Here is a 144,179-nt window from a genome sequence, read left to right on the forward strand (position 1 = left end):
GGGTGGGGGCCTGGTGGAGGCTGCCCCTGCACTGTTGGGGGGTGGGGGTGGTGGGAGACATGGGTGGGGGCCTGGTGGAGGCTGCCCCTGGTGGCTGGGGTGTGCTGGGAGACATGGGTGGGGGCCTGGTGGAGGCTGCCCCTGCACTGCTGAGAGGTGGGGGTGGTGGGAGACATGGGTGGGGGCCTGGTGGAGGCTGCCCCTGGTGGCTGCGGGGTGGGGGTGCTGGGAGACATGGGTGGGGGCCTGGTGGTGGGTGCCCCTGCACTGCCGGGGGGTGGGGGTGGTGGGAGACATGGGTGGGGGCTTGGTGGAGGCTGCCCCTGGTGGCTGGGGGGTGGGGGTGCTGGGAGACATGGGTGGGGGCCTGGTGGTGGGTGCCCCTGCACTGCTGGGGGGTGGGGGTGCTGGGAGACATGGGTGGGGGCCTGGTGGAGGCTGCCCCTGGTGACTGCTGGGGGGTGGGGGTGCTGGGAGACATGGGTGGGGGCCTGGTGGTGGGTGCCCCTGCACTGCTGGGGGGTGAGGGTGGTGGGAGACATGGGTGGGGGCCTGGTGGCAGGTGCCCCACAGTGCTGGGGGGTGGGGGTGCTGGGAGACATGGGTGGGGGCCTGGTGGAGGCTGCCCCTTGTGGCTGGGGGTGGGGGTGCTGGCAGACATGGGTGGGGGCCTGGTGGAGGCTGCCCCTTGTGGCTGGGGGGTGGGGGTGCTGGAAGACATGGGTGGGGGCCTGGTGGAGGGTGCCCCTGGTGGCTGGGGGTGCAGGGGGACATGCGTTGGTGGGCAGTAGTGCAAGTTGACATGTGGGTTGGCTGGGGGGCATGGCCATGGTGAATGGGGTGCCTGCAGGACATGTGCAGGGTAGGCCCCTGTGCAATTCACGTGTGGTGCTCCCCGCGCACCACTGTAATACACGTAGCCTGATGGAATCGCGTGTGGAACTTCCCGCGCACCCCTGAAATACGCGTACCCTGCTCGCACGGGCCCAATTGCGTGTGGAAATTCCCCCGCACCCCTGAAATACACGTACCCTGATGGAATCGCGTGTGGAACTTCCCGTGCACCCCTGGAATACATGTACCCTGCTGAAATCGCGTGTGAAACTTGCCCCGCACCCCGAAATACACGTACCCTGCTGAAATCGCGTGTGGCACTTCCCGCGCACCCCTGAGATACGCGTACCCTGCTCGCACGGGCCCAATCGCGTGTGGAAATTCACGCGCACCCCTGAAATGCACGTACCATGCTGATATCGCGTGTGGAACTTCCCCCGCACCCCAAAATACACGTACCCTGCTGAAATCGCGTGTGGCACTTCCCGCGCACCCCTAAGATACGCGTACCCTGCTCGCACGGGCCGAATCGCGTGTGGAAATTCCCGCGCACCCCTGGAATACACGTACCCTGCTGATTTCGCGTGTGAAACTTCCCCCGCACCCCGAAATACACGTACCCTGATGGAATCGCGTGTGGAACTTCCTGCGCACCCCTGGAATACACGTACCCTGATGGAATCGCGTGTGGAACTTCCCGCGCACCCCTGAAATACACGTACCATGATGAAATCGCGTGTGGAAATTCCCGCGCACCCCTGAAATATGCGTACCCTGCTCGCACGGGCCCAATTGCGTGTGGAAATTCCTGCGCACCCCTGAAATACATGTACCTGATGGAATCGCGTGTGGAACTTCCCGCACACCCCTGGAATACACGTACCCTGCTGAAATCGCGTGTGAAACTTGCCCCGCACCCCGAAATACACGTACCCTGCTGAAATTGCGTGTGGCACTTCCCGCGCACCCCTGAGATACGCGTACCCTGCCCGCACGGGCCCAATTGCATGTGGAAATTCCCGCGCACCCCTGAAATGCACATACCATGCTGAAATCGCGTGTGGAACTTCCCCCGCACCCCGAAATACACGTACCCTGCTGAAATCGCGTGTGGCACTTCCCGCGCACCCCTGAGATACGCGTACCCTGCTCGCACGGGCCCAATCGCGTGTGGAAATTCCCGCGCACCCCTGGAATACACGTACCCTGCTGATTTCGCGTGTGAAACTTCCCCCGCACCCCAAAATACACGTACCCTGATGGAATCGCGTGTGGAACTTCCCGCACACCCCTGGAATTCACGTACCCTGATGGAATCGCGTGTGGAATTTCCCGCGCACCCCTGAAATACACGTACCATGATGAAATCGCGTGAGGTACTTCCTGCGCACCCCAGTGATACACGTAGCCCGCTTGCCGTGCTGGTACAGGGTTAGCGCAGCCCTTTGCGCTGGATTGGGTATATTGATGGCTTTTCCCTGCGCGAGAGGCGTTCTTGGGGGCGTAACTGGCGCTGCTGCAGGGTCGCTGCGCCACTGTTCGCGACGGCTGGTTTTGGTGGCTGGAATCCATGAATACGCTGTGCGCGGAAATGGATTTTAGCGCACGCGGCTGGCGCAGGGATTCGCACGCGCACACTGTGCGCCAGCCGCGTGCACCACTTGTGCGCTGAATTCTATGAATTACCCACTTAAACATTTGCTTTGGCTGGTGGAAGAGAGAAAGACTATGTAAAGAGCATTAGCCTGCCAGTGAGTATTTCATGGGTTTTCAAACACATTTTCCTATTTGTAATATGCAGCATGCTCATTAGTTCATCAGATTACTTTCGGAACAGATTTTTGAGATTTTGTTTTTCAGGACATGATGATGCATTTCCAGCATCCCTGCTGATTGTAGGTGATATGGGGAATGGAAACTGTGCTGGATTTGCAGTACCCTGTACAGTTTCTAAATGACTTTCACTATGAAGTGAGTTTGCCAATCAATATTAATGCTCACTAGTAATCCAAACTGGGACATTACACATTTTATGAGTGTTTTGATCACCGCATGTGAGTTGGATCAGTCATACAGCAAGCCTCTACCCGTTGGAAAACACCTCCTAACAACATAATTCCAACCAGCAACCTTTGGCATTTGACTGAAGTCACATTTAACACTACTGAAAGGTCCCCAGTGTGTTGGGTGGACCCCTTGACTCACATACACGCTCTTACACACATTTTGCCTTTGGTATATTAAAATTGTCTACTGTGCTGCTCAGCACTGGGAAAAACCTGGCGCTAACCATTTGCACAGGACGGCAGTCACCATGCCCCCTTTGCCAATGTATGTGACCTCCTGGTGCATGCAGATAACATAATGAGAGTCTGCGCTGACACTAACAGCCCATCAGCAGAACTCACACATTTTCATAGTCTAATGCACAGTGTACTATAGTCCATGTGTTTTTGTTGGTATCTGGGGCATTGTTCTGAGATCTACGAAGTTCCAAAAAATTGTGTAGAGTAATATAGCTATATCTAGCTTAATAATTTTACTAATGCACAAACCAGACAAATGTATAACAGAGGGCAGAACATCAACTGAAACTTACTAATTGGAATTATGAAAAGAAACAAAACCCAATGCTCACAAATACATGTTTTTATTTTTTTTCCTTAAAAACAAAATAGAAGGAACCAATCAGGGTGAAGGGTATACCTAAAGCAGGGAATAGACATAGAACATGCATGTTTGGCGATTCTGGCATTTCTTGAGAATGTTTTAAATAGACTTGTCTTACTTCTGTTAAAATGCAGTCACATTTAGTTGAGCAGCAGACAAATGCTGTGTATTTTATTTTTCAGTAGGTCTTTTACTGCATGGGGTACCCCTACAACATGGGGTGAGGATAGAAAAGCATTTTCTGAGTACTGCCCTGCTAATGCAGCTGCAGCAACAACCCACATTGAATGCAATAGCCATAGCCATACTGCAACTGGGTTTATGGCCATACATTTATAGGCTATGACTCAGAACGTGACACTGTGCTTTATTTAAGGCAGTACTGCTTAAGCATACCCATTCTTTCCTTGACAAAACAAAGGAAAGAAAAGGACATGTATTACTTGTAAGAGCAAGGCCAGGAAGCTTTAGCTCAACATAAGACCTGCTCTGCCCCAGGCACCATTAAAATGGCTCTGGGTTATTGTTGTGGGTCATTACCTCTAAAAGGCTTACCTCAGCTGGATATGCTAATATCAACTGGTGACAATACAGAGTTGCAACCAACTAAAAAGGTGAAGCTTTTGTAACCTTTGTGGGCTTAAGTAATTTCAAAGTTGTCTCTACTCGGGAATCATTTAGGCTATACATACCAGCATAAATACCCCAGTAATATACCTTAGATATGTATGGTTGGATATTTGTGTTGGGATGCTTTTTGCTCATTAGCTAATTCAATGGTAAGGACATGAGTATCCTGTTGTCCTGCTTCATATGAGGGGTATGTGATTAGGGGATAATTAACATAATGCACTGTTCATTACTGATTCACCTGGGAATGTAATGCCATCCAGATCTTTCTTAAGAGGCTGCAAAATTAGTACAGGACTCTCACTATACTCCTGTGGAAGCCTTGTCCAAGTGCACTGTTATGCAGAATGTGTAAAGGTGATTGCATAGTAACTGTCCGCATTGGGATAGGGAAGATAGCAAAACCTTAATCAACAACACTGAAGTACATTGCAGTAGATGGAGTGCAAGAAAGAAGGGATGCTGGATGTGGCACTGTAGATAACATGCACAGAACCACTGAGTTCAACAATCTTCCCCAATGAAATCTGTATCCCTGCATGGATTCTTTATCAGCAGGATTGGGGTATAATTGGAAAGAACGTTCAATAAATAACACCTTGTATTAGCCAAGACTCAATTGCCACTACAATACCATTTTCCAATTCAGGTTTCAAACACTTTGGCTTTCTTGAAAGCGGTTTTGAAGAATTAATATGGATACAAACAGCATTTACATTTCGGATCAAACGTACTACATTTGCATGTTGTCACCACAAAACACTCAGGTACGTTATGAATAGTGCAACAAGGTCTGCACACATTTCACCCGCTTTGGCTGTCTTGGGTAGTGCCTCATGTATTTGCATTTTCATGGAGATTATGGAAGAATACAACACATTTTTTATTTCTATAGTATACACAGGACATTTTTCTTCAGTTTAACAGGAATTATAATTCAAATAAATGCCACTCTTGGTGCATCTGCAATCAGCTGTTTCCCATTTATTGTTTTAGCTTTTTGGAGTAAACAGTCTTGTGACTTCAGGCCTGAAAAACACAGTTTGAACAAGTCTTACTGGACGTGTTATTTTTACTTAAAGTAAACTCATGATTTTAGATTTTATGATTGTATTCTTCAGGTGGGGGCTACACTCTTCTAGATGAATACAGTGACTAGTTCAGGCATGTTCCATTTTGAATTAAATAATATAGAGTGTGGGTCAAAGTGAAATACATGCAAGGCATAACACAACTGCAACTTTAATTGATGGTAATGAAATGTAATAAAATGAATGTTAATGAAATCCTACACCTTTGCATGTGTGCTATGTTCTCCAATAAATGTGCCTCATTACAAGTATGGTGGTGCAGTAATAAATAGCGTACCAGCGTGGTAATTCCCTTCGCGCCACATTTGCAGACTGCTGTACTACCAAATCAGTGGTGAAGTGGAGAATTTACCTCCCGCAAAAAGCTGGCAGCAAATCCACCGTTTTACTGCTGAAACTCTGCAAAATCGGCATAGAGTCTTATGGGCTGCAATAAATGGGGACTAACACTTCCGACCATCACTTGTAATCCATTGGTAATTGCACCAGACCAAGTGGTGGCAACGGTAAACCTGTTTGGTTGTATTTTGGCGGAGTTACGGCTGAAATGCCCCCAAACTTGTAATGAGGCCCAATGTTCTATAACCTGCTGAGTTCATTTGTTAGGAAAACACTCCAACTATCTTTTACATGGGGCATGTTGCTGTTTCCATGCATGTTTGTCCTTAGCATCAATGAGGCAATATTTTAAGGAATACTAGAGAATTTCCATGTTATCGGGATCGGGAGGATAGCTCAGTGGCAACGTGCTTGCCTTGGACAGAAAACGACACGGAGCAACACAGGTTTGATTCCCGGGTCCGTGCTTAGAAACCTCTGGGTATTAAGTGCGTTATAAATAACCGATCATATCATCATTATACCATGTTATCACAATTCTCTGCATGTCTTCACCATGGATAGGCCTGTCTCTAAATTCAATTAAACAGGCCTTGAAAATGATTGAAGTCTGATATATACTTTTACACTGTTGACAAATGTTCTTAACTGTGTATAGATGTATTTACACTTCCCATTTTCCAAAGGCATGCTTTTCATCATCGGAGCGAGTAAGATGCAATCCAACATGAGATAAAAATATGCAATTGATGCCCCTATCACTCTTTCATAAAGGCTTTTCCCAGTTCTCTTTATTTTAGGCCACTATCCTAGCTGCATTTTCTCGGACAGTTCCCTCTCCTGAAAACAAAATCTCTGGGAGGGTGATCTAGAGTCAGGGATAATTCTGTCTTGAAAAATGTTTCATTGTGTTCTCCCACATAGGCCCCTCACATTCAACTACCTTGTCTCATAAAATCAAGGTTTGGATGACATCTTTCCTTCTTTTGATAAGGTTACTCCTATCCTTGTCCACTTTTTCTTTCATTGGGGTGGACAATCTACATCCTTTTCCATGGTGTCTGGAATGCTGGAATCAAATTGTCTTTAACTATTTGAAGAGAGTGGTAGAAAGGCTTGTTTAGTATAACATCATGTTTATTTCACATATGCTGATAATATCTGTTCTACTCTACTCTATATTACTACAAAATAATTACTTACACAAAGTTTCACATATAATTATGTTTTGTCTTTAATATTCTGCCAACAGTCCTACTTTCAATGAAATCATTCATACTCACTTCTTTACTCAGATTCTTTTACTTGGTCACAATTTGTCTGATAGGGAAGAGGCTGTGATCCTCGATCTGATGAAGAGCACTTCAAGGGTGACAGGCCGTCAGCTTCTTCAAGTGTACCCACAGTTCCTCTGTTTGCTCTTCTTTTGGAATTCATATTTTGCAGGCAACAGAAGAAATCTTATCAATGATCTATTGAATGGAACTTGAGTTCTTTAGACTGATTCCTTTGGAAATTATAAAGGTAAACTCTATCACCTACCTCATACTCCCTTTTGGATGTCTGCGGTTCATAGTATGTTTTGGTACTTATCACAGATTTTTCTAGATTCTTTTGTGCATAGGCAAAAACATGTTGTAGATGCTTTTGTAAATTCTCCACATATTCATGAGTGGTAGAGATTTTGATCAACGTCTGTTCCTGCATTCGGTATAACATGTTGAAGCAAGGCCATTTTTCAACCAGTCATGTGTTCAAAAGTAGAAATTTTATTTGTAGATCTGAGTCATCGCGACTAATTGTAATCGCAAATCCCAACTGGGTCTGGAATTCACTATGAACTGCCATAAGATTCTTTCTACACTCTTGTCATATCACTCCACCCAACCCCACTGGATGCCAGTTGGTAGGTGATATGCAATTTTCTTTTTACTCTAAGAATATCCTATATATTTGTCATTACCTGACTGGTGAAATGACTACATCGGTTGGACTCAATATTATGAGGGAGACCAAAATGAGAAAATATGCAGTTATTTATTAACGTAGCTACTGTCTATAGCTTACAAACTGGAGCAGGAAGACGTTCAACCCAGTTGGTGAAGAGAAATGAAATTCTCAACGTGTATTTATTGCTGCATGCAGAATGAGTCACTGGACCAATTAAATTGATCTGAAGGTCAGACCATGGTAAGGTCATTAATATCTTTTGTAGTGGAGCCTAGTGATTGGAAGAACTCAGTTGGAACTGAACCCACACTAGACACCCCTTTAAATAAATGTTGAGGGCTTGTTCCACATCTGGCCCATAAGCAACCTCACGTATGAACTTCATTGTCTTCTGAAAACTCTGATGGCCATCAAATGCTGGGTTCATGGTCATGGATTAAGATAATTATTCAGAATAAGGTAGGTACCACCCACTCACCATAATCAGATTGGGATTTCCTACCGAAAGTCTGTCTTGATTTTTTTTAAACTTCTGGAATTTTATTAATACTTGATGGTCTTCCTTTTCATGCCCATTTGCTTTATATTAGGGGATGTTTTCAGAGTCTTCTAAGTATTTCTAGAATCCTTATATGATTTGATATTATTTCTTTGTGGTTATTAAATGTTGTTCCATATCATATCTACTGAATTGCAGAATAGAAAGTTAGCTTTCATCTTGAGTTTGTGATTCAGTCACTGCTGTTACTTATATTTTTCCAAGGAGATGTTGAGTATCACTATATGCACCATGGATTCTTCTAGTTTTGGGAAGTTGATCAGTCAAATCATTTCCATTTTTATCTGTACCTTCAACATTTGAGTGACCCTTTATTTTATTCCAAACTAGGTTTATGCGGTTTGATGTCACTTAATCATCTATCTTTTGGAATATCCTCACATTTGTAAGGGGTTTGTAAAGTCAGTTTCAAATGTAGTCTGAATCAGTTATGATAACCAATTCCCGGAGTTGGTGATTTACAACACTGAGAACAGCTATATTGCCATCAGTTCTGCCACCTGACTACTCTGGGGTCTAATTTTATACATGTCTGCGGATTTAGGGGTGTCATTCAACAATGCATTCCCAGGACATTTACTAATTTGTTCTCATAATTTTCTTTAATATGTTTAGCACATCCATCCACCTAAACTATGGTCATTCCATGAGAGGTGTTCTCATCATTCACTTTATGATGAAAAGCTATATATGCCTCATTGTGATTGATTGTTTTTAGATACTTATCCTCTGCACAATTGTTGTGGACACAGTCATGTAGATCAGGTCCTTGTATAGTAAAGAGATGTAACTCCAAACACATGAATTTTCAGTGAAACATTTTTGAATATATATATATATATATATATATATATATATATATATATATATATATATATATATATATATATATGTTTTAATCTGTCTTTTTGTGTTTCTGCCCTTCTGTCTCACAGGCATCAGCACTATTGATTTGTTTTTGAGCATCTGACAGAAGCCTGGAAATATCTCTGTGGTGGCTACTTCTGAGGTATCTTCTATTTTAGTAGAGAAGTCTTTGATTATGATGTCTACCTGGTTGGTGAATTCCTTAGAATCTAGGTAGTTAGTGACTTTGAATACTTTCTCATCCTCCTTAGTCCCACAGGTAACCTCCTCCACTCCAAAAGACCACGGGGAGTATACCATACAATGCCCCCCTTTTTGAGTATAAAAAGCTTCTTGTCTATTACAATCAGTATTGTCATAAAAACCTTCTGGTATGGGACCAATTATTGGATTGGTTAATTCCATGGAAACATGTTTAGGATCAATAGCTATTCCAATGGGGTTTATAGATAGAAAATCACTTTTTGAGGATCAATAGTGTCGACCAGAATTTGGTTTGTGTCAACTTTGAGATCTACTAATGCAGTTGGATGTGGTGATAGGTTCAGTTTTAAAATAATACTATTTAAGATAATAATATCGTCTTAATTAATCCTTGTCTCTAATTTTCTAATTTGAACTGACATTGTGTCTTGTCATGAATTTCCTGGCATAGTAACTTCTTCTATAATTTGAACTTTTGTAGCATAGTGCTGACTTGAATGTGTTTCCTAGATCATTGATGTTCATTGGTTTTCCCTGATTCTGGACTAGACTTTGTTATTAATGATATTCAAATTAATTGCAAATCAATATCGTATGTCATTGCCGAAATACATATCAGAAACTAAGGCCATTATTTACAGAGCATTTTCCAATGGGGGTTTGCCTTTACAAAACACTTCTGTCAATTAGGCCCTATATCTCTCACCACCCAACAAATATGATGAATCTTTTTATTTCCAATTTGGATCTCCAGCATGCACTTGCTGGCAACAATGTGTTTTGAATCCATCACATCAAGTCCGGATTCACATTTATCAATCAGATTTAATGTGGGAATATATTGATCCTTTTGTAATTTTCTGAGCAATTTCTCATCTTTCTTGAGTTAAGCAAACTTTGCAGAAATCTGTTTCCTTACCTTCACGGCATTGAACAGGGAACACTAAGAGTCTTTGTGTTTTGTAGTGGAGTTAAAATGCTGATTCTCTTATGTGAGTTACCCTCTGGCCGATCTTTGTCCTGACTGAAGTTTTTTTGTGAATTCAATTTCAGTGTGTTTCCTTTCAGAGTGGAAAACCACTCATTGTTTCAAGGCTGTCTGAGACTTGAATGTGTTGGCACTGAATCCAAACTGACATTAGTTGGCACTTCTTTTTTGTTTGATCGAACAGTGAGTATGGGTCCTAAGGACCTGGTTTACAAAATTTTTCAGGAGTGAAAGACTGCAAAGTAGATTGTTTCCCAGTAAAACAAGTGTGCTCTGCGGAGTAATGATCATCCCAGGAGTGAGTGTTGCTGTAATTTGATTTACATTTTCCATTGAAATTGTACAGCTCTCCAATGACAGGTTGAGGATGATGCTGTGACTTTTCTCTCTTTCTTGCATGAGAGTCTGCAGCACTTCTCAAGTTATCAAGGTCACTTGGGACCTTCACCTATGAGAGCCAGTAAACCATGCTATTCTGTAACCTGGACATGAGCAAAGCACTTTACAGCTTTCAACTCCAACTTACATGGCAAGTGAAACATAGTGGATAATTCAGATAAAATTTGGTTGATGTTTGGGATTTTCTAAGCTTGAGCTTGGTCAGTCCGCTCACTGGCATTCTCATCAGGGTCAGGTTCATGTGTGTTGGTCAAGAGCTTTGAAGAAATAGGAATACATGGATATTAACATTTTAACCGGGACTTCACCCTTATTTGTGGGTGCCAGGTCACTACTACTAGTTTGACAGTGTGGCCTACAAACACTGCAATAGGGAGGAATACCTGTAAGATAAAATCCCTGACAGTACTGCACTAGGCACACACCCAATTGTGTATAAGATTGTATACTATAAATTAAATAGGCCACACAATAACAAACCACTACACAGGCTCTTATCTGAAAAGATTTAAACTTCATAGTGAGAAGGGATAGACATTTCAAACTGGCATTGGTGATATGTACAAACAAACAAAACATAATGATGTTGGAGGGTAAAAAAACACATTCCACCATGACAATTTCATTTGCGTTCTTAAATAAGAAAACAAACTGAAATTCATTGCAAATGTGTGTAACACAGCATGAGACCCTTATCTACTTTCCCCTAATTTACTATTAATATATTAGGGATGAAATTAGGAGACACCCTTGTAAGCACTTAGTTGGTTATGAAAGCAAATACTTATTAGACACAGCTTTAACTCCCACTTACCTCTTCCTCTTTAGCTAAGGTTGGGTTAGTAAGCGATTAGATATAATGCACTCTCCTGCCTAGCTGAACAATTCCCATAAACAATATTTTATTTAGGACACTACCTTGATCCCTGGGTACATTAGGGTTAAAGGGAATTAGGCCTTTTAGGTCAGTTTGACCCAGCCAAATTACCCCCTCAAGAGATTCCAGTTACTCTGGACCCTATGGATACTCACTTCACTTTACATGAGATTCTGGCAACCCCAGCCCTTCTGGCATGTTTGCAATGAAGCTCCAATTGGCAGCTACCACCACTGTCCAGCTCAAGACTCTTTGGGACACTGTGCTGCTTGGAACTCTGTCAAATTGCCTTATATCGCTCACAGTCCCAGTTCAAGGGCCCAGTGAGATTTGGCAAAGTGCCTTTATGCTTGAACAGTACAGGTACCAAATGACAGCCTGGTTTTCTCACTCATTGCACACAGACATTCATAATTGCTTTCTGTTCAGCCTAGGATCTCTTTCAAAATTCTGAAATCACAGCCCCAAGCCCTGCCCGAAAACAGAGCTTGTTACATTTCAGCCCAGTTTTAAAATCTCAGTTATTAAAAAGTGCAAAGCAGACTCTGTCATGCAGCAAAACCCAAGGCAAAAGGCCCATGCAAAAAGCCCAGCCTTCCAGCTCACATCTCATTATAAACCTTTCTCCAAAATCCTGTTCAGCACACATAGATTCTGAGCATTTTTACCCACTTATCTAGCAATGTCACCTCCCTCTCTCTATCCTATGTCTTGTGACAATCCTAACTTTAACACGTGACAGAGTTTTTGAGAATATTCCAACCCTTCCAGCACCCATCTCGTGTAATTTTCCAACCCAGCGCAAAACGTCCTTTGAACAGCTTTTGGCAAATCATCTGATAAAGTAAAACAATTCCTTCCTTCTTTCTTTTCCACCAGAATAATAAACATTTGACAGACTCTAATCTTCAAAGTGAAGCCTTACAGGATCTGAGCCTGCAAATGCATTTTTCACTTGTCGCTGACAATCTGAACTGGCAAGTTACCTACAGTGTATTTGTTCATGCACCTGAATGCTATAATGTTTACACCTGCAGGCCACAAATCTAACTCCTACCTCAGCTGTTTGGTTCAAATCACCCCTTTCTGGTCCTAATACCACAATCACCCTCCCACCCCCCTTGTTAGTAAACCATGATTGTAATTCATATTAGTACATAGCATGTACTGTATCATGTCAAACTTATTGGCACACAACCTCTTCCCTACGTACTATTTGGTATTAGGGGTCTTTGTCAAATTTATTTGATTGTGTTCATCTTGAACTCTGTGTCTGTGTGTTTCTTTGTACCTATCTTTCTGTTTATTCGGGATGTTTGTTAGACTTCTTTCAACTCAGATTTTATGATTCTTTGGAGAAGGAATTATATCTTGGAAAGAAGCAATGGTGGGTTTCATCTATACACTGTTCTCTGCTTTTTAAAATGTAATGTTAACATTGTTCGCCTAACTACATTTCACTTCTTTATTTTTCTCTGGTTTATTTTCAAGGTATAAAGAGGGTTTTCCGTCAGCCTTCACTAATTTCTCATCGAACTCAGGGGTATTTTTGTGTGAGGTAAAAGAAGCTTCCTGTAAGGATTGTCATATCTTTTCTGTCACACTCCACCCCTTTTTACTACTCCTTGTGCATTTTTAACTTGAACCATTTCCTCTTGTCATTGTCCACCCTGGCAGGTCGATTTACTCTGGCCAAGGTTTCTGCGAGCATTAGAATCAGCATTCAGACTTTAATTCCCCTGGGATCCTACTCCTGGGTTCTGAGTATTTCGCTCTGTATGAGAAACATATTTGTAGCCTATGATAGGCTTTGAGCATAAACTCTGATGACTTGAGTAATTCTCTGATTATGTGGAATCAGTATTTGCATGCCAGGTGGAGGACTAGTGACATAGGGTTTTCTATGTCATTTCAGTTCCTTAATTAACCAGTAGAGGAGTATGTATTTGGCCTCCCTGTCTCTAAGTCCAACTGAGGAGCACTCTTCATCTTAGCTACCTTAATGATGGCTGGAACAGGCATTTGTTTGGGGTTCTTTTCTTTGTTTTGGGCAGGTATTAGATTCGGTACTTCATAGATTTTTGTAGCCTGCATGATTGTCCACTCGATAGTTCTCAAGTCATTGAAACCATGCACTAACTGAGTCACCATGTACTTGGGAAAGGCATGAAAGAATGAGGTTTTGAAATCTCAACTTTCGGTATCGACACACAGAGCAATCTGGGCAAATGCATGCGTACATTCTTCATCAAACGTCCTAGGTGATTGATCTTCAGTGCCCAGTAAAAGGCAGGCAACCTTTTGGGTTTTTGACCATTTATGTAACTTGAAAAATACATTTCCAAAAGGCCACCTTCTAAGAGGACCATTTGTAGTGGTTTTGATCTTCCAGCCCAGCAAAGAAAGTAGAAAACTCAGGGGGAACATCCATTTTGCAAAGGCTATGTGATTTTGACCATTCTTCAATCCTAATGATGCCATAATCTGTTCATACAATTGTAGATGTTCCCAAAAAAAATATTAAGAATGTTTATGGTAATGGCTCAAAAAGCTTTTTATGCTCTTTATCTGTATGAATGGGTCTTCCAAAAACAATGATTGCAGTTTCCTATTTCTGTGTCTCTTTATGTGGATCAAGCTTTCCTCATTAGAATCAGAGGTACTGGTTGAATTCCCCTTCCATAGTTGAGTGTTTTAACCCTTGTCAATATGACTGTAAGGAGGCTTCCAATGGGCATGGTACTGGGGACCCTAATTTATTTCTCCTTGAATTGGTCTTCTGGATTACACGGCCCACAACTTTTCTGAGAGGATGGCTAATATGGCATGTCATCACATTGTCATTCCAAATCAGTGTTTTCTCATCTGCATAGAGGCTGTAGGGCATCACCATAGTCCCCGACATTAATAGGTTGTTTTAAAGTGCCCTTCTTAGGTTTCATTTTCTGTCTCTCAGTCTCAGCCACACAGGCTAAGTGGTCTGCCTCTAACACTGTCAGTCTTGTTGCCTTAACTCATTTGCATCTCCTGACTCCCTACTGTCTGTTTGGGTGTGGTATTAATACATCTCCTGGCCACACCAAATATAGTAAGTGTGCCACTGCCTCCTCCTTTTGCTCAAATTTCTCAGATAAATTAGTTATTTTGTGTATCTCAGTGAGTTATGGAAGAGATGGTGTGTCTCTGGCCCAATATGTCCTGCATATCGCTATGTGTGTCAAAACCACAAACAGGACTTTGGGACAGCTTTGCAATGGAGAGGTAGTATCAGGGATAATCTCTACTCTTACATGAAAATTATCTGTGAGTTTTAGACTGTGATTCTGAATTCACTTAAACATGTTTAATTTCTTGTCTCAATATAACACTATTATCCATTTCATTTTTGATCTGCTGTTTACTTCACATTAGCCAATCCCTAGACTAATTTAGTCTAGTCTAGATAGTGTTAAACGCTTACATTTTGGAATCCAGCATTTCAATCATATTTTGCAATTCTTTCTGTAATAAGTCTCTTTCTTTTGGATGCATTTGTGTTCCTTCTGCTGACTCCTGACTGATAGTCTGCCAGTTAGTTAATTCTGTCTTCAGGTTTTCAATCTCTAACTTTGCATCATCAAGATCTTTCCATAATGTGTCAATGTTCTCCCTCAATTATGCATGTTCCTCTATTCTCTGCATTAATTTGCGTGCAGCAACCTTATTTTGATCATTCTCCTTTCTGGCATTTGTCACTTCTGAGGTGAGCTGGATTATTTATGGAATGGCAGCATCTTTCTTTTGGGCTAACTCTGCTCTTTACTTCTTAATGATTTTTATATTATTATGTAGCTGATCAAATGTCTTTGAGTCATGGTGGGCCTCATTCTAAGTTTGCCGGTCCGGAAACAAGGGTGCCGGTAAGCTCACTGGCACCCTTGTTACCGGATCGGAAAACTCTGAGTCTATCTGCCATGGCCGCTTTGCCCGACAGGTCGGATCCTGTGGGCGCCGCGGCTAAGGTAGGCAGACTGGTCACGAAAGAACCAGCACCGTTGCTAACAGTGCTGGTGTTTCCTTGTCCCCACGCCATAGAGTCCTTTAGGACACCATGGGAATGGGGACTTACAATTTGCCTGTGACTGACTTCTCAGGTGCCAGTAAAATATTACGGGTCCGGCGGCAACCCACATATCACTGGCAGGGTTACTGCCGGGCCCGTAATGGGGCGCAATGTCTTTCATTTCAAGTTTTACATTTACAACTTGACATTGTTTCAGTTAGCTTTATATTTTCACAATTTCATATAATAATGCATCAGTATACATGGCTTGGTTTGTTATTGTGGCCTTCAATTCATCATGTTTCTGCAGACACTGATTATAAGTGTCATTAAGTTCTGGCCTCTACATACTTTTTGACTTCTTGCACAATCCCTAATTCTGCAGAGGCCATTGAATAATTTCTGCAAAGCGGCACAAATAATGTGTGCTTTTTACTAATTTATTCTGCAGTGCTTAAACGTGAAATCGGAGATGCATTGAAAAATTCACAAACATTTGTTGCTACACAACTTTTGTTGAGGTGAGATACAACTTTTGAAGGACCTCATCTAGTGCAGCATGCGGGACCCAAATATCCAGGCCAACGGTTTGTGCAATATTTTTAATCTTCATCTACCATTTATATAGGTCTTGTATCTGCCATTGACCATGCAAAAGTATCTAGTTAGTGCATGGTCAACGGCCACGTCCAAATCTGCTGTGATGTCCTCTAACATCATGGATGTATTGCATTTATACAAATCTGATCAATCAATGTACTAGATTTACCAACATTCAATCACATTAAATATCCACATTGAGGGCCTAATTCACAGAAGCATTTTGTAATGGCAAAACCCCATTGGGAAACACTCTGGGAATCAGGGCCCATATCTTTTCCCCTTCAGAAAACAGAATCTCAGAGTATAATTAGAAAAGCTCCATTTACAAACAGTGTCTGTATATTGTAAGAAATAATACCAAAGGGTCATATAATTCCATGCACTACTGCAAGTTCATACACAAGTGTGCTCTTGTGCACATCTTGTGTTACACAACGTACCAAAGCATAGACAGCAGTATTGTCATCAGCCTAACAGCTGGGACTACGAGTCCCCAAGTATGTAGACACATGCATTAGACTGATCTATTTGTTGATTCAGCTAGGGTAACACAAGTGATTTCAGGTTCCCTGAGAAACAGTCCACCCCACAATTCGGGGCAAGAAAAACAGACAATGTGAGGCTCAAAATTCCAAATTTACTTTTTTTTAAATGACCCAAGTTTAAACAAAAGTGGTCTCCAGCTTTACCATGTAAAATCACTTAGTCAACCAAATAGAATTATTCCTGCCAACAAAAATCTCACAATTGGATCTCACGCAAGCATTCCTTTCCAGGATTATTCTAGGTAAATATTCTACTAGGGATTTTAAATACACTTCTTCTAGGATTTCTTCTATCTAGGCAGCATAGTTTTACTTCAATGAAAACATTGCCACTTTTTAGCTGGCATATGCAATTTTAAACAGAACCCATTCAAAGGTCTACATCATGGGTGCACAACATACGGCCCGTGGGCCAAGTGCGGCCCGTGATGCTGCTGGATGCGGCCCGGCAGGGTTGAAGACTTTCCTAATGGAAGGCGGCCCGCAAGCAGCAAAGGTCGCCCTCCATTAAGAAAGTCTTTGTTTTCCTTGCCGGGCCGTGAGTCACGCAGTGTGTGTGTGTGTATGCTGCCAGGGAAGCTGTGGCTCAGTGACCTAATCTGCCCTGGCAGGGGTGCAGAGTAGGGGGGGCTGTGGGGCCCTCCTCCCCCCCCCGCCCCTGGCAGAATGAAGTCGGGGCTGAGCAATCCCCACCCCCCCACGGGCGGCACAGAAGAGGGGCAGTATGGATGGCCCTTTGTTCCATCCATACTGTCTCTCTCTGGCGGCCCGGGTAAAAGCCGGAGAAAAAAGATGTTTAAAAATGGAGGGACGGATGCAAAGCAAGAGGCTCTTGTTTTGCATCTGTCCCTCCATTTCTAAAAATCGTTTTGGGTTGGGTATACTTCTACATCTGTGCACCGGAGTGCACAGATGTAGAGGTACACCCAACCCAAAACGATTTGGGCAGTGCCAGAAGCCTCGCCAGTGTTCCAGGACGTCTGGGTAAGTACATGGTGGGGGGGCTGTATGTTTGTGTGTGTCTCTGTCTCGGCTCCGTCCTGTGTTTTTTGTTTTTGTATGTATGTTGAGATGCGGAGGTGGGGGTGTGTGTCGGGTGTGTATGGGTGTGTTTGTGTTTGTATGTCTGCATTGTATGTTGAGATGCGGAGGTGGGGGGTGTCGGGTGTCTATGGGTGTGTTTGTATTTGTATGTCTGCAGTGTATGTTGAGATGCGGGGGTGGGGTGTGTCGGCTCTGCCTGAATGTGTTTGTGTGCAAGTGCAGTGTATGTTGAGATGCGGGGGTGTGGTGTGTGTCGGGTCTGCCTGAATGTGTTTGTGTGCAAGTTCAGTGTATGTTGAGATGCGGGGGTGGGGTGTGTGTCGGGTCTGCCTGAATGTGTTTGTGTGCAAGTGCAGTGTATGTTGAGATGCTGGGAGGGTGGGGGTGGGGGGGCTGGGGGGGTGGGGTGGGGTCTGCCTGAATGTTTGTTGTTGTTGTGTGCACGTTCAGTGTATGTTGAGATGTGGGGGGTCCGAGTCTGTATGCGTGCATGCTTGCGAGTTTGTGTGCTGAGTTGGGGGGGCTCGAGTTTGTATGGGTGCATGGTGTATGCTTGTGGGTTTGTGTGCTGAGTTGGGGGTGGGGGGTTCGGGTCTGTATGGGTGCATGGTGTATGCTTGTGGGTTTGTGTGCTGAGTTGGGGGGTGGGGGTTCGGGTCTGTATGGGTGCATGGTGTATACTTGTTAGTTTGTATGCAGGGGTTGGGGGGTTGGGGTCTGTATGAGTATGGGGCATAGTGTTTGCATGAGGGGTGGGTGTCATGGGGCATAGTGTTTGGTTGAGGGGTGGGTGTCTTGGGGCATAGTGTTTGCATGAGGGGTCGGGCCATGGGGCATAGTGTTTGCTTGAGCGGTGGGTGTCTTGGGGCATAGTGTTTGCATGAGGGGTGGGTGCCTTGGGGCATAGTGTTTGCATGAGGGGTGGGTGTCTTGGGGCATTGTGTTTGCATGAGGGGTGGATGTCTTGGGGCATTGTGTTTGCATGAGGGGTTGGTGTCATGGGGCATAGTGTTTGGTTGAGGGGTGGGTGTCTTGGGGCATAGTGTTTGCATGAGGGGTGGGTGTCTTGGGGCATTGTGTTTGCATGAGGGGTCGGGCCATGGGGCATAGTGTTTGCTTGAGGGGTGGGTGTCTTGGGGCATAGTGTTTGCATGAGGGGTGGGTGTCTTGGGGCATAGTGTTTGCATGAGGGGTGGGGGCCATGGGGCATAGTGTTTGCTTGAGGGGTGGGTGTCTTGGGGCATAGTGTTTGCATGAGGGGTGGGGGCCATGGGGCATAGTGTTTGCTTGAGGGGTGGGTGTCTTGGGGCATAGTGTTTGGTTGAGGGGTGGGTGTCTTGGGGCATAGTGTTTGCTTGAGGGGTGGGTGTCTTGGGGCATAGTGTTTGCTTGAGGGGTGGGTGTCTTGGGGCATAGTGTTTGCATGAGGGGTGGGTGTCTTGGGGCATAGTGTTTGCATGAGGGGTGGGTGTCTTGGGGCATTGTGTTTGCATGAGGGGTGGGTGTCTTGGGGCATAGTGTTTGCATGAGGGGTGGGTGTCTTCGGGCATAGTGTTTGAATGAGGGGTCGGGGCCATGGGGCATAGTGTTTGCTTGAGGGGTGGTTGTCTTGGGGCATAGTGTTTGCATGAGGGGTGGGTGTCTTGGGGCATAGTGTTTGCATGAGGGGTGGGGGCCATGGGGCATAGTGTTTGCTTGAGGGGTGGGTGTCTTGGGGCATAGTGTTTGCATGAGGGGTGGGTGTCTTGGGGCATAGTGTTTGCATGAGGGGTGGGGGCCATGGGGCATAGTGTTTGCTTGAGGGGTGGGGGCCATGGGGCATAGTGTTTGCTTGAGGGGTGGGTGTCTTGGGGCATAGTGTTTGCATGAGGGGTGGGTGTCTTGGGGCATAGTGTTTGCATGAGGGGTGGGTGTCTTGAGGCATAGAGTTTGCATGAGGGGTGGGTGACTTGGGGCATAGTGTTTGCATGATGGGTGGGGGCCATGGGGCATAGTGTTTGCATGAGGGGTGGGTGTCATGGGGCATAGTGTTTGGTTGAGGGGTGGGAGCCATGGGGCATAGTGTTTGCTTGAGGGGTGGGTGTCTTGGGGCATAGTGTTTGCATGAGGGGTGGGGGCCATGGGGCATAGTGTTTGCATGAGGGGTGGGTGTCATGGGGCATAGTGTTTGGGGGTGGGAGCCATGGGGCATAGTGTTTGCTTGAGGGGTGGGGGCTATGGGGCATAGTGTTTAATACAAATAGGGGGTTGAAAAAGCCTCCTGCCACACCACGCCCCACCGTGCCTACGCCCCACCCACATTTACTTTTTGGCCCACTATAGCCATCATGTAAGGTACTTTCGGCCCTCTGTCAAAAATCAGTTGTGCACCCCGGTCTACATGAACACGTGGTTTTACCAAGTATCAAGACAAGAATGGTATTGGAGAAAGATTATGTGAGCAAATAAATGTAAAAACACATATTCATTCAACTCAATTACCCTGTACATGGTATTGGAGACAGATTATGTGAGCAAATAAATGTAAAAACACATATTCATTCAACTCAATTACCCTGTACATGTGTGGGGTTGTCAATGTATTGGTTATATGCAGGTCATTTAAATGTAGACAAGTACCAGCTTGCATATGACTCCTAGATGTTTGTATATAAAAATAAATAAAATTTGGGTTGGCTCTAGGTGTGGAAACGGCCTGTGCTAGGCTCCTCTGTTGGTCAAGATTGGTGTATTATTTTGGCGTTGCAAGATCACAGAAGCTGTTGGGGTTAAGCCAGTACCCCAATTTGTTGAGTAGAAAAAGAGGAAAGTTTGTCTCCTGGCTATCTTGCTTCAGTAGTTGAAATGATCATTCTAACACTTTGGTTAATGCGATACAGGATTCGCTTTTATTAATGATAGTGTCGAATTGTTTCTTAATATTACATCAGATAAGCGTTAAGTACACTCAAAGGCAATGGTGCACCTTGTTTGTCAGCCGACACGTGTTTCGACCCGTGGGTCTTTATCAAGGCTATTGTCAAAAGGTCTTGAGCCCCCTGTGGGGTCCTGGTCCTGATATTGGTACTGTCTTGTTGACAGGCGTGGCTCCTGTTGGGCCCTGGTGCTGCTTGTATCCTAGGTCCGTGTAGCTCCAGGGGGCTCAAGACCTTTTGACAATAGCCTTGATAAAGACCCACGGGTCAAAACACGTGTATCATTAATAAAAGCGAATCCTGTATCGCTTTAACCAAAGTGTTAGAACGATAATTTCAACTAAAAATAAATAACCTCAGGATTCTTTTTTTACCCGGCTCTGAATACATGTGTTTGCAGTGTGAAGAGTCAGAAATGAGAGGCAGACACAAAGATATGTTGTTCTCTATGTCAGATATTTTATTAAAAATAAATGAGTTGGAAAAATGCCTCCTTAGCCCTATTCTAAAGAGGCTTTTTCCCTATAAGTAAACGAAAACGAAGGATCTGCCTGTGCCAAGTAGTACGTAACATAAAAAGCAGTCCTTCTGTCCAAAACATTCTAAACTGACCCTCACACTACAATCAAAACAACAAAAAGCGGATGGAAATGTCTTTGACTTAATATTAGCAAAAAGTGTTCACAACCCAAATTATAGTAATAGCTACAACAAACAGGCATTTGTATTTGTATTTATTTGTATTTATTTTATTTGTATTGCACACACTGCCCCGGGGCATCTGGGTGCATTTCTTCCATGTTTACAGGTTAAGTTACAAGGTTGACAATCACAAGTTACAAATCATAGCGAGCAAGTACATGGTAGGAAGCAAAGGTAGTGGATGTAAATACAAAACATATATTACAGTGCTATCCTGCTATGCAAGTCTATTCAATGTAGGCAGAATTGTGAGTTGATATTTACAAATGAGCGTAGGTGGTGCCTAAGTCTTGCTCAGTAAGCCAAGATTTAGCTCTATTCTTAAATGATGAGTAACAGATTTCAGATCAAAGAGGATTTGGGAGTGTATTCGAAAGTTTAGATGCAAGAACTGGGAAGCTAGACCCTCCTGCATTTTGTAATTTGAATCTGGGAATATCAAGTGAGTGAGCTTGTGCAGATCTTAGTGGTCTGGTAGCTGTGTGTGCAGTGAGACAGTTGGCCAGGTAATCTGGTGCTTGTTTGGTTAGACACTTGTGTGTAAGTTTGAGGGTTTTGTGGGAGATTCTAAGTGTTATGGGAGCCAGTGGGGGTTCCGTCTGGTGTCTGAGATGGGCATTTTTCTAGGGATATTGAGGGCTGCTCTGATAGCATTATTCTGAGTTACTTGGAGGCTGTTAATGTTCTTTTGGCTAGTCCCCAAATACAGGGCATTACAGTGTTCAATTTTGGACATTACAAGGGTTATTGCCAGGGTGATTCAGTTAGTGGTGGTGATGAACAGTCTGCAGGCTGTTACAAGTTTACATGTGTAAGCTGATTCTGAGACTACCAAATTCATTTGTTTTGTCAGGGAGAGGGTGGAGTTGAGGTGGAAACCAAGAGTTTTGGTATTCTTTGCCACCTTAATGGGAATCCAGTCGATGACAAAGACTTTGAAGGCAGTGTCCAGTTTATTGAGTCAGAAATGAGAGCCAAGGATAAGTAACTCAGTCTTATCATCATTTAAACATTTAAACATAAGCCATGATGTGCCATCCAGGCTTGGATGACTGAGTAGATCTCACTGACACCTTTAAGTCAGTTGTGTAAACACCAGTGATTTGAATGAGTATCTGGGTGTTGTCCAAGTAATTAGTGTAGGTGACACCCAGATAGTCGAGAATATCAAATAGAGGTTTAGTGAACACGTTGTATAAGGTGGGGGATACACACCACCCTTGTGGGACCCCACATGTGACAGGGGAGGGATCAGAAGAGGCAGATGGAGAGAAGACATGCATATTTCTATTTGCAAGGAAAGATTTGATCCAAGCGGTGGCCTCATCCGAGAAATGGGCAGAAGTTTTTAGATGATGGCAGAGTATTTGATGATCGACCAGGTCGAACGCTGCCGGGAGGTCAAGTAATAATAGTAGAACTAACTTGCCTTTGTCTTTAATATCATGAATTTGTGTAGTTATGTCAATGAGTGCTGTCTCAGTGCCATGCTTTGAGTGGAATCCTGATTGATGGAGGCCGAGAAGTCTATTAGACTCAAGGTATTCTTGAATTTGTAAATAGGCTGCTTGGTCTAAGATTTTCAAGAGGAAGGGCACAATAGTAATTGGTCTGTAATTGGATGGGTTGCTGGGGTCTGAAGGGGATAACCCAAGCATCCTTGAGGTTATCTGGGACTGTGCCTGCTTTAAATGATGCATTGATGAAGTTGGTGATGAAAGGGGCTAAGTCATGGGCTGCTTCCTTGATAATAGGTGCTGGGCAGGAATCGACATGGCAGTTTGAAGGTTTAAGTTTTTTAATGATGTTTTCCACCTACCAGATAGATAAAGGTGCACAGCTAAAGGGTTTGCACGGGTTCCTGGGAGCCAGGTGGCTGAGATTAGGTACTGTAGAAAGAGGATCTGTTAGTAAACTGCATTTTTTGTTATTGATTTTAATCTTCAATGTAGTTATTTTGTCCATATGTGCTTTTTGTATACTAGTACACCAGACAGAATTGGTGATGCACTTGTCTGTGGGGGTCTTGGGGTGTTCAAGTTCTTTAAGGATCTTAAAGAGCTCTTTAGTGTTTGATTCTGCTTGAAGAGTCCGTTTGTTGTAGGTGTCCTTTTTTGCTGTGAGAATTGCTTCCTTGTAGTTCACTGAGGCGCAGATCAGTGTCATTTTGTTTGCGTCAGTTGGATGGCTTTTCCAATGTGACTTTGCCTTTCTTTTAGTTTTGCATAGGTCTCTCAACTGCGGTGTGAACCATGAGTTGAGGTGCGCTTGCTGCTTAGGTTTGCACAGTTTTAAAGGTGCAATGGAATTTAGAACTTTTAGTATAGTTTGGCTGTAGATATCTACCAGGACAGTCGGGTCTGAGCAAGATACTGAAGCTTTGTTGAGAAGGGGGAGGATGAGCGGTAGTATTCTCTCCTTAGTAATGTCCTTCTTGTTATGGGTATGAATGGAAGGCACAATACTAGGTTTAGGATTGACGTGGGATGCTTTCACTGAGAAAGTTATCTTGTGATGATCGGTGAAATGCATGGAGTGACCTATATCAAGGTGATGCTGCAGTTAAACTCAGCAAGCCAATCAAGGGTTCCCCCTTTGATATGTGTAGGCTCATAAATATGATGATTGAAACCTAAGTCGGTCAGAGAAGAGGCAAGGTCCTGGGCTATTGTGTCATTAGGGTCTTGGAATCCAAGATTAAGGTTGGCAAGTAGTATGATTTTTTAATTGGCCTTAGTATTAACAGTGAGAAGGGTGGCGATATCCTCAACAAAGGAGGAGATAGGTCCAGGTGGTCAATAAGTGAGGTACATTGTGGCAGCTTGGGTAGGCGGTAAGGCTAGCTTCACCGATATTAGCTCGGCGGATGGAATCTGATTATTAGGGATAAGTCTGAGTTCTAATGCATTTTTGAATATGAAGGCTAATCCTCCTCCTTTTGATTGATTGGTATCTCTGTCATTTCTGATGATAGCATAGCTGTAAGGTATAGCAAGGGTTAAGGAGGGTCCAGAGGCTGCATGAAGCCAAGTTTCAGTGATTGCTAAGAAATCAAGGTCCTCTGTTACAATGAAGTCGGCAATGTCAAGAGCGTGCACTGGGAGGGATTTGGCGTTAATCAGGGCCCCTCTGAGTGAGATGTTTTTTTCTATAGGCGACTGTTTGGGATGGGTAGCTGGTGAGCTATTGACTGGAGTGTTAGTGCAGTCTCTACTAGTAGATGTAAGGGTGGGTTTTGTAGTTTTACTTTTAGTGACAGGCGAAAGAGGAGTTTTTTTACAGAATCTGGAGCTCAGTCTGTAATTCCTGAAAGTGAGAGTGCATGGTTGGTTGGTTGTGGGTTTGCGTGTAAAGTGTTCAAGCCAAAGCGCTGGTGCGTTCAAATATGGGTTAACGTTTGGCATGGTGTGATTTGGCTTCAATCTGAGAAGGGATACTGTATGAGTTGTAAAGGTGTTTTGATCCCGTGAGGAATGCTAAGTACAATCACGATTATCATGCCTAGTATGCCTAGTTTGAATAGGGTGGTGTGTGGATGCAGTATTCAGATGTATAAAGTGAAAGTTAATGTTAGGAGCATTAGATACTATAGTTACCGTGGACAAGAGGAGTACCCCGCAGATGCGAGGGAACCAATAAATGTTTAAGGGAGTGCACGCCTCGGGTTAGGCATGAGGTGAAATGACATCAGTCAGAACCCCCATTGGCAGTAGTGACTGAACATATTGCAATGCATTAGACATTTGGTGAGAGGTGAAGTTGGGTCACATAGAAGTGGCTTACATACAACAGCAACTGATAAGCAAGGCTAAGCAGATAATATCACAAGGTAGGAGGCATGCTAAATTGAATTGATAGTATGTAGCGATAGGCACACTAAATGTGGATATGGTTGCAAGATTGTGAAGCAGATTGAATATGATGTTTACACGGGCGAATGTTAGTTTGTGCGGATTGCAGGTGTAGTTGCAGTGCGGAGACTGATTGAAGGTAGGATACCAATGCAAGTGTGACCTAACAACATACAATTCACAAAGCAGAATTTAGTAATATGCTGATGCATATGTGACTTAACAACATACAATGCACTAAATCAAGAAATCCGTTATAAGCTGGTGCAACACATACTCAGAACTTGTAGGCAGGCTAGTGCGAATGGTTCTCATGTGGCTAAAGAACCGGCAAGTAATCAGGCTAATCAATTAAGTGGAAAGTTAGTGAGAGGCGTTAATAGACTTTGAAGGGTAATCTCTGTTGCTGGTGTGCCAGGAAGAATGATGTTAATGTGCACTGTGCAACAGAGTGCGAGCTAGTGATCCAGACGAGTAATCTTAGTATCTGGACCAGAATAGGATGTTCAAAGGAGAGACCCTTGGATCCAGAGGGTGGTTCCCTTCCCCTGGATATTTAGGAAAGATGTCTAAAAGAGTCTCTTTATCCAACAATTCCTTTGTGACAAAACGGTTTCTCTTTATCTAACAGTTTCTCTGGGTCTTTGGTACTGGATTCACAACGTTCTTGTTCAAACAATATGTCCATAACAGTTGTTCTTTCATTTTAAACAATACATTCCATAACAGTCTTCCTTTAGCTCTTCTTGTTATTATTGTGGATCCTCTGGTATCCTGTACGGGTAGGTATATTTTCCCAATTTCAAACTCTTTACACAACTTCAAGTACCTGGTATAATCCCCTGCCAGGTTTTCTGCAAAACATCATGAGGTAAGAGTTTTCCTTTCTACCCACTTTCCTCCCACAGGTTTTGCTTCTCAGTTGCCTGGTATACCCGTCTGTCAGAACATCTGCAAAAGTTCATGAGGCAAGGGTTTTCCTTTCCCCCCCTTTCTTCTCCTAGGCTTTGCTTTCCATTTGCCTGGTATACTCATATATCAGGACCGCAAATTTGATTCACTGTTCTTTTCACTGTTCAACGTAGCATATGTTGTAAGGTGTTCAGTATATTTGCCCCTGGTAGTACTTGTTTCATCTTTTCCCCACATTGACATCTCATACATCCATGCTTGCCTGGTGATTGTTGTGGCCACTTGTTTTGTTGGCTTTCAAACATTCTTCTTATTGGCATTTGAATGTGGGCATTTTCTTGATTGCAATCGACCAAGCTTGGTGCCTTTCTGTCATTTGCAACTTCATACAGTTCAAACATTAGCTGGCTTGCATGTTGTAAAGCTCCAGCATCCCCCGCTTCTCTAGGCAGACTCTATGGGTCTTCTTTGTGTCTCCAACCTTGCTCGTGCTTCCACAGTGCTGTTTCTAACCTGCTGGGATTGTACAGACGCTCTGTTAGCGTCCAAAGCGACTCTGCGAGCATCTGCCAGCTGCTGTAGACCGGAGAACATTGTTTGTTTGTGCGGTTGTGTTCCCTTGAGTCTATGAGTCTATGCACAGCCTCCAACCTCACCACAGCTTTTCTTTACTCCATGCTCTGGTTTTGCCACACCGGTCTGGATACCTCGCGGTCAGGAGCCCCAACACAGGGTTCCTCATTCTCTCCTGCACATCTGCCTTCTGCACTGCCTCTGCCATTTTTAAATGTCCTGCTTTTTTTGGGTCCAAAAAAATAACTAGTCTGCACATTAGACTTCAGGCTTCTCTTGATCTGCATAAACTCCTTCCTCCTCTTCCTCGTCTCAGTACCTGAGGATTTATGGGAGTTGAAATCCATAGATGTTACTGGATTTCTTAAATGTGATTGTTAAAATGTTTCATATTAAGTTACATCAAAACCATAAGATGTAATATATGAGTTTTGAGTGTTTAATTAATAAATGGGGGCTTGACCAGAGTGATTTAAAGGAAAGGTTTTCTTACTTTTAATATAGTGTGGATCTGTTAGGCAACAGTAATCCATCAGGGTCTTTAGTATTATAGAGTTATCTTCAGGAGAAAGGGGGGACTACCTTGCCTCAACCAATGGAGTCACCTCCTCCCCTGATTATCGTCTCTTCCCCTGTGATTCTCCCTCATACAATCACTCCCAGGGTCAGGGTCAGTTAGCAACTGCCCTCCCCTGGCCACACAGGAGGAGGTCACAGCGGGCGAGATAGTGATGACTCCACCAGATTCATCACAGAAGTCATCTCAGAATATGTATGTTCAGCTTTGATGAAAAAGTCTGGGTAACTATCAGTGTACGTGTGTGTGTTTGTGTGTTGACCTTTATTTCAGGTGTGTATATGATGCTTTAAAGATATGTGTGTGCAGTCTTAAATAAACATGTGCTTGTTCACAGCTTTCAATTTAGTCCTATTTATTTGTCTTCAGATGCATACATTTTCATTTGGAGATATATTATTCTGCAATTAAGGTACACATTTACAGCATCCTTGCCCTGTCACATTACACATAGATCTTCTTGTGCATTTTAAGGTAAGGCAATGCAGAGATTTAACATGCTGCATGATTTTCTATGAATTTAATTAATTCTCCATGCTATTTTCTGTTGCTCAACTATCTAATTTAAGACTAGAGTCACAACAGCTGCTTATTACTTGATATCACATTAGACAATAGTGTGTCATGACTTAGACTATGGCATTTGTGTTTCTATAGCAGCATGAGCCAAAAAGCCTATTTAATGGCAATTAAATGTTCAAAAAGAATTCTGCTTCTGCTTTTATGTTGAACCACAATGCATTCATTTTTAAGTTGCTTCTCTCAATACTACATTTTATGAGGGTTTGAGGAAATAACAGCTCATTGAGGATTCAAAGTATATTGCAGACACAGGGCAACATATTTAACACTACACTTGTATCTTTGCCAAATTATGATTCCCCTTTAATTCCCAGCTCCATTTATTTCCAGGATTGTACCATGGATAATGTGGGGGTGATCTCATGATTCTACTTATTTTTTTTAATGACACTTTTCATTTCAGGAGATTCAGCAGGGGCACAGTCAATCTTCAATTACGCCATCAGCAAGCTATCTGTATAGATGGTTGTATGGGAACCAATTTCAAACATGGGCTGGTTGTCCTTTCTCTTAATGCTCAATGGCTTGGGGATCAGTCATCATTGGGAGTTCAGTTCTCTTTCCCCTGCCCAGATCCTTCCAGAAATATTCTTCAATATCCTTCTGCCCATATTAATTTGGTGTGCATGATATTATATATCTTTGACTCGTCTCCTATGCTTGTAACTCGGTTTAGCTCACACCAGAACCATGATTGCAAAGGGATGGGTGAACTCACTCCTAATGCAAAATGGCAATTTTGTTTTGCCAATCCCATAATGAGAATGGGTGAGGATAATACAATCTGCATAATCATATTCTGTAGATCAGTACAAACAATTTCATGAACAAAACATTGTAGTCTGCTAACTATTTTCAGAGATAAGTATTTGTACCATTTCACTCTGGATATTTCCATTACACCCTAGTTGAATTTTTTATGGGGTCCGTGAGACATATTTTTTATCTTTGATTTGCAGCTGATCCCTGATTGATATGACCATGCTTTCAGAAGTGGATTTTTTTCCAAAGGATTACATTTCTGATTTCTAACGCATCAAATGTATTTTCTTCTGTTTAACACACATTTTAATTAAATGTACATGTTTGCCTGTAGATGCCACTCATGGTTCATGGTTACTGGGTTCTTTTGCATTTTAGTGACATTGAAAACCCAATATTCTTTTTTTTCTCTTGCAGTGAACAGTCATGCGACTTTAGGACTGGAAAAACCAGCTTACTGCACATGTTATTATTACTTGAAGAAAACAGACCCTCCAACTCGTGAATTTTGGGCATATGACTGCATTTTATGGGTGGGGCTACACTCCTCCTAGCTGAATACATTGACCTGTTCAAGCATGTTCCATTTTGAGTTAAATAATATACAGAGTGAGTCAAAGTGAAATACATGCAATGCAGAAAAAAAACTGTACATTTTAATGCTGGTTCTTGTTCATACATTATATCTCACATTATTTTGGTTACAAATTATAGATGACAAGTACAGATCTAAGCCTTGTCTTTTACAGGGCTGATCTGTTCATGTCCCCATGTGTTTGTGTGCATGCCCTTAGCATCAACAAGGCAATAGTTGACACAATAATGTATTTACTTTCCTTTCTATTAAAGTATGAAATCAGGCCCTTGTGCACTGCCACGTGGAGGATTCACATCTGATCACAGTTCCTTGCATGGCTTTACACAGATGAGCTAGTCTTTAAATGCAATTAAAAAGGCCTTTTAAATGGCTGCTGTCTGAAATTCACTTTTACACTTTTGAAAACAATGTTAAATAATGTTCTTAAGCATGCACACTTTTATTTAAACCTCGCCTTTCCAGAGGCATTCTATTCATCATTTCAGCGAGTAAGAGGCAATCCACAATGAGGCATACTTTGAGAATGGTGCTTCTCTCTCGCTTACAGAAAGTCTTTTCTAGTTCACTTTATATTATGCCATTTGTTCAGCTGCATTTTCTCTGAAAATATATGAAGTGTTTGTTCATTATTCTTCATCACTCGGCATGGTCATGTTCTGAATAGGGGTGTTACTCTTATATCATTTTTGTTAACCAATCATGGTTTTGTATGGCTAAGCTCTGTCATATCAGTAATCATGGCTACAGTGCTTCCCTGTTCAATACAATTGGCATTTCTAATGCTCCTAGGAGAATACACAGTATTTCACTGAGTATTTACTATCCTTCTAGGTACCAGTTTTGTAAGACATAGTGAAATGCAGTTATTTGCCCAGGAATACACAGGTATTTAAGTGGTTAAGCAGGAATTTGAGCACAGTCCGCAAATTTAGGCACTTGGCCACATATCTTCACCTCTTCAGTTCAAACACCGTTTCAATTCGTAAAAGAATATGCCAACATATGGGTTTCAAGTGCTAAAATAATATTATTTTTATGGATGACATGAAAAGTGCACAATTCAAATAATAAATCCACCTAACAAAAGTACCAAATATCCTTAAGGAAAAATATTAGCCAAAACAGTGTCTGATATGCTGAATCGAAGACTAAACATGCAAAGAAATATCTCCCTAAAAATGTCAATTTATTTATGCAGCTGTAGTATCATGAATTTCAGACAAACAACCTTAGAAATAGTTTGATCATGTCACCTGCATGTAGTAATGTTTACCATAGACATATAGCCAGTTCTCCTTATTAGTGACATGAAGAGGGCTTCAAGTATGCTATCAGTGCAAAAGAGCCATACTTTATTTCTCAAAAGTGCAGAGGAAATGTTTGAATGTCCTTTTCCCAGCTCACTAGAAAAACAAGCTTCTTGGTGCACTTGTCTCTGTCCCTAAAGAGAAGCAAAGCAAAACAAAAAAGGACGCTTGATATGATATGATATAAGTTATTTATATTGCGCATGTACACATGTGTTTCTAGGCGCAAAAAGACAAGCGAAGGAAGACTGAAGGAGGAGAAGGCAAATGATCTTGCTAGGCCTTGCGTAATTCAGATCATGCAAGTGCGACAATGCCAAGTGCAGGGGGAAGGGAGAAGGGGAAGTATCAGGGCGAAGGGAGGAGGAAGTGCAATCAGGGGAGAATTTTCTGAGTAAGTGCAACCAGGGCAGTGCGGCTCTGTGTAAGTGCAAGAAAGCAGGGGACAGTGGAGGTTACAGTTACAGCCCCTAAGTGCATGGTAGGCCTGGAGGCAGTGCAGGGGAGACTGATCAAGGAGGAGCCTGGTACCCAGTGAGACTCTGAGGGTAACCAAGCAACCAGTCGGCGCCGCAGATAGGTGGTCAGCAGGGGAGGGAGAGGTAGAAAGCAGAGAAGAAAAGGAAGCTCTTGAGCTGCTTCCAGAACATCAGGTGGTCTGGCTCAAGTTTGAGAGGGGCAGGGTGGTCATTCCAGAGGGAGGCACCTGCAGACAAGAGAGATCTACTCCCAACTCTCTGTCTGGATACCTTCTGACCCTCAGAGAGTTGGAGGTAGCTGAGCGAAGGGTGCGAGAAGGAAGGTTTTTTGGAAGAGAGAGGTGGATGTAGTGCGGGCCCTGGCCCTAGGAGGCCTTGTGGAGGATGCAGAGGGTCTTGAACCTGATCCTTGCAGCCAACAATTTCAGTGCTGGAGAGATACAGTTACTGAGCTCGGGGCCAAGGATAAGTCTCAGAGTCCTGTTCTGGATTAGCTACAGAGGGCGGAGAGTAGAGGAAGGAAGGGTGAGAAAGAAGCTGTTGCAGTAGTCCAGCCTAGAGAGAAACAGGGCTCTAAAGACCGTGAGCATTTGGGGGAACATGAGAAAAGGAACAACAGCTCTGAGGAGGTGCAGCTGGCAGAGGATCTTCTTGGTAAGGTCTGTAATATGCAGATAGAAGGAGAGGGTGGAGTTGAAGATCACACCAAGGTTTTTTGCCTCACAGGATGGCGATGGAAGCAGGCCCAACGAGGGCAGCCAGAGTGAAAGAGGGAAAGTGGGAGTGGGATCCCAATTAGAAAGATCTCGGTTTTACTGGTATTAAGGCAGAGGTTGTCGGAGGTGCCCCAAACCTGAATTGTGGATAGACATATAGGAATGAGTGAGAGGGCAGAGGAGGCTGAGGGGAGCCGGAAGGAGAGCTGAGTGTCATCCGCATAACTCTGAAATTTAAAGGAGAAGGTAGAGATTAGATGGGCGAAGGGGGACAATTAAACATTGAAGTGCCAGCATGAGAGGTTAGAGCCCTGGGGAACACCACATGTGGAGTGAGAGGTGGTGGAGAGAAAGGACTCAAGTTGGACTGGGCGGGTCGGTCCAGGAGGTCACCCACTCCAGAGCCTGATCCGTGATACCCAGGTTCTCACTGAGTCGCTTGATCAGGATAGAGTGGTTGACCATGTCAAAAGCAGAGGAAAGTTCAATGAGGATGAGGACAGAAGGAAGGCTGGTGTCCAAATTAGAGAGCAAATCTTCATGGGCATTCAGAAGAGCAGTGTCCATGCCTCTGGCTGTGCCGAGAAGGACACTGTGCGAGTCTGCATGCAGAATTAAAAATGCATGCCCTGTGTATTCATGGCATTTAATGTGCAAAGTAACTGTAATTGCAAGTCCCATCCAGAACACCCCTAACATGCCCACACGCAAAGCATAAACAGCCAGAACAGCTACCTTTGTGTGCTCCCCTGGGCGCAAATACATGTACCCTTCAAACAGTGCATCGGTCCCCCGCAAGCAGGCCTGTATCTCGGGACCCTGCACGGGGTCTCCCATAACTGTATCCAGCACTCCGACAACATGCGTATTAAAAATTGTAACTCAGTAAATACTCAGAAAATCTGCATGCGAACCCCAGTAAACCGTTCCTAGACCCTGCTAAACTGTGTATGCGCACACATAAGTTAGATCGGAACCCCAGTTCAGTACATGCAACCCTATATCCAACATGCAACCCTAATTGTGTGCTGCGAATCCTACCTGCAAGTGTACTTACGCCTGCCTTTGGTGGTGGATAGTATGAAGGACTTGCATGGCCATTTCCTGGCAGGGAGGATGCGTAATCAAATCCATAAATACATCTTGTGCTGTGCAATTGTGGGCATGAGAGGGACAGCCTGCAGGCCGTTCTTGGAACGCCCATTTGTTATCAAGTTCTTCTCCATTTGTGTTGTTGCGCCTCCTTCCCAGCTCTCATGCACAAGCCATGCCCATGCTCTGCATAGAGTCAAAGAGACGCGACGAGCCTGCTCAAACTCCTGCAAGTCCAGGAAAAGTACTGCATATTCGATTACATGAATCGCAGAACAGGGTTTTGTGCAAAAAATGGCATGCAAGTACCCTATTTTCAACACAAATAATTCCCTGACTCTGGCCCCAAGTGTGGAGAGTAATCTGGGAGATGGCCAGCTTTTCCAGGAGTTTGCCCAGGAAAGGAGTGATAGAGATTGGGCAGTAGTTTGCCAGACAGGTAGGCTCAGCAGGATGTTGTTTAGGACGTGGTGCACAAGGGAGTACGTGAGGAGAGAGGGAAAGATCTAATGGCGAAAGAGTGATTGCAGAAATCGCCGAAGGATGGAGCAAGCGTGTCATTGTGGTACTTGATGGTTCTGGAGGAGCAGGGGAGCACATGTTTGGATGACGCTTTCATAGATCAGACTTGTCTAGAAACCTCGTTAGGTGCTGTCAGAGAGAAAAAGAAGAAAGGAAGGGAGATGGAGAGGTGACCAGAGGTAGCTGTGAGAGGTAGAGGACGAGGAAGAGTAGAGCGAGAACAGGATGTTGTGTGTTTTAGTCGTAAAGTGAGAAGCCAGAGCCATACAGAGGGCCTGAGAGGGAACAGGAGAGGTGGAGATTGCAGAAGGATTGGCCAGCTACATGCATATTTTAAAGGTTTGTCTGTATTGCTAGAGGCTGCAGAGATGCATGATTAAATGTGGGCTCTCTTCTTGGACAGGACAGAGAGTCTATATTTCCTTTGGAGCAGGCTGCAGGCCAGTTTGTCAGAGGATGTGGCTAAGGCCCTCCACTTCCTCTCAGCCACCCTGCACTTGCATTTCAGGGCGGTGAGTCCGGAGTCATACCAAGAGTTGCACTTGGAGATAGGCTTCAGACAGATTCTCATGACAGGAGCAAGGATGTCCAGAGTGTTGGAGATAGAAAGAAAGATGCAGGTTAGAGAGGGTTGTGTCAAGGTGTGAGCCAGCCACAGGATTAGGAGGAGCAGAGAAAGTAGAGGCAAAGGCATCCATTGACACACGCTTCATGGATTAAATGACCGAGAAGGTAAGTGGCAGTGCTGGGGTGGGCTTTGCCTGGAGACAGAGAGTTTCAGGTGAGAGGAAAGCAGAAAGTGGTTAGTCCAAGCGAGAGGAGTGGTGAGAGGTTTAGAGAGTGGGATGTCTGAGAAGATGAGAACATCCAAGGTCTGTCGGGCAGAGTGTGTCGGACCAGAGGATAGAATGGAGAGAGAGAGAGAGAGAGAGAGAGAGAGAGAGAGTGAGCTGCAGAGGTTGCAGAAGATCCCAGAGGAGGGATTTCGAAGCATACAGGGGACTGTTGAGGTCTCCAAGCAATCTGTAGTTGTACTAAAGTAGCCAGATTATTGAAAAATTGGCGGAGCACAAAGGCGTTTTGTGAATGTTCATACGCAGGGTACAATTACACATCTGCATTTGCGCTAGTACAAACATGTTTGCACTAACACAATTGTGCATACACATACGCTGTTATCACATGAATAACATGCATTTCACATCCGCAATTGTTCCAGTAATATACTCTGAGATGACGCTTGAACGTTATGAAATTGGACCCTAAAAAAATCTAAAAACATCTACACATTTTAATTATTAATGCTATTAATTTAAAAAAAAGACCCTGGGTTTAGTGTTCAACTGTCTTCTGGGCATTATGCATTACTGTTTTCATATCCTAATCAAATGATAGCAATATGATAATTAACCTGTGAAACTACTGACATGATTGTCACCTAGGGTCCTGTTCACAAACACATAAGGAATCCATATAAGGAGTGAATAACAGCTCAAATGTTCACAGAATGTTGTTGTTGAATGTGTGGTGCTGTTCCCAAGTCATGAAGCAGAGCATCTAATTGTAATCTAAATGTCCCAGTGTGCATGGCTTTATACAGACATTGATGACGGGACATCGACAACAACTCCCCATGTGGCTAAGTGGTCTTGCCAATGGCTGCTTACAGGATTTACTAAGGCTCTGGCTTTGAAACACATGCCAAGGAGCTACGATCTTATATTAATAAGCCAAACAAAAGACTTCTTTAAAGGGTTTTAGCTGCGTGTCTGCAACTTTTCCCCTCAGGCAGTGTCTCTGCTGACAGGGCACGCAGGAGGACACCATATGCCTGACACATTGCTTTTTCCACGGAACACAGTCAATTGCGATTGAGGACTGTTATGAACTGTTCTGTTGGGGAAAAAGATCCTATTTCTAGGGTTTTTGACTTGCGTCAAAGGAGCCGTTCACGTCCACTGTTGGCAAGACAACGTTAATGCAAATAATTTGGTATCAATATAATGTGGTTAATACTGGGTCATGGTATTGAAGTGAGGACAAAGCATTTTTAGTATTATACGTGATTGGCTGTATTTCTCATTAAAACCTGCAGTCCTCTGAATAGTTTTGAGATAAGCATTATGTAGAGCTTATCAGTCTTCCGTAGACAGGACTCATTGGTAATTTTGATAATTTGCTCCTTCACCCAAGGACTCCTCAATTTTCAAATGCAGCCAATATTCCTCTGCCTTCTGAGGAATGGAAGGGAGTTGTTTTCTTAATCATCTTTCTCATTGCAAGGCCATCATGGTCAATTTGATCCGTGTAAAACTTGAATAACATCAAGCTCATAAAATCTGTCTTTTTTATGATGGAAACCAGGTTTCGTCCAAAATGACAGAATAAAAAATACTGAATGTGTGATTTGACAGAAATTCGGCCGTTCGAAAAATCCTACTGCTGAAAAGTTCGACCAAATCATGCATTCGGTGCTGGGGGCTGCAGGGGTGTTCCCTGCATCCTTGCTCCCTGTATTGGGAGCGGAGTTGCAGGGGACACCCTACAGCTGTCCCAAAAAATTAATAGTAATGAAGGCTGCAGGGGTGCCTCCCGCACCCATTCTCATTATATCGTGAGCAGGGGTTGCCGAAAAAAAAAAAAAAAGGAGAGGGCTCTGCGGCACAAGTTCCTGATCACGGAAGTGAAAGGGAACAGGCGTTGCAGGGTCACAGCGAGTTGGAACGCAAGGTAAGTAGGGGTTTCGGGGGTGAGGGTGTGTGTGTAGGGGTGTGGGTGGGGGTGTCGGTAGGGGTTTGTGCAAGTCAGTATTGTTCAGGGGAGAAAAGACCAAAGATTATTTTGAAAAAATAATCTCTTGTCTTTTCTCCCCCAAACCTTTCCAATTAGGTCTTTCAACCCCAAACCGGAAACTCTCCATAGGCAGGGAATATAGGACTTCATGACATTGGTAGACCTCGAGCTGGAGGATGCTTGCTTTGAGATTGTCGTGCTAACTTCCCATCATATTTTTTTCCAGTTTGCAGTTCACTGGAGTTGTTTGTTTGTCTGGATGACTGGATGACTCCTTTTGTCTGAAACTGGCTCCCATTGTCTTTTCAAAGATGCCGGTTCCTCTGGTTGTTCTTCATCAGCATGTGATTCTCCTCTATGTATATATAAAGGACTGGATGATATATGTGCTCCCTCTTGCCAGATTTAATTTAGACATAAATATGTGGATTCAGTTTGGTTGGCTCCTGAAAATTAAGAACTTGCCACTTAAGAAGTTGTCATTTGTTCCTGGAAACGGTTGCAATTCTTAATGGCTTTTCTCACCAGTTCATTGGGCCAGGTGTTCTTTCTACTTTGTGGGCACTGGAGCTTTAAGGTCACCTACATTCATTCCTCTGAGAGACCTGGATTCCACTCTTCAAATGCAAAGCACAATGGAAGACAGGCCAGCTTGTTTGTTGTATCATGGGCAATGATGTTTCATGTCCTTATTAAGTCACCCACTGAATCATTGGGCCTGCATTGCCTGGATGACCCAATGCTGATCCATGTGATGACTCACTTTTTGTGTTCAATTTCTGTGATGGGTTTAGCAACATCATCTTCTGACAGGCTTCTATGTAGAATCCCTGTTTCAGCTGGAACTAATGATGCCAACCTGGAGGGTTAATCCATAATCCAGATCAGCACAGGGTAAATGACGTATGATAAATTTGAGAAGGTTGTCAAAATGGAGGGTAGACTCTGCTGTACTGAGAGTTGTCAGAGTGTTTTGCAAGCATCTCAGGTAGAGGGTGGTCTATGTCCACCATCATAACATGGCAATAATACCAGAAAACATGGTGAGTGAGGCACAAGAAGAGAAGAGGGTAGATCTTGGAGATCACTCCATTCAAGTCAACTATTTTCTACATTGGGAGAAAACTCTAAACAGAGACATCACACTAGAATTGATTGCCCAATCTGGATCAGTTTGCATCCAGTGAGTATTCTCTCCTCCCATACACTGTTCTAGTGTCAAGGATACTTTTTCTTAGAAGACAGACTCCCTATCCACACCCTTGTCTCAAGGTTCCCTGTCCAGATGGTCACAGTGGATTCTTCACTGTCTTCCCTCTCCCCTATTTTGCCAACCCTTCCCACCCAATACCTAATCCAGTTAACACTGACCTTTTTGAAACTAAACACTTCGGGATAAAGAAAAGGTAGGGCATGTCTAGTGAGGTTGCAAAGTCCATCTTGCAATATAGATGGCCTTTCACTCTCAAATCCTATGTCTGCCACTGTGTTCTCTTTTCTATCTAGTGTCTCTAACCTGCGCTGTTTCCCTTTTCTTGTGATCCACTTAAGGTTTTCAATTTGCTTAAGGAGGGTTCTGCCATGGCGTTATCTGTCTCTTCTTGCAGCAGAGAACTTGCTGCAATCAATACTTTCAGGGATCCCTGGTTTTATCTTGGCTCAATCAAAACCTATATATCCCATCTGCTGAACTAGTATGACATCTCTAAGCCAAGGATTCGGTTTCTTTTTCCTTCCTGTGATCTTCCTGTGCTCCTAAAGGTTCTACAATCACATCCTTGTGAAAACATGGGTGAGATTCCATTAAAGACCCGTTCCTATCCAGAGCGTATCAGTATTGGAGTAACTTCTGCTAGGATGTTGAATGAGCCGAGACCTCTTTTGTGGTCTTCACTATATCTTCAGTTTGTTCTTAATGGATGCTTTTGTAGACCTTCTTCTTTGAACCGTAGGGGGTGTCTAATTTATATTTTTATCTGGGATTTGTTCTCGCCTGGGTTGCCATCTGTGAGTCCCACAGGCTGATCCATTTGTTCATCAATTGGATGTGATGTGGGTGTGGGGGGTGAGAGAGTTTGGTGTACTTTGAAAATACAGAGGCAGTCAGGTATGTGGATTCTCTTGTTATTTATTTTTTCAGGACCAAGTCATCTTGCCAAGAAGCCTTAAAATAAAAAGTTCAGTCCTACCATCTCAATGGCTTCTGATATTGCTCCAGTTTCATCTTTTATGTGAAAAGAGAGTTGGCAAAAAGGGGCATTGTTTCTTCTTGAGCTGTAGTGAATGGGGCGACCACGTCCAACTTTGCATCACCACTAGGTGGGTGGCACCAGGCAAGTTAATTTCTCATTAAACATTGTATTGGTCTCTTCCAATTCACACTTTTTGGTATGATGGTCTTGACATTGTTTCCTCCAAATATCAGGGTTAGGTGTTGTTTAAATGTGCTTTCATTTTACAACAACAACATAAATAAATAAATAAATACATAAATGCATAAATAAATGATTGAATGAACAAACAGGAAAACAACAAGGTAGCTGGGGTTCTGGTTCAGAAGGTATCAGGGTTTATATCCCATATGAACTGCAGCAACAAATGGCCCCGCCCCTAAGATATTGTGCCCTTTCATGCCTTCATATGCGTCTCTTGTAGCAGATATTTTATTAGGTCATAACTCCCATTTGCTAAAGTCAATCCCCCTCCAGGGTAACAGGAACAAGGTTGCATGCCTTAGCCCAGTGGAACTAACCAGTCTCAGTGATAATTAACAAAGGAATGTTGTAAAATGTGCCGAATTGTGTGCGAATTTTATGTCCGATATTAATTGACCTATAATCCGCAGAGGTGAAGGGTGCTTTGCATGAATATTATTGGTGTTGTACGGTGTATCCGTATCATGGTTTTGCTTCATTATACGACACAAGGCACAACTATAAATTGATGGGCGTACTCCCTCCCTACTTGGGATCGTTCCTCAGCGCAGGTGTTTCCATGATTTAGCTGGAACCTGTTTCCCACTAAAGAAATGTTACTAAGACGTAGTTTGATTGCCCCTGAATGCGTACATTGTAGATTTTGTCATAACTCTACAACAAAGGAAACTTTGAAATATCTGTTGATTATTCATCCAAATGTAATTTTATTCTGTGTGATGCATTTTAAGGACATTTGGCAAAACTTGAATCAAACAGAAAGTGAAAATCTGTGGAGGAGGTATCTGGAGGGACGCCCAACTTCTGTTTCTTTGGCTGTAATTTAATTTATAAAGTGCTCAAACCTTGGTTGTAAAACAGAATGATTTGAAATGTGTTGATTTAGTTCGGGTATGTATACATATATTTTATCATTAATCAAATGTATATTTTGATCACATAGAGATGTTTCATGATGTTTAATGACGTGAGAACTTGTTATAAATTGGTAAGGCTGATTTGATTTTGTCTTAACAAAAACACGATAAAAAATACCTTTGATATGGTTTACTACAATACACAGGGAGATGTGGAAGGTACAATACTATGTGACGCCCATTAAGGGGAGAATATATGTAAATGGTGTCTTTTCGAATTTCTTTTTAAATGAGGTTATCAGGAGGCTCTCTACTGAAGTGTGCCACAGCTAATGACGAAGGATTGGAATGGGGAAATGTAGGACCGAGTCTAATTAGGCTGTTTGGTACATAGACTGGACATTAGCAGTATTCCCTGGACTGTTGATGGACATGTTTAAACAGGCTATGTTGCCGCTAAGAAAAAAGCAAGCTTTTTATTTCCTTATTATTAGGTTAGTTTCAATAAATGTATACAATTCTGCATACAATTTCCTTTTTAATAATAATTTCTTATGTCATGATCACAGTGCACAAACAAAATAGCATCAACGTCATGTGCAATTTGTACAGGTATGTTCTGAATCCACAAGTTGTCCATCACTGCTATGGGCACAGAATGGTCAGCCATATCCCCCCCTTTGAGTTAAATGAAGGCAATAGGTTGATCATTAAGCACACTTTGGACTAACATGCATTAGTTTGCAGATCAAGCATACATACAAAAATATAATTTATCAGCACAGAGAATATACATTGCGTAACATGCATTTAGACTAAGGAAGTGGGCACAGTGCACATGTTCAAGAAATGGGGTGTCACACCCCACTTAGCACAAGGTAGGTGAAGTGTGCAATCCGGATCAGGACTATTGCGAGTGGCACTTTAGGTAGCAGCCATTTTGGAACGATGCGTTGGCTGCATTTTCTATTTTGGCACCTGAAGGTTGTAGCCAGAAGGGTGCAAGGACAGCGCTGTATAGTTCTTTAAACAGAATGTTATCCTAAGCACTTATAAATCTTATGTTTAGGATGACAGTGTATTTAAGGAATACACGACGCTCAGTAAATGTAACAGTACTTTAAGGGACTGTTGCTGTATCCCGCATTTATGCAGCATACATCTTTTTTACTGAGTGCTGTGCTACAATACATTTTAGATACATACTGCACGGTCCCTGTGTCCTGCTGGCCACATCAGGCAGGTCTGTTGATACATTTACCATTAAGAAAAATGAAAGCGGTGATGGCAAATTAATCTTAACTTCTGGCATTGCTCTGGAAAACCCTCCATACCCTCGTACTTCGCCTGCCAAGCCATTACAAATGGGGAAAGACCATATGCATATCAAGCTTGGCTGCACTCCAAAAGGCACATTCCAGTCCGAACTACTTGGTCACATCCCTTCTGCAGGAGACTACAAGTATCCCCAGATATGTTCATCTGCCTTCACCCCCCCACCTCTGACTCCACCTCTGACTCTGCCCTCTGCTACCTCCACCTTTCCATCACCAATACTCTTGACATTCTTGCCCCAGTCATGAGCATCCGCCTGAAAACTGCCTCTAAGCGTAACATCTGCTACCACACCAAACTTGTGGATCTGAAACACATGTGCAGAGCAGCAGAATGGAAGTGGCAAACCACAGGTTCATCCTCTGACAAACTGGCCTGCTGCCTGATCCAAAGGCAATACAGACACTCCATACGTTCCAAGAATAGAGCCTACATTTAGACACGGATTACCGGTGCATCCAATAACATGGCTGATCTTTTCAAGATGGGCAGAGAACTTGCCCACCCATCCTCAGTGTCCTCCTCCCCTTCTCCATCCTGACCCTCTGCAAAGCACTGGCCTCACACTTTGCCTCCAAAACCCAGGACATCCTTACCACCCTTGCTACGCTACCTCATAACGCATCCCACACCTGAAGAAGTTAACAGAGTTGTCAGCTCCATGCAGGCCTCTTATAAGAAGGTTTCCCCTTGCTCATCCAGGACTACCAAGGATAACCTTGGCTCTCTTGCCCTGCTCTTGTTGATTTCTGCAATCACTCTTCCATCACAGGATTTTTCCCCTCCTCCTGTAAGCACTCCCTTGTGCGCCCACTGCTGATCCTACCTGCCCTGCCAACTACTACCCTATTTCCATTATCCCTTCCTGGTGAAACTGCTAGAGAAGTTGGTTTTGCCCCAACTCAACTCACACACTGAACTTGTTGGTGGTCTCCACGACCATCAATCTGGATTCCGAGCATCCAGAGGCACAGACACACCTGAACACCTGAACACCTATGAATAACTGCTCACGTCTCTAGACTCCAACTCCCCAACTGTCCCTATCCTTCTCGATCTCTCCTCTGCCTTTGGCACAGTCCATCCTCATACAAAGGCTCCAAGATACCCTTGGTATCTAGGAGCAGGCACTGTACTGGCTGACATCCTTCCTTACTGACAGCTCTGGGCACTTTGTCCTCTCCCACTTCCCTCTGCACCTGTGGTGTCCACCAGGGTTCTATCCTCTCCCCTGGCTCTTTAACATCTACCTTGCTCTGCTTATACACCTCATCTACGCCTTCTCTTCCAGCTTCCAGTGTTACACAGACGACACGCAGCTCTTTTTCAAACTCCCTGCTGACCCTATTGCACCATCCATAATTTCTGATTGCCTATCTGACATCTAGTCCTGGTGCACCTCCAAAGATCTCTGCCTCAATGCCTATGATCCTTCCCATCGGGACCCCTGCTCCCTCCTTTGTCCCTTCATTCTGGCCTTTCTTTTGGGTTCTCCCCCTGCACCCTCTTTTGAAACCAGAAACCTTGACGTCATCTTAGGCTCCTCTCTCTCCTTCCTCTCTCACACTCAGGACATTGACAAGAAGTCCCACTTTCAGCTCTTCCTTGTCCAAGGAATTCTCCCTTTTCTCACTCAATGTGACCCAAGCCCTGGTTCTCTCTAGACTTGACTATTGCAATAGCCTCCTCCTGAATCTACCATCTTCCACTCTGCGACCCAGGGACCACATCTCTCCTGCACTAAAATGTCTTCACTGGCTCCCGGTTGCTGCACAGATTAAATTCAAATCCCTCTGCATCATCCACAAGGTGGTCTAGGCCTGGGTACCACACTATCTTCAAATGTATCTTACTAAATACTCCCCCTCTAGACCACTACACTCCTCTGGCTCAACTCTCTGTGTGTAAAGTGTTTTGCTGAACAGAGGGCAGGTAGTTGTTCGCTTTCCTCAGCTGGCTTCCTCCTATGGAATAGCCTCCCCCTCCCTCTGCGCCTTGAGCAGGATCTTATTCAATTCTGCAAGCTCCTTAAGACTCTCCTCTTTACCTCCTCCTTCCCTCTTCTCTCCCCTGCTAATCCCACAGCTGCTGTGATTGGTGTCCTGGGCACTTATGCATCCTCGGGGCCCTAACCTCCCGCACCCGTTCGGCCCAGCTTCTGTCTATCTGCACTTGCACTTACACCCTCCACCCTGGTGGCTTTCACTTAGACCCCTTGTAGCTCCAGGCCGTGTAGCACTTAACATTCCTAGCACTTCATCTGTGGCTGACACACAAGCTGGAACTCCACAGCACTGACCCACTGCATACTTCCTTGCTGCCTGAGCGTGTTCTGAATACTCACAAGGCATAGTATATTTGTCCTGTTTTCCTCTTTCCTCTTATGTATTGTGATTTTAATGTACTTTAATGTAGTGCCCACTCCTGCTCCATCCTTTGCCCTGTGGGCACTTTGAACAGTATTGGTCTCTAGGTCCAACAGGTACCAGACCCATTTCTGGGTCCTGTACTTTCTCGTTCAGCCAATGGTTAAAGTCCTGTCATACATTTACCATTGGCTGTTCTCTTGGCCATTCATGTATTATCTGCTTCACAAATCCTCATTTTCTCTGGCCCTTTTTTTTTCTCTTACAGCACTTCATATGGGGTCACATGACCATCAACATGGAAACAATAAATATTCTCCTCTAACTCCTAATGAGTGCAATGGAGCTGATTCATCACATGTCTCCTCAACGTTGACATCTCTCTCGGATCTGACAATGAATTGTGGAAGAGAGACAATCAGGAATTATATAAAGCATGCTACATCATGCTTAGCATACAAAAAGAATGAAAGTAAAATCAGAAACCGCCCATACATTGGTTTGCTTATTTCTGTCTAGACAAATAAACGGCATGCATCCATGACCAAAAAGTACCTTCACCTTGATAGGTAATCCCTCAGTAATCTTGCCAGGATATTGTCTTTCACAGGTAAATCAGAACTGGCATCTCGTCTCCAATTCAACCCATGACAAGACACATCCTACTCTGATTTGTGAAGCACCACTCTGTACAGGAAATGCTAGGTAAAGTCAGGTGAAATCAAAGCTGGCGATGAACATATTTTGTTTTAGGTCCTGAAATGCCAATCTAGCACAATATGTCCCAAACAATGTATACTATCAAAATGGAATCAATGACTTTACAAAAACAGTGTACGATAAAATGTTGATAATACCCTCTTAGGCCCAAGAATGTTCATAAAACCTTTTATTTTTATGTTTTTGCTGGGGGTTGGATCAACAAAATAGCCTTGATTGACAGTATTTAAGGTTATTATGATTTTGCCAACTTGATAGTCCAGATGCTTACCAATCACATTAAGTGAGGAGTGTGGTTTATCCTGGAGCCCTTAGCGTTGCACACATTACTTTTAAATGTGTTATGTGTCAAGCTCATGCATTGCTGTGTGCCATGATGTTATCCAAATATGCTCCTCCATGACCATGATGTAGGACCAGCAAATGGTCCATCAACAATAGAAAGGTGCCTCCTGCAACATTCAGTGAACACGGGAAAGTGTGTACAATGACAGGAGCTTTGAGGTGCTGCATAGGCTGCCTTTTCTTTAACAGTGGGATAGAGGGGCACATGCCAGTCTCCAGTGGGCATGTTTAAGTGGGGAATATATGTGGACTTGCCTAGTTGCTAAATATGGTAAATTCATCTGCATAGGGTAGGGATTGATCAAGGACAAGCATGTTGTTTGTGATAAACCAGAACGAGTCTCAATGCATTCATGTGCTTGGGAATCAAGACAATGGACAATGGTCAATCGCTGAATGATATTTCAATAAATTGCCATGCAGAGTACTTTCTCATCCACCTCCATTTTCACACAACTACTAGCTTTAGGGAGTCTGTAGGGTTTTCAATCACACCTCTGCATTGGTTCTCATCTAAGTTGTATGATCTTCAACTGATTCATGAAACTCACACAGAAAACTCTTCATTTCTCGTGCTTGGGATTTCAGAACTCTGAGGAACATTGTTGATCAGATGCCCACAGTGGATCTTGATACACTGCTTTGTTTTTCTGTAACTTCAGCCATAGAATATGGTGTGTCCTATCCTTTTTTGTTTATCAGTCGAAGTGTTTAGTAGTTCAGCATTATAATGACTTCAGTGACTCTGTATTGGCCATGCCACTTCAGTGGAATACAGGACCACTTCTTTAAAGGTGTCATGGATGATGCTTGTGCTTAGCAGGAAACTCTCGACATACAGTATGACATATTCCAAAATAAGATGGGTTGCTTGTGTTCCATTGCATAGGGAAAGTGGCCTAAAATCTTGGGCTGAATTGCTTTGATTGGTGGCATGGCCAAATATGGATTAACATCTGGCTCCAGTGTTTGTTAATGGTGCAGATGGGATAAAAACACAAGAACACAGATCTCCTTTAATGAGAATAACTGCCCAGACGTGGGACCCTTGCTCAATGTGTCTACGAAATCCAGCTGATCCTGACTGCTAACACCCAAAAAGGCTGAAACAATTCCAGCACTGCTAGCATTCTCAGGCAGAGGTGGTCTAGCAATATGCTGGACCTCTCCTTTGGTGGTAGGACCAAGACCGATTTGCATTTGAATGGTTGCCTTCTGTTACATGCACATAGGCTAAACCATGGACCTATGTAATGTGCCAAGAGCAATGCCAGTGGTTACAATGTATTTAAAACATTTAATTCCACGCTTTTTGGTGTCTATTGTGAAGGAAGGTTAGGCACGGATTTGGGTACCTTGCCTTTTCTGCCAAGGGAATCAAAATGTACATAATATATTATGACAAACAAAATCAAGGCACACATGGGTTGCTTGCACTCCCTTTCAGAGTGGCCATCAGCTAGCAGTTCGGGGTGCACTCCTCTCATTGGTGACAGTACCAAGACTGATATGCATATGTCTAGTCCACTTTTGTAATGATGGATTTGGGTTGAAACACAATGGAATGGAAATTGTCCAATGCATGACCAGATACTATATTATGTTCCTGTGTTCCCTTTTGCTGAGTAGAACTACCTGCACTCTTATTTTGGAGAGTGAGAACCACACATCACAACATCCTGCTCGTCTTCCGCTAATCAGCACCATGTGCAATCAGCTTTTGGAATGTTAGCACTATATCTCCCAACATGCAATGTTCTTTTGTTCTCATTTGCTTGTCAGTCTTTCACTTGTGAGATCTTCATATGCTCTGCATTTTTAATGTTAGATCCACAAATCCAAGCATGCGATGTTCTGTTGTTGTCATATGCTTGCAAGCACCACATGCACCTAGGTTTTAGAGTGATGGCACCAAGGCTCCCAACATGCAATATTTCTTATTTCTCCCTCGGAGTGCCAGGAATCGACACTATGACCAGAGTCGGACTGGGCCATAAAATTGTGGCACAAATGAAAAAGTGTCCCACCATTGCAAATGGCTATTCATTCCTTTTGTGACACTGTTTGAATAGTAACCAAGGGGGCGTTTTTGGTTAAGTGTAATGCAAATTCTGCATTTTCAAGACTATTTACTCAGCAACACTGGTCAAAACTACGAGCTGCAGAGTGAATTAACTCATCAAGCTTGCCCAAATTGGCCCACAAAGTGGCCCACTCTGAGCAAAAAAAGTGGCCCACCGCAGCATTTTGTGTTTTGGGTTCGCCCATGGGCCTATTGCCCTATAGGCCAGTCCGAGCCTGACTATGACCAAGTGTGTCAAAGACAAAATTCTGTAGCTTTAAATGTCGTGCCTTTCTCAGTGGATTTCTCGATTGTCTCTCCTGCAGTCAACTGCAACCTCGTTGATCATCCTCCAACAGCTCAATCTTCCTTCTTCACCCTTCTGTCCACCCCCATGTTTTACCTGAAACTCTCCATTAGATCTCTTGGGGCTCTCAATGTTGATTACCTCATTGGTGACTGAGGTGCTGCGGTAGACTCTGCATCTCTGTTCAAGCGCTCTCGCTCCCTTGATGGCATCTCCAATTTCGGGCAATTCTTCTACACCCGCTACTCACTCGTCTTTCCGCTCCACTTGGCCTTCTCAGCAACTAGGCTTCATGCTGTTCTCTCAGCAATGTGCTTGCAATCAGCTGTGCAATTTCTGTTGATTTTCTATGGCCCTCTTCTGTTTCACTTCACTTCAGATACACACACGGGCTCATCACAATGGGAAAACCATAGTTCTATCTCCTGGATCATATTGATGGACATGTGGGCTGATTCATCAAATAGAGAATGTGAGCAATATAACAAGAAATGAACTGTTTTGTTAAAATATTCAAAATTGAAAAGTATATTATTTCGATAAAACACGTTAATATTTTATATGCCACTGCTTGCAAACAAAGACGTTTAAGAGGGACTGAGGAATGAGCCAGCTACATTTAATGAAAATGAAATATCCATTCAATACCTCAGTCGATAATATACGAATTCCAATCAACATATATATCAATCAATATCAAGTTAAATTTGGATATGCATAATTATCTAAAACTCAGTGCAATCATAGAGTGCAATATGCACCCGTAAACATATCATAAAGATCATTAAAGGGCTAAATGTTTTTGAAAGGGGTTAACAAGTAGTGAGAGAAAAGTACAACATACATGCTGTATTCTAATGAAGAGAGCACTCGACGAGAATGCAGCAAAGGAGAAAGTGGGAGCAAATACATGTTTGAATGTGAGTGAGCAAAGATGTTAACACATACATTTAAATTAAGCTTTCAAATGACACCGTCGAACAATGCCTCATCCCACTATGGTCGTTGTATTCCATAAAGACCTACTTGTACACCTTCAGTTAGTAGCAGCGCTAAAGCTGTGTCAATGAGCAGACATTGCCATCTACAAAGGCGATACTAATCGCCTCATCAAGTACTGCCAACACTACTACAAAGTACACGTAAGACAGTCTGAAAATACACAAATTAAGGAGGGAGAGCAGCGCATAAAAGGAACAAATAAAAAACGTTTCCCACACCAAAGCGGAGAGCAGGACATGTTGTAGTACACATGGGCATGCTGCATAGATTCCTGTTACAGGCACAGGTGGAATGACAACAGAAAAAACAACTGGCAGCCAGGATATCTTGTACCCATCCACCAACCTTAAGGACCCATTGAACTGCTTGTCTGCTCCCCTCAGGTAACCAAGCTGCTTGTGTTCCACTCCCCTCAGGCAGCCCATCAGTCTGTGCCCCCGTTTCCTCTATCAGGCAGCCCATCGTCCCCAATCCTGAGCAGCCAAACTACCTTCACACTGAACCTCTGGCAGACCCCAAAGACAGATATTTACCACGTAATGCCTGGATATGCACACAATCCACAGTCTTGTGATAGAAAGTTAACACTACATATAGCCCGACTGTCATACTGCAACATCTAACCCCCCCCCCCCCGAGGAAGCTCCTTACTGTACTCCTCTTCTTTTGATTTATTTATTTTTATTTATTTATTTGTTTATTAGGCTCCAAAAGCCTGTGGGCATCAGGGCACCACATGGAAACACGTACTCGAAAAACTGGGACTGACTTACACTGATGGCGGGACACTTTGCAAGCCAAGACGAGGAAGGAACAGATCCTATGCTGGTTTACTTTTATCATTCGAATAAGAGGGTTTTCAAGTCCTTTCTGAATTTGAGGCGATTAGGTTCTAGTCTCAGATTCAGTGGCAGGTTATTCCAATTGGAAGCAGACCGGTTTGGGAAGGCTCTGCCCAGACCCTTGGCTTTCATATGTGGATTTGTTACAATAAGCCCTTAAGCCTCAGATCTTAGTGTTCGGGTTGGAATGTAGCCCACAATTTTGGACTTAAGGTAAGCCAGAGCTTTTCCGTACAAACACTTATGTGTAAGTGTCATGGATTTTAACATAACACAGACTTCAACCCTTAGCCAGTGTAGTTCGCTTCTTGCATCGCTGATATGGTCTGATCTCGCCTTTTGCTTGATTATTTGGACAGCGTTGTTCTGAATAAGTTGGTATTTTGTCAGGCATTGTTTGCTTGCGCCCAGCAACAGGGCATTGCCATAGTCCATGCGAGAGAATGTGGTTGCTCTGGCTATGGTGGCACAGTTGGATTAATTGAGTAGGGGTCTGATAGCTTTCAACAACCTCAAGTAGCAAGAGCAGTTTTTACTGACATGATAGGGTTGTGCGTCTGAGCTCATGGAAGATTCCAAGGTCATACCCAGGGTTTTAACCCTGCTCAACACTTTGATGTGAGCCTCTTTTATCGTGAATGAATCATAATTGGATGGTAATTTCACCCAGGTTTGATTAGACCCGAAGATCATCAGCTCTGACTTTTTTTCCATTCAAACACATCCAATTATGATCCATCCACTGTTCAATGATGTTATAGAGGTTGTTTACCATTTTGTCGTCTTTCATATATTCCCCGCTTAATTCCACAACCAGCTGAGTATCGTCAGCATTGTTGGTGAAAAAAGCGTTAATGTTGTCTAATGTCTCCCCGAGGAGTGGTGCGAGCCTAGCTCCCTGGGGAATGGCAAGTGAAAATATTTGACTCTTGTGAGAATTTATTACCCCAATGTACTCTGGAGATTCGGTCTGCAAGGAACGATGTTAAACAGCCAATGGCCTCCTCAGAACAGTTTGCGATTTTCTCCAGAGCTTGTTGCAGTAACTGGTGCTGTAGCAGATCAAATGCTGCACTTAGGTCGAGTAGGATTAACAGGCCAGTCTTGCCCTTTTCGATGATGCTCAACATTTTAGTCTGCAAGTCCAGCTTCACCGTTTCAGTGCTCTGTGCGGCACATAAACCCGATTGTTGGTAATGTAGTATTTAATTTGTCTCTACATATGCTTGCAGTTGTGCTGTTGCAACCTTATCCATTACTTTTAATATGAAGTTACAGTTGATTATGGGTCTTAAATTCCCTGGCTCTCTAGATTCTAGATTAGGTTTTTTTACCAATTGAGTGATAGTCACCCTTTTTATATTCTTGGGTACTGTTTGGCCCCAACATTATGTATTGACCATTTTCGTGAGCAGAGGTGCGAAAATGTCGGCGTTCTCAAGTATTATTTTAGGGGGGAGTATATTCTCGGCACATGACGATGGTTTCATTAATGCCACAGTGGTTAGCATGTCCTCTGTCGTGATCTCCTGAAAGCAGAATTTGTCTGAGTGTTCGATTGGCTTGCTCATGGGTGGTTGGTGATAATTGGTTTTGTTGAGTTTGGCACTAGCTATTAGTTCTCTTTCTTTATTGATCTTGTTGGTAAAGGTGAGGTGGGTGTTTTCACATTCTACTTGGGATGGAACAAAAGCCAGTGTCAGCGAGTAAGGATTGTCTATAGATTTAAGAATTTTGAAAAGTTTGCCAGAGACATTAGAGGCTTTCTGAATTTGGGTATTAAAGTAGTTCTTTTTTGCCTTCACAATATTCCTCTTATAGGACCTCTCAAGTTACTTCCAGCTGTCCTTATTACTGGGTGAGGGTTTCTTCACCCATCAGGCTTCCTGTTGTCTTTATTTCTTTTTCTGCGTAGATAGGTCTGATGTGTACCATTTATGATTGTTATTGTTAGGTCTAACTAGTTTAGGATGAAGAGTAGGGGTTATTTGATCAATTAGGAATCTAGTATGTTGATTATATTTAAATATGATATTCTCGTATGTGTCTTCGTCGTTAAGGTCTGCCAGTATTATACAAGGAACTAAATGAGAGCTCTCAATTGTCTTAGAATTCTGGCATAACATTTTCTTAGGTTCGTTTGGGCTTTTCTTAGCTGGTATAGAGAGTCGGTGTGAATGATATTCTGTAATGATCGGACCAGATGCATGAGGTGATCACGTAGTTGTTTGTTGCTAGGTTTTTTTTGTAATGACCCAGTCTATTGTCCATCGTGGGGTTGGAGTTCATAACTTGGAAATGTATGTCGTTTAGGGCCTTCTCCAGGGGTATAGCCTCTTTGTCTTAAGGGTCACCTCGCCAACGGTTAAAGTCATCTACACCAGAGTTGATAAGTTAGGACCCTTAAGTAAGTGCCACAGACACATTTCATCACACTCTGGCCCTGGTCTTTGACATTACCCAGCCATGCTTCTCCAGCATACTCTTACAGGTGATGAATGCCACTTTGAGAAGGTTGCACCACAACATTTCATTCCCCAGTGATCAAGTTTACTTAAACAGGGTGAAGGTCCACTTGTATGGCAAATGCCTACTCCATGCATGACCCAAACCTATTTCATTGGGCACACAGGCCATCCATTTTCCTGTCAAAGGCAGGGGCCTGTGGATCTGAGGAATGTACACTAGGGGCAGACACAACATGTTCAGGAAATATAGATGGTGGTTTGGTGGCTAGAGTAGGTGCAATGGGTGACTGTCTATTGATACTGCCCCAAGGTCAACTCCTTCTGGGTGTAACACACGTTAGGGATGTCTGACTCATGCATGAGTATGATAGGACCATACATCGAAACTGAGTATAGGATTGGGTGTGCATCATTGAAGAAGGCGATGACAGGGCCTGGCAACCACCATATCAAGAGGATGGACAGAGTGTTGTATGTCAATATCTATGTGGCTAATACTTCAAAGTGGTCTGCCGTCTGAGGATGGTAAAGTGTTGAGATTGCTGATCTCCATTACATCAGAACCACTTCTTTCTGAGGAAGGCGAGAACCGAGAAAAAGTACTGCATTTGATGTTCAAGACTGCAGGAGTAATGGGGTCAAGAGAGGGTTAGAGACACAGTGATGGCAATATCTCTCAGGGGTTGCAGGTCGGAATGCAGCTGATCTGTGAGGAAAGAGGAGTCATCAAAACTACATGTCTTTCATTCCACCGCCTAAATGGGAGAATATTGTTAGGGGCAGGATAAAATAATGGCTTAGGTACTTGCTGGCTCTGATGGATAGACAACAGTTGAGAGACAAGGATGGCCTAGGAGCAATAAGCAACTGGGATAACGAGAGAGTCACAATACAAAGAGAAGGAGGATGTGGAAGAAGATATGAGATGGAAAGGTAAGGCAAAGCTGCTTAAAAAGGAATGAGCCAGTTATAAGAAGAGGTCTAACATGTTTCTATCCAGTAGCTGATAAATGCATGTTAGGAGAGCTAGTGGGAATAATTTAGTTGACACAGATATGGTCAGCGAGCAGTGAAGAGTGACTGTTACAAATTCAGAGGCAATGCCAGGATGCACATATAATGAGAGCCTGAGGCTGCCACAAGGTGCATGATTCAATATACTAAGAGGTCGCGCAAGTGGTGAACAAGAAGGGCCAAGTATTCAGGACAAAGAAACAATTCACAAGCATTTTCACGTGCAACTAGGGAGTAGATGTGCATGAAGGAGAAAGGCATGTGCATAGAGGCCTAATAAATAAACAGCCCTATACATGGAGCAGATCACCTCACTGTTAACTCGTATTCCCTTTGATGTAATTCCGGATTCTGTTTGGTCTGGGCAGAGGCTGTTTGTAGATGATGAGAGCAGGAAGGCCTTTCATGAGGCCACATGTCCTGCAAAGCCTCCTTTAAATGACTGGGATGGAATGGTGATCAGGTCTGCCAACATCTAGGGAGCTTCATTCTCTCCTCTACCTAGCAACGATGATGGCTCTTGTGATGCCAGGACTCTGTTGTGCTCTCCTTGCCATTTATAGGTAGGTTATCTTGAGCAGGTACCATATTCTAGAGTAGGCGACCTGTGCTATGTCTTACCTAATGTGAGGGCAGTGTTACACATCACACATTGCAAGGTAAATAGAGGACTGCATTGACATTAAAAGAACGTCACAGGTTAGAACAAAGACATGTGATATTCAGAGCCTAAGACACCCTGATTGTATCAGAAAGACAACCAATTCTTATGTACCCTATCAAGATGAAATCGCTAGTATCCTTTTGATCATGACTAAGATCAAATTAACTGGTAGCAACCAATCTCCTTAAGCAAACATGCATGCTGCTAGCATGTACAAGACTATGGGCCTCATTCCGAGTATGGTGGTAGCCATGGAGCAATTAGCTCCATGGCTGCCTCCGATACCGGTACCGCCTCCGGGATGGTTCAATGGGGACATACCGGTCCATTCCAACCTTGCAGGGACCGGTAAGTCCCCATTGAAAAAAACATTCCCCACTCACATTTCAGCCCCCATAGAGCTCAATGGGAATGGGGAAGTAGCTAATAACGGTACTGCAATTCGCAGTACTGTTATTAGCTCTAAAGTCCCTTAACGGGTCCTGTCCTTAACACCTGGTCTGGGATTCAACACCACTGTTCCTGCCGGGGGGTATGTCAGCCCCTCAACCAATGCTCCCCTCTCCGAGCCTCCACGGCTGAGAAGCTGCCTTCACTCCCGCTGGGGACTCGGTTATGGTTTTTTTTTGTTTCTCTTCCCCCCACTTACCTTTAGCCTGCTTTGGCCCCAGTGGGGGACGATGGAAGCCTCCAGCTGTGTGGAGACACAGAGCAGGGCCATCCCCGCTCCGAGTCTCCACGCGGCTGGAGGCTGCCATCGTCCCCCGCCGTGGACTCAGGTAAATATATATATATATATATATATATATATATATATATATATATATATATATATATATATATATATATATATATATATATATTTTTTTGTTTTTTTTTGTTTTTAGTTTTTTTCTCCTTCCCTCCCTCCCTCTGTCCCCACTTAACTTCAGCCTGCTTTGTCCCAGTGGGTGATGATGGAAGCCTCCAGCCGTGTGGAGACTCGGAGTAGGGCCATCCCTGCTCCAAGCCTCCACACGGCTGGAGGCTTCCATCGTCCCCCTCCCTCCCAACATACCTTTTTGTCTTTTTTTCGGGAGCGTACACCAGTTCCCAGAGGCTGCCATGGAGTGGAGTCCGTTTTCCCTTTCCCGGGGGCCATTTTCTTGGTTGTTTTTTTTTTTTTTCTGTCCCGAGAAATTTCGGGACAGAAAAAAATGCTCTTAGTGCCCCGGTCAATGACCCTCGTGGTTGGGGCATTACCGACTCAGGTAATGCCCCGGGGCCCACAGTTATAGGCCCGAGCGAACCTGAGTCGGTAATGTCCCCGCCACTTGGGTCACATTGCTTAAGTAATACATCTATTGGAACTTAACTGCAGCCTAAGGAAGTCACTTTGTTATTTTGCTCTTTGAGTTTTTGTATTCAAGGACAATTTGAGGAGAGTTGGTCATCTTGAAGGAAGGTCAGGGCGGACAATGTGTCAGTGGAAGAGACCAGAGGTTACAGATGATCAAGCCTGGGCCAACATTATCTGAAATACACCCAAGAGAAACAGAAGAGGCTATACAATCAGGGATCAACAAAACAAACATTTGCTGTGGGGGAACTTGTGTTAGTCTTGCTCCCCACATCCACATATAAACTAATAGCCAAGTGACATAAGTGACATGGACATTGCAATGTGATGAAAGTGCTAAATGACCACCACTATTGCATCAATCTATTATTTAAAAAATGGAGGAAGGAAGAGGATCTGATCTCTTGACCCACCTGCAGATAGAGCAATAGAAAGAGCAAACAGAGGATTTGGAAGGATTCCTCTAGTAATTTGCAGATGATTTAGTCAAAATGTCAGGGATATCTTAATATTTTTTACACTGTTTTGAGACACTTGCAGGAGGAACACTCCATTTCCAGCAATATCACCAAGATGCAAGATGGGAAACTATGAAAATTAAAGTACAGAAAATTCAAGGCTTGAGCATCATAATTCCCTTATGGATCCAATTGGCCACCCTGAGTGTTCTAGTCCTAAAACCTAATGGGACTTGGATTTTCTGTATTGATTGCTATTAGGTTAATTACATTTCAAATGTCAATGAGTTTCCAATGCCATGCATTAACAAGCTGATCAAGTGGATTGTGGCACCCAACATCACATCCATGCTTGATATAACCAAAGAGGTGTTGGCAGATCCCACTGGTGGCAGATGATCAGGAGGGGATGGTCTTTATGAATTGCTCTGTTACAATTCAAAAAACTTCTGCTTTGCCTACACGGAGCACGAGCCATCACCCAAAAGATAATGAGCACTCGGCACAACCACAAATGGATAAGGTCAACAGTATGCAGAGTATCCTTGTCCGAAACACCAATATAGAACTGTGTGCCATTATAGGCCTGTTCAGCTACTATTAACAGTTTATCTCTGATTCCTTCTCTAGTGCCGAACCTCTCAGTTTTCACAGCTGAGCAGGTCGATCTATAGCCAAGTATGCCAAGGTCCTTCAGAAAATGAAAGTTCTTACTGTATGGGCCTCATTCCGAGTTCGGAGGTAACCACGCCGCTATTTGCGGCATGGCTGCCTCCGAACTCGTCCAAACTCCGCCCTGGTGAATGGAGTAATTACCGGTCCATTCCGAGGTCGGAGGGACTGGTAATTACCCATTCACCAGGGCCATCCCCCATTCCCATTTGAGCCCCCATAGGGCTCAATGGGAAGGAGGAAGGTGGTAATAACGGTACCGTAAATTACGGTACAGTTATTGACTCCGCAGTCCCTTTGCGGGTCCCGTCCTTAACGCCTGCTAAAATCAGGCGTTAAGGAAGGACCCACAAAGGGAACTCGTAGTAGGGTGGTAAGGGTTTAACGGCGCCGGTCTCGTTAACAGTGACCGTTAACCCTAACCGCCCTACTCGGAATGAGGCCCTATGTGTTGACTTGCCATCTGGCCTGAAATACAATGATGCAGGTAATTCCACTTCTGAAAGGGACATCTGCTGACCATATTTCCCTTTCATAAGCTCCATGCCAAAAGCCCTACTGCATCAGTATACTGATTTACATGGCCTGCTCTACCCGTGGCATAGAGCAGGTTCAGTGGTGACAGGTGCCCTCTTACAGATGAAGTGTAAGCTGAGTCTCTGCAGCGCAGGGCCTGCATTTAAGGTATGCACCTCCATACCAGAGTTAGGGCATGTTGGCTAGAATCTCTCATGGTTATCTGAGCCACATTAAATGCATATCACAATTGAATCAGACTGGTGGATCCAGATTAGCTGTAGAAGGATTATTTGCATTAATTCCAGTCAAGGATCCCTAACCCACTGGTGGGTAGGCGATTGGGGGTTACCACTCTTTGTTCTCTTGTAAGGGCAGGTATTACCATTACCCCAGAGACAGCCACTCCACAGGAAGCTGGCAAGTGAACAGCAATTAAAGGGCACACCCATTCACAAAGGGCTACGCATCATATTGGGTTCTGCATTTATAAAGGCCTTTGATTCTATTGAGAATGGGGGGTGAGGTTAGTGTAGCCAGAGCATGATCTGTACAGTTTCTGGAAGATTCTGCCATCCTGTTTCTCTCAGCCTCTTTTTCTCTTTCCTGTCCTCTACCCTTCATGTCTCACATCACACTCTGGGTTTGCTATCAGAAGTGCAACAAACACTCCGTTCAAGAGCAGGGAAGGTAACCCTAAAGTAGGCTACCTGAAATCACACACTTGTGGGCTTTGATCTTTAAAGAAGAGGTCTCACAGAACCTCCTTGAACCGTTGTTTGTAATCCGATCCTGAACAAATATTTTGTTAGAGTCTGCTGAGAGAGCAGTCATTTCCAGAGGCCTCAAGTTGTGAGGTGTAAGCAGATGTTTTAGCTCAGAGGCAAGCTCTGTACCTTAACCATCCCCATGGACCATTAGTGGTGACCTCTGCTGCTGGACCAAAACCATTCCTCTGCCAGCCACCATTGGTGCAGGACCCAGCATGTGTGTGCCATCGTTCCCCATATTAGGGAGCCCGAAAAAGGATTAACCTTGGCCCTCAAGACACTGGAGTGGGACTCACAGCACCTGGAAAAGACAATGGGCCTCATTACAACTCAGGCGGTCCGGTAAACCCGCCGCCACCGTTGTTTCCAGACCGCTTGATCCCGACTCCTGCAGGCGGGAGGTCATGTTCCCGCCAGGTCTGACCTGGCGGGTTTAACACCGCCCGCCTGCAGGCGGACGAGGAAACACCGGCAGCATTACGAGATGCTGCCAGTGTTTCCATGATCCCGATTCCCATCGAGTCCCATAGGACTCAATGGGAATGGGGATTAACACCATTCCGCCTCTGTGATTCCCGGAAAACCGGGGTTGTAATGCCCCGGTAATTCCGGGAATCACGGAGGTGGAATGGTAATACGAGTCCGGCGGTAACCAGGTGGTTTTACCGCCGCGGTTACCGCAGGACTCATAATGAGGCCCAATATCCTTGTTTTCAACACTGACCCATTGCGAGCCTTGATTCCAACAATTTCGACAATGAGTGAATTATCAGGAGACTTTGATGCTGTCTTTGGCATTCATTGGTCTACGAACCACTATTTGCATGTTCGACTCTGTTCGCCAATACACCGCACCAGTTGAAGCGGGTCATTACTTTAGCTCAAAAACAACAAAGTATCACTACCTTGCATTGCTTGAGTCCCAATCCAAAGCACCAGCCTCAACATTGCAGCTCTTATAAGTCAATCAATCTGACCCTGGTATCTCCCGAACCATGACCCACAAACCCCCGAATAGAATCACCTTGCCTGCCTATCTGAGTACCATCTCAACCGCCATCGATCTTCGACCACCAAACCGAACCTAGTGAACGGCCGATACGCACAGCTCGGGTAGACGATTGAGATAATAGCCACCTTCTGTTTGACCCCGACTCAAAGCCAACTTGCATCTGAACCACTGCGACTGGCAAACTGAAGGGAACCTGTGAGTGATGCTGAGGAGCCTGGTTCAACACAGTCTAAACACCAAGATGTTTGCAAAGGTATTACTGGCACAACCAACACTCTTACCTGCCAATTTGCATTCTCACGCCCCCTGCCATTGCCTGGGGCCTTTCTGAGCACCTTACCTCACAAAATGCAAGTCTAACCAGGTGCACACATAAGTGCACGTCCACCCAGTGTCCTGCCCCTCAGCTCACCACCTTCACCACAACCCAAACAGAAGGCTTATATCTGCCATGATGCCTCCCTCAACCCCTTAACACTCCCCACACCTTTTCTTGCCTGTCTTCTTCAGATTGCACCTGATGCTTCTGTCCCCAAAACATGAGTTGCGGTCCATTACCTCCACAGTGCATGCTACCAATTATTATAGACACCACACCCTTTACAACCAGTATTGATACCAGCCAGATGACTACTGGGCCCATAGCCTGCACTGGTGCTGCTAGACTACAGAGAATCAATTTCTGTGTGTTTGTCCTCAAACACCTACGACGAATCAGCGCCCAATTTAACACTCACATACCCTACAAAAGCGAGCGAACGACTGTGTCACCAACATTCTATACTAATATGTTGACACCTTCTCATTGCCATCCTTCCAGAACCCTGCAGCACCCCACCTCTCACCTCAGGGTGTTTGTCACCCACTATCAAGGACACCACTTCCATGACCCCTAAGTCTGAAACTGCCCAACAAAAAGCCCACCACAATTCCAGTCCTCTAGCTTGTACAGGTATAGCAAGACTGCAGCGATACTGCTCCTGCACGTACATCCCCAAGCTTCCACCATATAGCAGTGCACAAAGAACCCCTAAAATTACCAGGCCACCTACACGCCCACCAAACTGTCGACACCCTCCAAGACACCTCCTCTCCACTGCCCATCTGCCCTCCTACAACCACTTATCCTGACCACCTTGCCTCTGCCCTCATAAATGCATGTTCACTCTGTGCCCCTGCTCCAGACATACATGACCTTAATATAAACAATGACCTAGACCTACTCGCCATTATTGAAACCTGGCTGCATGAGGCAGCAGGCCCCTTTCTGTCTCTTGCCATACCCAATGGCTATTGCATTCGCAGAGCCAACATATTGGCTAATGCAGACGGAGGAGTTGGCAGGTGGAGGAGTTGCCAGGTCCTTGACTGGATCTGGAATATCAACACACCCATCAAGGTCATGCCCGTTGACCCTGTGTCCTGGAGTAACGACCCCCTGAACCTCTTCAATATGTCCGTCAAATCTAATGCTACCCAAAAAACAGGTGACTGCCCCCCATCACTACAAGATACACCCATAAACTGACCAAGGAACTGTTGGAGCCTACTAGTTGTGCCTCCTTTGAGTTGCAGCCCAACAGTACTGAACAAGAAACCCTTCTCACTGCCTACAACGCCACACTGTCTCGGGAGGATAGCTCAGCGGCAATCGGCTCGCCTTGGAAGCAAGACGACATGGACCAACACAGGTTTGATCCCTGGGTCCGCGCTTAGAAACCTCTGGGTATTAAGCACGTTATAAATAACCTATCATATCATATCATATCACTCCTCAGTGCACTAGACCTGCATGCCTCCCTTAAAACCATGACACACAAAATAAAGCAACTACAGAGGAATTAACAACCCTCCCCAAACAGAAACATGTCCAAGAAAATCTTTGGAGAAAAAACCCTACCCCTACCCACAAAGAGGCCTATCATATCATTGCCAAGTCCTGCACAACTGTGATTATCACCACCAAACCCAGCATCTACAAAACTAGGATCGATTAAGCAAGTTCTAAATCTAAAAGATTTTAAAATTCTCAAGGAGCTTGAATCCCCAGCCCCTCCTATCGCTAGCTTCCAGAAAGACAAAGCCTCAGAGATAAAACTATCTTCATAAATTCTGTGCTCGCAACCAAATAATCAGGACTCCCTAACCTTAATGCCTACCCAGCACCCACTGCACCTCTTTCCATTTCTCCACCATTCCCCCAGAAGATGTGCTCTCCACCATCCAATGTCTCAAAACACGTGTGTACGAGCGCGATAGAAATAAAATATCAATATCAATATTAATATCAAACTGCAAAGGCGATATCTGCCCAGCCCACCTTATCAAAATGTGCGCAAACCCTCTCGCCCCATCATTGCTAAATTTATCAACGCATCATTCAATTCCAGCACAGTTCCAAATTGCATCAAAGAAGCCTGGGTCACACCACTCCTTAAAAACCCTATCTCGACCCAACCCTTCCTACGAACTACCGCCCCAACACAACGGTACCCTACCTCATGAAATTCCTTCACTACACTGCCTACACCCAACTACAAACCCACTTGAATGCAGGACGTTCTAAAAACTGACTGTGACAACCTCTTTGGAGGAAAACATGCTCCTATAATTAACACCAGTGAAAGGCCAGCCCATACTCAGACCATGTAAATCTGTGGCATCATTTTTGCGACAGATAATTTACAGAAACCATGCAAAAGCTTGCAGATCTAACATATGCTCACATTTATAAAACATTAAAAAAAATCAATAGAACTGGTCTGCTTACTGAACAAGCAAAATCCACTTCAAAAAGTAGATTACTACATGAGCTTTATGGATACAACACATCTGCCCTATATGTAATGGAACAGTCAACTGAATAAAAACAGGATTTCATGTTTTTAAAGCCAATGCTTGCAAACTGTAACCAATTCAATAGCACAATCTTGACTAAATAAATGCACCCTGTAGTGCATATCAGCTACAGAGACTAACTAGAAGTGCACCACATGATATTCATTATGTGTCAACAAGCAACAGCTCGACTAAATAGACTAGAAAAATCTATATCTAGCACAATTGGATTACAAAAAAACTATTACATCTGTGTCTAACCTAAAGAGTCATGCTAAAACCTAACATTGTCATTTAGTCAATGGAGCAATTGGATCAGTTGTTGGCTTCCGAACATATCCACATGAAAAAAATATCCAGGTTGTCAACATCTGTTTTGACAAACTTGCCAAAACTAAACAAACAATCCCTGCACAACAGCGTGTTTCCTTCTTTTGAAAGATATGTATGTGTGCAGTGGACAATTCTCTCTATCTCTTGCATATGCTGTCACCATTCACAAGTCACAACGTTTAACCGTCGACTACGTACGTAGTCAAAGAAGTTATGAGTTGTGTAGCGCAGTCACGTATTCATACACTCAATGGCTTATTCTTAGTTAACTTTGATGTAAAAAAAAAGTCAACATTGACATTCCTCACATCCTAGAATACAACAGGCTGTGTGTTCTGTACACTCCTCATCTGGATACGTAACCTGTACCTCAAAAGAGATAACCTTTAAAAAGACAACTAGTACAAACAGAAACCATAGCAGATCTCCCCACAATCCCAGAAAAAACAAAACAAATGCAGGGCCATTAAATGAAATAGAGATGACATGATCTGGCCCGTTTAAATTCGGCAACACAAATGGGGTAAATTGCTATGCAAATGTAGTAAACAATCTTCTCATCCAATTCTCACCAATTGTAGAGAATATTTACTTAAATGGCTCAGACCAGTTTACAAACGCTTGTCCTTCACACAAATGCCACTAATAACCCTTAAACTACCTTTAGTGTCTCAGGAAAAAGGAAGGAATTGGACTCCTGTGCGGGATTGGTTAAATTCACCATAAACACACAGCAAGATCCACAAGAATACCTACTGTACTTATTACAAATCCTAGAAACAAAGAACATCCCCTATAAATGAAATGTTCCGGATTTCATACACGTGGAAACATACATGCACTCTCTACAACTATATTTCACAGCAGAACATCCTTATGAACGATGTGTGTATGTATCTATAATAAATTGTCATTCCATTCCATTTCAATTCCTTCTGCAAAATGCAAATCAAGGTACATTGTACTCTTTTTGCAATTCAGACAATCGCTCCAACATACAAATAGATTCACATGCCCAATATGTAATTTTAATGCTTTTAAGATACAATGCAGATGGCACTAAAAATAAATGTAAGCTCACTAGCTTTACACACAGCCAAGTATATTTTGGCAAGAAAACCTTCACAACAGTAGTCATAATAACCACACTGTTGCCACAACCACTTCAGGACAGTGTACTGCATATGTAAATAAAACAAAAAAACAAGGTGGTTTGTTTGAATGTTACAACACTTCTGTTACTGAAAAACAAAGTTAACCAGCAAATCTTACACGTGCCTAGTTACTATTCCTCAAAACCAAATTTACTCATTAGATTACAAGTAAAATTAAAGTTAGAATATGCCAATGGGTATCTAACTACTTTAAAAATCACTTAACAGAACTAAAATACAGGAACAGCATGACATCAAGTTTATAATTACTTCATACAGCCGTACTAACACTGTACTAGTTTCACAAGAGTATAGTTAGAATGTGCCAACTGGTATCTATTTCACAGAGAACCAAAAACACAAAATTAATAATCTTTAATTACATTTCCCTTACAGCACACTTTCAACTATTTATATACCCAATTCACGAATACAATCAATGTGTCGCCCTTTCCTAAATGCCACAGTCAAAATGTAAAGCAATGTAAATCTCAGAAACAGTAAAGCTATTAAATGTTTTTTTTTTTTAATCCACCTTGTTTTCTTTCCCAATGACCCAATGATTACTACATGTATATACAACAACATTTTACCAGGCACAAATGTTGTACAAAACATAGTGCATACAATATACTACTTATAAACATGAGGGGTCGAAAATAAGAGACAGACAGAAGGTTGTTGTATTCTTAGTTAAAAACATTTTTATTAAATAAAAATGGGTTGTGAAAACTCCTACATAGCCCTTTTCTAAAGAGGTATTACCCTACTTAGAAACTAACACTAAGGATCTGTCTGTGTCAGGATGTTCATAAGTGAAAATCCATTCTTGTGTCCTGTCCAAAATAACCTATCCTGACCCTCACACTGACCCTCACACTATAAACAAATAAAAAAATGTTGCAAGGACATGTATTTAACTTGATGTTTAAAAACATATTCAAAACACAAAAATATCAGAATGAGTCCAAAGTAAAATGTTCCCCAAGTGAAACCCAGAGGGTGGTTTCCTTTGCAGGATGTCAAAAAGTGTCTCTTTAGATAACAGTTCCTTTGTGTCTTCACTGGACTCACAATGTTCTTTCTCAATCAAAATGTTCTGTAACAGTCTTTCTGTAGAAGATTGTGTTTGCGTAATACCTGGTATACTCCCCAGCCAGGAATCTGTATCCGATTTCCATCTGCCTAGTGTTCTCGCCTGCCAGGACTTCAAAGGTTCTGTAACAGTCGTTTTGTAGAAGATTGTGTAACTTTGCAGGTTACCTAGCTAGGACTTCTCCTTAACGTTTTCAGATCCCCTGTGTACTCTCATGGCAGGACTTACTTTGTGTTTCACAGTTACTTGATACAACTTCAGTTTCCTGGTGTATTCACCTGCCAGGACTTCTTATGTTTCCCAGTTCTTAGGTATACCAAAATAGCATATGCCAAGTGGTTGCTTGGTATATCTGTCTGTGGTAATATTTGCTCAAACATATTTGCTCAACCTTCTCCCCCACATTGGCATCTCAAGCATCTGTACTTGATTGGGGGTTACTTTTATACTTTAACTTGTCTGCTTTCAAACATTCTTCTTATTGAATCTTGGCTTTGTACTTTGCATTGGCTGCATTCAAACAGACTTTGCCTTTACACTTTGCCTTGTCTGCATTCAAACATTTTTCTTATTTTGCCTTTGTATGTATTCTGAATTAGCAATTTTGTACCATTCAATCACTTAATGGTACACATGTTGGAACGTCCCAGGGATCCCCAACTGCTTGGTTAGACTCACCAGTCTCTTCCAAAGTGTCTCTGATGCTGGTTATGCCTTTGCAGACTAGCTTCTTCGCCCTCCTTCCAGTTTGGAGTGCGCGGAAGCATCCGGTATGCCTCAGCAGTCACAAGCCGGATTTCTTTCACAGCCCGGAGTGAAGACTGCTTCCTCATTGAGCGGCCAAACCTCCAGGATCTCCTACATTACTCGCGTCATCTCCACTTCCCTTCTTGCTCGTATGCAGCATTCCTCTCTGTGTCCCTGTGGCCTTCTCTGACTCACCAGCTCTGTTGGCGTGCTTTGCTTTCAGAGCCCCAGCATGGATGGCAATGTCTCTTCCTTCACTATTCGTCCCTGCGCTGCCAGTCTCCATAATGCAGTTGCCATCTTTAAATGTAGTGCTCCATGAAGGCTTGGAAAAACAACTAGTCTGCGTCTTATACTGCAAGCTCCTGTCTCTTTGCACAAACTCCCTTGTCTTTGTCTCCCTCCTCGTCTCAGTACCTGAGTGGTTACGGAAGTTGAAGTCCATAAATGTCTTTGAACTTTTAGCTCTGTGATGGTTTTTCTCATAGACTTCACATAAAGGCACATCAGAAACAAAAGGTGCTATATGTGAGTTGTAGGCGTATGTGTGAATGGTGGGGTCTGACTAGAAAGATGTGATATGATATATTATGATATTTTATATATATCACACTCATACACATGTGTTTCAGAGCGTGAAAGGGTTTCTTGACTTCCTCTACAAAGCGGAACTGGTAGAAAACAATAGGCCATTGAGGTCTTCGGTGTCAGGGGGACTTTCTCATCGGAAAGGGGGGAATACTATGACTCATCCAATGAAGTCTTAACATCTCCCTGGTAGTTGTCTCCTCCCATGTGATCCTCTCTCATATAACCACCCCCAGGGTCAGGATCAGGTAGCGGCTGCATCTCCTGGCCACATGTGAGGAGGTTCCCACTTTGGAATCCATGATAACTCCATTGGAATCATCATGTGAGGGTCACACAAAGTAAGTATATTGGCAAAACACTGGGCAATTATATATTGTTGACAATGTTCTACAATTCAATATGTTTTATTTTCTGTTCTGACAAAGAAGCACAGACTATGTTGCCCTTACTATGGCAAACTAAGTACATTCCAACACTCATTATCATCTGCCACACTGTTACTCCCATTAAACCCACAATAAACATATCACTATATGTATGCCCAGTAAAAATGTTATTAATTTTCACAATGTTCACATCCATTACATAATTGTGGTAGCCATTATCAATTAAATGTGTAAAATGTTTGTGCCATGGTTGAAGTGTATTGTTGTGGCCGTGGCCAGTGTTCAGATTCTTGAGGGCATATCCTTCAGCTTATTCTGCAGCCTCCAGGGTGCCAAGTTTATGTTGCACATTGTCCAGCGTGGGGTGCATTTACAGGCCCTAACAGAAATCCTTCACCTAAAAACCACATTTAAACATTGCCATGAAAAACGGCTGTGTTTTGCTCTACCTAGCACATGTGTGGCAAGCATGTGAACACTGCATGCCGGAAAACGGCCCTAAAAATGTTGTTCCTTTCATCTGAACCATAAAGTTGTGCTCTGCATTCAAGATGGCTCTACATTTGCTGTTCTGTCATTTGAAGATCAAAGTTGTGCACTACATTCAAGACTGCCCTGTGTTTGCTGTTCTTTCATCAGAAATACCACAAAGTTATGTGCTGTTTGAAAAAACACCCCAGTGATTTTTTTTAGTCCACCTGAATACCTGAATGCCAAAAAGTTAGGCAATACATCCGAAAACAGCCTTGTCTTAATGTTCAAGGGGGGCAAGGATTTCACATTGCAACCATCACAGTCTTTGTTTTCCCTTTCATGTGTGTGGCAGCACTCTGAAACACTGCAAATGAAAGAAAACAACTTAGTTTGTTCTTTTGCCTGTGCCAAATTAAGGAACCGTGTGCATAGTGTCGACCCTCCGTGTCTATGGATCATTTACAAATGCAAACTTATTTAAGAAGGACAAATTGATTGTATCCCATGACTCACAGAACTGCATCTCAAACATTAGATAAAATACGCTTGTACACGTGTGAAAGAGGAAAAAGGAAGAAAATTAATTTTAAAAGCCACCATGAAATGGTAGCTTTGCTTGCACAGAAATGTTAGTGCATATGTTGTGGGTGGGGGTCGACAAAGTCATGTTATTATGTTTTCCCCCACAAGACTTCAATCAATTTGGCAGAGGCTCAGGAATACCATTAAAGCCATTTTGGCTTCGGCAGGAACTACTCAATTGAAAGCCTGGCCTCCCATGGGAAATCGCACCTAAAAGTGAACTATTCCGCAATGACATATGAGGTTGCTGAGGAAGTGATAATTATCTGTTCTTCCAGACTGGAAGCCAGTACTGGCAGAGAAGACAAAGAAAGCCAATGGGTCTAGTGTTTGATCGAGAAGTGCAAGTTGCTCAGGCACCCAAACTGACAAACTTCAAAGGGCAATACAAGTCTTTCATTGAAAGCTGAGCCAGGGAGAGACACTTTGTTGCAGGGAATGAGGCACTACCCTCTCATATGTGACATATCATCCAAACTGACATTAAAATAGTGATTAATTTTAGGCATTTTTCGCAGCACTCAGAATACAAAAAAAATGTTGTTTCATGCTTATTTTCCATGCAATTTCCAGGCGGATGTTAAGAGACTTAATACATTTTCCTATCACTTTGTGGACTGAAATGGTCAGTAAAAACTGTTTTTGGGCTGTTGTATGAATGGGACAAAGAGGGGAATTGGTGGACAGATGGGAAATGAGATTATGAACATGTCTATTCTTTGCAGAATGTAACTATTATGCATTTCAGGAAAAGGGCAAAAATGTGCCAAAGGGCCATGCTACCTCGCACAGAGTTGGTGATCTGACTGTCTAATTTCCTGTGGCCCACTGAAACCACCTATCTACTTCTTATTGTGGTAGCTAGTATACGTTCGAAGTTATGATGCATACCTTAGTTTTGCTAAAAAATGTACCTGAGAAACAAAGAGCTGTCATAAATGACCACACAGACAAATGATGCTCCCTCCCATGAACCAATAAGGCCAGTGGGCGGAAGAGGAATGATAGACTGTCCAATCCTGGGACTAGGGGTCATTTTAGAGTACTCCCCTAAATTGTAAAATGAGTGATGTCATTTTGGACTATATAAGGGGGGACTGCACTATACACAGGATCACACACACCCTCAACAATACAGGGAGACAGGAGAAAGAGGACGGAGACAGCTGCTCCCATCCAGAGAGTGCAGAGACCAGGCACTTGCCTAGCTGATCCCATCCAGAGAGTGCAGAGACCAGACCCTTGCCTAGCTGATCCCATCAGGAGAGAGCAGAGACCAGACCCTTACCTAGCTGTCCAATATCCCATTCAGGAGGTTGCAGTGACCAAATCCCTTGCCCTAGCTGTCCATTGTGAACTGAGATGCCACTGGCTGTCCAGAATCCCAAACCAAGGCTTACTTTGTAAGTGGCATATAAACCCAGCCCTAAGTTGCATAGACCCTTCTTTTTCTAACATTGCATCCCATTGAAATTCCCATTGAAAGTTCCATTGAAAGTCCTAAATTGTCAATATCATTCATTCACCTTCCCAAGGAAGACAATGTTTAGCCTGTGTATGCTAGCATATTCCCTGTGATAAATCTCTCAGTAGCCTGTATAAATCCTTAGCATTAGTAAATCAATTAATTTCCTTATAAGGAAATGCATGGTGTAAACTGGTGGAAGTTCGAAATTAACCCCCTTGCACTTAGTGTCTTACTTTAATAACTATAGTCTTTAAAATATAGTCTCTAAGAATGAGTCTCATTGTCACTGAAAAAAAATGAATTTGCCCGTGTTCTGTGTTCATTACCCCATGAACTCTTAACTTGCATCTGTCACATTGAAAACCCAAACTGTGGTCCCATTGAGAGCAATCTATGGTGCCTAGCATATTACCTGTTATGTTCCTCTTTCCGTGTCCCTAAAACCCGATTTTCAATTTTGACAGCTAAGCCCTTTTCTTAACTGCCTGTCATCACAGATCCTGTGTAAAAACAAAATTCCATTGTCGTGTGCATTTTTCTTTTGAATTTGCTGTCTCACCAAAATCAATCTTCTTACCTTGTTTCCACGTTGTTCTGTGTGCTGATTAGTAGTCTATAATCTTCCCTATCTCCTCAAGTGTAGCAACATGAATTTCATTGCATTCTGTCTTGTAGCCGTGTGCATAATAAGCTAAATCTGATTCTGCTGTTTTGCTCCTAAAACGGGTTTTCATTTTCTTTTCTGACTTCCCATTTTGGGGCGGGCGACTGTATTCCAAATCCGATTTTTCTCTCTTTCTCTTTACTCCTTGCCACTGCCTTCCATCCAAAGGGAATTAAGTTGGCTGATGTTTGCGGGTGAGTGTTGCTGTGGGGGGTGCTTAACCTTAGCGCAATCACGTGCTTTTAAACTATTTTTCCTGTTTGCCATTAAAGATTCATGTGAACTGTGTTTATTATTTTTGAACCCATTGTTCTGTAGGAAGCAGTGCATTGCGTGCCACAACATTGGTGGCTGCTGTAAAATTCTATTTTTAATATTTTCCATTTTCAATTAAATAATAAATTAATAAATATTTTATTGATACACACCGGCCTGGTTCCTAGTCCATTGTGACATGGGGTGTTTGTAAAGGTGGGTGCGAGACGGTTTGGAGGCCTACTCAAATAAAAGAACCTGTGGGTTATTCAAGATAAAAAGCATTTTTATTGTGCGCCACATTCATTGTCAGGGGAAGGAGTCCCTGGCTGCAGTGTGCCGTGTTCTAAAACCGTGACACCAGAGTGAAAATATTTTTCAAATAGAAGGCCTATCAATGTTGGATGTTTTAATTTTGCAGCCATGAAGCAATTGGTTTCATTTGGTGCGTTTCTGGAGGGTTTAGCCAGACAGATTTGAAAAAGATGCATTATTCAAATTCAAATTTTGGGTGTTTTCTCAACTTATGAATGGTTTTCTCTTTTACCGTAAAACATTATTTTTGAAAGGAATATCTGGTGTAAAAGCCTTGTGTTGCTGGTAATTGGAAACTACTCATCCATGTTCTTTAAAGTAAGATCAGAGGGATCAAAAGCACCTAGAAACTCTCTAAACTTCTCTTGGATGTATTCTTCTAGTTGTTCATTGGAGATTATGGTGGGAATACTTCTTATTCTAACAATATTCATCCTACATCAGTTCTCAAAGTCCTCCAATTTCTAAAATTATTGGCTTTCTGTTCCTTGAGAACATAAACCCAATGTGCAAGCAACAGCTACTCATAAACCTTCTTGATGACTGAATCTTCCACTTTTTGAATGCTTGGATACATTTAGAATTCTCCATCAATTACTTACAGAGATCTTGTTTGCATGATCTAATGCCTTCTTTGATATCATTGTGTAATTCCTGAGCATCTGTGCCAGGTCAATTTTGTTTGTGGGACACCTCAGTGAATTGTTCTCACCACCCAGAATGGATTATGGGAGAGAAGACCGACTTCACAAAATGAGGAAAGGCTTTCCTTAGAGGTTAACTCAGCTGCTTGAAGCATTACGTCCTTAATGGGGGATGATTTAGATTCCTTATCTTCCCTCTTGGGCTGACCCAACTTTAGCAGACAGGAAACATGTGCAGCATCTTCACTGTGATAATGGCAATGAAGAATGTCCTTAGCTGAGACTGTGCTCCTGTGTGGGTCATGCCTACTTTCATTTGTTCAAGATAAAACTATTCTTCAGTAAAGAATAATACTATCCATAATAGAGCTGTGTTATAAATTTGAACTCTCTAACATAACAGTACAAATTAACTTCCACAATTGGACATTCAATTTAGCATGTTTTGGACCCTGTAGTGCCAAGTGTTTTGATCAGAAACCACAAACAGATGATCTACTACCATGAGCTTTCTATGTAGATCAAGTTTTCCCTGAGTGTTTAGTAAATATTAATTATGCAATAAGGAAGTACACTTGTTGATTACCCTCCCACACTGCTCATAAGGAACAATTATGTTAACCATAGCTGTCAGAGTACAGGCTAAATACGTTAACATTCACAACCATAGCAGGAATTTGCTTTAATCACCACTCACACAATGTAGCCTGTTTACTCTGCACAGCCTGCTCTATCCTTCAATGGCTTGAGTAATGCTCAACAGGGTGCACAGAAAACAGATGTGGCCAGGTGCGTGAGACTTGAGGGATGAGGCCCCCACACTTCGTGGATGCCAGCATAAACACACATATTCCCTGCACTCATCTTTCTCGCTGTTTTAGTAAAGGAAGCCACGTTGCTGTTCCCAGTGTGGTGTAAGGGTGTGTTTCGCTCTCCCTATATTACATTTAGGGGGATAACGCAGAATATGTAGCCCCAATGTGCTTGGTTATTTTGAGATCTGAAGACTTACCCCAAAATGGTTTGTGGCCTGGCCACTAACTCCCATTCATCATCAGCCCCCAGGACCCTTCATGTATTGTGTTTTTCTTTTCTGTTAAAGCGTATGCTTGTGCGATTGTTGTGAATGATTTGATTGTTTGCACAGAAGACGCTTTGAATAAAGGAACGCATTCAGTGCCTGGCAGAAAACAACCTAGTTCCTGGTACATTCTAAATGCTCCCCAATATACCCAAAGAGAAACACCCTAGACTCCGAATCATCTCTGGATCAGGCACACTAACTGAGGACATTTTCGGCAGTGTTGAGAAAAACTTTAAGCCATTTGTAAGAGAGACCCCCAACTATATCCAGGACACCACTGACCTACTAAACAAATTGAATGCTATAGGCCCCCTCCCAAGGAACACATTAATATCTATCAGGGATGTGGAGTCACTGTACACCAACATTCCCCATATAAACGGTGCAGAGATGTGCAATAATGCTTTCAGAAATAACAACACTCTTGCTTACTCTATAGCCAAATGCATAGAATCTATCTATTTTAACTCACAGCTATTTCACATTTGGTAATGATATTTACCTCCAAATGATGAGGGTGCCATGAGCACTTGGATGGTGCACAATATGCCAAGGTAATAATGGCACAACTAGGAACAATTTCAGCGACTGCAGACCACTAATGTATCTGTGATAAAATTGACTATATTCTCCTTATTCAGACTACTGGGAAAAATTACCTCATAAGCTTCCAAAGAAGATTCAATTAATCAATGCAACCGTCAACCTCAAACTCTCCTACCCTCTTTAAAAATAATATTTTCTTAACACCGTATATTGCAAAGCAACAGAGTGGCCCAGGTATTTGAAGAGTGACAGCTGTCAACTAGTGCACAAAAAAGTATACAACAGTATTTAGCCAGGCAGTAAGGTACAACCATATGCGCTCAGACACATCGACTGGGATAAAAACATACAAGCAGCTCTGAGGTCTGTCTACTAAACCATGCATACAACTGCAGGATTGTGGGTAGACTGATCCACTGGGCAACAAGTATTCCCACAGCAACCTCTTCGATTAAAGTTAAAAAGAGGCACAACATTAAGTTCTGCTGACTGTCACATGCAATCTAGTGTTGGAATCCTTCTGTAAGATTGCTCAAGAACTGCAAACCGTTCTTGCCTTAGGTTTTACCTGAAATGCCCCTACTTACATTTTAGACAGCCAGCTAATTTCAAAGACATGATGATATGAAGCAAGTTACATCCACATTGGGCACAAATGGAACAAAGCCATGCAATGACAAAGGGGGTCTGTCATGTCCACATATATTCAGTTCGGATACCATCAAGATACCCCATAGAGGGCAGGATTACAAAATTACAGGAAGTTTCACACGTGCTTCCAGAAATGTTGTGTATCTGTGCATCTACTATGTTGTGGAAAATGGACAGCAATTACAAACGCAGATGGATCTAAGCAGACAAAACTTTAAGTGACAAAGAAAGGACACGCCTATCAGTCAGCACTTTTTGGAACCAAATCACACCCTCACTTTTTGGAACCAAATCACACCCTCAATGACTTTAAAATTGCAGTGCTGAAAGGGAACCTTGGGACAGAAAATGTGCAAACAGCATATGAATACACATGCATGCAATTGTTCAATACACTTGAAAATGGGTCAAATAGACATGGCAACTTCATGAGTCACTATCCCGAATAACACGTTCATATTATTTGTACCCAGAGAGAACCAGATATCAAAACAGATAGACCTGATTGTTTCCTATAACATTTTGTATGGCACTCTACTGTCCCTTGACTGACATGACTATAGCCCCATCTGCCTCTCTGATGCAATGTGATGTTGCAAGACTTATTTCTGCCCAAACCCTACCAGCTCTTCAAAGGCCCTGCCACACAAGATTCCCCAAGGCTGGTGATTGCTACTGTTCCATGCCTAAAAGTGCCCCCCTGCTGTAGAGATGCACATTCTCAGCACAGCAATATCCTTTCACACTACCCTTCACAAGCTAAAGGGCCAACATATAACTAATGGTCTCCTCTCCTTATTGTCCTTCTTGGAGCACAATATTGAATATGTGACCAGACCAGCAGCTTTAATAATGTTCTAAATACAAGTTACCAAAAAGTGACTGGCTGCGATTCCTAGCCCAAGCTTAGGTAGGTAGGCATGGTGGGCAAATGGCTTAATGGAGATGAACATGCAATTTACTGTGTCTAAAACATACCGCCCTTCAGTAGGTTTGCACGTGCTATGACTGACACCACACTATTCCTTCATGGTTTTTGAGAGCAGTCCAGCACTGTTATTTTCCCTTGCCTACTTCCATGTCATTTTCAGAGTCCCACTTAAATCTTGGTGACTGGAATGTGTTTGGGAAACCTCGAAAGTGTATGCTTCTTTTGAAGGAAACAAATTGGAAACAGACACAAACAGAAAAGATGTTTCAGATGTAAGTCTGTAGCTCTTCTGCTCATTCTTCCTATGCATGGTGAAGTAATTTGAAAATTATGGAAACCTGAAAATAAATGACTTGTTTAGCCTACCTACAGTATCATATTTTGTCTATATATTTTAAGAGTGTAGAAGAAAGACTCTGACAAAAAGTTGACTTTTTTGAGCTATAGACTTTTATCAATAAATAAAGCAAGGGAAATCCTCTTTCCTTGTCCCTAAAACAGTTTTCCCTGCCTCAACTAAAGAACCAGGGTGATTGTCAGGATCTCTGTTAATGTTAAAGGGTCTGTGTCAAGAAAACCGTACTTCTGTCCCTTACACTATGAACTAAAGAATAATCCAGTACTCTTCTAGTCCCATGAGAATGTCTCCCTTATGATCAAAGTTTCACACAATATTTTCTTGGTGGGCCAGGAGAATGCCTCCCTTCTCCAGGTGTTCAGTCTAGCCCGGGTGGAATGTCTCCTTTCCCCCGGTCACAAAGTTCCAAACAATAAGTCTGGGGGACACCATTCCACAGGAAACAAAGTCCCAATACTATTTACTTTGTGGGCTCAGAGAATGCCTCCCTCCTCCTGGCATTCAGTCTCAGTCTCAGATTAGCCCAGGGAATGACTCACTTCTCCAGGCTTTTTGAACCTTCCTCCTGGTCCGCATTACCAGGAGAATGACTCCCTTCTCCTGGCAGTTATAAAGCAGTCTCTTACAACCAGGGGGAATGGCTTGCTTCCCCATGTCTTCTCCAACCTTAGGTTTCACACTTGAACTCTCTTAGTTTGGGGTCTCGACCTTGGTTTCTCTTCCTCTTTGGTTTGGCCCACTTTGTTCCCTTTCCAGCTAAGTACTGCCATGAAAAATGATGATTTGTATCACTCACTTGGATTGGGTGGCTGACCCATGTTTCTCTTCTACTTTGGTTCAGCTCACTTGGTTTACTTCCCTGCCAAGTACTGCCACAAGGAAGATGACTCATATCACTCCCTTGGTTTGGGTACCCTACCCAGTTTCCTGTTCTTCTTTGGTTTGACCCCATTGGTTCACTCCCCTGTCAAGTACTATCATGATGAAGATGACTCGTATAGTTTGGGCCCCAAATCCTGGTTTCTCTCCCCTTCTCTTTATGTCCCCTTGCCAATTACTGAAACGAGGGAGATAGTCCTGCCCATTATATATGTACAGGTTTTTGCCTCCTGTACCTACCAGCCCCTACCAGTCCCTATGCCTCTCCCATTACCTTGCCTGTTACCGGGATGCATGGCCCGTTCTTCCTGAGGTCTCTCCTACACCGTGTGCCATGCAGGCATTTCTGTGTCTCTGTGACTACACCTCGCAGATATCCTACCCAGCTCTTGGAGCGATGGTATGGATGCTGCCTCTTGTATTCCCATGACCATCTGTCAGCCTCTCGTTACCATCTGGACGCCGTCAGGTAAAGGAGTCCAGTTGTCCTCTTGACTCTGGTAGCGGACTGCTCTTGGCTCCTTCTGGGCCTTCTCTGTGTCGCCTTTGTGCTTCCTGGGCTTCACAATCCCTCATCCTGGTTGGTTGTTTCTCCTTGATAGGCAGTCCTTCTTTGGTTTCTATGGCATAATAGGACCCACATCTCTGCGGAAGTCTATACCCCTACAGTTCCTACTTGCTATGTATGGCTCATGAGGGCCACTTTGTCTCAGTACTTGCAGGTATAGTGATCTTTATGTTTGTATTGCCATCTGTCTACTTTGTCTACTTCGTCTCAGTCCTCTTAAGGAAAAGGGTAGAATTAGCTAGCATAGTATTCTTAACATCATGATCAACAGACTGATGTTGCAGTGTTACATATTTGAAAGAATGGCAAAAGCAGGCATCACTGTTTTATTAATATGCTTTGTTCTTCTTAATTGAGTGAAAAAAGTCCTTAATGTATCTGAAACGTACTAGGAGCAATCAGGCAAAAATAACCAGGTACAACCATATAGTAATGCCTGATGCTCTCGAAATGTTCAGTGCCTGAGCTATTAGTTCATATCACTTTGTTACAATTATCCTTTTCTTTATTTCGTTAATGAAATAATTTCTTACTTTCTGGTAAGACTTACCAGACGCACGGTATTTCTCTCCTACACACGGGCCATCATTACGACACTGGTGCTAAACCATGGCGCTATTAGCACCATGGTTGGTGCCGGTATAGTAACGAGTCCGCCAATGTTCAATGGGGAATTACCACCCCATTCCAAGGTTGGCGGGGCAGTAATTCCCCATTGAACATTGGCCCTTCCCCATTCCCATTTTTGACCCATAGGGCTCAATGGGACTGGGGAAGGTGCTAAGTACGGTACCGCAAATTGCGGTACCGTACTTAGCACCAAGGTCCCTTTGCGGGTCCCTACTTTAACAGCTGGTCTAGACCAGCCGTTCAGGTCGGTTCCCGCAAAGGGACCTCGTAGTAAGGCGCTAAGTGTTTAATGGCGCTGCAGCCTTTTACGGCGCCGTTAAACACTTAGCGCCAGGGTCCTTATGAGGGCCACGATGTAGGAGAGACCTCATTATCAGGCATTACTAGGTGGTTAAACCTGTTTTTTTTTGTCTGTAGTGTTACATATCAACATTGCTAAAGGAGCTCTTTATAGACTTTGTGGTCTACACGGTGAAAGGGCCAGTTATGGGATGACAATTATTACCCTTAGTACAACCTGGTATTATTATTGGATTGTGGGGTTGAGGGTTAGCGAGGCCGTGCTTCAGAGTCTGGTTCTTATCCTTAGTGGATGTAGTGAGAATGTCAGTTTGAGGGCTTGGGAGTTATAGGGGCTGTATCTCAGACTCGTGTCTTTATCCCCAGGAGGGAAGTTCCTACCCATGTGGTCCTCTCGCATGCTACCCCGCACCCCCAGGTGGACTATCAGGTAGCACCCTATCCTAACTGGCCTCATAGGAAAGGTCTCCCTGTGAGGGAGAAGTGGTGACATCTAGTGATTTGTCACAATATGTATGATAACATTGTTCCTTTTCAGCCAGCATATGCATTTATTGATATACAACAATCTCAAACTCTTCATAATACTTGCTTTTCTCCAATATCAACACAACTATGCAACTATGGTATAAAAAATAAATACTTGAACTAATACCATTTAAAATAATCTATCCATTCAACTAAGCTGCCCTTTATAAGTGTGGGGTTGTGAATGCCATGGCTGTGTGTAGGCCATGTAAATGTAGACAATGGCCAGCTTGCACATGACTCTTACAGGTATGGATTTTGGAGGTATCCAGTGATAATGTTGCAGGAAATAATAATGACTGAATTTACAAAGATGAAAAAATATTGCTAGAATTAATAGAGCGGTTAAAAAATACATGCCAGCAGAAAAAATATTGAAAGAAAGGTAAGAAAGTGCAATGATAGGGGTGAGTTTTAGGTGTAAAAAAAACAAAAAACAGATTTATATTAAAAGTGGGATAAAGGGGAGGGAGACAACGAGAGTTTAGGAGTAGGAGATCTAAGGGGGTGGGTCGGGAGGTGCCCCACAAAGGAAAAGTACAATGGGCAATGTAAAAGGCATATTGATATTTTTTCTTGCAATAGTTACTGCACTTTGTAATTGTACGTCACTGTTATTTCAGCAAGACAACCACAGTAAACCATTTTGCATTCTGCTCAGAGCACGCATGTGTGTTGTCTTCTCAGAATATGTGTGTACAGTTTTCAATGAACATATGTGGGCAACAATAAAAGTGTGTTACTTTAAGTCTATATATGTGTGTAGTTTTTGATCTACTCCTATTTATTTGCTTTTCTCCAGTAAACTGTACAAGCAAACTTTCCCTTTCACATTACATATAGGTCTGCCTGTACAATTCAAGATAAGGGACTTCCAGTGTTAAACACCTGGCAACACTTTTTATAAACATAATGGGCCTCGTTATGACTTTGGAGGTAGCCATGCCCTTAATAAGGGCTTGGCTGCTTCCAAAATCGTGTCCGGGTCTGGGTTCCCTGAATGGGGAAATACCGGGACATTCTGAGTATGGAGGGCCCGGTATTTCCACCTTCAGGGAACCCGGACCCGGTCCTTCCCCATTCCCATTCAAGCCCTCATAGGGCTCAATGGGAATGGGGAAGGAGCTAACAACGGGCCCATTAGGAGAGGGCCCCTTGTTAGCTCCCTGGTCCCCTCGCGGAACCCGCTATGGATGTCTGGAAAAAGCAGACGTCCAGAGCGGGTTCCGCGAGGGGACCTCGTAATAGTGCAGAGTGGGTTTAACGATGCTGGCAAGATTACGGGCGCCGTTAAACCCATTCCACAATAGCTGTAATGAGGCCCAATGAATTATATGTGCTAGTTTCAGTTGTGCAAATATCTAATTTAATACTAGTCTCACAGTGGCTGCACATTTGTTTGCATGATATCACATTACACAATGGTGTGTTATCACTAACATGAAGCCTATGTCATTCTGTGTCAGCATGAGCCAAGGTTTCAATTTAATGGTCCTCAATTTTCAAAAGTGCACCACATTTAAGCTGCATCAAAATGCAGTGTGTTTTAAAAATGCATTGTAATTTAAGGAAATTACATTTAACTTTATGCTCAATATAAATGGGAGAAACAGTGCATTCGTACTAGTACTAGACATGAGTCTTTTTCCTATAAGGATCTGCCTGTTATTCACAGCCTCTTTGATTCTTGAAATATTGCCATGGATAATATCGGTACTATTTATTTATTATTTATGTATTATGTATTTATTTATTTATTTATTTATTTATTTATTTATTTATTTGTTTGTTTATTTATTTATGTATTTATTTATGCATTTGTATAACGCACCTAGCCCAAAGGCTTCTATGCTCTCAATTAGTGATTCTGATGATCTTATGAAAGTGATTGCAAGTTTATATATCTTCAAAAGCAGACATTGTTACTTATATTACATTAAACTTCATATTTACAAGATATTTGCAGCAGCATAGTCACACAAGATTTCAAGTTTTACATTTCACAGTGTAGTTACATGTCCTCCTTGTACTACAAGCGAGATTGCAGTAAACTCTTGCTGGAGGTCAGTTCTGAAGAGGAGAGTTTTTAGTTTTTTTTTCTAAATGACCAGTATGAGGTGTCATTTCTCAGTTGGTGCAAGAGGGCATTCCACAGTTTGGGAGCTATTACTGGGAGGCTAGAGCCTCCTGCTTTCAGTCTCTTAAATCTAGGTATGCTGAGCGGGTTAGTGTAAGCAGTCCACGTTGGTCTGTTGGAGCTGGCTTTACAAATGAGGTTGCTAAGATATTTGGGTGCCTTCTTCGCAATACATGTGTGAGTCATAGGGCCTCATTACGAGTATGGAGGCAGACATGCCCTTCATAAAGGCATGGCTGCCTCCATACCGGGCTCCAATACCGGGTTCCTTCAATGGGGAATAACCGGGTCATTCCAACATTGGAGGATCCGGTAATTCCTCCTTGAAGGAACCAATCCCCATTCCCATTTGAGCCCCCACAGGGCTCAATGGGAATGGGGATGGAGCTAATAACGGCCCCATTTATAACAGGCCCGTTATTAGCTCCTTGGTCCCCTCGTGGGACCCGGAGAGGACGTCTGGTTTTACAGGATGTCTGTTCCAGGTACCACGAGGGAACTTAGTAATTGTGCATCCCGTAATGAACGGTGCCGGCACCCTTCATTACGGGAGAGCAAGCCTCGTAATGAGGCCCATAGTTAGGATTTTGAATTTAATTCTGTCCTGGACAGGAAGCCAATGAATATTCCTTCTGGTGGAGGAGATGTGGTTGTGTCTTGGGATATTTAAGGTGGCTCTTATGGCATTATATTGTACTGTTTGTAGCTTTTTTTTATATTAATGCTCTTGACAATATGATGGTATTTTCAGAAGAAAGAAAAGGTTGGCTGGCTCTTATCAGTTTGGCAGTGTAAGTGGCAGAGGAGACTATAGGGCATCTGGTCATTTCATCGAATGAAATAGCATTGAATGCCATAACAGAGGGAAAAAAAAATTGAAAAAAAGCATTGAATGCCTTTTTATGCTTATTTTTCCTCTGGTATGGCATTCGATGCTATTGCATTCAATGCAATGACTATACCGTTGACTTGTCTATTTAACGTGAGAACAGAATCTATGCAGACTCCAATGGTTTTTATTTCACTGGCTACAGGGATAGCATTACCATCAATGATAAAAGATGTGTACTGCTGAGTGAGGTTATTAAGTTTTGTTTTTATTGCTGATGATTATAAGCTCTGTCTTATCAACATTAAGGCATAATTCATTGCAAGCCATCCACGCCTTAATTGAAGGTATATTTTATTGAGATTTTTAGAATCCATGTCATAGCATCCAGTAATAGTTATGAGAATCTGGGTATCATCCATATAGTTGGTATACGAGATACCCATATTATCAAGCTTGTCGAATAAAAGTTTACTAAATGCGTTGTAGCGAGTAGGTGAAACACATGATCCTTGTGATACCCCGCATTTTACCAGGACAGGACGGGCTGCCGCAGACTCTGAGAAGACTCTCATGGACCGGTTGGATAAAAATAATCTGCTCCAGGTAATGAGACTGAAGAGAATTGGGCTGCAGTGTCTTGATGATGACATAAGATATCATGATGCACTAAATCAAACAAGGCAGAGAGATCTAGTAGTAAAATAATACACGCTTCTCCGTTATCCTTGTAATGATCCGTATGTGATTTCAAATCAAGCAGGGCCATGACGTACCATGGCCTGGTCTGAATCTGGATTGTTTTAGGCCTAGAAGGTGATTATCCTTGAAGTATTTTTGGATCTGCAAATAAGCTACATGATCTAGTATTTTAAGTAAAAAGGGAACGGTTGTGATAGGACAGTAGTTAGTTGGAATATTGGTATCTAAGTTAGATTTTTCTAAGTAGGGGTAGAACCTGTTTTTAGATCATTAGGCATTATTTTAGTGGAGAAAGAGTTATTAATGAGATTGGTGATAAATGGGGCAAGTTCCAATATGCAATCTTTTACCAAGGTTGCCGGACAAGTATCTCCTTTGCATCTGGGGGGTTTTAAACTTTTGATGATATTTATTTTGTCTAACGTTGAGAGTGGCAAAAAAGAGAATTAAGTTACCTTAGGGGTATCTGTAGGAGGGTAAGTAGTTCATGAGGTTTGGTTCAGATTGAGTTTGGATTTTTTCTGTTAAATTTTACGTTGTAAAAGTGGATCTTAGTGCACCATTGTTCATCTTTTTTCGTATGGTCTGTGGTAGATGCTGGGGATCCCAGTTCTCGGAGAATTGAGAGTAATTCTCTGGTGTTAGATTGGGCATTAGAGATTCTTTGATTATAGACATCGCTTTTGTATTTACTGGTTTCAAGCTTATAGTTGTTGGCTATGGTTTTGAAAAGGGTTTTATTTTCTTGAGAATCCATTTGTTTTCAGCTGATCTGAATTTTCAGCCCACACAGCTTTAAGTTTAGAGGTAAACCACGGATTGATATGTGCCGGAGGTTTAGACTTTTTACCTTTTAGTGGGGAGATTTTCTCAATAGCGGCTATCATAATTTCATTATAATGGGTAACTAGAGTTGACGGTTTGCTGACCGAGTGCGGAGAATTAAGGATGGGGGAGAGTTGGGGCAACATAATATCTCGGCTAATATTTTTGAGAATTCTAGATGGGGCCATCATATTTGGGTGAGGCTTTTTTAGAACCTTAGTAATAATTGTGGTGGTAAATGAAATAATATTGTGATTAGACCATGGTGAGGGGGTATTAGATTGGATGATAGTAGAATAGTTAGTGTCAGCTAGCCAGTCCAAGGTACGCCCCTTATCATGAGTTGATGTTGTGATTCTTTGTGTGAAGCCTTGGCTTCTAGAGATCTCGCAAAAAGAGTAGCATTCAAGTCTAGGGGATCATTCAATCCTAAATTGAAGTCACCCATAATGATCATTTTGAAGTGTGGTTTCAAGTTATGAGCCACCAGTGTTGTGATATCATCTTCACAAGTGGAAATAGCGCCCTGGGGATTATAGATGATTTGAAGTGTGAGTGTTCAAGTAGCTGTAAGGGAGATTTTTACAGACATGGCTTCACCAGACGTGACGGGTAAATCAGGAGATATTCTGATGTCCAGGGATTCTTTAGCTAGTAGAGCTACTCCTCCTCATCTTTTGGTAGCTCTACCTTTTCTATAGATAGTATAGCCTTCCGGAATATCTAGGGAAAGCAGGAGGCCAGAGGCTGTATGGAGCCGAGTTTCCTTGACTGCTAAGAAGTCAAGATCATTCATTTTTATAGTGTCCACAATATCCAAAGCATGGGCTGTGATGGATGTGGCATTTGTGAGAGCTCCTTTTTATGAAATCGTATGAGGACAGATTGGCTTAGTGATAGTAGTTGTGATGTGACTGGAATCTTTAGTTGTATTAGGGAGAGTGGTGGTGGTATTAGATTGGGGTTGTTGAGAAGTGGCAATCTTGACTAAGGGCAGTTGGGCACCTATCATGTGAGGTTTATTCAGGTGAGACTTGAGTAATTGAGAGGATAATCTATTTCTTCTCCATATGCCTGTGATAGGTTGTGATGGCCATAGTTTATGTAGACTTTGGGTGGTAGGAATTGAGACAGTAGCTGTGTTCATGTGGCTAGGAGTAGATCTGATAAAAGGGCAGTAGAGATTATTAGAATTATTTGGCGATAAGGTGATCATATGTGTTTTATGAGTACTTCGAGAGGATAAACGGTTTCTTCTCAATTGACCAATGATAGGTTGTGATTGCAGAGGGGCTGATGGAATTAGGGCAGTAGGAGTTGTGGCTGTGAGTGTATTCAGATGGTTAGATGTTATTCTTGTGGTGAGGGACCATTTAATACCATTTGGGGACAATGCAGTTTCGAAGATTTTAAGAGTTGAAGAGTCAGCGTTAATATATGCTTTAGTAGAGGATGTATTGGTAGTTCATAGTAAGTGGAGAGGAAAAGGTGCAGTCTTATTGAGGAATGGTGTGGGACAATGAAGCGGGTGGTGCCAAATGCACTGCAGGCGGCCTAATCCCTTACAAAGGTGGATAAATGCACCAGATGTACAGGGCAGATCCATAGTTAGGGTAGGTTGTGGTGTGATCACTGAATACTAGTTGGCTAATAGGGCTAGTATAGAGAACCCAAGAAATGAGGTAGGGGTCAGCATGTCCTCGGTGAAAATTAGTGGTGCTGAGGAAGTAGCCAACACAGGATGCGATTAATTGAATAATGTAAACAGCAGGTTAACGTGCTATGCATCATACAAGTTAACAATTTAATACAGGTCAGTAAATTGTTTTGGTGTACATCGTACGAGACAGGCCTTCTGAATTTAATATGCAATTGATCAGTTTAAGTTGATTTACGCTCGCTATAACAAAGTTGCAGGGCAAGGAACAACCGAGGTATACATTGTGCAAGTTAACAAGTCAATACAAGTCAGTAAATTGTTCTGGTGTACATCGTACGAGTCAGGCCTACTGAATCTAATATACAATTAATGAATTAAGTTGATTTACTCTCGCTATAACAAGATTGCAGAGGCCCATGCAAGGCAAGGAATGACTAGACAAATGCATTAATTACTGTGAATGTAGCATGGAAGACGTGGCGCAGGTATAGTCTTGTTTGGATGTCGTTATCAATTAAGCGATACAGTGGGGCCTGACTAATGTGTACAGTTAGGGTGGAGGATAGGGCTGTGAAAAATGATTGGTTTGCAATACGCGGGAAGTAGATGGAGCAGGCATTAGATGGACAACAAAGTACGGCTACCACGGCATGTGCAATGATACAGGCGGGAGCTGTGAACTATTCTATCCAGTACAATGGGTAATAGCAAACAGATTGAAGTAACGGCAATACCGTTCAGGAAATACAGTCTATATAAATGAAAATACAAACATTTGAATATTCAGGACAGCATATAAAATGCATCAGTGTACAAATGTTCCATGGAAGCTCTATTGCAAAGTCTTATGTGCTTGTAGTGTTCCGCAGATTTTCGAGAGCCAATGTTGATGGCACATTAGGGATGGTAGCGAGAGGCTGAATTGCTGCAATGATCAGGAAAGGCACCGGCACACATGGTGCAAACAGGGTAAACAGGGCCTTGTGTGTGAGCCTTAGGTGGGAGGCTGGCGTTTGCCTACCGGCTCCCAATAGGCAAGTTTTCAAGCTAGAGTAGCCAATCACGATGGCTATAGGAAGTCCGGCTTGGCTTGGTGATCGACAGAGCTGTGCGGCCATTTTGCCAGGCAACAACATCATGCATTAGCCTAGTACGAACGGGCAATGTGGAATACAGCAGGATTCAGTATCTTGTGGCATTTTCAGCCACAATAGAAGCGATCACGGGCAGTTTCAGTCCAGGTCGATCAGTAGACTTACTAAGGTTTCAAATCTAGTCATTTTCAGACATTAATGAGTAATATTCCGATGTGTAGAGGAGGGTTTTTAATTTCCTCAGTAACTGCTGAAGTGAAAGAGGCTATTTTGTCTGCTTCCTTCTGATATATATATATTTTTACCCTGGTTATACTGGGTGGGGTCAACCTGAACAGGGGTGGGTAACTAGTCATCCGCAAGTTTCAAATGTGGCTCAGCCACCCCCTGAATTGGGACTATATGAGGACAATACTCCGGGGCTGATGCAACAAAGGCTGATGAATGACTTGTGTCGATATGCAGTGTAGGTGAAGGCAGAGCAATAGGGCTCGGTTTAAGCACCGATGGCAAGGGTGTATTGGTGTTTACTATGAGGTCAGATGTGCTTCTAGAACTAGGACTATTAGACAAGGTAACTGTATGGTTCCAATTTCGATTGTAAGTATTTATTGACGATTGGGAGATGGCGGGCAAGCTGTGCAGCTAGCAGCAATTTCAGTTTCTCAGAGTGGCCCAAAGTTCCTAGGCGCTCGTTACACCATAAATGCGAGACAAACTTCCGTGTTCATCTCCTCAAACAGTGTAGTCGAGACAAGGAATCTTTGTAATGGCAATGTGAGTCGCAGTATTTCAGCACATATGGTATTTTTAAAATAGGTGAATCATTTATATAATGTAATCTATGTTCATTTATTTATCGTATTTTTGGATTTTAATTTAATAGGGAAAGTTTATATTAACTAAATCTGGCTAGAAATATAAAATGAACTACAGCCACACAAATGTTGGCAGAATTGAAGAGTTTCAAATAAGAATCTTGGAATTTGAGTAATAACACTTGCACTATTCAGAAATAGGCATGCCATAATGTGTATTCAAACCCATAATCAGACCTGTAATGCGTGTTTGGGGGTGCATGTGTGTTTGTTAGGGAAGATTTGTTGCGAGTATGTTTGGTCCATTCAAGGTATCACAAACATCTGCTAGATAGCCAATGGGCTGGCATACATGAAAATGTTTTTGAAGGAGCAACTACCTTCCCTACACTGCTCTGCTCGCAACCTTGCTGTCGTCTTTGACCCATCTCACAAATTATTTCCCTTCATCTCCAAATCTGCCACCACAATGCTACTTAGGCCCTGGTTCACATGGAGTTTTCTTACTGATGTTACATCTCTCATGGAACTTACACTGAAGTGCAGTGGGGGTTACCCTTCTCATGGAACGAAAGCTAAAAGTGCAGTAGTGCTGGGCATAGTGCAGAGACCCGGAGGCAAGTGTAAAGACTGGTGGAGGAGCCTGGAACCTCTGAGGCTGTAGAGGTGAGCCAGGCGACCAGCCAACAAAAACTAAGCAGAGTTAGGGGATAGATGGAGGAGTGAGGTTAGAGAGAAAATAGCGGAGGTTAGCAAGATAGAGGGAGAGAAAAAAAGGAAGAGAAAGGGGACATGATGGCCTATATCATGAGCTAATGCTTTAAAAGCAGTGTTGGCACATATTATGGCAACCATTACAAAAATGTTTTACAGTCACAAAAGTATTATATTGTATGGCACAGGCCACATATTAAAAAAAAAAAAAAATTGTATGACCAGGTCACGTTTGCATATATTTTTGACGAATCTCTCATGAATACTACACTTTCAGTTGGCGTGCTGGAATATATTGTGTGCACTATTATAAATGTGCCTTATAGTGGCAATTATGGCATATATTGTATTCACAGAAATTGTGGGGAAAAAAAAATTCAAACACTCTTGTGTACTGTTGGTGGCCTGGTATTCAGCTATTGGTTTATTTTCATATGCAGCATTTTAGAACTATTGGTAAATTGTATAGCTGTAAAATTAACCATTTCAACTATCTCAATCCATCTCGCAGCTAGGGGATCAACAGACAATTTAAGACTACGCCTGGACTAATATATTTGGTATGCCCTTGTATCAACTGAATTCCAGTAATTCAAACAGGTCATACTACAAACAAATCATTTAAGATGTTTGACCAAGTTTAACCTCTTGAGCTATAAGGAGTCAAACATGGTTTGATATTGGGCCTCATTACACGGACGGCGGTGGACCAAGGTGCTATTTGCACCTTGGTCCATGCCGGTAAAATACCGGCACCGCCTTGGTGGAAAGGGGAATTACCGCCCTATTCCAAGGTTGGTGGGGCGGTAATTCCCCCTTCCCCATTCCCATTTTTGCCCCATAGGGCATAATGGGAATGGGGAAGGTGCTAATTACGGCACCGCAAATTGCGGTACCGTAATTAGCTCCACTGGTCCCTTTGCGGGTTGGTTTTTAATGCCTGCAAAAAGCAGGTGTTAAATTCTCCAACCCGCAAAGGGACCTCATAGTAAGGCGGTAAGGATTTACCGGTACCGGTAAAATACCGGTACCGGTAAACCCTTACCGCCTACCGTGTAATGAGGCCCATTGTCTTTGGAGCTGTCGGAGTGTTAGTAGGTAGTTGCTTGAGGCAGGATAGGACATTTTGGGAATTGTTCATTAACAGGAGTGCATGTACTGGTTTTTGTGTTGTATATAGCACCAACATATCTCACAAGCAAAGATGTGTTGTACTTGCATACATTGCGTAGTTAAGTAACATGAAAGAAGGGTAGAGGCAACATGTGAGCAAGGACTCAAAGGGGGGTAATTACGGGTGTGCTAGTCCGGTACAAATGCCGGAACAAATGCCGGCAGTACAGGCAGGTTACCAGCAAACCGATAATGACCCGCATAGAGTTAGATTTATGGTAGGTTTTGATTTCAGCTATGTGACATTCTGTGATTTGATGGAGGTGAACAAAATGCGTTCACTTTGGTTAGTTTAGGGAGATGAAATCTGTGTAAAGGAGAACAGTTTGGGTGACCATGAGAGACACCATCAGGTACCTTTCTGTTTCGAGAGACACCTTTAGAAGTCTGGCAAAATACCAGTGATTGGTGAATGCAGGAGTAACACCAGAAATGTTGTGGCTTAAACTTCAAGCAAATGACATTCCATGCGAAAAACAAATCTGTACAGCTTATTTTCCGCACTTGTGAGGATTGTGGGTCTCGCTTTTGCGAGACTCATACTCACGTTTTGTTTTATGGCGAAATGAGCAGAGCTTGAAGGAATCACTGTCCTGTGCTTGGAGGGAATGAATGAGACAGGTACCATCTGGTGTCAATTGGGATTAGGTGGAGCATAAAATCCCTTTGGCAGGCTTTTCTGACACTCATGGTTCTGTGATTTTTTCAGGTGATGGTAGCAGATACTCATGGAGTTGAGAGTCAGATCCCACCTCTTGAAGTGTCAATGGGGCACGTGCATCAGGTGACACTTAGGAGGAGGAGCATAGGGATTAGTGGTTCCATAAAATCAACTTTTTCAAGTCCCACGAAAATCTGGCTTTTAAAGGAGAAAGTAGCAGAGATTCAGAGAGGTGGGAGACAACCAATCAGTGGTGTTCTCATCAAACTAGCGTCCTAAACATGTGACACTGCACAGCAATTTTTTGAGAAGGAGTGAGAGGAGTATACAGAATTGCAGGGAGAAGCTTGTGGCAGACTGATAATTATACTGTAATGAAGATCATCAGCCGCACCTGGTCAATTATACATAAGTCCCTTTTTCCAGTAACTCTTAAGGTACAGTTAAGTTACAGAGAGGAGCCCACTGGCTACCACCACCCAGGCCACATATCCCCTACTGTCTGAGTATGGAACACCAGTGTCCCAACTCGCTCAAACTCATACATCTACATTCTCTTTCCATCAACATTCTCTGTGACATCATGCATACCAGACCACCGTGCATCCATCGATACAGCAGAGCAAGATGCAACACACCTCCCTTTCTTAACAGATGCACACGTCCCTCATTCACATTCATACGTGCACATTTAGATACAACACACCTCCTCTCTATGACACCACATTCTCAACACCACAGCATACCAAATCAGTCACCCAAATCAGTGACTCACACGACCATACTGCATTACCCAGCAATAGGGATTTAAAATGTGTTCACACTAACCCTATGGGCGGCTCCAGGACACCCGTCCTGTGGTCACTTTACTCCACACTTCTCCATACCTCACAGCATCTTCATCATAACTCATCCGACACATGACACCTGCCCTATCCCTAAGGCCACTTGCACACACTCCACCTCACCATCCATCCAGCATCTGTTTAACGGATATAGCTTCCCATCACAGCGTACACTCAGGCAATGTCCTCAACATCACCCACACCCTGACACACACAATGGAATAAAGTGGCATGCACAATGGCAATGCTCTCATCATCAGTATCATCAGTGTCATCACCAGCCCTAGTCACACAAACCTGTATCTCTTGATAAGTCAAAGTGCACCAAGGCGACGCTCACCACACCATCACATCACCAAACACGTAGGCTCACGTATCCCTATGATTCTAATAACTCGGGGCACACTAAAGGAAAGCTCCTCATTAGTTACCCAAATACCCAATATGATGCAGGCATAAGGACATGTCCCCACAACTCGGCATGCAATAAGGCAACACTCTTTATCACCAAATCACCAAAATTAGACTCTGGCATATAAACATCCCCCACCATCTCGACGTGCACTAAGGCAACACTCTTTATCACCAAATCACCAAAATTAGACTCTGGCATATAGACATCCCCCGCCATCGCGGTGTGCTCTAAGGTCACACTCCCCATCACCAAATCACCCAATTCAACTCAGGCATGTGCACATGCCCCAACATCTCAGCGTGCTCATGATGACGTGCCCCATCACCAAATCACCCATTTCGATGCAGGATTATACACATGCCTTAACACCTTGGCGTCCATGTGGCAATGCTCCTCGTTATCACCATCACCATATCACCACCCATCTCCTCTCATCACCCTCCACTCACTCAATCCAAACATTAAAATACAATGCTTCAAGGAGATTCTCACTATACAAACATATGTCAAGCCGTCTACTGCTTTCCTGGCACGGTGGTACTAGCATGTATAGAATGTATCCAAACCTGTCATCAAGAACTACAAATGTTCATTACACATATCTCTTACATGTACTTATACTTATTGGTTCTGCTGCAGCTGCTACACCTGCATAGGCAACTAAAGTAAATATATATGCTAAAAGTCCTCGCGGCAGCAGCAGCATTAAGCATGCAAAGCCTAAAAGGGGGCGTTACTGACATGTAACTTTTAATCGTGCACGCATTACCGTTTCTACCCGTTCTAGACCCATGATGTGACCCCTTTTAACTTTTCAATAAAAGTTCTTTCTGCAGCAGCAGCGTAATGCCTGCAAAACTAGACAGAGACCATGCATACTAATGAGTGCGTACTCTTTCGGATTAAACCGCATCACTTGCATCCACTTTTAAACTTGAACACATTACGACTTTCCTAACCAGCACATAAAACATCTCACTCAATATAGTATACAAGCATAACTACTGACCCACCAGGGCCAGTTCAATTTCATAATGCTGATGCGGAATACAACACGAGATGAGGTTTTGTGATGGAGAAATTACCAGAGTTTCAGTGAAGCTGCAAATACATGGCAATTTACTGTTTCTTGAAGTGAGCGAACAAGTCATGTGCCATTGTGCGACACTTGTGAGGAGCAGCAGGAGGGACTGCAAACCCCCATGCATGCCTGTGCTATAGTCACACACATGTACTTTTTAAGAGAAAATGTAGCAATGATTCAGGAAGGTGGTGAACGTGTCAGTGTACACCTCTTAATGTGAGCCGCAATACAGGAGCCATTAGGTGTCACTAAAGAGGAGGAGCAGGAAATCCTTAAAGGTGGCGTGAAATGCAGACTTGCATAATTTGGGAGGAAACACGTAACATAGGTTCTTTGAGACAGGATTCTCCATTCATCAAGTGAACAATTAATTTGCAGGGGAGATGTGCTGCTCATTATGTATTTATTTAGGTATTTAGGTATTTATTTATATACGGGAGGAACAATGCTCTTTTGATCACAAAAAACATACAATAAATAGGAAATCAGATTTGGTGGAATGCAGTGAGCATCTTACAATGGGGTGAGCTTGAGCGACATTCTGACCAGGTTGTGGAGGGGAGGTAAATGAAACAGTCACTGGGGACGATACATAAGTGGATTTACATAGATTAAGGAGAAACAACATTGGACATTTTTAAGTGCAGGTAGGTGATACAGCCAGATGTCCTAGGGGCGTGACCATGATGGGTGAAGTGCTAGAATGGAGGCAGAGGAAGTGAGCGACAGAGGTAGTTTAGAGGCGAGGAAAACATGTTAGCTAGCAGGCAGATGAGAGGTAGGTTAAGAGGGTAACTCAGAGGTGAGGAGGTAGGCTTTTAGTTTGGTTTTGAACAAATCTGTGTGTACTATTTCTTTTCACATCTGCATCAGCATTTGCTCTGTGCACTTCAGATGCCAGAAGTGCACACAGTTAATTGAAGGCATCATCCAACTCATAGTTCACATCCCCAGTCAATAGGGGCTATGGATAGCAAGCATCAGTAACGGTGTATGCATGAATATTGCACCACAGCAGTAGACATCCACTGAGAATGGCAAGAGGATGCTGCACTTTCAGTTCCATTCTTATCTGAGGTGGACAGAAGCATAGCTACTGAAGGTCACAGGAGAACAATGCACAGTATAGTTGAAAAGGAGGGGAATGTTAACATTTCTGGTCTGTATCTCAGCTGCCTCATCCATTGATGAGTCTGAAATAAGATAATGTCATGGATGATGATTAAGCTGAAGGTTGTGATGCAACACAATCCAGACATCTATGTGTGTCACTCCAAGAAAGCAATGATGGTGAAGAGGAAGATAATCTAGAACAGAAGGCCAGTACTAACGTTGGTACTACATTTAAACAGTAGTATATGTTCTGGCACAAGCTATGGAACATTTTGAAAGCATCTGAGGTACAATCATACTATACCATCAATCAAGCATACATTTATCCCTGAATTACAAGGTAACAACAGGTGTATGCAATATGGCACCGAGCTACATTGTGAATGCAAGGATTTCAGGCAAGACCCCCCCAAGGATTGGAGGGGGTGGAGGGACAGTGGTTATAGCCTAGTAATTTCGAGCCGGGATCTGGCAGACAAGAGATCAAATGCCCTTGCTGCCTAATGAACTGGAAAGACAATGCACTTCCTGTGGTTTTCACATATCCTTCACATTTACATCATGTGCTTTATCTGCAATTGTCAGACTGGCAAAAAGCATGGTTGCTGTGGTCCAGAAGATCATGTCACATTTCAGCTTAGCTCATTATGACAAAAATGCACTGTGCCAATTTGAGGTGTGCCATGAGTGCCAACCTGATGGTATCATTGACCACCGTTGAAACTATATTTTGCAGACTTTTGACCGGCATCGTGAGCAGTACAAAGCCATCACAAATTACTGCAACACTGAAATCAGATCTCTAGATGGGGCAATCCTTACAGTGAGCCAGTGGCAGCTGCTGTCTAATATCTGCTGTATGTATGGACCTTGTGAAGTTGGCAAGAATTGGGTTTGGTGTTACAATGCATCCTTAAAATGGGTAAAAATTAAACTTTGTGATCTTTGGCAAGAAGAAACATAGGGGATTTGTGGTAAAACCTTTCCTTCCAATCTAGACTCCATCCCCCCAAATGTGATCAAAGAGGTGGATGATGTTCTAATTGTTGAAATTTCATCGAAACATCAGATAGACTGAACTTACTCAAAGGTTTAGCAATAAAAAACAGCAAGTTTCTTTTGAAGGTAACAAGCAAGGGTTCTATGTCATTTCATCGACACCCAGTTTTACAACAGTTGTTTTTACACTGAGTTTTTGCTGGAAAAAACAATCAGATTTTTTTTACAATTATTTTTGGGGTTCCCCCCAAACGGCCGGTCCTCTACACCATTTTTGTTATTCCTGACCCTGCAGCCATTTATATGCCCTTTCCCACCCCCAAAACAAATTGAAAACAGGTGTCGATAAAAGGACGTCGTACCAAAACAAGGTTCAGGAAGAACATTCATGTCAGCCGTAACCTCATTCTCAAAAAGTGCTGTTTCTCAGTCAGCTGTAAAACTGATACTGCAGCCCCAAGTCTTCGGTAACAAATTAAAGTACCATCAAGGTGAGGGGTAAAATACGATCAAAGACACTTAGGTAATGCCCCGGGGCCCATAGTTAACGAAGGCCCCCGGGGCATTACCTGAGTCGGTAATACCCCCGCCACGAGGGGCATATTGCTATTAGTACCCCGGCCTGCAATATCTGCGTGACCGGGGCACTAAAACCATTTTTTTCTGTCCCAAAACTCTGCAGCGTTTCGGGACAGAAAAAAAAAGAAACGACCAAGAAAATGGCCGCCGGGAAAGGGAAAACGGAGACCGTTTTTCCTTTCCATGGCGGCCATCGGGAGCGGACGCGCTGGGAACAGAAGTGTACCGAAGGAGCAAGAAGGTAAGTGGGGTGGGGAGGGCAGGGAGGACGGAGGAGGGAGGAAAGGGAAAAAAATTAAAAAAGCCTTTCCCGAGTTCCTGGCAGGGGGAAAAGGCAGCCTCTTAGCTGTGGGGAGGCTCGGAGCAGGGATGGCCCAGCTTCGAGCCTCCTCATTGGCTGAGGGGCTGCCACGGCCCCCGCCGAGGACAAGGCGGCTGGAATCCCAGCCAAGAATCAAAGGATTCTTGGCCGGGTAACGACCCGGCGAGAGCCAATCAGAATGCGTGTTGCATTCTGCTTGACTCTTGCCGGGTACTTATAAAAGATCTAAAAGCCTTGCATAAGGATTTGATGTCTTTCATTAACGTTATGTCCCGTTTTCCTGGATTTGTATGGCAGAGGGAAAGGGCCGAAAGTAACTTGTGGTTCCGCTGCTCACTACCTCTCTGCCATACAAATCCTCCAGCATTTGCGCCCATGTGCATTTTTGTGCAGGAGCAAATGCTGGGGATCCCTATGGTGTCCACCTGCTTTATATGGCAGCAAAAAGCAGGTGGACCACATAGGGATCCACTGTAATTGCTGGCTCCCATGCAGTCATGGCAGGCAGCGCTTACTTAATTTGCACAGAGGACTGCCACAGGAGAGGGCAAGAGGCAGTGCACACGTATGTGCCCTGCAATTTTGCACTCTGCTGTGCAAATGACCAACATTTGGAGGCAGAGAATAATTTCCACTGCAGTGTTAATGGAAAGGCTCCCTGCCACCAAATTATGAATTCTTACAAAATGAGCTCCAGAGTCATTATAATCATGCTGCCATCATGCATCCGAGCGAAGTAAGGACAATGCATGGGAACGCGGAGTCATTGTAAATACTGGAAGTTGAGAATAGCATGAACAAATGAATCACATATCAATTTAAACTCATACTGCACCAGTAAAACAAGTAGCTGAAAGTAAGAACATGTCCCTGGCTTCTTCAGATACTGAATCTGGTAAACAGGGAAGGCCATTTACCTCGTGAAGTTTCTTCCAGTAATAAACATGTTCCATACTTGCAAGAGTACAATCGTTCTGTAACACACTCTGAGCCTCCACTACTTAAGCAAGTGAGTGTGGACCCCCCACCACTGCATTAACTCCTGTGGTGCTAAATGCTAAAGTTCCAGTATTAAGAGATGACAGACACTTCAGAAGATTTTTGTTTTTTTAATTAGCAAGGTTGGGCAGGCACTTCATTTTGACTTGACTGACCCACCCATTGACCTAAATGTGGTTTTAGTTGCCGGGAGTACTAATTGGCTGGAAACTCAGTGGGAAAACAAAACTAGTAATATCTTTCCCCTACAAGTGTATCACTGATAGATTATTCCTCTGTTACATCTTCGAACATGTGTTAGTGTCGAATATACAAAAAACCCAGTTCGAGTGATCTTTAAAGTGTGCATGTGTTTAATCGGGAGAAAAAACTAGGTAAAATGGAAGTCCAATGCATTTCAGACCATTAAGAGCCCTTCGTCATGGAGTTACACCCTCACATTGTTTTGGTTGTATGTTTTGCATTCTGTCTTCGTACATGTCATTGTAGACCTTGTCCCAGATACTAGGACCATTTCCTCAGTACTTCCCATCCGTAGATCAGATTGCCTAAATTGGCAGGCAAAACAATACTGAAGATTGATGTCAGTCACAATATCTGGGATTAATACTTCTGAAAGCATTTCATTCTTGTCTTTTGTTTTTTTCTTGAGGTCGTGGCCAATATCATCAGGGTCACACGTTTGTTCTCCTGGAAACTCCTACCAGGTAGCACCACCTAGTACCTTTATGTCTTTTTCCATGGGTCAGAAGGGGGACATTCAAAAGCTTGTTGGACACCAGTGTCCTGATAGCCTTTGTATCCTGATTTGACAAAATGTCTCAATCTTGCTAGACTAAGCTTTTTGGGTCTTACTGGTCTCTTTTCACGACCTCCACTTCCAAAACACATGTTTAGAACAGTCAGTGAAGGATTTAGCATTCGTTGTGTTCTTCTCCTGGCTTTTCTCCCCTCTCCTCTTCTCTGGGACCATGAGCTCCCTCCTCCCTGTTTTTGTTCATTGCATAGAATATGTCCTTTCATTGCCAAACTCGTTCCTTGACTTCTCCTTTGTGTACTTTTTTTTTTAGATTTTTCTCCCTTTTCCCCGTTCTTGGTCTTGGGATCTTATATTTTCTCCATAATGTATGTATTTATTTATTTATTTATTTATTTATTTATTTATTTATTTATTTATGTATTTATAGCATTTCTTATATGGCCAAAAAAACATAGGTATCACAGCGTAGGTTACATGGCAGCTTAGTTGGTTACAGGTTATGTTATATCATTGAAGTACATTTACAATCACATGTAATCACAAATTCAGGCTTAGAGGTAGACATAGAGAAGAGTATTTATCGAAAAGCCAGGTCTTAATCAGCCTCTTGAAACACAGATGAGAGGGTTTGTTTCTAATGTGGATTGGGAGGGAGTTCCAGATCTGAGGAGCTGCTACAGGAAAGCTGGAACAACCTGCCCTTTTACTATTGAATCTGGGAACATTCAGATGCATGCTAGATCCATATCTTAGTGATCTGGTCAATCTTTTTTGAGTTACACGATTATTCATGTAGGTGGGGGCCTAGTTGGAAATGCATTTGTGAACTGTGCTCAGAGTCTCACAAATGATTCTCGCTTGGATGGGGAGCCAGTGTACTTCTCTTATGGTGTAGGCGATATTATAATTTCTTTTTAGGACATAGGCTGCCCAAAGGGCTTTGTTCTGCAACTGTTGCAGTTTGGCCAGGTTTGTTGTTGTAGTTCCTAGTAGTAGGATGTTGCAATAGTCCGATTTTGACAGTATGAGGGCTTGGACTATGGTGAGGCAATTCTGTGGGGGTGAGGAATTTTGGCTGAGTGAAATCAAGTTTGGATGTGTAGGCCGTGGAGGATGATATGGTGTTGATATGTTGAACCATAGCTAGGTTGGCATCTAGATAAACACACAAGGTTTTTACCTGTTTAAGGACTGCGATAGGCATTCCATCAATGGTGATGGCAGAGTAATCCAAGTGTAAGCATTTAAGGTGGGCAGGCGAGCCTATGATGAAGATCTCTTTTTTTTCATCATTCAAACAGAGGCTATTGGAAGCCATACAGTTTTGAATGATAGTATAGATTTTGGTGATGGTGTCTTGCTTATGATCTCCTGTGATGGAGATCAGGATCTGAGTGTCGTCAGCAAAGTTGGTATAGATTACTCCCAAAGAGTCGAGTGCTGCGAAGAGAAGTTTAGTGTACGCATTGTAAAGAGTGGGAGAGAGGCAGGACCCTAGCGGTACACCTAGAGATACTGGGATGGGGTCAGCGGCATCCTCACCAAAGGAGACTCTAGAGGTGCAATCAGATAGGAAAGATTTAATACAAAGGGTGGCGTCAGGGGAAAAGTTGAAGTTTTCTGATAGGGTCGTACATAGTTTGTCATGGTCTAACAGATCAAACACCACTGATTGCTCTAGGTGAAGGAGGATGCCCATGTTCCCGGAGTCTCGAATCCTACCCATCTGGATTTTTAAGTCTAGAAGGGCTGTCTCGGTGCTGTGTCTAGGTCGGAATCCTTATTGTCTGGCTCCAAGTAGGTGGTGGCTTTCCAGGTAGTCCTGGATTTGGGTGTATGCAATTTTGTCTACTATTTTTAATAAGGGACGGTGGTAATATGGCAGTAATTCGTGGGAATGGAGGGATCCAGGGATGGTTTATTAAGCAGGGCGGTTAACCAAGCTGCTTTAAAATTGGATGGGATGGAATTTGCAGTGAAGGAGGCTTTAATGAAGTTGGTGATTATGGGAGCTTAGGCAGGAGTGCAGAGTTTGAATATTCATGCAGGGAAACTGTCACCTTTGCAATTAGATGGTTTCAAAGTGGTGATGGTTGCTTGGACCTGGTCTTCAGAAACAGGATTGAATTTGAATTGGGTAATGGGGTTATTCTCAGTGGCATTAGGTGTAATGTGTGACATATTTTGCTGGCCAGATATTTCTTATGTTTAGTATTTTCTCTTGTAATGTGGTGATTTTGTATGCTAAGGCATCTGGATAGTGCTGTACCAGGCTTTGTCGGTGTTTATATAGGTAGCTGGGGAGATTGGAGAATAACTCTTTGGTATTGGAAGAAGTGTTGTCGATTTGGGTGTTATAGGAATTAGCTTTGTGGGCTATTACAGCTGATTTATAAGTTTTAGAAGCAGCCAGAAGGGTTGAGGCAGAAGTCGATAAAGGATTATTTTTGTGCATGTGTTCCATTGCTCTTTTGTGTCTGCGCAAGAGGGTGAGCTCTTTGTCAAACCAGTGGTTAGCTTGTTTGGGTTTCTGAGGTGTTTTAGAAATGATGGGAGCTACTAAGTCAATAGTTGTTTTAAGGCAATTGTGGTAGAAGACAGAAATGTTGTCAGGATTGGAACCTACCGATGGGTAGGTCTTAAGGGATTCGGAGAGAGTGGGCATGAGCTTTTCTACAGTGTGTTTGCAAGTTTTTCTGAAGGAGATTTGGCCCTGTCTAATATGCAGGGGAGCCAAGGGTTTAGTGGTCTGGATGTCAAAGCATATAAGGTAGTGATCAGACCAGGAGATTTCAGAGATAGATTCTAAAGTTGAGTTTACCTTTAGTGTTAAGATCCAATGTAATGTTTTACTTTTGGAGTGGGTGGCCGAATTGCATTTCTTGGTAGGCTGCAGCAAACGTGGTAGCTTTCTGGTCCGAGATGTCATTGTTCATTGTAACCTAAATTGATGTCTCCTAGGATAATGAATTTAATCTTAGGTTTTAGGGGGGGTGTGATGATTAGAGGGATATTTAATTCTAAGTGGTTAGTGTTGGTGGGTTGTCTATAGATGATAAGGAAGTTGATTGTTGTTTTAGGATTGTTTGTGAGTTTAAGCAATAGGAGTTTGTATCCAGGTTGTTGGTTCGAGAGGGCAAAATCTAAATTGGAATGTGATTTAGCTATTAAGGCTACTCCACCTCCTGTCATATCCTGTTGATTTGCTCTAAGGATGGTAAAGTCTGGGGGAATGGCAAGTGCAAGGGAAGGGCCTGAGGCTTCGTGTAGCCAGGTTTCCATGATGACAAGAAAGTCTAAGTGTTGGTCAAGAAGTACATCATGGATATCGATAGCATGATCTCCTAAGGAGCAGACAATTATCTTTGCACTTTTGAGGCAGGAGTTGGTGACTGTGATACAAGTTGTAGGAGCTGCAGTATCAGTATTGGGGATGACCTCGATGAGCTTCTTAGGACGAGCGGGGTCTTGAACAATCTGAGGTGAGGACCGGGTGGTAAGTGTACATTCAGCAGGGAGGAGGCAGTGATAGCTTCTATGAGTCCATGCTGATAGTCTCTTTTGTCTTACTTTCCTTAAAATGGGTAGGGTGGAGTGTGGAGAAAATATTGGCGATCTTGATCTGAGGCGTTCTCGTCTAGTTGTGCCTGAGCCGGGGCTGGTGAGGCCTATCTGGTCGGGGGTGTTAGCTATCATGGTGAATGGTGTGAGTGGGCATGGTTTGGGTTTAGGGAGGGGGGTGGGAGTGGTAGAAGGGCAGTGAGTGGATATGGGTGTGGGCTGGGAGTGGTGGTGGTTACTGTGGTAACAAGTGTGTAGGTGGGAGCAGGTTTGTGCTCACTGATATCTAGGAGTTTGATGCTGATGGATGCAGTGGCCATTGGTCAAGTGGGGGATGACGGTAAGGAGAAGGCATTAGGTAGGAAAGGTGTGGGACAGGGGTGGAGGTTGTGGTGGGGTTACCAGAAATGGGCATTCTCGAAGTGTGCAAATGTACCAGCTGTGCAGGGAAATGTATTTATCGTGATAAGGTTTGACTAAAGCGTTTAGTGTACACTACTACCTATTGTGGGTAGTAGCCCATAGTGAGTGGCTGATGGCTAGACTACTATCCATGAGGAGCTATAGTAACAGGGTGCTAAGCATAAAGCTGGAGCATAGTTCTGGCTTTGCTTGGCAAATAGGCAGCATGCTGACCGTGCAAGGTAGATATTCACCTAACACTTGAGAGAATAGGGTGGCCAGTGGCAGGGGGCCAAAGGCACAAGAGGTAGGCAGAGTGGATTCCATATAGTGAGCTAGTATGTGCTATGATGCAATACAACAGATGAGTGACTGGAATGAGGGATCGCCGTGTGTACTGGGTGATGTGCGGCCAGAGCAATTTAAAGGCAGTAATTAGGTATGGGGAGTACAATCATGAAGTATTAGATCAGACACACCCCTAATAGGCCTGGAATGAGTAAGAGCGCAGAACACAATTTTGAAGTAGGAGCACAGGTCCTTAAATGTGTGCAAGCACTTAGTATAGATTTAAGTGTAGTAGTGATTAGGTGAGGCGGGCTCCAGGGAGCAGGAACAGATCAGTAATCACAGTAAAGCAATTTCAGATAAGGCACACAATCCAATGCAAGGGCACACGATGCAATTTCAGATAAGGCACTGAATAGTCAAGGAGGAGAGCACTCATATGTTGCAAATTCGATCCCACCACTTAAGCATATGGAAAGAGCAAGCGCTCACAAAGTGAGATCAGCTACAACAGTAATGTGCGGGTCATGTGTGCGGTTACACAGTACAGATTCAAATACAGTGGTGGTTCTGCTGGGAGGGTGCGGGAACGCAGTCACAAATTAGAGACAGTAATAAAGCAAATAGCATACGTCATGGCACATGATACTATGGCAGTTATATACTTGGATGAGCGAAAAGGCATCTTGTGCTTAGTTTACAACAAGATAATGTTATTTAGTAGTCACAAAGCGGTGGTAAGGGAGTCAGGCTGTCTGTTTAGAATTCACACGTGGGAAAGTAGGTCTCTCATGGTTGAGCACCAGTGAGGTTCATTACCTGTGATATGGCCAACGATTGGAATGAAGTTGAGTACAGGATTAGCTTCTTGCTCTGCAGACTCGGACAGGCTCAGACAGAGGCCTTTGTTGTCCTGCCTTCGTTGGGCAGGCCGGCTATCTCCTCCCGGCGTGCCCGATTAGATGAAGTAGAGCAGCTCACACAATCATCTTACATCAGCTGGATTGAGGTGTTATTTTCATGTCCCCATATGGTGGGGGCCTTCTTAGCAAAGTTTCGGGCTCCATTGACTCAATGTAGACTCTTTCGGCATATCCACTCCATTGTCTTGCTCCCCTAACGTATGCCTTACCACCACCTCTTTTATCCTTCTCCTTTCCTACACATCCTGTCTCTGCTTGCCCCTTCCCCTCTCCACCCCTTCCAGACCTCTCTTCCTCTTTCTCTGCTCCACCCTCTTCCACTCTCTCTCCTTGTAATGCCCTCCATCTTCTCTTCACACTCTCTCCTCTCCTGTGAGATCGGTGTCAGGTTCCTTTGTGTTCAAGTCAAACATGTGATTTGGTAAAGCCTGCATGAAATACTGATTCCCCAGGTGATTTAGTAGGATGGTATACCATTGCTGTTTTCACTTATGCTGAGGTTTGACAGATAGGTTTGTCATTTTTAAATCATTTTGTGTCTCCTTGTTATGTGGTTCCAAACCAGGACCAGAAGTCTCTTTATTGTCATTTCCTCACTTCCTCCTGATTGAAAAAACATGGTGTCCTACAGTAGGGATACATTGGGACACATGCCCTTTCCTGCAGGTGAGGCTTGTGTGTGAGCCTGTCTTCCTCAACTACATTGGATTCATTATTGTAGGGATCACAGAGTGCTGGAGTAATGGGTCCACAATTCTCCTACAATTTGTTTTCAGATTCTCTGATCAGCTTGCTGGCCATAGCATGGTCCACGGTCAGAAGAGGAACCTTGGGTACATAAGGCCAGGAATGGAATGGATCCTCCTTGCATGCCTCTGAAGCCAACATCAGTGAGGGGAGGGTAGACCAGGGCCCCAAGGTTATCCTGTCCCCATCTCTTAGCTTTCTACCTGTGTCCGCGTCAAAAGTATTATTTTTAAAATGTTCTCAAGGGTACTTCCCGAAAAACTTCTGATTTGCTCCAGACTCATTTAATGAATATCATTTGAAAAAACAAATAACTAGCTGCCAATTAACAATCATTTACTAATGATTTTGACAACTGCTCACTCCTCTGCACCAAGGGCCTCCTCTGTCCATGACTTGCAAGTTTCACTGTGAAGGAGGTAGCTGGCACCTGATCTGTAAATGGGAATTCTGAATCACCATGATAGAAACTGATAATCATGCATATGAATTTACCATGTATTGCTATTGTGTGGGTACTACCCGAGGGAGGGCACAGTACCGCTGCACAACAGGAACTGGGGTATTGACACATAAATCATCAAACAAGGGGGTTCCTGTTGGACAACTAATACTGAACATTTCGGAGTAGCGAGCTATGCAATTTCAAAGCATCATGTTTGCAATTAATTTAGATAGTCAGCCACGTTGATATGTTATTAATCACCATTCAAAGAATGAAACGTAATGAAAAAGGAAAAGAATAAAGAGAACAACAGATGCAACACAATGTTTCAGTTGATTATTTTACGCATATCCAATATAATGACACAAATGAACACCATGTACATATTGGTAGACAAACAATTTACACATATCCAGGATAATGAGGGTCATTACAAGTTGGGCAATAAGGGATAACGGGCACCGGTAAGGAGACCGGTGCCGGTAATCCCTTACCGCCCAATTCCGAGGTCCCTTAGCAGGACCCGTAAAGGACGTGTGGTCTAATAACGGGCCTGCTATTCGCGAGCCCGTTATTGGCGCCCTCTCCATTCCCATTGAGCCCTATGGGGGCTCAAATGGGAATGGGGAATGGTTGGTTCAATGGGGAATTACCAGTCCCTCCAGGGTCGGAATGCACCAGTAAGTCCCCATTGAACCAAGCCGGTGCCGGACCCGGTATTGGAGGCAGCCATGGCGTAAATAGCGCCTTGGCTACCTCCAATCTCGGAATGAGGCCCAATGACACAAATAAACACATTGTACATATTGGTAGACACACACAAATATAAACGTAAAGCACATGTTTGCAATTTTTAAGCAAGTAAGGCTCAAGTTCAACAACAAAAAAACAAATAACTTTGACAAAATCTAAAAGTATCTGAGTTCATTAGAAGCAGCTTATAGTAAGCAGATCAATGCTGAAAATGACACTTGTCTGATTTTTTAGGGGAAAAGGATTGCTGGCAACTGTGCAAGCGGTCAGGAGCCAGGGTCAACGTCAAAGACGTTTCGGCGCTGAACTCTAAAAGCACCTTCCTCAGGTCCAGATTTTAGTGATTTTGACCCTGTGCTTGAAGAAATCCATCTTGCTGAGAGCAATGGAAATCAGGAGGGAACGATTTTTTTTTCTATGGCTGGAAGATTCAACAACTGGATCCTTATGCACATTAACACTAAAACCAGAATCACTTGTAGTACACCGGTATTAAGGGAAATAATCCAGTACAACGTGGTAGTCTTGCAAATAAACGATAGTATGATGTGACGAATCAACTTCCGGGGCACCAGTGGTCCAGGGATGAATATCGGTTTCTAAACCATCAATCAACCCCACACCTCTTATACACCAGAAGGGATCTGAACAGATTGGAATACAAGTGAATTATAAGACCTCCTTGTCTAATTTTGGTAATGGCAGGCTTATCTCTGTGCAGTTGTGCATCGTTGGTTAGTTGCAACACAAAGAAAATATAATTATTACCCAGTGATAAAAGGGACTGTCCAGTCAAGGTTGTATAAACATATCTACTTTATTATTACTACAACAGACACTTCTGGCACACTGCAAATACAACCCACCCTGTAAAGGAACACAGAGGACAGAGAGTTTTGCAAAGAAAAGGGATGCACTATGGATACTGACAGGAGGGTAGCTGGCAAAGTAATCAGTCTTACTCTTCAAGGTTATTTGGTTCCAGCACCAAGGGGGCAAAGGGTCATAACTGTCTCTAGGGGCCTTTGGAGAAGGACCAGGGGGGCAGAACCACAATGCACCTGGTGCTGAATACGTTTGTGGTGCTCAAAGTCGTAGAGGCAGTTCCAGGGCGCTTCACAGCCCTTCAGACAGAGTTAGTGGTGGGAGACAGCTGCGGGTATCAGGCGGCAGGCAGTTCGGCAAATGAGGCTAGAAGGATATCCGCAGGCTGGCCGGCGTGTCGGCTCCAGGCCAAGAATCATTGTCTCAGTGCTGGTTGACGGATCTAGAATACTGGTCGAGACATCTCAGAGGGCTCTGGTGACTGCAGCGAGACAACAGTCAGCGGTGCAGCCGGATGTCGTTTGAGGACTCGACTGTCTCCAAAATGCCCTTAAAAAATGGATGTTGGATGATGCTTGTGTGCACTCCTCCTAGCTTCTTCGCAGGGCTTGTGTCATCCTTTCAAGGCGAACAACCCAAAGCTCAGGAGAGTGTTTGTCGGGCAACATCCTTGTCCTTTGTCCAGAGGCTTTCCGGCACTTCCCACTTTGGAAGCTTGCTGGCAGGATCTAGCAGGGCACGCTGTGTGCTGGCTGGGTAACGGTTCTGGAGCTCCTGGACAGGTCCTTTGAGTCTGGTATCTCTCTCTGTTCCCTGGGAGATGTTTAGGGGATGGATCTTGCTTCCCTCTTGGAACTCCTGTCCTTCCTTCACTGGCGGAAAATGTAAGGTAGGCCGTACCTTAAGCTCGGGTCCAAATTAGCCCTTCTTCTTACTCCTTTCGAAGTCGTTGGATGATCAGCCAAGCGAGGGGTTCAGCCGTCGCTTAAAGCTAAGTGGGATCCAGTGATTGGTGCAGGCTAAGCCTACCTTAATGGACCAATCCTGGGTCCCCACCAACTATCTTCTGTTATGCCTGAGGTTAGGAAAAGAGTGCTCTGCAACAGGAAAAGTTGGGGGGTGACAAAATATACCTAAGTCCCATCAATCTTTCTGTCTGTTTTAGATCAAAATACAAATAAATAAATAAAATAAAAAAGTGTCTCTCTAGTTAACTGAGCCCTCTGTGACTCATGATTAAAGTCCAGGTCTCCCTTGAAATTTGCGCTGGGAGCAGACTTCCTGTCTCCCCCAAACCACAGACTTCTCCCCTCTGAAAGGGGTCAGCTCTGCTGGGGTTTGCCTACGGTAACTAGTGAACCCAGGCATGCATTTCACTGCCTTTCATACAGAACGGTGTGAACCAGCTTTAAGTTGACACTTTGTATACCAAATGGTTGTTACCACCACCTTTCCTGTTGTCCATTCCGGAACCAAGCCCCCTCAGAAGGCTTGCCTCAATTATCGCTTGTTAGTATGCACTAACACCAGCCGGATTAGACAAAAGGAAACCATGTGCATGGAGTCTTTGATATTTAAATTAGGTTGCCCATGGCTGGGTGAAGGTGTGCCCTCCCCCATCTTGAGATGCTTTGATGTACCCGTGGCTGTCACATTCCAGCTGAATATGTCAGGGGAGGACAGCACCTGTAGGCTGTGTCTTCCCGGAGTACACGTCACTATGCGTTTCGTGCGGTGAGCAGATAAAATGGGTGCAGAATGGCCACACACATTTTGGAAGCTAATCTCCAATCATTCATTTTTATTTATCAAAAAATCAAAAAGCCCAAGCGAGCACACTCTTCCCGTTCGGATGGTCGAATTCCTCACATGTGAACAACTAACATTAAATACGGGGTCTTATGTTTGACCAGAGGAAATGATAACATAACTAGCTATTCTGACATAATCTTCTTAAATGTGCTAGTTACATTAGCAAACAGATACCTGCACAACCAATAGAAGGACATGTTTAGTGTTATTGAGTTCCAATTTCGGTTGGGTGATATTGTATGTAAAGCGCTTTGGAATTAAGGCGCTATATAAATAACACATCATTATTATTATCATTATTGATGACTGTAGCGGTAACAGTCAAAATTGGCCAGTATGTTTAAAACAACTTTCTTTTAGCAACCAAGTGCAAAATTCTGGATTCAGAAAATAATGGATGGAAACTGCAACTTGTAACAAGGATGTTGGTAAAAACAGGAGGTATCTGAAGTTCCAGTTGTTTTTAGTGATACAGTAATACTTACACTGACTTCCCACATACATAACAAACTAAATGCACATTTACAGAAAGAAAGCACGCAGTATTTCTTTACCGCCTAATTATAAGTTGGGAAAGAGCATGATAAATCATCCAAAATGCCTCCAGAGTTGTATTCAAGGCAAAGGTTGGTGGCAAAGCCTTCCAGGTGAGGAAACGCTGCAGAATAACCAAAATGAGTGCATATTTGCATCTTTGAAAACTGAAGCACGCATCAACATAAGGCACCAAGAAGGGGAAGTGATAAATAGGGGACAACCTCGTATCCACTTATGTCACACAGAAAAGAGTATGACATACACGTGAAAGATAACAATCTAAGGTAGACAAATCGACAGATGAATGCATGTGTGAGTGATTGTAACGCCATGTTCCACACGCTCCATGAATTCCCACAGGAGGAATCCGAAAATCTATGTCCCTCCCTCCTCGGTCCAGTAACGCCAAAGTGCCATCAAAAAGGCACCTGCCATATAAGACCAACAAAAAGTAACTTCAAATAACGTTCAATGCAATTAGAAGTTGCCAGAAAGTCAAGAAATCAAATCCAGAAAATGGATTCTAACTTTGCTTACTTCTGGGAAAACGGCACTGTGGAGCATCTATTAGCACAAACCACATACTTATCAGATACATATAGCAGTGTCAGGCAAACGCAGGTAAACGTAGCAATCGTGTTAGCTGCTAGATTTCAGCTATATTACATTCCCTTATGCTCACGTTTATGGTACAGTTTTGTGAGAAGCAATGATTTTCTATTTGCATATCATTGCTGTCATTCATTCTTATTGTATTAAGGAATGTCATGAAAGTGTCCCTGTTGTGAACAAGCAGCAGCAGCTTAAGAATGGATAGTCTAATATCAATTGGGGAGGCAGATGGGGAGCAGGTGCAAGTGGATCTAGGTCACCTGGTCTAAGCCCGCCCACCTGGTGCCTTCCTGCCTGCTGCTCTTTTTCACCACTTAGCAAGCCCCGCCCACCTGGTGCCTTCCTGCCCGCCACTCTTTTCCACCACTTAGCAAGCCCCGCCCACCTGGTGCCTTCCTGCCTGACACTCTTTTTCACCACTTAGCAAGCCCCGCCCACCTGGTGCCTTCCTGCTTGCCTTTCTTTTTCACCACTTACTAAGCCCCGCCCACCTGGTGCCTTCCTGCTTGACGTTCTTTTTCCCTACTTAAGGAGCCCTTCAGCCTCTTTTCCTTTGCAGATGGGGAGCAGGTGCAAGTGGATCTAGGTCACCTGGCCTAAGCCCCGGCCTGTTGCCTGCCTGCCTGCCGCCCTTTTTCACCACTTAACAAGCCCGGCCCACCTGGTGCCTTCCTGCTTGCCGCTCTTTTTCACCACTTAGCAGGCCCCGCCCACCTGGTGCCTTCCTGCTTGCCGCTCTTTTTAAACACTTAGCAAGCCCCGTCCACCTGGTGCCTTCCTGCCTGCCGCTCTTTTTCACCACTTAGCAAGCCCCGCCCACCTGGTGCCTCCCTGCTTGCTGCTCTTTTTCACCACTTAGCAAGCCCCACCCACCTGGTGCCTTCCTGCTTGCCACTCTTTTTCCCTACTTAAGGAGCCCTCCAGCCTCTTTTCCTTTGCAGAGGGGCAGCAGGTGTAAGTGGATCTAGGTCACCTGGCCTAAGCACCACCCACCTTCTTTGACTACCTCTTCCTTCCTGCTCTTAACTATTAGATCAAGGGTGCCTCACGCCCGGGCATCTCTAGTGATGTGCAGATGAAGAAAAGGGCAATTCCTGTTCGGACCAGGAGTACCCAGGGCCCGACCCCTGCTCAGACAGCAGGTAAGCATGCACCAACATGTGTTACTCCCTCTGTCCCCACAGGCCATCCCCACCCCCTCTGGTCCCCCCGTGATGTTCCCTTGTGCCCCCACCATTCTCGCACACAGGTGTTGCCTGTTTTACTTGATTCTTCTACCCTGTTCCCCCCTCATCCCCCTCAAGCCTACTTCTGCAGGAGTCGGTCCTGATAAATTCTGGTTTCACCATCACCGTCTTGTGGGCAATGCTGAATTTGACTTTTATGGACTTCATTCATTCACGGTGCGTCACCCTTTCTCAACTCTCATGCTAAACTTCCTTTGCATCTTGTACTGGTGGCCCTGAATCATGCTGTTCCCATCTTCATCTTGTATCCTGGCTTGCAACATTATGTGTTACTACTGACTTCTGCAATTGTATTCACTCTCCCCTCTTGCTTCTCCACTCTTTTGACTGCTAACCTTCTGTTCTCTCCTCCTCTCCCTTTCTCCCTTTACCTATCTCCTCCTCCCGTTACTTTCTTCTATGCACATACTCTATCAGAATTGTCCCTGGACCTAGTAGGATAGCAACCTCATCTGTCTCCTCCCCCCTCCCGTTACTGGTTTTTTCCTCCCCAAACCCCCTCCAGCACTATCTGAAATGTCGTCAGGCCTAGTATGGTAGTCGCCTGTCTGTTTACATTTCCTTCCCGCTCTCCTCCTCCCTTCCTTATCTATGTCTTAGCTCTTGCACTATCTGAAATGTCGTCAGGCCGAGTACGATAGTTAATTTCACATCCTTACTGTTCATGGCCTGTAAGAATGTAATTGTATTTTCCCTTGTTCCCTCCCTTGCCTTGAAGCGCTTAACAAATTGGCCCTCATTACAACTCAGGCGTTAAGGGTTTAATGGCGCCATCGGCGCCGTTAACCCTTAACGCCTGATTACAAGTGTCCCTTTGTGGGTTGGTGTTTAACGCCTGCTTTTAGCAGGTGTTAAAAATCCAACCCGCAAAGGGACCTTGGAGCTAATTACGGCACCGTAATTTACGGTGCCGTAATTAGCGACTTCCCCATTCCCATTATGCCCTATGGGGGCAAAAATGGGAATGGGGAAGGGCAAATGGTGAATGGGGAATTACCGCCCCACTCACCTTGGAATGGGGCGGTAATTCCGTCATCCACCATGGCGGAATCGTAACCTTAGCGGCATGGACCATGGTGCTAATATCACCATGGTCCTCCGCCAAGGTTGTAATGAGGGCCTTTGTGTATAGGCGCTATATAAATAAACTATCATATCATATTATATCATCATAATTGGAGTACAATGTTTTAAAAGTGTTTTAGTAATAATTACTAATAATATATTGTATTGTCAGAACACTAATTGTCGGCTGGGGCTGAATTAATGTGTGTTGTTTTTAACCAACTCAATAAAATTCATCTTAGTGACCACAAGACATTGAAATATGCTATGTGCCTTCTGAAATTTAAACAAGTGAACTGTAAATTCATGTGAAAATATTGTGCAAACCAAAAAGTACACACGCGTTTGGAAAACATATTAGAAAAGTGTATTTCGCTTATTGTTACCTGGTTCTTTCTTTTTTTGCATTTTCTCAGCTGTAGTCTGGCCAGGTCCTGACTTCCGGCATTGTACTGACCAGTGGGGATGATGCTTTTTTTCTGTCAGTTAGGACGAAGTGTGTATGGTTACAACTTTGTATGCGACGCAGCTTAGTTTGAAAGAGATGTGGGTTTTTAGAAGTGGGGAATAATGTTCAACGAATGTGGGAAATTTGTAGACATATTTGAGGCAATCTTGGATAAGGTAGAACGTAGTATGGGAGATGATTCTTATAGGTGCCAACATGCTAGTTAGTAGGCCAGTGAGCAGGGCAGGGGCGGCTGGAGCAGGACCTGTATGGTGAATATACATCTGAAGACTGGTAGGAAGGTTTCGATTGTATGTAAGAGGAAACACTAGTAGCATGCTGATCGGGTTTTCTTCACTGTTAGATGACTGCCTATGTGACATCCCAGAGACAGACTTGCCACAGGGTGTTAGCTGATCGGTGAAACTGTTGTTTTGCAGCTTGAAGCAGGTGCTTAATATTCAGACCTAAATGATACATATAGGGAATGTGGATGTGGATTAGGAGGGTTCCGAGGTGCTCCATGTAGAGGGTGAATATTATGACCATGAGACATCATTCAAGTTCTCAGATTCTTTGTCAAGTCTGTTCTGGATGTGGATACTGCTTGCATGCATTTAGGAGTAGACATGATAATACAGCTGTGCTGTTTGAAGCACACAAACCGAGGGTAAATCATAGCCTTCAGAGATTAAACATTATTTCTCACTGATGATATAATATGCTCACTGTGTATGCACACAGTCAACTTGATACATTTTAAGAGACCACTGTGCTCTTGCTTCATCTGCCAGCAATTCATATTAATGATGATAAGTCTCTGTGTATGGGGTATGCTGATTTTACTGGCTCTTGGGTAGGAATGGCTGCCCTGAGAGGTGCTAGTCCACATATTATCAGAGAATCCCACGTTTAGCCTCTTTGCCTAAACATCCAGGCAGCATCATTCATCTGGTCCACTCTACGCAAAGGAGGAAGTCTTCATTCTACTGCAGGCCGTGTGAGCCTTCCATCATTGCTGCCACCCAAGGCGGATTGATCCGCTGGCCCTGTAAGATTGGCTGGCCATTTGCTTTTTTGCTGGAGGAAACAACAGAGCCGAGAGGCGATCGTCAGCCCCCTTAAGGGCTGCAATATGTAAAGGTGGGTTTTTGCTCCTCTGTCCCTCTTTGACTAAAGATCCAGACAACATCATTCATCTGGCCCACTCCACGCAAAGGAGGCAGTTTTCATTCTAGTGCATGATGCATGTTCATTCCGTCATGGCCGCTACTTGAGGAGGATTTAATCAGCTGATCTTCGCTGCCTCTGCGGGCCCTGCCTGATTGGCTGGCCTTTTGCTTTTTGCTGGAGGACCCCCAGAGCTGGCAGGCGATCATTGTCCCCCTCAAGGGCCATGATATAGGTAAGGTTTTGCACCTCTGCCCCTCTTTGACTAAACATACAGGCAGCATCATTGATCTGGCCCACTCCACTCAAAGGAGACAATCCCCATTCTGTTGCATGACGCATGGGCCTTCCAAAATGGCTGCCAGCCGAAGCGGATTGAATCAGTTGATCCTCGCTGCCTCTGCTGCCCCTGCCCAATTGACTGGCCATTTGCTTTTTGCTTGAGTAACATCTGGTGCCAGCAGGCGATCTCCGCCCCCCCCCACACGTGCTGCAATATATAAAGGTGGGTTTGTGCACCTCTGCCCCTCTTTGACTAAACATCCAGGCAGCCCCATTCATCTGTTCCACTCCACGAAAATTAGGTAGTCTCCATTCTACTGCAGACCGCATGGGCCTTCCATCATAGGCACCAACCGAGACGGTTTGAATCAGCTGATCCGTGCTGCCTATGCTGGCCCTGCCTACTTGGCTGGCCATTTGCTTTTTGCTGGAGGAACACCTGGAGCAGGCAGGAGATTGCTGTACTTAAAAGGGCCTCATCTAAGGGCCAGTTCCCTCACTGTCCGGGCCTGGAGGACATCTTCCCACACATCTGACAAGCGACTCCTGGTAAGCGCCCTACACCTTACGTCACCATTGTTGCTCTGGCTGCCCTCTATCCCTCAAAAATGTGCTGGAAAATAAACACTGGCCGTGTGCTGTGCCCGTACTCCTGCCTTGCCTGCATTCAGCGCTGTATCTCTTCACAAATGTGCACATCCTTTGTGGCTCTTCTCCACTTGTCACACTTCAGAGTAGGCCCCAATTGACTTCCACCCCCCTCTCTAGTAAAAATCTAATTTAGGTGTGCCTTACCTCTGTGCATCCTCCACGTTTTGCTGTGTTTAAGCGTTTCTGTGAAAACTCGAATGTAGGTGTGCCTGCATCTATGCATCCTTCTCGCCTCCCTCAGCTGCTAGGCCACCTGGTAAGTTTGCCAGTGCATTGTGCAGCCTCTCCAACGGTCCTTCTTTTCCTCAGCCTCAATGGCACTCTCTATCTCTGCGATCTATTATAACTGTTACTCTATCACCTATCCCTACTCCCTCACAAAGTCTGGAAGAAAAAAACGTACAAAAAGATCTCTTGGACTCTCATTCCGGGCCTACCTATTGCTGATTATGAAGCCAAACCAGTCCTTAAAGAGCAATAAATCATACAATCTTATATATATATATATATATATATATATATATATACCAATGATAATTCATTAACACTAATTTCATGTCACTTATGTCACAGATATGGCTTCAAGCAGTTTTTCAGTAAATACAGTTTGTATTTATTCTTTAGGCCAAATGCGTTTCGAAGGGGAGGAACAGGATATAAGTGTGTAAATCTGTTTCTATGGAAAAAAAGTAAAAGGCATGTATAATTTAGCTCACCTAAGGGAGGTTTGCGCTAGCAAACGCTTATTCTTGTGGTAAAGGAGAGGTCACGTCCTATTCGGATCTGTAGACAAAAGTAAAAACTTCAGGATATAATACACATTGTATATATTTAAAGAGCAACCTGAATTGCCCAATGTTGAAGATTTCACGAGTGAAGCCCGCCTCTGGCTCCAGTATGTCTGGCCTGGGCAAGAAGTGAGGGAGGTGCCCGAGACTCCCTGTGCTTAATTCCCATGGTTACAGAAATGCACCCATAGGTGATTGACCGGCTGGCTGTCCTTGGAGGACAGCCGCCATGCTGTGTGATTGACAGCTAGGCTGGACTGAATGGGAGAAACCTGCATAAAAGGTGAGGCTTTTTGGCTTGGAAGGCAGAGTCGACCACTGGACGAAGGAATCTGAAGAAGAACTTGGAAGAGAACCTTCTGCAACTCCTGGACCATTGGTTTTCCCGACTAGAGAAGCCCTGCAAGGACGACTACTTCCCTTGAGTTGGTGGGACCAATCAACTCCAAAGTGAACTCGTTTGGACATCCTCCCTGAGCCGGCTGTACTTCCACTGCTGCTGCTGCTGGAACCTAAGTGCCAGGAAGAGGAACACCAAATTGAGTGGATCTCTTTTGAGTCGGACCAGAGTGCCAGGAAGATTCTCCGGACTTCCCTGAAGCAGGACTGACCAAGCCTGTGCCACCTCAACAGAGTGCTGCACCCCAGGTGTGAGGAAAGTCTGAAGTGGTATCCGAGTACTGAGGTGTTGCTTTTTGCTGTCAAATGCGAGGAGCTGAAACCGTGAAGTGCCGCTGAATTGAAGTTTGCCCATTGCTGTCGCTGACCTTCCCATTGTAGTGCAGGAGTCCCCAGAAGTCCTCCCTCTTGTCCCCACGACTGAGGCCCAGGAACACCAATATCTGCAGAGCTGTACAGGAACAGAAGCCAGCTGGAGCCATTTCTACTAACCAAAGGTACTGTAAAGTTTGACAGGACTTAACTCTTGTGGTGTAGCCATACTTGTTCTCAGTTGAGACTTGTCTTGGTTAACCTTGCAGAGTTGCTTATAGCTTTGCCCCCCACAGGCCTCCCAGCTTGTGGCCCTTCTAGTGATCTTATTTCTACAAACATTTCTAAACACATTGTGCAAGATGTTTACTTACCTGCAAAGAAGATCGTCAGCTCACCTAGATTTTGCTCAACTAGCATTGGCTGTCCTGTCTCCCTAAGAGACTCTTCCTACCTCTGACTTTGTGTTTTCACCTTTCCCCCAAGAAAGGGTTAATTTACTTTGCATTGGAGGGTTCAAAAAGTACCTATCATTTTCATGAAGTATTTTTTAACTTGTGTCTTATTCCCCTATCTAACATTTACACCAAACTCATTATTGCTCTAAATGTACCAGTGATAAATCCATGTCTACAGTGGCCTAGCTATTTAAGTTACCTGAGGGTATAGGAAGTGTCTGTGTTCCATCTCCAATGGGTATCAACTGATTAGAGAAACTAAGAGTGTGCTCTGATGTGTATTATGAAGTATTACATGGTTTGCTCCCTTCTGAAGAAGGCTTATATAACTGACAGTTACATGAATTAATAATGAATTGTTAATCAAGAAACCTTGAGTGCAAGAGTTTATTTGAATAATTGTCATTGTGAATCTCTGTGTAAACACTCCACCTCTCACATTGACCCCTCTTGAGATAAGCCTGGCTGCTCAGCCACACTACCAACCTGTGTATTACAGACTTATACCAAAGGTTGGGTTCCTATTGCAAGGAGGTCAAGGTTGCTGTAGTTACCCAAAGGGTACTGCACACAATCTTGCCAAACACTTGTCATCTGCCATCTGCCCAATCCCCACCAGCATCCTCCCCCGGCACTGCTCTCTGGGCCCACATCCACCAGTTGGGTGGTCCGCAGTCCTGCACTTACCTGATGGGCATTTGACCTCCCTCTTTGCTGGGATGTCTCTGCCCATGCACTTACCTGTTGCACCCCCAACAGGCACCTCTGGCACTTACTGTGCGGGGGATCCTTTAGTATGTACACCCCCGGCCCCACCCCCTTTCTTTTTTCTGCACTTGCACATTCTGAATGTCACAAGGCCTAGTAGGACTGCAGTTTGTTTATATTACATATTCATTGTCTTTCCGCTGTTTATTTGTTCCCTTGATCCCTTCCCTTTTGCCTTGTGGTGCTTTGAAACACTATCTTGTTGTATAAGCGCCATATATAAACTAAATAAATAAATATTCACCATCACTTGACAGGCCTTGCATAACTACTGTTTAACATCAGTAGTAATACATGCTTACATTGTGCTCTCATCCCCCTTGCACTGCAGGCACTGACAAGATCTACAGTATTAATGCTATCAATTGTTAAAGTGCAGTGCATTAGACCTAAATTGTCAGAACATGCACTAAAGGTGACCCCTTTTCCCCCAGAGCATGGCAGTCATTGAAAAAGCAAAACACAAATCATGTGTATGATTGAACCTCTGCTGATGTGATAATGGTCCATATAGTAGTTAAAACTGAAAGAGAGATTACAAGTGCCACCATTACTGCAGGTGAAGTCTGAACACAGTATTTGCCAAGAGCTGATCTGCTAACTGCAGCAGTCTCTAACTGGAGAAGAACATGTTCTACACTAGGAAGACCATATCACATATCGATAAATTGTGTTGGGTGAATAATACAGACGTAGAAAGAGAATGTCCCCTTAAACGCACAGGCATTCAGTTGCACCAGAGAAAGAAGAAGTTCCTCTTATTTGTTGTCGGATTCGCCCATCTGCCACTCGGCCCGTGGCAGCGCCAAATTCATGCTTAGTCCCTGGGTCGGTTTGAAAATAAAAAAAAAGTTCTAAATGTTAGAGGTTTTTTTTTAAACAAACAAAAAGCACCTGCAACGGTTAATTCATCAAAGCAAGGTAACACATTACCTTGCTTTGATGATTGATTTGCAATCATGATGTTCTTTTCATAAATTATGATGCATGCATCATTTACCTGCTGCAGTATGCGGCCAACTTTGCACCAGACCTGCAGATGAATTTAACTGGGCTGCTGTTAAATTTCAGTTACCAGTTAAATGATACCCACTACAAAGTAATTGCTCATTTTGCTATAGCTGATATGATAGCTCAGTGGGTTGAGATGTGTGTGTGATCTGCAGGTTGCAGGTTCGAATCCCAGCAAAGCCATCTCAGCCTTTTATCCTTCTGAGCTTTATAAATGAGTACCAACACAGGTTGCGTGATATTATGTGCATATTTGCTCTATAAAAAAAAGAGCTTAAGCGTAAGTGCTATACAATAACATATTATGATTTGGCCTTGCAGATCTATTTGCATTCACAGTAATTTGACAATATGGATCTATACACACAGTATTAATGATACATATGGTGATCCATTCTTGTATGAAATGTATATCACATTAGTGAAATCATAACCATATTTTTCGTAGTGTACTAAGAAACAATATTATTTGATGCCACTTCCTGTTTTGCAAAGGGGTGAAAGGTTGTGTTTCAACACTTCCTGGGATGTCACTTTCGGGTGGGCTCAAATGACATCACTTCTGATCAAGGATCGTGAGGCGAGGGGTGGGACACTTTTTTCAGGTGAGGGGAGGGCCACTTTTTCTTGGGTGTCCGGGCCTATTTCTTGTCCCAGTCCGACCCTGTTGTTGAAGATAGGTTAGTGTGCTTTGTCTTATATTTCTTCCCTGTCTCTTCACCTATTATAAAACAAGTACATAGATGTACAGTACTGCATGTTTTGTTCTACCCATTTACAAGAGTTTGTATCTTCATTGCCCTCATTATTTTTCTTACAGCCACCTTTTATCCACCACCAAAGAAATATTAATTTACGTTGACTAAATACATTGCATTCCCCCTAACCACCACCAAAAATATTTTTAATTCAAACTATCTTCTCTTCTCTCCCCTTCAATCTTCTCTTCTCTTCTCTTCTCTTCTCTTCTCTTCTCTTCTCTTCTCTTCTCTTCTCTTCTCTTCTCTTCTCTTCTCTTCTCTTCTCTTCTCTTCTTTTCTTCTCTTCTCTTTTCTCCTCTCCTCTCCTCCCCTCTCCCATTTCCATTCTCTACTCTCCTCTCCCCTCCCCTCCTCACCCCTTACCTCCTCTGCTCTCCCCTTCCCTCCTCTTCTCTCACATTCCCTCCTCTCCTATTCCCTCCTCTTCCCTCCTCTTCTCTCCCCTCCCCTCCTCTGCTCTCCTATCCCCTCCTCCCCCTTCCGACCTGTCCTCTGCTCTCCTCTTGCCTTACCACCTCTCCTCTCCCCTTCCCTCATCCTCTCTTTCCCTCCTCTCCTCTACCCTTCCTTCTCTCCTCTCCTCTCCCGTCTTCTCCTCCCCCTCCTCTCCTTTCCTCTCATCTCTTCTTCCCTGCCCTTCCCTCCTCTCCTTTCTTCTCCTCTCCTTCCCCTTCCCTCCTCTCCTCCCCTCTTCCCTCCTCTTCTCTCCCGTCCCTCCTCTCCTCTACCCTTCCTACTCTCCTCTCCCCTCCTCTCCTTACCTCTCATCTCCTCTCCTCACCTCTTCTCACATCTCATCTCTTCTCCTATCCCCTTACCTCCTCTACTCTGCCCTACTCTCCTCTCCCTTCCCTCCTCTCCCCTTCTCTCCCCTCTCAATTCCCTCCTCTCCCCTTCCCTCCTCTCGCCTTCAATCCTCTACTCTCCCCCTCCTCTCCCCTTCCCTCCTCTCCTCTTCCCTCCTCTCCTCTCCCCTCCTCTCCTCTCCGCTCCCATTCACTCATCTCCCTTTCCCTCCTCTCCTCTGCTCTCCTCTCCCCTCCCCTACTATCCTCTCCTCCCCTTTCTGCTCCTCTTCTCTCTCTCCCCTTCCCTCTTCTCCTCTCCTCTCCCCTTCGCTCCTCTATCTAACCCCCTCTCCCCTCTCCATTGCCCTCATTTCCTCTCCCTTCCCTCCACACCCCTTCCATCCTCTCCTCTCCCCTTCCCTCCTCTCCTCCCTCCTCTCCTCTCTCCTTTCCTCCTCTCTCCTCCCCTACTCGTTCTCCTCTCCCTCTTCTCCCCTGCCTCCCCTCCTCTGACCTCCTCTCCTCTCGCATCTCTTCCCCTCATTTCAGCTCTCCAGGAGAGCCTCTCTTCTCCTCTCCTCTGTTCTCTGCTCCTCTCCCCTCGTCTGACCTCCTCTCCCGCCTCTCCTCACCACTACCCTCCTTTCCCTTCCCTCCTCTCCCCTTGCCTCCTCTCATCTCCCCTCCTCTCCCCTTTACTCATCTCTCCTCCCCTCCCCCTTCTTCTCTCCCTCTTTTCCTCAAACTCCCCTCTTCAAACTCCCCTTCTCTCCCATCTCTTCTCCTCATCTCAGCTCTCTTCTCCTCTCCTCTGTTCTCTGCTACTCTCCCCTTCCCTCCTCTCCCGCCTCTACTCTACTCTCCCCTTCCCTCCTCTCTTTTCCTCTCCTCTCCATCCTCTCCTCTCCTTTCACCTCCTGTCCTCTCCCCTTCCCTCCTCTCTTCCCCTCTTCCCTCCTCTTCTCTCCCCTTCCCTCCTTTCCCTTCCCTCATCTCCCCTTCCCTCCTCTCATCTCCCCTCATCTCTATTCTTCCAGATTACACCATCGTATTGGAGTAGGAGTTGGGTCCAGAACACATTTTGTATGAAGTTGACAATTGAGCTGTGTTTTTGAACATGCTGGAATCTTTAGAAACTGAGTGTGAGAAACTTGACATTGAGAAGAAGACTTTTGGGTGCCTGCAAAAGGGCAAAACCCCTGAAAAGGAACTGTGCAGCCAGAGTGTCATTTATGCTTCCGAAGAAACTGTGTGTGTCTGTTCAAAGAGACTGTGAAAAATTGGGAAGGGCAGTTGCCAATACAGACCAAGTTGCAGGTAGAAACATGAGTACTTACACAAGCCATCTATCAAATAGGGATACGAGCAGGCTTAGCTCGTGGCTTCTACACAAACTCTAATGCTGTTCACCTTTTCCCACTCAAATATCACATACAGTGGCTGATGGACTGTCTTCTTCAAACATTTAGCCACCATCTGTCCAGTGAACACTCTACTTGCATCACACTGTCCACCGAACAAGACTGTTGAACCCCTCCTCTTACAACTTTCTATTGAGAGCTTTGCCCATGACATCTTCTCACAGACCACGACTTCTCTATGTATTGGACATCCCTTGTACATTAGTGATTGTGAGTGACACACGATCAGACAAAATGAAGTGGTCACTGAAAGCAAGTAACCAACTGCACAATGTTCGACACATACCTCTAACATTAGATGAAACTTAAGAGAGAGGTTTTGCAACGGGAAGCTGTAGTTGTGTTTATATGCCAAAGTAGTGTATATTCTGACATACCTCAAGGTGCAGCACCTGCTACTTACAACACACTGAAAATAGTATATTTCTCTGTTACTTTAACCCAATGCATTGAGGAAAGCAGACATTTCAGCTGTTAAACAGTTTGGTTATTATCCGCCATAGTCCATAATGTCATACTTAGGGCGTCAGTCATGGAATTTGCTGCGCAGTAGATAGGATCTTTTCCCACCAAACCGAGCGCAAAATCCTGTTTGTCGATTCATGGAATCAACTGCTCAGGACTTTTTCGTACTTTGCCGGGTCTTCGCACAGGCTCAGCACATCTCTGCACGCAGTCGATTGCCCTGTACGAGACACCTCTCAGAGAGTGCCCGTGGTCTGCGCAAAGGCCAGAGTAGGATGCGGAACATGCAAAATGTTAAAGAACATGGGAACATATGGGTATTACGAGGGAGTTACAAAGGACGGGCTGCAAGCAGTCCAACGCATGCCCACAAATGCGCAGAGCAAAGCATATTAATGGATCTGGAAAGGCCCATGCAAAGCCCTCAATCTATCCGCCACCCAAAGACAGGTGTACATACACTTGCGCATAGGAATCACCTGTACACGCAGACGGGGTCTGAACTAACTTAGTGGTGCGCGTAGGCTGTGTAGCGGGGTGCATGAACAGATTATGGGGGTTTGTACACAGATTTTCCAGAGTTTTACCCGAGATACGGAAATTTGTACGCATGTTGTCAAGTGTCAGTGATAGTTACGGGGGACCACATGCAGTGTCCCGAGGTGCAGACCTGGTTGCAGGGAACCCCACGCACTGTTTCAAGGGTGCATATGTTGTGCCCGAGGAGGATGCAAAGCTAGCTGTATCTGGCTCTTTTTGCCTTGCGTGGGTGTGTGTTGGGGGTGTTGCAGCCACGTCTTGCATATATGTGCAAACAAGTCCATGAACATGTGGAGCATGCAGAAAAAGGTCTGCGGGCAGGTTTGTGCAGAGATGTTCTCGGCGCGGGGCCTTCGCTGGATCTCTGCACGCGTTTGCATGAATCGGGCCCTTAGTGTCTGAAAAATGTGTAAAGAAAAGTGAAGGGGAAAGATTGTGTTCATTACAAAGAAATAATTGTATTTCTTAAATACAGAAAAAGATAGCAGCATGCAACACACCAACCTCCTACAGTATACAATACTCCACAGCAATTGACATCATTTACTAACCAGTTGCCTAATTATCTTCTTGTGTGGGTGGGTTTTCCCCCAGTGTGGTAAAAATGGTAGACTACGTATATGGAACTTTTAAGGATACCATCCACTTCTCTCCGAGCAAAAATCAATTAAAAAAATGAGAGCGCCCTTTAGATGCTGTATTTATGAAATTATGACACAAGGTAAACATCACCCTACAGAAGAAAAATAATAAAAACCAAAACACGTATGCACCCCCTTTCTTAAATGTTTCCCTGAAGCATTACACAGCTAGTGGATTGGTAGAGAGTAGCCCTTGCGCATCACTTTTGGCACAGCATTTTGTGACATTGCTCATCCTACTGAGTTGAACAATGGGCCTCGTTACGAATGTGGCGGAAAGGCAACAACGGTGCCAGTAGTGCTACCGGCACCGTTGTTACCTCTCCTCCACATTACGAGGTCTGCGTGCAGACCGGCACCCGTGAGCAGAACTCGTGCTGCACCGGCACCGTTATTAACGGTGCCGGTGCAACCATGTTCCCGACTGGGGATCGGGAGGCCAGCCATACCGGCACCCGCGAATGGGCAATTACCGGTAATTGCCCATTCATCTCGTAATGGGCCGGTAATGGCCCATTTGCGGGTGCCGGGGCCGGTAGCGAGTTCGGCAGTAGCCAAACTCGTAATGAGGCCCAATGTGTTTTAAAAGTAGGAAATGTGTTGTGGGTGTGTGTGTGTGTGTTTGTGTGTGTGTATAGCACTATTTCTGCAAATGTTCACGTTCAGTGGGACCGTGAATATCCTCACAAATCTGCCTATTCGCTCAACTGCCTCAGCAATGCACGTAATCATTCCCTCTGAAGACACCACAGGGTTTATAGGAAGAAAGAGATCTCTTTGCAAGGCATGTGGTATTCATGGGAATGGAAATTAGACCTGGTTGATTTCAATACATAATCAGTGTGTGGGGCAGTCAGGGATTTTAAAACACAAATAAGGTTGCAGAACAAATATGTTGCTTCTCAATATGGCAGACATTAAGTAGTGGAAACATGTTGAACTCCCCTGAGTGGAACATCTACACTAATAAGCCTTTTTCAAATATATTAGATCTGGATTTGCAAATGCACGGGGTATGTATTTTTGTTTTGTTTTATGGGGCTTTGCACAACATTCAAACCTTCTACATTCACAAAGCAAAATCTATTGGCTTAGTCTAAGCTACTTCTTTATTTATCTGATGTTTCAAAATATATAGACAGCCACAGCATTGCACAAATAGCTGTCCCTGCTGCTCTTTACAATACCTTGTGCTCTCGCTGCCTGGTGGTAAAGCTTCAGGTCTCATTCTTCCTCTGTGTGAAAATGATAAGTAATAATAATGCCGCATTGTTTTACAATAAACTCTGCAGGTCAGTGCTTCGATTCCATCCACATCCAGGGGGACCTGCTTTGTAATAAAGTAACTTAATAAATGGATAACACTCTTTTTCCTTTTACACAGTATGGCACTTTACAGTTGCCGTGTTTTTATTGTTATTGTGACCGGGGTGGGACAAAATGAGCACTGTAAAACAATAAAAAGTAAGTCAAGTTATATTGAATGTTGCTGGAGAATTCTGAGAAGAGGCTTTGGAGAGAGCAGTTGCATCCATGTGGTGTATGAAGCAGTGATAGCATCTTCGGGAAATAAATTGCACATGTCTATCATTTGAATGTTATGCAGTTCAATATTTTACAACCAGTAAGATAGCCACCATGTGCTGTCCGGAAGGAAGTTTGGGCTCAATCACAGCTAGAGGCATATTTAAGATAAAGAAATGTTCTCAACATGTATTCTCTCTTGAATTGTAATATAGCATTTAATTAATAATGAAATTAACCTGTTTCCCAAGGCTTGTACGTTTCTAAGTTTATCTTTGTGCTTAGATAACAAGGGATTAATACAATATTTATGTTGCTGACTACAGTTCGGTCTTTAGAGCATGTCACCTGGCAACGAGTTTTATGCCTGGAGCACTGAGGATGGGTGCTATATTCTCGCCTCCCTAAATGGGGGAAACCCACACCCCCAGGCTGGAAGGAGAACAGCATCAGCGAGAACCCACTAGATGAAGTCGAATACAAGGGAACTTTTCTTGGGTTTGATTCAGCTCGGGCCTCAGTTTTGTCCCCTCTGTCCCCCTGTTAGGTGTGATGAGTGAAGGGATGTCAGGGCCAGTTTCAGGAGGGTGGACAGGATGAGATAAATGCTGTCTTCATCGTAATGCTAGATGATTCATTTGAGACTACGTCGTTATCTGTCATTGCTAGAATCCTCCAAAGTCATTGATTGTCAACCAAGTCCCCTCATTACTTCCAGTTCTCTCCAAAGGATGCTGTAAATTCCTGGGCAAATGTTGTATATGAGTCTCTCTCCTCTTAGAGTCGGAGATTCTTGTCTGACTCGATCTTCCTTGTTTTTTCTTTTCTTTAAAGCTGCATTGGAGGAACCAGAGCAGATTATTTTTATCCAAATTCTGTGGAGAAGGTGTCAGGATGTGACCCAAAGTAGCAGCACAAGAACAAAGGGATGGCGTATGGGGACGCCCAGGAATCTTTGGCACATGCACACGGGAGGCAGGAACTTAAATATGTTTAAGACAGCAAAGGATTTTGGTTAAAGTAGTCCTAGCACTAGGTTTCATGAGTATTGTTGAACCGTGTACTTTCTCTGCCCATCTATTCCCAGGTACTGCAGTCCTTAGGCAATGCATTGCTGTCACGTAGTCTGGTCTTCCAAAAGAGGTACCTTTTGGCCTTTTCTTCTAACTCCTGGCCAGGGCCTGCTTAGGTCTTCAGAAAAGGGTTGCTCTGGCTGTAAAGAATTGCCATCTGGCAATGGTGTAGACGCCCCGGATTTTTAGATGTGTATTATTAAATATAATGATGCAGGTAATTCCTTATCAGAAAAGGGGGCCTGCTAACCAGACATCCTTTCTTATAACATGCATGCCAAATGCATAATATACACCTGCACCTCAATGCATCAGTCTCCTGGTCTGCAGTGACTGCTGCCCTGTGGCGCAGAACAGCATGAGAGGTCACGGGTATCCTTTTAGCAGATGCTATCACAGTCAATTCACTTCAGTATGGAGGCTGCATTTAAAATCTGCACCTCTGTTCAAAAACCATATAGTTCTGAATAATTACTATTCTGGTAGCAGTTTAATCTTTAAATTTAAAGCCATACCTTGGTTTAAGGTAATAACTCAGCTAACTATAAAAATACACATCTGATTTGTCGCATACATGTGTCCACAGTGTGATCCCAGCCCAACACTGGAAGGATTGTGTTTTTTCTGGCCAACCAACTTGGCCGTGCTACTTCCAGGGCAAGGAATTGAAAGACGGTGCCTCTCATTTGATCCTTTGTGAGATCAGGTAACACATTTATACATGGAGACAGCTCCTTAGCAGGGGCTGTCCTGGGAAATTAGCATCAAAAAGCTTATCCTATACAGAAGGACTGAACTGACATTGGGGTGTTGAATACCAAAGGGCCTTTGATACTATGTGTCTGTGAAGGGGCTTGGATTAGTTTAAACAGGGGTAATTCAGCATAGTTGGAGCAGGGTTCCATCATCTTGTTTCTCCCTGTAGCATTCTTTCCTTCCTGTACCTTGCACTTATTTTATCATAAAGCACTTTTGATATGATGTCAGAAGACACTTGTCTTAAGTACAGAGATTAGCACAGGCTTGCTTTTGTCCAATCATCTGTGGGCTTTTGCCTATATGAGATGGGGCCTCTAACACTTCTTCCCTGATTCATCTCTGGACTTCAACCATTCAAGAAGAATGTGTTGAACCCTGCTGTGAGAGCAGTATGTTCCGACATCTGCAGGTGTGTGCCAATATATTTTTGACTGGTTGGAAACTATGAAATTAGCTTTCCACATCCATGGGATACAAGAGGAGTTGTGGGGTGCAGCCAATATGATCCATCTACCAATGGTCGAAACTGATGTAATCATTCAGTTGGCCACTTATGAGAGGTGCATTTATGAAACATTGAAGGGTGCCATCCTCACGAACCGCTGCCAGATCCCAGAACAGTAGGTCAGATGCTTTATAGATCTCAAAAACAAGGGGAATTAAATCTTTGAAGCTATTGCATATCAATCCTTGAAGTATCCTTGAAGTATCTGAATTAATGGTTCACAGGTGACAAAGTTGACATTTTTAAGGGCATGTTTAATTTGGTTGCATGCAACAGTATTTTTGAACTCTGTGAAATGGAGTTACACCAGCATTTAGTAACAAGAATATCCCATAAGCGGGGTTGCATGCAAAAGCTGATGATAGGTATGTGTGCCCTTGAGTACATCAAAATGTCCTGACATGTGTATCCCAATCAGAAGACAAGTCATCTGAGAATAACAAACACAGTTTCATAATGGACAGAGATTCTGGCCCTTTTTCTAAGAAAGGGTCCCACAAACATTAAGGGACATCCAGGTCCCATGGTTGATCACCGCACACAAAAAGGAAGATTGGGGCACTTCTAGCACTTAGCCACCAGCACCCTCATCACCCCGAGGATGTTTTGTGTGTGGGGAGCTGCAACAAAGAAAGGAAGATCTGGCCTCCAAGGGGAGACCAAACAGGACATTGTGATTGTTGGTCTCCTTGAAGAAGAGGGCATAGTCAGAGTGGGCATCTTAACAGATGAAGTTCCATTAAGCCAGAGAGTGGCCAAAGGTTCCTTCATTCTCAGGGAAATGACACCAGGTCACTTGAGGGGGCTCCATTTCACGCCAATACTCAGTTATTTCTGGATGGTTTGTACATAAATGAGGAACAGTCTTCTGCTTTTTTTGTTACTGGTGCCAATATCACAGCTGTCAGGTAACTATGGTTCAAGGAAGGAGAGTATTTTTTTTTATTATTTATTGTTTGGCTGTAGAAACAACCTTTCAATAATACAACATTTTATCATTCAATTTACATGGGTACATAAAATAATTTAAAAAATGTGCATTAGAAAATTTCACCGTATATGTTGAAATATAAAACAGTGAAAGATCAATCTCATATTTAAAATTAATTAAAAGAGTCTAATTCAGCTTTATGTCTAATTCATTTAGGAAATAGGTTGTTGCTAATCTGAGCGCCATACATCTTGCACCATAAATGTGCACCCATAATTCTTCACTATCAATTATTGTACAATCGTTAAAACAATGTGCAAAGTATCACAACATAGAACATACAATACTGGACAATATACAATACTATGTTTCAGGGGTTTTCTAATTTTGTGGTTTTTTCAAAACCTACAACCATTCTCACTGAGATCCAGTATTTTTTGCCGGCAAAGTGTATCTTTAGTGGGCCAAAGATTAAGATGGAATCACAAAGAATAGTCTCTAAATTTTGGAGATGGTTATTTGATGAGGTATGTTTCTGTGATTCTAAACCTCTTATGACCAAATTGAGCTACGTTCCAATCATTTAGGCAGTGACATGTTTCAAGAGTATGAATCCAGTATTTTCGATACAATTTGATTTTAGCCTGATTTGGATTATTAACAAGAATGTCTATTGAGATGTCAGCATCAGACAGAGTGTTTAAGGTTGCATTTCGCCAGTATTTTTTTGGATAATGATGTTCTGAATATAGTAAATATTGGCCCAGAATGCACGAAATATCCTTATATTGCAGTGATATTATACACTTCCTCAAAAATGTAATCAGTTTCCAAGCAACAGCACTAAATAGTGATAGTAGTCCCAACTCAAACCGAAGCAGTGCAACAGATACACAATTAGGTAGGTTAAAAACTGCACGCCAATACATGCCCTCTAAACGATCCCAAAAGATTTGCAGTTGCAATATAACGGATTCAGAGCCATATGTAATAATAGGTTTAACTTTCATGGAATAAAATGAAGTAAATGATTACACGTACGTTTACCAAACATATAAAGTATGACCTTCGATTGAGATATCAGGGCCTGCAATTTCGAATTTTTATCAGATAAAAATAAAGTTGAATTCTCAGCGCAATTAATCAGAACTCCCAGATATCTATATGAGGGAGAAATAGAGATACGATCATGTTCTATGGTCCAATTAAATTGAGTATGTTTTGGAGGATTTAAAATTGTGACATACCATGATTTGTGTTTTGATTATGTTGATGGTCATTGCATTTTCAGATGTATAAACAGCAAGGCCGCTGATCATTCTTTGTAAACCCACCTGAGTTTTGGAGAGCGGAATGAGATCGTCGGCATAGAGGATCCAAGGGATCTGATCCAAACCTAATTTGGTGGCGTCAGAATTAATGTTTGTGAATTTTTCACTCATATCTAAAATAAACAAATTAAATATTGTGGCTGCTAAAATACATCCTTGATTTAATCCTCGAAATGTCAGAAGAGGAGGTGTCAATTGACCATCAAGGGTTAGACGGACATTAATTGAGGTATTTTCATGTAGAAGGGAGATCAGTTTAACCACTGAAAATGGACAACCCATTAGTAACAGTTTGTGCAGCATCAATTGTCTATCAATGGAATCAAATACTTCCTTGAAGTCAACAAAAGCAATGTAAAGGGATTGCTTCTGTTGACGACAAAGTGCCTTGATTGATGAGAGGGCAACAATGTTGATAGCCGTGGCTTTAGCAGCGGCAAATCCTGTTTGAAACCGATCCCGCATGTTTGTTGATGCAATCCACTGTTGGAAAGCTCGGAGAATTAAAGAAGCAAAAATGTTCCCCGCAGTGTCCAAAAGGGCGATAGGTCTGTAATTGATGGGATCATGCCTATCGCCCTTTTTGTAAATGGGGACAATCAGGGAGCTGCACCAAGAACCAGGAATCTTTTGGACACGTAAAACATGTGAGAATATTTCAAACAGGATCGTCGCCCACAGTTCTGGGAACTGCTTGAGCATATGGTTGGAAAGGCTGTCCGGGCCAGGGGCTCTAGATCTGCTGGCTTTGTGGATATAGTAAAGAATATCCTTGACGGTAAAAGAAAGAGAAAACACACCTTCAAGATTCAGAGGAGCTAATCTCATATCAGATGGAGGGGCAGCATAGTGACGAGAGAAATGGGTTTGCCATAGGGAGTGTGCAATGTCATTGATCTGCATTAGGCACTGAGAGTTTTTATGTTTCTGTGATGAGAGCCCAGTACCCTGCAGAATTTTTCACTAGAACCTTGGCTAGCATAGACTCGCCATCTCTCTGAAATAATGTAGATCAACAAGATCTTCTCCAGTTCCTATATTGGGTGTTGATGGATTTTAGAGAGGCCCAACGTAGGTCAACTCGTAGGAACAGTGCTTGTTTCCCTTCTCTTTGATATTGTGCTTTTCTATTCTGCATGTTTAAATCAAAACTGTGAGTTGAGGGTCGGACTCTTGTTGGCTTAGATACTGCAGCAATCTGGTGCATTAGTTTTGAATAATCAAAATGACATTCAGCAGTATTTCGAGAGTCTATACATATGGCTCTCCGTAAAATGCAATAACTTTGATTCAGACCAGTGAAGTCTATTCCGACCACAATTAACCTGGGTCACACCTGTCATTGTGGTTGGGGTAAAATTAAAACCATTAATGTTGCACAGCCAATTGAGACTCAGCATGTTATGATCGCTATCAGTAGTAACAGAAACATGAAAACCTTTTAGAGATTGAAACAATTGCCAACTAGCATAAATAAAATCGATGATCGCCGTGGAATTTCCTCTCTTCCAGGTAGAATGGGGCAAACAATCCTTGGGGAACGTACCATTTACCATGATCATATCTTTTGAATGAATAAAAGTATTCCAAAGTAGCAATCGTTCATCAGAGGAAAATTTGGGTTTATCAAAATAATGTAAATTTAGATCTCCTGCTAAGATTACATAGCTATGTGTAGAGTGTTGGTATATTTTTTCCAACAAATACTCAAGTGTTTTCATAAATTATTTATAAAATAGTTGGTTTCAACGATAGCTAGATGGACAAGCTGAAAATAAGGGGTTGGAGCTTTGTATGATATAAAGGAAACATACAAGGATGTTTTCAGCAGGATCATCAGGCCAGACATTGGACGGCCCTTAACAGATGAAATTGCAGGATTTAGCATGATATGGTAACCATCCCAAGAGGGGTAATGTGTTAACCATGTTTCTTGTAGCAGAATGATATCATAATCTCTTAGTATGGAAGAAAAGATGTTTGAAACCTCTGGTGTTCCAGCTTAATAACGAGAGCAGTTGACGGGCAGGTAATCTAGGATTGCGAAGTTGAACACCGAAAGTTACACTGGGGCTGATTCTGTATAGGATTATTGGGATTAGAGAGTTCACCTATAGGAAGCTGCAGCGTGTTATGTGGAAACGGTTTTAGAGATGATCTTGAGTTATCAATCGAGAGTTCAAATCCTATTTCCCATAACTCGGAATGGGGGGCCCATAGAGTGTTCAAGACCACTCTTGAGTGTAGCCAGATTCGGGCTGTGGAAAAGTCATGGGCGAACAGAAATTCCACTTGATCAATGTCAGAGGTATTGATGTCCTCAAGAGCAAAAATGTCCCCAAAGATTGCCAAAAGTCTGGTCTGATTCAGATCATATCTAGGAAATGGTAAAGACCTACATTTAATGATCAATGAATGAAGGTTATTTCTTGAATCAGGCTTCTTCAGAATAGATTGCTTAATGCCATTGTTTGAAAGAGGCGTGGGCAGTTATAAAGGCTGCTCAGTCAAAGGCAAAGGGATGTGTGTTTGTTTCTGAACATAGTTGGTCATAGGTTGTTTAACTAGATCATTTTTGCGTTGATCATCTAATATGCCGGGGCTTCGTTTAAGTTTTGACATATATTGCTCTATAACAGAAGCTATAATATGATCGAGAGTGGGAATAGCAGTATTAGGAATATAGTGATCTAAGGACTTAGACTCGATCAAAGGTTTGGAAATGGGCATAGAGGGGCTGTCTTTATGGCTGGAGTTGGAGAAGGAATAAGTGACATCGGTACTTCGTGCAATTTAATGGCAAATTTTTTTTCAATAGCGTTGTCATTATTGGTTTCTGATGAAGAAGGGTTAATGGCTTTGGAGTTCAAATATAGGTCAATTTCTTTTCGCAAAGCAACACGTTTCAAACCCAATTCAACAGTTGCCAAATCATTTACTTTTTGGGTGAGCGGTTGAGTCAAAGCATGCGAGTTAGAAAGGGGCACTGGAGTCTTCTCAATTAGAGCCACTATATTCTTCAGAGGAGCATATTCTATGGGTATTTTCTCGGCAGCTGTTTCTTTCGGCTGCAAGTTTTTCATATTTATTTTGGACCACTTTAGCTGCCATTGAGATTTTTTTTTTTTTTTATGGGTAGCTTAATACCTTTTAGAAAGGATTTGGCAATGGAAGGAGGGATCTGTTGCCTCAGCAGATTTTTGGGTTTCTTCACACTTTTTACAAGGATTGGTTTTATAGAAGAGTTTTGCTTAGATGGATTTGATCCCGAGAATATTGTATAAAGCTCTTTTGGAGGCTGCGAACAAGCCTCCAGGTCATTGGTGATAGGGAAGGTCACATTAAACACACAGAAGCAGAATTCTGAGCGAGGGGGCATACCTCCTGAATTATTAGAGGAAAAAAAGGAAGTTCGGTTGGCATCGGAAGAGCAGGAGCCAAACTGGTTGGATGCTGTTTTTGGGGCAAAGTAGGGACCGTTTTTTTAAGTTTTGTGCATTTGTAGAAGCAGTTGGGATTGCCATTGTGTTAATATAACAAGTTGTTTATCTTGCTTTAAAAGTTTTTCATTTAAAGATTTATATAACATAACAGGAGCAAACTAGCTGGTAAAGGGTTTGATGGTCTTGCATAATGTATATTAATGTAGAGCTTATTTGGAAACTTGATACCTCCCTGCACTGCTGTCAAGGTTTCCATTCGAGTAGGGTGTCTGCTGGGTAATGACCTCCCTGATCCATAATTAGTAGAGGCAGTGCCTAGAGCTTGAGATCTGAGAGCAACACATGAGGAAGTGATTGATGACTTCTTCAGCTGTAGAGTGGGAAAGGCAAATCTCACCTGTAACTTCCATTCCAGGCCTGAGGTTCCCTGAGGTGCATACTCTTGCGAGAGAGAGCTCAATGGTTACTGTGGTAACTGTAGCGTTAGCCTTGTATTCAATCATCTACTGGCATAAAAAGGGATCATGAGATGGCAGACAGAGGCGTTTCAGACCTGAAGGTCCTGCCAGAACTAAAAGAGTCGAATTTAGCTGGAGTCCCAGGTCAGGTTGACTGCTGCCAGGTACAGAGGGACTGTGCCAATCTGAGGCAGACAGGGAAGCAGTGGCAGGTTGAGACCCATAAGCCACTATAAAAAGGGGAACAGGCACAGAGCAAATGCCCAGGCCCATTACCAAACCATGTGCAAGGTAAAATGCACGAGAGGTTTCATACTGGACTTGACTCCTAACACAGGTGACGGTCACTGAGGTGTGACTGTGACATCTAACAACTTGGCCGATATGTTTTGCAATCTCCGATAGGATGTAAAAATGCAAATAGTTCATTCTTTCCTGGGTCCTAAAAAGACAGGTGAGGCACACCAGATGCCCTTAAATCCACTACCTGTGGTTGGATTGTCTTGTGAAGGGAAATGTAAATGCTCACACGTGGGATCTGCCCATGAAGCCACATCTTACATGGGATCCCATGTAATATCTCTGGCTGTGCAGACACCACAGAAAAGTCTGCAGACCTTTTCCTGTCAGACACCTTTTCGGGAATGGAAAGCTGATTTGGGCAGGACAACAGTTCTAGAACTCCAAGAATACAGCCTGGGAATTCTAGATCAGGCAAGCACCTGTGAAATGGTATGTTATTTTTTATGTATTTATTGTGTTGTGGTTTATAATTAAAACCATTCACAATTCAAAGACACATATTTCAAATAGGCAATTTCTACACGCTAACGTTTCACAAGAAACCATTTGAGCATTTAAAGGTTGTTCGTTGTATGCTAAATTTCACATAAGGAGGGCAGATGCATCAGTTTCACAGAGATAAAATCACAGACAAACATTAATATGTTTTGCTAAAAATTCACCATACCTTCCTACAGAAAATACAAAGTGATAAGACTATTAAGTTTCTTAATATTAAAAATCAGTTGTGTGATTAAAGTGCAACTATTCTGATAGCAGAGCGAGAGACTAAACATATATACTCTGTCCTCAAATCGAAAGAGACTACAACAGTAAACAATCTCAAATGTAATACAAAGGAGCTAGGCATAATTAGTGTGCCGACTACCTAAAACTATATTCCCAGAAAGAACATAATCAATCCTGTAAAGTCCTGCTAAATATCATCGAAACATGGAATATCTCCTAGTTGATGACGTATTTCCTTTAAAAAAATAAAATAGTGTGATCATCAAATATAATAGTTTCATTCATCAGTCTTCTCCAAAAATAATGTGAAAAAAACTGGTGAAGTACAATGGCTACATCTTTTAAAGTCAAATAGTCTTCTCTGCAATAGGTAAGGACAATCCAAAATTACATATCATAGAGTTTCCAACTTGTTTGATTTTACAAAGTCTACATATACGCCTATTCCAAGGTAGTCCGATTCGAGGACCAACCACTTCTAGCATAGGAAGACAATTGCACCTAAATCTTAGGAACCACATTCTAGAGTTCCTGGAAGGAGATTTAGAATGATAGGCCTTTGGGGATGTTGAGCCAGGGAGAGTGTATATACACTGTTTGTAGAGCTTTAAATTAGTTAAAATCTCCCTGTTTTCAATGTGATCCCACTCTCTTAGCTTCTTCCTAGTTATCAAGGGGTAAGAATACAAGTGAATCCCGTCTTCAATCAAAATGCTTTCAAAGTCCTCATGAACTATTTAGAGGCGAGTCCAAACCTAAATGGAAAACGTTGCCCAGTTTTTGAAAAAAAGGATTCACCTCTTTCCTCTTTAATTTAGTGAAAGGAAACCGTATATTCAATTTGTAGGGGAAGCCCCAAACGTTTAGACACAGCTCTAAAGGAATAACCCCAATAGGTAGTGAGCGGGCGATGAGACCCAAAACTGCACTCCATATTTTCCACGCAAAGAGGTTAAGCCATTTCCTATTCTTCATTGTTAGCAACTCCATGGGATACATACTAGATGGAGTCACTTTTGATTTGTAGAATTCTAATAGAGGCCTTACTTAATAATTACAATATGTGGCCTGAATAATCTACATTTGAGTAATGAAAGACACAATTATGGATCCCAATTACCCCTTAATGAGGCCAACCTGATTGTTGTTGGCAGAAATAACCACCAAATAGACTAAGGGGGTAATTCATAGAATTCGGCGCACAAGTGGCGCATGCGGCATGCGCACAGAGTGCGTGTGCGGCAGTCTGCGCCAGCCGAGTGCGCCAAAACCCATTTCAGCGCAAAGCGTATTCATGGATTTTAACATCCATAACCAGCCATGGCGCAGAGGTGCGCAGCGACCATGCAGCAGCGCCATTAATGCCCCTAATCCCACCCCATGCACCAAAAACATCGCACAAATCTCATACATGGCGCAAAGGCCAGGGGACCAGCATACAGCCCCCCTAAGCACGAAAACATGTGGAAAACTCCCCGCCCACGCCTCAGAATACACGTACCCTGCTTGCGCTATCGAAAACACGTGGAAAAGTCCACACGCACCCCTCAGAATACACGTACCCATCTTGCGCTATTGAAAACGCATGGAAAAGTCCACACGCACCCCTCGGAATACACGTAACCCGCGCACGCTATCGAAAATGCATGTAAAAGTCCACGCACACCCCTCGGAATACACGTACCCCTCTCGCGCTATCGAAAATGCATGGAAAATTCCCCACGCACTCCTTGGAATGCACATACCTTGCTCGCTCCAGCCAAAACGCGTGGAAAAGTCCACGCGCACCCTCAGAATTCACGTACCGCATCCCATGAAGAGCACATACAGAGCAATGGAAACCCACGTGGGACCTTCAACCCGTGGTGAGGGAAACGGCCACGCATGTTACGTCACAGACGCGCTTATGGGCTATGCGCCTTTCCTTGAATTACACACTGATGTGCCGTTTTTTTATGTGCCAAATCACTCCGTATCAAGCTGGCCACGCGACAACACAAGGAAGACCATGCTCCTGCCCAGAAGGCTGAATTACTGCCCCCCATAGCCCTGAGCAGCCTTCCACGAGCCATCTGCTGCTGCCTGCCTGTCTCCTGCCACCGTGCCCTGCCATTTGGTGCCTGCACATCTGCCATCTGCAGGGGTCCAGTTGCAGTGACAACCCCTGTGGGAACAGAAGACTCCCGACTGAAGTACCATCACTCCACAGCCCAGCCCCACGACCCAGTTGCCCACCCACACCTGCCTCGGGGGTTGCCATGCCTGACTCAACACCTTCTGGCACCAGTGGCAACCCCCAGCCAGAGAGGCAGCGGGCTACCAGCTTCAGTGAAAATGAAGTTGGTATCCTGGTGGAGCAAGTTCTGGGTCATTATGATGCCCTCTTCACACCATTACGCGCTGACAAGGAAGGACGGAAGCTTACCACCCAGCAGATGAGGGTCCTGGAGCACATTCACCCAGTGCTTCACAACCAGATCCTCAGGATGCAGGCCCGTCTGGAGTCGAGTGGTAAGTGGCCCATGCACTCATGTTTAAAAAAGGGCATGTTGCAGTGTGCTGGTAGTTGGCTACTTGGCTGCATGTGTGAAATGGGTCATGTTTGGATGTGTGTGTGCAGGGACATGATGGTGCCACATGTCAGTCCAGTCAGGCATGACCCACATCGATGGTGCATGTGTCACAATGCATCATGCGGAGCAGCATGTGGAACGCACACATGTATGCATGCCTGTGTCTGTAATTTGACATGTTTGGGGTGTGAGAGATGTGTACTGTTGTCATGGACATGCATGATGTACATGTCCGTGTGTTTGAGTAGTGTGTGCGCCATGGATGCATGACACATGTTGGTGATGATGTGTTGATTCACTGATACAGCCTAGTCATCCTTGTATCCACTGTGTCCGGGGGTAGACAGGGCCAAATGCATGACCATCCAGTGACGCGTGTGCATGTGACCAGCATGTCCCATGGTGCATGTGAGAATCAGCCCACCATTGGATGCAACTACGGTGCCTTGGACATGGATGCCAATGTATGTTGCATGTGCCATGCCTGTTCCTGCATGTGTGTTGCCTGCACTGACCCATGTGTTGTGGAGGGACATGATGGAAGTGACGTTTGACAGTGCCACTCATGTGCCATTGCTTTGTGTCTAGGGGACTATAGTTCAGTACCCTGATGCTTGTGTTCAATGTCTCCCTTTACACAGCGGCGAGTGAACAATAGGGCGGAGACGGCGCTGTGGAGGAAAGCGGCAGGGATGCTTCCACCGGCCAGCGACACAAGGCTTACTCACCCTCCCAGGAAATACCATCATCCGGGAGTGAGGGAATTGGTGCCGCGTCTGCCACTACAGCTGCAGCGGAAAGGGTGGATGAGCCCCCACGGGGGTCTGCAATGCCGGAAGATGATGCAGCGCCATCCAGGTTGGTGGTGGGCATAGAGGAGGAGGAGGCTGCTAGAGAGCCGCACATGGGGCCTGGTTGGGGTGGTGCAGTCCAGGGACAGGGGCAGGAGACAGCACAGGTTGCCGCGGAGGTGACTGCATCACCATGAACCAGCATGAATGCCCCGTCCCAGGCCTGTCCGCAGGTAGGGGGGAGGTCCATGTCATCTGGCACTCATCTACCTGCAGACGAGGGGACCCGGGACCGGATGGAGTCCATCCTGACTGGTGTCGCGTTGGGCACACGTGACATTTGTGATGACGTGCATGGTTCCCGGGGGGACCAAGCACGTCATCACGAAGAGGTGTGTGCCAACCTGGCCCAGTTGGGAGGGTCCATGGTCGGGGGTTTCCTCCATGTGTCGGCCACACTTGCAGCCCTCTCCTCCTCTGTGCACACCATACGCCAGTCATTCTCTGTGTTGTCTTCCGGCCCAGATGCCACCAGGGCCCCCTGTGGATCTGCCCCAACCAACATAGCCAGCCTGGTGGAGATCCCATCCCTGCCACAGTCGGGAGTCGGAGGTCTAGCAGGGGTGGAAGTTTAGGTGAAAAATGTGTCCACAAGCTGGGTCCGGGCTAGCTCGCCACGTGCCCTTGCCTCTCCCATGGGCAGCGTCTGTGCATGTGGTTGGGGATGTGGGGGCACCATCATATCCACCTGTACGTCCCGCCATGTTGCAACATTGTGGCGGACACATGCTGCCACAATGATCCTGCACGCTACTGGGGGTGCATATAGTAGCTGTCCTCCAGAGCGGTCAAGGGAGCGGAAGCATGACTTGTGCACTCTGAATGTGCGGTCCACTATGCCCCTGGTTGCAATATGGGCAGCGTTGTATCTTACCTGGGGTGGTGGGTTTCCGGATTGGCGTCATCATGTGGTTGCTCAGAGGGTAGGCACTGTCCCCTGGGGAGGTGATAATGGTTGTGATTAGTTGGGTTTGTATATTTGTATGTGTATGACATGCATGCATGTGCACAGGCATGTGTACTCACCTAGGAGCCATGTGTCGCCATGCTTCCCAGCTTCCAGGGCCCGGCTCAGGGCAGACATACTGTATATGAAACTGTCATGGGTAGAGCCAGGGTAGTTTGCATAGACAGAAGTGATGATTCCCTTGGCATCACATACAACCTGCACGTTGATGGAATGCCAGTGCTTGCGGTTTCGATATATGTGCTCAGTGGCCCTAGGTGGACGTAGGGCCACATGGGTGCAATCTATGGCACCGAGCACTTTGGGGAAGTGTGCCACCCTGTAAAAGTCCTGGACCACGGCCTGCCTTTCTGCGGGTGTTCTGGGCATGTATATGTGCCTGCGGACTGAGGGGCTCGCAGTCATGATTGCCAACACCTGGTGTAGGCAGCGTGACTGCGTGTCCTGTGAGATGCCCCCAACTATGGCAGTTGTCCGCTGAAATGACCCAGTGGCCATAAAATGCAGGACATTGAGCACCTTCTCCAAGGGGCTCAATGCTTGGGAGCACAGGATGGGTGATGTAAGGTCATCTTCCCACTCCCTGACCAGGTCTAGGATGATACGAGGTGGAAACCTATACCTGCCATAGACCGGCATCCCAGAAAGGCTGATCCGGGGCAAATAAATGCATGTCCTGGCTATTCTCCTCCTCCTGCGGTGTCCCTTGATCAGTGCTGTGACAAATGGGGCATTCATCGTAGCAGTATATATGTTTTTGTTGTTGGCACATACTTTTATACTGTGCGCAGGGACACTTCCGCCTTCCTTTGTGTGGCGGACGTGTCGACGCCTGTACGTGTCTTTTGCCATGGGCGGGTTTCCCGTATTCAAATCCATGAATATGTGTTGTTCGCGTGCGTGTGGGTGTTCCATGTGTTTCCCTGCAGTACTTCCCCAGTTACGCCTTCTTTTTCACGCGTTGTACCCCATTCTGTGTGTTCAGCCCCCTGTTCCTCCCCCTTTTTGGGGTGTGCGCTAACGTTGTGCGCTTTCACTGTGTGCGTTGCGCACAGCATTCGAGATGTTGCAGTGACGTGTGCGCGCGTGTGCGCCACCCGCGGATTTGGCACACATCCCGGGGAAAACACGTGCAGGGCCTTCCATGAATCTCACGCCTGTATGTGCGCTTGCTTTTTCACGCTTGCGCCACTATTCTCGGTGCACATTTGTCCCATGAATCGGCCCCTTAATGGTCAGCTTCCTCTATTTTATTATATAAAGTTTTTATAATTCGTCTTTTTGTTAAAGATCAGAATACCTGATTTTTCAGGCTTAACCTCTAAACTATTTTCCTTCACGTAGAACCCGACCTGATCAAAACATCTTTGGAGGCCAATGGTTGTTGATGGTAGACAAATCAGGTCTCTGCATAGGCCATCCACCCGACCTCGAAGGAGCCTAGCTTAGGGGGAGGAAAGGGGGACCTTACTGTAAACCTGTAATTGGCAAATAGTCAGCACAGCTGAGCTGAGATGTTGCTTATCAGTTCATTGCCTACTTTTGCAGGTGGCTGTTGAGGTCAGAGTAAAACTTGGCCACAGTTGAGAAGCCTCTAGAGCTTGGGTATTAGGTCACATGTCTACAGAGACTGAACATTGATTGGCTACTTATGTCTCGATCTCAACATGCTAGTGCAGAAGGCAACAGTATATTTACTCACCTTGAGGATGACCCAGGCCATTTGAAGGGTGTTTCGGTCAAACTTTTTGGCTGTGGGTATATGAGGGATTGTGATCTAGGAAAGGTGTAGAAGCCCTGGCTTTTTTGTTTTTTATTAACTAATAAAATAGTGAGGGTAATTTCATGTCAGAAAGGATGTCCTGTTAAACATGCCCTTTTCATAAACCCCATGCTAAAAGCATAACATACAACTGTACCTTGCTACATCAGTCTCCTGATCTGCAGAGCCTGCTCTCCAGTGTAACAGTGCAGGTTCAAAGGGTCACAGATTCTCTTCTGACAGCAAAGTAATTTCAGCACAGAGGCTGCAGGTACGGTTTGGATCTGTGTAGGGGGCAGGGTTAGTGCAAACAGAGGGAGCTTTGCATAGTCGGAGAGGGATCCACCATCTTCTTTCTCTGTGTACCTCTCCATCCTACCTGTCCCTTCCACTTCCTTTAGCACAAAGCCCTTGGGGTTTGATGGCAGAAGGCAAAGACTGCTTGTTTTGAAGACAGGGATTGGACACCTCAAAATAGACTTGCTTCAGTCCGATCACCCACAGACATTTGCCTTTAAAAGAGAGGTTCTCCCGTTCATTCTTTGATTGATCTCTGGCCTTTAACCCTTTAAGAAGACTTGGTTGAACCCTGCTGTGAGAGCACTTCTTTCCAAAGTCCTCAAGGTGTTAGGTGAAGGCAGGTGGTCCAAGGCAGAGGGAAGCTCTATTCTTTAACCCTCCTGAGGCCACATTGGGGGTGACCTGCTGTTAGAACAAGACTTGACTCTCTGCCAGCTATTCCAGTTACTGAGACCTCACTGGAGGTAAAGGACCCCTGTAGGTGTTTACCAGACTCAGAGTGTTTGTGAAAATTATAAACAAAAAGGGTCTATTTTGACCCTAAGATCCTGGATTGGAACTCACATCAACTGAAGAAGCAAAGCAGCTGGTCTCGTACATTTCAACCACATTCTAATGCTATTAAAACAATAGAACCTGTGATGCTGCCTTTGGAGATTCTTCAAACTTTTCAGACCGAATTGCTGCATCCTCCAACCACTTAACTGCTGTGCTGTGCCAATGGAGCATGTAATTGCCTTGACTTGAAGCAGAGGCTTGCTGCTTTGGATGAATTTGTACTGCATGTGCCCCACTTCAAACTTTAGACACATCATCTGCACCCTGTATGGATCACCATGATTTGCTGCACGTGAAAATTATTTGAATTGCCGTAAGAGTGCCAAGAAGCCTTGTGTGATGTTCTTGAAAGAACAGCAAGAAGATATTATTGACTGCTAATGACACCCATGTTCCATTTCTTGGTCCTAGAGACTGGTTAGGTCACCCTTAATCCCTTTTCTATCACTAGAAATAATCCTTTTATATTGTAGTTATTGATTACCATTTGCCCTGTTACAGAGAGTGCATCTGTCTCTCTCTTGCATATTCTGTGTTCTTTCCAAAAACAGAGGTAGGTCCTGAGTAGTGTTGTTGTATGTAGTTACGTATGCATATGGTTTGTTTAATCAAAGTTTTTATATTTGTATACAAACTGTATTGGATGTTCCTTTTTTGGGATGGATGTACTTTGCTGTTTGGCTTGCTACTGATTCACATTCACACCGCTCTTAACAGTATAGCCTGCTCTTTTGACAACAACAAGTGAAGGAGATACATCTCTTACCTTTGGCTGTTTTACAATTATGTATAAGATCAATCATTTTATAGAAGTTTGAGGGATGAGTAGGTGGTTAAGCCACTACTCATCATTGTGACTCCTGCAGGTAGAAGTAATTTTGTCAAAATGCCCTTGCTTCTGTTTTCTGTTATTACTTTAAGGAATCCCATAACAGCAACCTCAACCCAAGAACTCCCCGTTCCAGGTCTTGGGTATTCCTTTGTTTTAGGTCTGTTACTGCTTGACCAGAGGAGCCAGTTCTCCAGTTCAGCATTCAGGACTGTAATTGTTCCAAACTGTAAGGTAGTATTCCATTCCACACACTCTTTTTGAGTCTAGATAACTTTCACTTTGTATGTAGTCTGGTTGTCCCTGGATGATCTCCGGCAGTGAATGGTTTGGTGAGTTTGTTTTTGTGATTGTGCATGCTTGAAAAGGATATATGGAATATAGGGTGAGCCCAAATATTGGGTGATCCATTTAGTGTGATTGCTGCTAGCCCCACCATTTGTTGTATCAGAAATTGACCTATGCACTTTAGGTACATCACTTTAGGTGCAAATGATTACTTGACAGACAAACCTTTCCCCACAAGATAATGGTTGAGGTGCTCTACAGTGACAGTCTGCTTGTCTTTTTTTGTAGTCATTGCAACGTCCATGTTCCTTTTGGCTTGCCCTATGACAGTTCCTAAATGATCATGGTGTTTTATTTTACAGCAGGTGGCTGACCATCAGGAGATAGTGCCCTTAAGGCCCATGGATGAAACCCCAGAGACAATGTAAGCGTTAGTATCTGCTGAATAATGATGGTTTTCAAAGGTATAGGCATATTCATACAACCACAACTGATACACCCAGGTATCTTCTCCTTGTGATTCGTTTAAACATACATTGATTTGTTTTTTTCTGTCTGTCTCTGTTTGACGTTGATAGATAGTTGAACGAAGAATCTCAGACCTCTTGGCAATACAAAAAACCTTTCCAGAACTAAGCAATGGGCATTCATGGTCACAGATAATTATTGTGGGCACCCTATGTAATGTAAATATGTGTTCTGCGAATACTGTGATGTGATATGATTGGTTATTTATAACACGTGTAATACCCAGAGGACCGGGGCTTGAACCTATTTTGCTCTGTGTTTTCTAGCTTCTAATTATTGTGCAGTTGGTTCTTGTTTTAATGGGATAAAATGCACAATTTTCGTTAAGCTATGAGGTTTGTGGGGAAATTGTGATTGGGGGCTAGGTTGGTGATGGAATCTCGAGAAAATGTAATTCATTGTTCCAGGTATTTATTGGGACTAAACAACTCACATAGCTATTTAAGAGGCATCAGTTTCTATAATGTAATGCAGCACTGGGTTTGGATGCCATGAAATAGGGATCAAGGACAAAGGTCCTTTAGGGGACTGAAGGCTTTTTCTGCTTCCTTCCCCAGATGCACGTTTCCCTTTCTTGAGGTGCTTGGTAACTGAATGTATCACTGTCGAGAACTCCAGGAAGAAACACCCGGTAGGTAACATTGTCAAAACCAACAACGGTTAGTATATCCTTGATTGTCAGTCAGTCATGCATTGCAGGTCAATTGCTTTGCAAAGTAACAAAGTCCTGCTCCTCGCTCCACACGCTACACGCGGCTGCAAGCGTTACTGGCTCTGCAATGTTCTATAGACCTCTTCTCTCATGGGCGGCCAGCTCAGTCCGCCTTATTTCAGAGAGATGTTCATGGCACATTTTCTTCCAATTTCTAACAGGCTGACTAGAGGCCATCCTCTTAGAATTTCACACCACATAGTTATTGGTAGATTGAAGAATTGGGAGTTGCCAGTGCTAAATAAGAGAGAACTTAATGAGACATGAACCACTGTCTCTCTGTGGTTGAAATTCAAGGCACAATATTTACTAGACAGCCTTGGAGTAGATGACAGAGAGTCACCTGAACTAGAAAACCAGCCCAATTATGGGGACACGGTTGAAAGTACACTAGTGATGATCAGGAGACACCCCTTTATGAGCTTGTCACAGAAGACATATATTAATACATTTTTGTCACATCTAGTAGACTGATTTATGTTATTTTGATTTGATTGATTTGTTCACTATCACATAAAATAAACTACGTTTACATTAATGTTGTGTTGTGCTTGATTTCAAACAATACGTCCTTAATTATACACTTGATTATTCGGTTTAGCTGCATTCTTTATGCTACATGCATTTGAATTTCAAGAGATTTTTTTGTTTTGTGAAGTTTTACATTTATTTGTATCTTAATGTGTGTATTTGTGTATTGAGACTGTGTCTACACATGTAATGAATTGTAGGTGTATGGGGATTCTGTTTATCACCTAAGAATGATCTTGTGGATACATGTTTATTTTGTTTATTTGACGTTTGTTGTGCATTATGTTCAACCCTCACACACATTTGTGATGTTTGCAAAGTAACATAACAGAAAGGTTGAACAAGGAACACAATGCCTTGTAAATATTGCACAGGAACACAACCCTAGGACCTTCCAATTAAAGGCATGCAAGTGCTTATTTGTTTTTCCTTGTAAATAAATACATGTTGAAAAATACTAGTTACAGCTTATTTTTTACATAGCAAATTTACCCCAAATAATATATGAACAACTACAGATTGAAAAGGTGTAAAAATAAATACTGTACAACCATGAGCCTTAGTCATTATGATGTCCAGAAACTCCATCCAGTCTTTGTGCAATCTGCATTTCTCATACAGCCAATCATATCATAGTTATGTAAGTATCGCTTTGAAAAAGTGTACATGTCCCTCTAAGTTAGAGATTAAAACAGGATACTATCTATGCAAGCGATAGTGTAGATAGTCATCCATAAAGCACTGCAATGAAGCTGGGGAATTGCAAATGCTGAAGGCTTTACTCTATACCTAAATAATCCAAATGTTGTCTGGAAGGCAGTGATCGCCGGTTTTATCAAGGAAAAGGTGATAAGATCCCAACAAGTCCAATTTAGCATATAATGTAGCTTCTTTAACTTGGTCTACTAGGACAGGGATCAGGGATAGGCGGTATTGATTATGTATTGTCACTTCATTTAATGCACAGAGGTAGATGCATATCCCAAGATTACCTTCATTGTCTAGTACAAATATAGTTTGGAGGCCATGGGTGAATTGGATAGCATAATGAACCCCTTATCTAGGTACTGGTCCACCTATTATCTTAAGTGTTCATTGTCTTGTTCCGGTAGGACATAAATGCAGCTGCAGATTAACTGTGCACCAAGGATATAATCTGAAAATCATAATCCCTATGTGGGTCTAATGTATTTGCCAAGGTCATTACTGAAAACCTTTTGAACATCATGCTGTTCTAATTGCAAAGCTCCCACTGCCCCCATGGTGCAGGTTTCTACTCAGTGGGACAGTATGCAGCAGACAAAGTCTCTTGGGTTACCAATTTTGTTAACATAACTCTAGTTAATTATGTGAGTTTAATTCCAATGTTCAGTCAATACCATTTACTGTAAGGGTTGTGTTTAGCAACGGAATGCCTTATTCCTAGTCCTAAACCTGGAGAACCATTAAGGTCCAATTCTACATATGTTAATTGACAGTCAGACCAGCTCTCCCTAATTTTGGTTTGCCATAGACTGTATATACCTCTTTGGGGTGAGTTTTGTGCAAAAAGGGAATAACCATAATAGTGGCATACCATTGGTCCAAGTAGTTAACCATTATCTCACAATCTATGAATGCCTCACTAGTAATATTCCTTTCTTTTGCGGTAGCTATAGCTAATGGGAGTGTTGGGTGAGCATGAATGAAGCTACTATTCAGGGAAGAAGTAGTTTAGAAGCCATTCTCTCGTATGTTATGTTAAGTCATGCTAGGTTGATCGAATTTATAAAGCACAGCGGTCACTAGCAACGTCATCATGCCGCATAATGGAACTTCTCTGATGACATGTGTTATAGAACCACCAGGCTTATGGTTTTTCTGGCTCATCCTTGCTATTTTTGATAGTCCCTACATTTTTGCGTGCTCCATTTGAGTAGTTTTACTTGATGAAGTGACTAGGGTACCCACAATAAAAACATAGTTGCTGCTCACCTCTCTTTTCTCTTTCTTCTCAAGTCTGATGGCCTCTCAACCCAACCTATTTGTATTGGAGCAGATTCTGTGCTTTTTGTAAAATAGGTTATACCAAATGATGGCACAGGTCAAGCATACAGGGGTCACTATTTTGGTGGTGCAGTTTATGATTCAATTGGACACCCAAATCCACAAGATCCCCACAGGTCACCGGGGGGGGGGTTGACAACTTGGGTTGAGGCGTCTCAATCCCGGACGTAGCCCTCAAAAAAACAGGGAGGTGCATTTGTTCTGAGGCCTATTGGCCTCTACAACTAAATGAGTGAATGCAGCAATATATGCCATGGTCCTCATTACGACCCAGGCGGAAAACCATGGTCCATGCCGGTAACTTACTGACTCCACCATGGAGAAAGGGGGAATTACCACCCCATTACAAGGTTGGCGGGGTGGTAATTCCCCCTTCCTCCATGGCCCTTCCCCATTCCCATGTTTGCCCCATAGGGCTCAATGGGAATGGGGAAGGCGCTAAGTAAGGTACCGCAAATTGCGGTACCGTACTTAGCACCAAGGTCCCTTTGCGGGTCCCTACTTTAACGGCTGGTGTAGACCAGCCGTTAAGGTCGGGTCCCGCAAAGGGACCTCGTAATCAGGCACTAATGGGTTAACGGCGCCGCAGCCTTTTATGGCGCCGTTAACCCATTAGCGCCAGGGTTGTAATGAGGCCCCATGTCTTCGCTTCCCTGTTTTATCCTACGTAATGCATTATATCTTGTGTGTGAGCTTCACAGGCAAACATCTTGCCAATCTGTCCCTTAAACTCGAGGTAGTCCAATAAAACTGCATCCTGCCTTTTAAACAGTGGAATACCGGAATCACATTCCTACCCCAGCTACTTTGTAGAGTCTCTGGAGAAGGCCTGATGTCTCTTTCGCAGAGTGAGTTCACCTTGATTTTCAAATATAGTGTACTTTTGAGAATCCCTCTTAAATCTCTCTGGGGGCAGGGCAGGATCAGCTGTACTGGTGCAAGTGTGACTAAAGGGATAGTCATGGGTAATAGCTGGGGCATTTTGTCCCCTACCGGATTCAGGAGTACCCGCACCTGGTCAGCTGGTGTAACAGGTGTAATACCAATTCATATCATCTTCATACTTTGTGCCAACACACTCTGGTTCTGATCACATCTTGCCTAAGGTCATTTGCCTCAACTCTGCTAGCATGAAATTTGGAGCATAAATCTCTAACTACCAGAGCCAGATTTTCCATATACAAATTCTCCATAGCACCTATGTTAGTGAAAATGTCACTTACTGCCAATTTACCTCTATATTTGTGGACCCCCCACAATTTTTGCTTTTTTTCAGCCTCCTGTCCTGACTTTTGCCAGTGGAGCACATCCTCCAGGTGCCCTTCACTGGGCTGTCGCTCATCGTTATGGGGAAACTGACATGTCCTTCAGACAGTCAGTATTGAGAAACTTTGTTTCTCCTAGGCTTATGACTTTGTTGCCACTTTTGGCAACTGTATTTCATGGAGCAAAGTATCTTACAGTACCGTGCAACGGGGTCCTTGTGTTTTCGGGCCCTAGACATCCACTAGGGATGTTTTGAAGACTGAACAATGAGCCTAGAATGAGACTGGTGGCAGCAGAAGCATTTTCATGTATGTTTATGAAACTTTACCGAGCCATACCGTGCTTAGCGCGTTTGGGTCATGATTTTGGCTAGTGTCCATCATGACTGTACCACAGGGTCTTCCTGATCTTTGTGACCCAGGGAGTCCTTATTTGGGCATGTATTAACCCGCAAAAGCTGCCGCTTGTTGCGGGCTAATGCATGTCACGTATATACCCAGGGAGTGGGCTGGGACTGTCTGATCCCAATCCACACTACTGGTGCCAGGATGTCTGCTGTGCACGAGGGCATGAGAGCCACAGTGGTCCCTGATTGGACAACTGCTAGCATGCTTGAGTGGGTCAGATATCCTCAATTGCTAGCTGGGTGCAAACTCTCACTGGACTTGTGGCTATGAGATGGGGTCATGCAGACCCGCAGATCACCCATAGGTCTGAATCGATCTATACATGGATCTAAGTATCTGGAAGAGTGAAGCAGATCCAAGAACTGTCCTGTACAACACAGAAGAAGGTTGGCACCCTGAGCCTGCTATTGTCCCAGTAGAGTCCGTCTTTGTGCTCGATCTCTGAAGGCCTGCAAACGTGCTTCAACCCCTGGGATTGATGTGACCAATCAGTCTCGATGTCTTATTTTTGCCCTGCAAAACAGCCTTCTCAGAAGTGTCCCTGGGGCCTACACTGGACTGACCAGCTTGAACTTTGGCATCTGCAAAGGAGCGTTGCCTTAGTGAGTCTTACGTTGAGCTTTGGGAAAATCCAAGTTTGCACTGCAAAACATTGTCTTGCCAAATTTCGTCATCCCAGATGATTTGGCCCGTGAGAGAGAAGCATGCATCAGACTGTGAGAGTTGGTTTCCCCTGTGTCAGTGTGCGACAGTGGCAGTTTCTGCTGGTGACTTTCTTGCCTTTCCTCTAGTGTCCTGAGACCAGCTGTATTGGTGCTTTCTTTGCCCTACATTCAAGATGAGAGATACAGGTCCTGTTGTAAACCGGACATGCATCTGCACCCGCAGTGCCTGTGCACTTTGAAACTTAAACAAGGGTTGAATTTTATACTTCAAGCAACCCTCTCCAGACTTGCCAAGTTTGGACTTGAAGTGAGCTCAGGGTGGTGAGTAATAATACCACTTGTCATTGGCCCCTAGTTCATCCATTGCATTTTTATGCACAACGATTCCTTTGTGGTCCTTTCCTTGGCTGGGTTAGCCTCTGCTTCCTAAAGTCGCCCGAAAGTTGGGATAAGCTTTGTTCTCTGCACAAAATCCTCCCATGACTCTCAGAACCTGTTTTCTATACTTCAGAATACTCTCCCTAACTTGTCAACCCCCTTGAATATTGCACTTCGTGTCTTTAGGCATGCCACCGTGATTTTACGCGCACTTCTGACATTGAGCACAAGGCTCCAATCTTCGTAAGGCTGGACTTATAAAGTCAGGGTTCTCCATTTCTGATGTTTGCCAATCTGATAAAGTTTGTCTGCTCTCCCTCCTTAGTTTTTGGTGGGATTCTGCACTTTACCGCATTGACCAAATGTGGCTTTACATATATATTTTACATAGTGTGTGTTTTAAGTACTGCTATTACAGTGTTTTTCTCTATTCACTCATGTTTGTTCTGGGAATAATAAATTGAGTATGTGGTAATTTGAGAAACGGGTCCAGAGTTATGAGGCACTAGCCGGGGAATCCTTTAGTGGCCTATGATTAAACTCCAAATCCTTCGGATTTCAGCTCGCACTCTACAAGGTATGGTTCCATGTTAAAACCCTGCTCATGATCTAAAATCAGATTATAAGCCTGAGGGGCCCACTTACCTGTTTGCTCTGGCCTTTTAGAACCATGGAAATGGCGACACACATTGGTAGACATAGCCCCCGTATTTAAGCAAATCATTTTCTTTATCGTACCTTGCATCACATCTGATGGGCATGAGCTTGTCGCCTTTGTTTTGTTGTATTTGCTTTGTCTTGCTGTATTTGTGTTCTCCAATAACGTGACGCTGGCTCTTTCTATTGTGGACTGCATTTGGAAAAATTGTGCATGCTTAGGTTAGGTTTGAATATGATAGGCTAGGGATTGCTTGAATGTTTTATGTTTTGTTGTTGCTCTATTGCATTTTATTGTATTGCTTTTTCTTGTGCTATGTATGAGTTTTCCTTATGTGTTTTATGTTTTATGATCTTGGTATTTGTGTAAAATCCTAATTGAGGATTGTATCACAATAAAGTAAATATATAAAAATTGAATATGTGTTTTATATATTTCTGTCTAAGGTTCATTGGTGTCTTCCTACTGTGTTTGCTTATCCAAGACCTCAGATCACCCCCACTACTTCTGAGACTTAGCCTTGGATGTTCTTCAAGTTACCTTGAATTTTCCTGACTAACTTCACATAAGTGTTCAGTGTTTCACCAACAAGATTGGCCTCCTAAGCTTCTGTCCAGCAGAGCAGAGTTTAGAAAGCCATTCTAACAACCTGCAGTTGAGATTCACCTTTGGCTTGATGTTGTATCACGTCTTACCTAGAAACAAGTTCTCTCCCAGAAGCACTTT

This window comes from Ambystoma mexicanum, chromosome 10 (genome assembly GCF_040938575.1).
Source record: "Ambystoma mexicanum isolate Mex_15411 chromosome 10, UKY_AmexF1_1, whole genome shotgun sequence".
Taxonomy (NCBI): domain Eukaryota; kingdom Metazoa; phylum Chordata; class Amphibia; order Caudata; family Ambystomatidae; genus Ambystoma; species Ambystoma mexicanum.